Source organism: Pinus tabuliformis, chromosome J (assembly GCF_031772625.1).
Source record: "Pinus tabuliformis cultivar Carrire ecotype Pingquan chromosome J, CPIR1, whole genome shotgun sequence".
Classification (NCBI taxonomy): domain Eukaryota; kingdom Viridiplantae; phylum Streptophyta; class Pinopsida; order Pinales; family Pinaceae; genus Pinus; species Pinus tabuliformis.
In genome coordinates, this window is record NC_142295.1 from 1129048932 (window position 1) to 1129193110 (window position 144179).

Sequence of the window (144179 nt, forward strand, 5' to 3'; positions counted from 1 at the left end):
CTATCTCTGAGATCAAAAAAGATAACTGCACCTTAAAGGATTTTGCCAGCATCAAGAAGGCAGCTTCAAATCACTTTGAGAAGATGTATAGTGAAGACATGGAGGCTAGCCAAAACGACAATTTGCTAGATGTTGTTCCCAACCTCATCACCTCTAAAATGAATCAGGCCCTTGAAGGCAAAATCAACAAAAATGAAGTTAGGGAAGCCCTCTTTGCAATGGATCCCGACAAAGCCCCGGGACCGGATGGTTTCACGCCCATATTTCTTCAGACCTGTTGGCAAATCGTTGAGAAGGAGCTCTTTAAAATGATCCAGAAGTCCCAAGAGTGTCAGAAAATTGGAGGCTGCACAAACTCAACTTTTCTCACCCTCATTCCTAAAGAAAAAGGTGCAAACTCATTTAATAGATTTCGCCTTATATCCTTATGTAACATTGGTTATAAAGTGATTACCAAGGTAATAGCAAACAGGTTGAAGAAAATTCTCTCCAAAATCATCCTGGAGAATCAAGGCGGATTTATACATGGCAGACTGCTATTTGATAATTTCATCCTGGTCCAAGAGGCGATCCATTCCAGCCTTCGTTGAAAAGAAAAAGGTATGGTCATTAAACTAGATCTAGCTAACGCATTTGATCGTGTAAGACATAACTTTTTGTTTGATGTTTTGCACAAGCTTGGGTTTGGTCAAAATTTTATCAAGTGGATCAGAGCTTGTATTTCAGAACCCTGGATTGCTCCTTTAGTGAATGGTGGGGCTGTTGATTTCTTCAAAGATTCTAGAGGGCTGAGGCAAGGGTTCCCCCTCTCACCCGTCCTCTTTGTGCTGCAGGCCCCTGTCCTCAGCTTCCATTTAGATAAGAAGCAACAAGATCAAGATATAGCTGGTCTGTGCATAGCAAGAGGGGTTAAGAGCATCAACCACGCTCTCTTCGCAGATGACACCTTGTTGCTGGGGGCTGCAACTCATCTTTCTGCAATCAAATTTAAAGAAGTGCTGGAAGACTATTGTAAAGTTTCGGGTAGTGAATTAAACAAGGGTAAATGTCATATATACTGCTGGAATATCTCTGCTGCTTCTGCAAGTTCTATAGCCAGATGTCTAGGCTTTGCAGCTTCTGCATCTTGGACCTCCTTTAAATACCTTGGGCTGCCCATCTTTCATAAGAGGGATTTAAGCAAGGATTGGCATCCTCAAATAGAAAAATTCAAAGCAAAAATGCAGGCCTGGGGATCCTCCTGGCTCAACATTGTCGGAAAATCAACGCTCATCAAATCTGTGCTTAGCAGCTTGCTGATATTCCAATTCTCTGTTCTTTTGGCGCTTGTGGGAATCATAAGAGGATGGAGGAGCTAATCAGGAGATTTTTCTCGAAAGGAGGCGAACATAATGAGAAGAGAATTCCTCTTGTCAATTGGGAAATAGTCTCCAGACCGCTTTAGGAGGGAGGAATGAACTTCAAAAATCTCAGTATATAAAACTTTTCTATGGGAGCCAAATTGATTTGGAAAATCATAGCTCCAAATCCAAGATGGGTTCAATTAGCTCTGTGGAGGAAATATTTCAGAGGACAGGGACTCCGATGCCTGGAGCAGTCCAAAAACCAAAACAAAACCCCCTTTAGCACTCTAAGCATTAAAACTGGCGCGCTAATAAGAAACCATGCCTACTGGATACCAGGAAATGGTAAAAACATCAGTTTGTCGGATGATAGCATCATGAATAGGCCTCGGCTGGCAGACTCGGGTCTTGGGATTGAGCTGAAGGCATGGATGGACGAAGAAAATATCAAAATGCTCTGGGACATATCGAACTAGAGTGGAGACAGCTGGTTGGGGTGGAAACAGATCACAGTCCCACCTGCGTTGCAATAAGAGTTTGCTGCGTTGTTAATGACGCTGCATGGGCTGGCTCCGTCGCACGCAAGAAGGAAAGATACGAGAGGCTGGGGACCAAAACAGATAGTCTATACGGTGGCTCAGGGCTACGCCAAATGCATGGAGAGACCTCACGTGCCTCCTAATCCTGCCCCCTGGGTTGGCATTTGGAATTTCCCTACTATTCCAAAAATTGACCACTTCCGTTAGCTGCTATGCCATCAAAAAATTCTAACAGACGATAAGCTACAGAAAAGGGGCATTCTAGGGCCATCAAGATGCACGCTATGTAAGGGAAGTTCGGAATTCGCTCTTCATCTCACGTTGGAGTGCAAATTCACAGGTCTAATCTGGCATGAGCTTCTTGGACCATCGAATTTTATGTTCACCTTCCCCCACTCTGTCCCGGACCTGTTTGCTGGGTGGATGGCCAGGTATCCAGGCCCAAATCCAAAAAACAAGATAGTCAAGGCAGCATGGACTGCTCTGCCTAAATTCATCAGCTGGCAAACCTGGTTGGAGAGGAACAAAAGGATTTTCAGAAATAAGGAACATGACTTTAGACTAGTAGCAAATGCAGTGAAAGGTCAGTTAAATGAGTGGCTAAGAGACAAAGGCGATGACACAAACCTAAGCCAACAGGATATTGAGTTTGGAGTAGCCCTCAACCTCATTTTTCAAAAATCGAAAATCTCATCTATATCTCTCAAAGATTGGAAAATCAGGAAAAACGAAGAAGAATTCCAATCTTGGATGTCCAAACAAACACTTCCTTCTCTCTTCTTTGACGGGGCAGCCAAGGGAAATCCAGGAATGGCTGACACAGGAGGGCTCATTATAAACCCAGAAGAAACATCTATACACAGATTTGTGTGGGGACTGGGCCACTCCTCAAGCATACAAGCTAAAGCAATGGCCCTTTTTCAAGGGATCAAACTGCTCAAAGAGCTAGGACACATGGAGGCAATAGTTTTCGGGGATTCCCAGGTCATCATCAAAGTAATGGTGACCAACACAAATTCAACAGATCTACGACTTGCAAGGACAATTACAAGAATTAAAGACATGACAAAGCTCCTAAATTTGAAATTTTTTCATATCCTGAGAAACAACAACAAAGAAGTAGACATAGAGGCAAATAAGGCAGCCCAACTAGCTGTCAGAACTATTCTCAGAGATAATGAAATCTCTTGGGACCCAATTCCCTAAATTTCTATGTTCTTCTGCTTTTTATTGAATCAATTTGTATGCATTCATAAGCTCGGGAAATCAGCAGCAAGAGTTCATTTGATAAATTGTAAAAAGAGGCGATTCATAAGCATATGAGCTATGTCCCGCTTGTTGGAGAGATGTCCAGAAACCAACTTCACTATTTGTAACCGGAATTATGGCTTTTTTCCAAAGATTTAATGAAATATCATAACCGTTTCTGTAAAAAAAAATAAAAAAATAAACAATAAAATTTAAAATTTGTACTATGCAGGGTTTTGAGTAAATCACCATACCTTTCAACTTATGATTTTCTGAATAGTTTTGTTGCTCCAAAATATTCTGTTGTTGCACAATGCTCCTGGTATGTCTCTCTTGCAAATCACTCCCTTGAAATTTTGGGAAAAATAATGAAATGATGAATAACTTTTTATTATTTAAAAGACTTTATGAAATTAGATTCCAAAAAATCATTTTTTTAACATAACGATGCGATTTGTATTTAAAATCATCAATGATGTAATTGGTATAAGAACACCGAGATGATTGAATTTGTTTTTATTTTCAAACATCCAGAAACATGTGCGTATAGGTGTTGTTTTTCTTTGAAACCCATTGGTGCATTTTTGTACAAAAGCATTGATATGACAACATTTTTTTGGAATGTAGGAAACCAATGCGGGAATTATTTGAACGCATTGGTGTTGGTATTATTTAAACGCATCAGTGCACTTTGTTCTGATAAGTGCGCCGATCGTGTTTAAAAGTTATCAATAAATTTATTTTCAGATAAAATGGCATATTAATCTCAAATTATCATTTAGGACACATCCACATGAATTACAATAGCTCATAGTACACATTTTCCACTTAAAGTCATCTTTTTCTTGAAAAATGGTTTGAAAACTATATTGAAATTCAGATTGTTATTATATGGTTCTCGAGATTAATTTTAGATATGCACACAAAATTTCATTTCTGATTTTCTCAAATGCAGGGACAAAATCTCAATAATATGAAATTCCCAATTCTTCAAATTCCAGCTCGTTCCATATTGTTGATCAAATTCCTTCACAGATTTCCCCCTTTCCATCTCCGATTAGTTCATATTTTATTTATATTTCGATTAACTAATTGATTTTTTTAATCCATGTCAATTTGAATAAAAATGTATCCAAATTTGTAGGAACTTGATTCAGAATCAAGTTCAAATGCAAAAAATATTACTCCATATTTTCAAAAATGTCGAAAGCTCTTATTAGGAGCAACATATCGCAAGCAGTTGGTAGATGAAAATGGAAAACCTCTTCACCCTGCCAATTGGAACATGGCATCTTCCAGCCACAATTATGGATCAATGATGGTAATAATTGTTTGGTATAATGTAATTTCAACAAACCAATTGCATTGATGTGCTTGATAATATCATTGATATTGTACTATTAACGTTCAACTTTTTTTGAAATTAGGATTCTAGTGATAATAAGTGACCCACCTAGCATCTTCCGAAGCACCCCACTACAATGTCAACTCTAGAGAAGGTTGCATTAAGAGCAAGAATCAAAGAGGAAACATACAAAGAATGGTTGAATCAACCACCTATTCAATTCCCACTACGTCCATATTCACCAATTAGGAATGATTACGACAATAATAGTTCTTCATCGCAAGTTGGAAATGGAGTCATTCAAAAGGAGGTTGGTATGGATGATTACTTACGGTATACGACTGCAATGGAGCCAATGTTGTTAGATGCCTTCCAGAACGATGAGCTAGGGGATGATCCAATTCATGGTGAAGTACCATTAGCTCAAGATGGTTTCTAGAAAATGCCATGTTATAGTTGGTGATGAGCCTCAGTATCACAACAAGAATGTTGAGACTCCCAAGGCCACCAACTTTAATTATCAACCCGAGGTTCGCATAACTCAACATATGCTTAGAGATATTGTGAAGGACAAAAGGCACACGATGTATAATATTGCTTCCTTCTAATACATAGATTTTAAAGGACAACTAACTAAGCCTCCCACTCACTCAAGCCATATTAATTTTGAATCAAATCCAAAGTCTAACTTAAACTTGCTATGCATATTTTCTCATTCCATGCATCAACAAATTTTATTACATTTACTTTCTTAATTCAATTAGTGGACAACTATGTAAGGTTGAACCCACCTTCAAATTTAATGATGCTTAGTTTTAATTGAAGTCTCCCTTCAAATGGGAAACACATGACAATTTATCTTAGAACATTAAATCTCACATGACTTTTGTAGGTAGTTTCTAGTAGCTTTTAAGAAAGCTCTTGAGCATTCAAATCCTTTTCCTTTTAAGAACAATCTCATTATGTCAAATTTGTTTATGTTTTTGCATATCACTAACATGAATAATAAACTATATGTTGTTTCAAATGTATAGTAATGGGTTTGTGTTGATGCTCCCCGGAAAGTGAGGAACCATAAGGTTAAATTTTAACTATCAAATAAAAAATAAAAGAAAGAACCATTACTACATATATCACCACCTCTTGCAAGACTATCCTTCCCAGTTAACATTACTATGGAGATATTCTATGATGTATGAAGATGATATAGGAAGGTAAATGTTTTCTAATGAAATACACCCAGATGTCTAGGATGTGATCACAATTTTCAAAGTCATCATATCACAATTGCATGATGTGGTGGTTGGGTGTTGATGTGAGCATTGACACGCCTGTGTTAACAAGAGAGAGACAACCCAAACCAAGGCTCTGCACACAACCCCAACTATTTGGAGTAGTCATTCTCAACGGGTTACAGGCTCCATTAGCCTTTGGCTTCATCCTCTTATGAAGGAGAAACACCAAGAAAGTATCCTAGGATTATGGTACACGTTAGATTTTCCTAAACTAGGTTAAACGATACCTAAATTCCTTGTGTTACATTAACAAAATTCTAACGAAAATATAAAATATGTAATCAATACAATTAACTAAATTAGATTATAATATTTACAATACTATGATACAACAACAAAAAAGGTCAGAATTCAATGTAGCTAGCAGAATGAAAAATTGTTATAATGTAACAACTATTTTAAAGAAGGGAAAAACTAAAGAAAATTCTTTCATCAACATAAATAAAAATTAGTTCCTATCTTGTCCACGGGGTCTTGGATAGAGTGCTTTGTTAAAACACTCTTTGATGTGAAGTCACCGGTTCAATTCCCTACCTAGATCGGGGTGATATATTGGACATGATGAAGATGTAGCCCTGCCAAGCTTACAAAAAAAATAAAAAAATAAAAATTAGTTCTTATCTCAATGCAATATAAAATAGAATGAACAATTGTAATCAAAACAGGTAGTTCACACTATTAAGTAAACACGATGTAAAAGAACTCTGTTTGTTTTTAGAATGATTTAGAAAAGTTAGAAGTTAAATTAGCTATTGTTCCTTACTATTACAACTTGGCCAAGACTTATAGGTGAGAGAGAGAATTAAGCAATAAATGATACAAATAAAATAAAATTCAGACTATCATTTGGTGATAAACGAATCAAATGAGATTATCATCAAATCGATACCAAACAAAATAGTTTTCATAAAATTCATTGAGATATTTCCACTTCAAATTCAAGAAAAGGAAACAATAAAATTAACCAAATATTGTTCTAGCCAATCCAACCATTACAATCGAATGATTCTTCTCAGGGCACAAGTCACATGAGATGAACAATTGATCTGTTAAGAAAATTTGAGTAGTAAAATTACAATAATAGATAAATAAATAATAAAAAACATTCGCTTATTAACGCACCAAGTCATCTTAATAAATGTGAATATATTCCATAAACCACAAGATATTATGAAATTTTAAATTATGACTATTGAAGGGGTAAAACACAACACACTGATGGAATCAAACCACATCAAAATGTCATAACTGTCATTCATTCCACAATAAAAAAATATCACCTCTCTATCAAAATAATATCTTCCTATCCTCTCTCGATTTCCCCCCTTTACTTCAAAAAATAAGGGGTTTATATAGGAGATTACAATATCATAAATTCGAATTTTGAAACAATATGATTACAAAAATAATGAAGCATTTTTCTATTTGTTAGGAAACTTGGCCGATTTTACTAAAGACACTATTAAAGACAAATGAAAAGAGAACTTTCTTGGATATGTATTGATTCAAATAGGTGAATCCCAGAAGCAGAGTGATAGCAATTTTCATCAATAATTTGACTTATGATAATACATAACAAACAATTAAAAAATAGTATAAAGAGAAAAAGGCCGTTACAAAATTAGAAACTCTGTAACATTCTTTATTATTATCTATTCAAACTTTTAATTTTATCTAATATAGGAAAAACTGAAATCAATAATAAAAATATTACCTAGAGACCAATCTGAAAGAAATATCAACTTAAAAACTTTATTTAGTGCTTTTTTATTCCTAAGAAATAACCAACTTGAAATTGGGAGACTTTACTATAATGTGAGTGTCTGACCTTTGAGAAATTTCAATAGACTCAGTTGATTCTGGATTCTTAGCATTAATATGACGATTACAAGCAACCTTCAACTGTTCATTTTCTTGGGTCAATTGTTCAATTTGACGGGTGAGTCATGGAACTGTCACCAAGTACTGTTGGTGCCAATAAAGATCTAATAGCGACTCAGAGGCATCCTTCTGAGACTTGTTCTCCGATTATGGTGGGTTTTTAAGATCATAGGGAGGACTTTATTCCTGGTTAAGTTCAAGTTTGACCTTCTTTGACTAAGTTTCCTCCATCTCTACAACATTTGGGGTCGGGGGGGGGGGTTTCCTGTTACGCAACAACTTGGATATTTTCCTATTTAATAATTTGTCCTTTATATGATTATCATTATGCTGTCTTTCTGTGTATTGTGTTGTAGGGTTGAGATTGAAAGAGTCTACTTGAGGTGTTTCCCTCTTAACTAGAGATTTACCCTGTCAACCAGACACACAATGGAATTAACATTCTGATTGCGGCATAACTTTGGGGTTTTGGGTGCTGAAACATTATCTTCTCTTTTCCCCAGAGATACAGGCTGTGAAACTAACTCAGGGTTGCTAATAGGGGTATCATCACCCAAGGGCTCATAAGGAGCATCATCAATTTCTACATCAGGGTCTGAAGACACCTGGGGGTAGGATTCCTCGGGTTGGGTCTTATCAATAAAACTGTACTTTGAAAGAAAAGACTCCCACTATAAATCTAACTTACTCAACTGAAACATAACCAAATTTACAATTAAATCATGATGAATTAGGTAGCAGTCATTTTGTTTCTTCTGATATGTCGAAGCCATTTTAACCTGTGAAACATACGAGAAATGGGGGAGATTCAAAGGGTAACCCATAAAAACCATTAACAATCTAACATGATAAAAAAACACCAAACTGTAGTGACCTTTACATGTTATATACATTTTGATAAACAATAACATGTTTCACCATTTAGGTTTCAAATGGGTAACTGACATACCTTTAATATCATAGGAGTATGACCTTTTAGCTAACAATTTCTTCCAGGGATCCTTATTCATCCTCTTGGTCTTCGACCATTTCTCACCTTCGAGAGAAAATTCGGTGGCTTTTACAATGAACTCAAGGTCGACTGTAAACTGAATATCACTCATTTTAATGCTACGACAATTTGAAGAAGATCCAAAAACCTCTCAGAAACCAAAAACTGTAAGAACGAAATCAAAAATTAAAAATAAGGAAGAGGGGGGGGGCCATGTCATCACCAGTGAATGAGATGGGAGGGGCTGGCCCGCCAACACTAGGTTAGGAGTTCTCCCTTGCTCTGACATTATTTAGTGGTTGGTTGTAACAACCCTAGTGGAAATTCCATGTAATAAAAGTTAATAAAGGCAAAAATAATAACCACGGTTGATGGGAGACTTGTTCCAAGCTGAATGTTGGGAAAAACATCCTAGTGTGGGTGTTCAATGGTTTATTATGGCTAAGGAAATTGGCAAAGGCAATGGCTAAGGCTTTGGAAAGGCAAAATGGCATTTTTGGCACATTTATTTATGAAAATAATGGAAATTAGGAGAAAAGGAAGGTGAAAGGTCACAGGTTGCATGTGAGGAGGAAATTGAAGGAAAATAATGGAAAATGAAGAAAATAGAGGCATAATTGATAAAAAGGCTTATGAGGATCAGTTTGTAACCTTTTGTCAGTTCATTTTGGAACTCTCTCTCTCTCTCTCACTCTTGGACACTTAGAGTTTTCTTGGAGCACTTTGGCATTAGATCAAGAAAGGAAAAGAAGGCAAGAGGAAGGAAGGAGAAAGCAAGGAAGAGCAAGATCAAGCAGCTACAACAATATTCTTTGCAGGTATCGATTTGCATGTGTATTTTTCTTGCTAGATTTGGCATGCATGGTATTGCGTGTGGTTCGTTTGCTATTATGGCATGGGTTTTTCCAGTTGTGACAACTTTTTCGGCATAGCCTTGCAATTTCTAGAGCCATTGTGCGATGGGGTTCTCATGTTTTGGTTGAGCTGGATTGTCGGATGGATTCACAGCTGAGTGAGGTGGATCTCCAAATGATAGAATGCATGGCCTAGTGGTCCCTGAACCGGACTGTGGATCATGGTAAATCCACTGCCTGATAACCCCTGAGCCAAACTGTGGGTTGCAGTAAAGCCAGGATTGTGTTGCCTTGGTGGGCCTAGGAATCCTTGACGGTGAATCTTGGGTTGGGATATGTAGTAAAGCCTGGAGAGTGGATCTCGGTTTAAGGCCTAGTGATCCGGTGTGGATTGAGGTAAAGCCTGAGAGTGTTGGGTCCCTATAATACTAGTAATTACCCCATTTCTATTGTAGTTGTACCGCTTATTAATATTGTTGCATCCCTATTGTCCCCATATTGTTATTACTGTGCCCCATAGAATCCATCTATTGTTATATTTTGGCTTTATATTATTATTATTAGGTCGGCTGGGTTATATTGTGACTCCTTAGACTCCTATATATATATACAAAGGAGGTTTTGTCATTTGAATCATCCAAGAATTTTTCATTTATGTAATGTAAAGGAGGTTGCCCCCTCGAAGAGGCTGAATTTTAAGGCATTGATCTATCTTTTCTATCTTTTTCTTGAGCTAGTTTCATAACATTTGGTATCAGAGCTTTGGATTCTAGGGTTTTGCTACTCCAAACAGGACATCGTGGCATTTTCGCTATAACTTTTTTTCTGCGATGTTTCAGAAGCTAAAAAATAAACCCATTTGAGAAGATATCGCGTTGAATCTCGGGTCCGAATTTCAGAGATTTTTGCACTATATTTGCAGAGATATGATCTGAGGAAGTTGGTCTTTTTGCAGACTCTTGAATTACATTCCAAACAGGTGACCCGGGGAAAATCGTCATAACTTTCTCTCTAAGCACCGGATTGAAATTTCGTAAGAAGGTACAGAAAGAGGATGGACTGCAGTTTCTTTTGTATATTTTTCATAGCCAAAGGTCGAAACAGTGACTCGTGACACGTCATACAAGTTCGCTCTACTGAACTAGTCTATAATCAAGTCACTGTGGGATATTTCACATAACTCTTCCTTGGAGAATCCAATTTGAATCACACTGGTGGCATTGGAAAGAGGACATAGAAGGCTACTGCAGGTCGCAATTTTAGAACTTGAAGATTCGAAAGTACAAAGATACATCAGAGGCAATTTCGAGCTCCTACCGAGTGAAAAAAGGTGTGTAGATTTTTTTAAATTTTTGCTTAAGCTTGGTTTGAAAATTTATTTTGAAGGAATTCAAAGGGCATAGTAGAGCATTATTATCAGTAACTGATGCCTCGAGGAAAGAAAATGCAAACACCTAGTAAGCAACCTGAAAGCTCTAACATGACTCATGAAGAAGAGGAAGAAATGCTACATGATATATCAAAATTACAAGACCAGGTGCAACAAATGTCACTCTCACAAAAGCTAATAGAAGCTAAGATAAAGGGCGTGGAAGCTAAGATGGATGATTTGAAGATAGATTTGAAGACAAATTTGAAGAGAGACATGGCATATTTAAAGACAAATTTGACAAATTTTCTATAAGAAATACTTACTAATGGTGAAAAGGTAGTAAAGGAAACTCATGATGCGAACAAAAGAAATGATAATCATGATTTCATAGACTCTAATTTGGGATCAAAGACTCATCATATTCCAAAAATTGATATGAGGAAGTTTTATGGCAAGGATCCCGCAACATGGATATTACAGATGGAGCAATTTTTCGATCTCAATAATGTGCAAAACACACAAAAGGTACGTATTGCAACTTTATATTTGGAACCAAATCAGTTTGTATGGTATCAATGGCTTTGCTCTCGTAAACAAATTATCACTTGGGCAATTTTTACGGAAGAATTGACAGCACATTATGAGGATACAAAAAGCAACACTTTTTTTAGCCAATTGATAAGTCTCAAACAAAAGGGTTCAATAATGGAGCACATTGAGGAGTTCCAAAAATTGAACATAAGGGTAAAAAATATTCCAGAGGAGCATAGGATTGATGTGTTCATAGGTACTTTAAAGGATAATATCCAACATGATGTTCGCCTTTGGGAACCTGATTCATTAGAGAAGGCATTCAGGTTAGCAAGAAAAATGGAAAGCAAAATTATGGCAACCAGGAAGCACACCACTCACAACTATAAAGATGGAAGGGTTGTTACCCCTAGTCTTCCACAACCTATAAGGTTGACACCACAACAATTGGAAGAAAAAAGAGCAAAAGGGCTTTGTTATAGTTGTGATAACAAATACACTAAAGGTCATAAGTGTGCTGAGAAGAAATTATTCTACATAGATTGTGAAGAGGAAGAAGAAAAGGAGCAAGAAAGGTCAAAAGAAGAGGATATACTCCAGGAACAAAGCCTAGATAAAGAAGAAATGAATCCGACCATATCTTGTAATGCATTGGTGGGAATTACCACTCCTAAAACCATCAATATAGAAGGACAAATCAAGAAGAAAAAGGTAATAGTGTTGATTGATTCAGGAAGTACCCACAATTTTATTCATTATAAGGTAGCAAAAGAATTGAATTGCTTCTTATATCTAGCACCAGAGTGTCAAGTGATGGTTGCAAATGGAGGAACAATAAATTGCTCTGGAAAGTGCCATAATATCAAGCTATCCATGGGAGAATATGTATTGACTAGCCCAATGCTTTCCATTCCAATGGGAGGTGTTGATGTTGTACTAGGAGTCCAATGGCTACAATAGCTTTTAATTTTCAAGAACTTTTCATGAAATTTTCTGTGGAAGGAAAGGAAGTTGAATTAAGGGGTATTGCAGGGAAACCAGGAAAGATAATCAGCTCTAACGGTATGACAAAGCTCCTAAAAAAAGAAAAAAGAGGTGTAATTGCACAATTATGTTCGCTAGATGTTTCCACATTGGAATCATCTATTTCTCCAGATCTCCAAAAAGTCTTGGACAATCATTACAAGGTATTTGAGATTCCCAAAGGTCTCCCACCTATTCGTGATCATGATCATACTATTCATCTGATTCCAGGAAGTGTTCCTCCAAACATCAGGCCGTACAGATATCCCTATGCCCCAAAGAGTGAAATTGAACGTATGGTTGCAAAAATGCTAGAGGCTAGTATAATTCAACCGAGTCAAAGTTCTTTCTCTACTCCAGTAGTATTGGTGCACAAGAAGGATGGATCATGGTGCATGTGTCCGGATTATAGGGAGCTCAAAAAGCTCACTATTAAAGATAAGTTTCCCATTCCTGTCATTGATGAATTACTGGATGAATTGCATGAATCAATTTACTTCATCAAGTTGGATCTTTGTTCAGGATATCATCAAATCAGAATGAAGACTGAAGACATTCCGAAAACAACATTTAGAACTCTTGAGGGTCATTATGAATTTTGGGTCATGCCTTTTGGCCTTACCAATGCACCTTAACATTTCAAGGTTTGATGAATTCAATTTTCAAACCATTCCTTAGAAAATTTGTGTTAGTATTTTTTGATGATATACTAATCTATAGCAAGTCCTGGAAGGATCATGTTGAACATGTTGACAGGGTGCTACAACTATTGGAGGAGAAACAATTATATGCAAAAAGATCCAAATGTTTCTTTGGAGTATAAGAGGTGGAATATCTGGGTCATATTGTATCTCATGAAGGAGTTAAGGTAGACCCTAGCAAAATTAAAGCCATTAAGGAATGGAAAATCCCCACATCCATAAAGCATATACGAGGATTTCTCGGGTTGACAGGGTATTATCGCAAGTTTGTTAAGAATTATGGGAGAATAACAGCACCTCTAACAATGTTATAGAAGAAAGATGCATTTTCATGGATTCGAGAAGCAACATAGGCCTTCGAACATCTTAAAGAGGCAATGTGCCAAGCACCAGTCTTAGCTACACCAGACTTCACAAAAACCTTTATTGTGAAATGTGATGCTTCAGGAAATGGAATTGGTATTGTTTTAATGCAAGATGAAAGACCCATTGCTTTTGAAAGTTGTCCAATCAAGGGAATGTTTTTACACAAATCTATTTATGAGAAGGAAATGTTGGCAATACTCCATGCACTTAAGAAATGGCGACCCTACCTAATGGGAAGACGCTTCAAGGTAAAAACAGATCATGATAGCCTTAAATACATTTTAGAACAAAGATTATCCTCTGAAGAGCAACAAAAGTGGGTCACAAAGATGTTGGGTTATGACTTTGAAATCATCTACAAAAAGGGGAAGCAAAATGTGGTGGCAGATGCACTCTCAAGAAAGGATGAGGATGTGGAAGCATTGTTGTGCGCCATTTCTATTATCCAACTAGATTGGATAAACGAAGCAAGGGAGGAATGGAAGAATGACGAAGAAGTGTGGGCACTTATTCGAAAGTTACAACAAGATTCCTGTACGTCTGATACATTTAGCTGGAAAAATGATTCGTTATGGTACAAAGATCGCTTATACCTCTGTAAGAATTCCTAGCTAAAACAAAAGATTCTTATGGAATTGCACACTTCTCCCTTAGGAGGGCACTCAGGATTTTTAAAAACTTACCACGGGGTTAAGAAGGAATTTTTTTGGGATGGCCTTAAATTAGATATTCAAAAGTTTGTGGCGGAATGTTTGGTTTGCCAACAAAATAAAGTTGAAACAATTAAGGCACCGGGTCTATTACAACCTTTATCCATTCCAAGCCAATGTTGGGAGGAGGTTTCAATGGATTTTATCACAGGTTTACCCAAGTCCGAGGGAAAGAGTGTCATCATGGTGGTAGTTGACAGACTTACCAAGTATGCACACTTTTGTGCATTATCACATCCATTTAAAGCCAGTACAGTTTCTACTGCATTTAAGGAAACAATTCAAAAGCTACATAGAAACCCAATGATTATTGTAAGTGACAGAGATCCCATTTTCACCGGAAATTTTTGGACAGAATTATTTTCTTGTCTTGGTACTCAGTTAGCTCATAGCTCGTCTTATCATCCTCAATCTGATGGGAAAACTGAGATAGTAAACAAATGTTTGGAAGGATATCTTCATTGCTTTGTATCTGATAAACAGACACAATGGGTCAAATGGTTGCCTCTGGCTGAATGGTGGTATAACACTTCCTTCCATACATCAACAAAAATGACCCCATTTATGGCACTTTATGGGTATCAGCCACCATCCATCACATCATATTTAAGAGAAAATTCTAAAGTTCAAGCAGTGGAACATCACATCGAACATCAACAACAAGTCCTCCAAATCTTGAAGGATAACCTCGTGTTGGCACAGAATAGAATGAAACAACAAGTAAATCAACATCGCAGCGAAAGAAGTTTTGATGTAGGTGATTGAGTATTCCTACGGCTACAACCATATAAGCAAATGTCTCTCAAGCAAGCTAAGAAGGATAATAAATTATCACCAAAGTATTATGGTCCATACAAGGTGTTGCAAAAGATTGGTACTATGGCATACAAACTGGAGCTTCTTGCAGCTTCTCGATTGCACCCAGTTTTCCATGTTTCATGTTTAAAGAAGGTTATAGGCGACAAGCTCCCAGTTCAAACAATATTGCCATAACTTGACGAGGAAGGAAATTTATGATTAATGGAAAAAACCTGTGAGCAATTTATGAAACGACGTTTCGGACTAGCTAGGTGAGTCCATCATCAGGGAAATGAGATCTGTATTTTGAGAAGAGAGAGTCAAGAAAATGTGAACTTATTAATAGAAGGAAAGAGAGATAACTTAGGGTTGGAGAGGTCGGCTTGGTTTTCATATATTTATTAATAAATTGATTAAGTTAATTTTAGTTTATTTTTAATTAATAAATTTTAGTTAATAAATTTAAAACTTAATTAAAAATAAAATTAATTTAACCTAAATTAAAATAAAATTAATTTAATTAATTAATTAATTAATTTAATTAATTTAACCTAAATTAAAATAAAATTAATTTGAACTAGATTTAAAATAAAATTAATTTAATTAATTAATTAATTAAATTAACTTTAAATTTAGTTTAAATTTTATTTTAATTAATTAATTTAAACTAAATTTAAAATAAAATTAATTTAATTAATTAATTAATTAATTAATTAAATTAACTTTAAATTTAGTTTAAATTTTATTTTAATTAATTAATTAATTAATTTATTTATTTAATTATATATATATATATTTTAATTTTATTTTAATTTTTAAATTATGAGCTGTAAATGCTGTCTCAAGGAAGAATTTGTATAAATTAAAGTTACTTTATTTTATTCAGCAAAGGTTTCCATGTATTACTTAGTTTAAGACCATCATCCCTATTCATATTATTAGAAGATTTTTCAATTTCAATTGCCTCTTTAATTCTTCTTTTTAAATAGTGGTCTTCCTTATGGATTAATTTAGCTTGTTCCATGCATATATAGTGAGAGGAGGAACAAGCGTGCTCTGCAAGACCTGATTTATCAGACCTATTTCTAGTAATATCGCTAATGTGTTCTTTTAATCTTACTCCAAAGGATCTCCCTGTTTCCCCTATATAAACTTTACCGCACGAACAGGGAATCGAATAAACGCCTTTGTGATTTTTTGGGTCAATTGCATCTTTCGCGGATTCAAGCATGTTTTTTATGGTGTTAGGGGGGGTGAAAGCTACCATAATGTTGTGCTTAGCGAGAACTTTGGAAATTTTGTCAGTGGTTCCTTTGATATAGGGAAGGGAGATTCTAGGGTTTTCAAACGATTTCCTTTTGTTTTGTTTATTGGTTAAGGAATCTTTAATTATTTTGCGGAGATTCTAGAGGCTCTCGTGGTTAGGGTTTTGATGACACCCATTTTTTGCTTAGGATGGTGGTGGGAGTTTGCATGAAGATACCTGTCAGTGTGCGTTTTCTTTCTGAAGACCTGGTGGCTTAGCTTGCCATCTTTCTTGGTGAGGAGGACATCTAAGAAGGGGAGCTGGTTGTCTTTCTCAATTTCAATGGTGAATTTTATGTGTTGAGAGAGGCTATTTATATGGGATAAGAATTCCTTGAGCCTATCCAAACCATGGCTCCATTTAGCAAAAATATCATCTACAAAACGTTTCCATTCTTCAGGTGTAAAGGGGAAAGACTTAAGGGCCAATTGCTCAAAGTGTTCCATGTAAAGATTGGCAATCAATGGAGATAATGGAGAACCCATTGCAACACCATGAGTTTGCTCATAAATTTTACCTTTAAAACTGAAGTATGAAGATTTAAGGCAAATGCTTATAAGTTCCACTGTTTCTAAGTCTGTAATGTTCTTTAATACTTCTAAGGCTTCATCTACTGGAATCATGGTGTAGAGGGACACTACGTCAAAGCTAACCATTAGGTCATTGTCATTAAATTCTAGGTTTTTGATCCATTCTATGAAGGAAGAGGAATCTTTGATGTACGAGGGAGTGTTCCCAGATAAAGGTCTAAGTTTGCTTGCGAGATATTTAGCTAACCAATAAGTGGGGGATCCTATAGTGTTCACTATAGGTCTTAATGGAACACCAGATTTATGGATTTTAGGCACTCCATAAATTCTAGGGATAATGGCATTATTAGGAATTAATTTTTTCTTAATGGAGGCATCAAGGGAGGAGCTTTTAATTTTGTCACTTACTTGGCGAAGAATTTTGCTGCTAGGGTCTTTGTTTAAAACTCTATAACAGCCACTGTTGACTAAGTGTTCTTCCATTTTATGCTCATAGTCAGTCCTATTCATGATGACAGTGGCATTACCTTTGTCGGCTCTTAAGATTATAATGTTTTTGTTATTTTTGATGTTTTTTAGGGCTATGGCTTCTTCTTTGGATAATAAGTGGGGGATCCTATAGTGTTCACTATAGGTCTTAATGGAACACCAGATTTATGGATTTTAGGCACTCCATAAATTCTAGGGATAATGGCATTATTAGGAATTAATTTTTCTTAATGGAGGCATCAAGGGAGGAGCTTTTAATTTTGTCACTTACTTGGCGAAGAATTTTGCTGCTAGGGTCTTTGTTTAAAACTCTATAATAGCCACTGTTGACTAAGTGTTCTTCCATTTTATGCTCATAGTCAGTCCTATTCATGATGACAGTGGCATTACCAGGGATAATGGGGCATATGGCAGTAGGTCTCATGGTGATCACATTTCAGATAGAGATGACGCTGTTAAAGATGGCAGATTGTTGGATACTCCAAATAGGAGAGGTGATGGATACATGTATTATTCTAGTTCTAGTTCTAACATGCATCATGATAGTCATCATTATCATCCTTACAGGAGAAGTGATAGGGGATACTTTCCAAATGAGTTTAAGAAAACAAAGCCACCTACTTTTATGGAGATGTGAAGAAGCCAAAAGATGCAAAGGCTTGGTAACTTGGGATGAACAAGTTCTTTGAGTTGCATGAGTAGATAGAAAGCATGAAGAATGGAATAGCTATCTTTAGCCTTAGAAGTAAAGCGGGCACATGGTGGGAAGATGTGAAGCGGGTTAGAGACATCAGGACATATGACTTGACTTGGCACAAGTTCAAGAGGATTTCCAGGAAGAAATACTTGTCACAAAGATACTACGACAGTAAGGCCAAAGAATTCTATGAGCTAAAGATGGGATCAATGATAGGTGAAGAGTACACAACCAAGTTCATGGAGCTATTGAGGTATGTACCATATATTAAATATGAGAAGGCTAAAGTTCATTGATTCGTCATTGGTTTTCCATTAGAATTTAGAGATGAGATTGAGTATGATGAGCCTCGATCACTTAAGGAAGTTATTGGGAAATTGAAGCATTGCTATGAATAGTCAAAGTGTAAGAATGAATTTCAGCAAGGGTGGAAAGGGAAAGATAAAGGTAAAGGTAAATGGCAGCTGAAAAGAGCAAGCCCTCAGAATGTAGATGAGAAAGAAAATGTGGCACCACAAAAGAGGTTCAATGCAACTAGACATGGACAGGGATCACAACAGTAACATAGAGGTGAGAGTATTGTTCGGTTGGAGTGTTGGACATGCGGTAAGGAGCACCTTAAGAGGGATTGTACACAAAATTAGGGTGGTAGGCCTATTTATATAGTGCACAGGAGGTACAGACTGTTGGGGATGTTGGTGAGAGTGTTCCTCGTATTTATGCAACATTGGATAACAAACAGGTAGACCATCAAGCATCTATCATTGAGATGGACAGTAAGCTTCGTGAACAAGTTATTTCTATTTTTATTTACCGTGGATCTAATTATAGCTCTGCTAGTCCTGACTTGGTGGATAAGTGTGGTTTGAGAAAGGAATTATATGCAGAATCTTGGTTTGTGCAGTTGGCTACATGTACATAAAAGTGAGTTCATCATTGGGTAAGAGCTTGTGCATTTTATTTAAATGGTATGCTTACCACAACACATTTGAATGTATTAGCGTTGGGATCATACATCATGTTGTTGGGCATGGATTGGTTGTACCTTCATAGAACCAAGGTGGATTGTTATGAAAAAGCCATTGAATGTGTGGATGATAATGGGGAACCAAGAGTCTTACAGGGAAAGAAGAAAGCCACATCAGTTACGATGGTGACAGCTATGCAGGCAAAGAGCAGTCGCAGAAAAGGGTGTGTGTTATTTGCAGTGCATATTTTTAGCGACAAAGGTAAGGAAGTTGAGGATCTAGATGTTTTGAATAGGTACCTAGTTCTACAATAGTTTCAGGATATATTTCCTGAGGACATTTCAGAGTTTCCACCTCACAGGGAGGTATATTTTTCTATTGAGTTAGTGCCAGGCGCAACTCCAATATCAAAGACACCTTATAGAATGTGTACACTTGAGCTAGTAGATTTGAAGCTACAGTTGAAGGAAATGTTGGACAAGGGATACATTAGGCCAAGTGTATCACCATGGGGTGCAATGGTATTGTTTGTGAAGAAGAAGGATGGCACTCTCAGATTATGCATTGACTACAAGTAGTTGAACAAAGTGACCATCAAGAATAGGTATCCATTACCGAGGATTGATGACTTGTTTGATCAGTTGAAGGGAGCAGTAGTGTTCTCAAAGATTAATCTAAGATCTAGATACCCCCAGGTACACCTCAAAGAGGAGGACATTTACAAGACAAATTTATGGACCAGGTATGGGCATTATGAGTTTGTTGTAGTTCCATTCAGTTTGACTAATGCTCCAACTACATTTATGTGCTTGATGAATAGCATGTTGTGTTCGTATTTGGATAAGTTTGTTATTGTGTTCATTGATGACATATTGGTATATTCTAAAAATAAGGAAGAGCATGCCGAGCATTCAGCAACAATGTTGAGGTTGTTGAGAGAGCATCAGTTGTATGCTAAGCTCAGCGAGTGCAGTTTCTTTCAGACTAAGGTACACTACTTGGGACATGTTTCCAAGGAGGGAATTGCAGTAGATCCATAAAAGATAAGGGCCATCATGGAGTGGGTAGATCCCAAGAATGTAGATGGGGTGAGATATTTCATGGGGTTAGTAGGCTATTACGAGAAGTTCATTTGAAACTTCTCACAGATTTCTTATCCTATTACAACATTGCAAAGGAAAGGTAAAAAGTTTGGCTGGACAAAGGAGTGTGAGGCTAGTTTTGATCAGCTTAAGCAGTTATTGATGCATGTACTAGTGTTACAGATTGCAGATCCGAACAAGTAGTTTGTAGTATGTACAGATGATTGCAAGAGAGGACTTGGTGGAGTCCTTATGCAGGAAGGACATGTGGTATGTTATGAGTCACAGACACTAAATGAGCACGAGCAGAACTACCTAACACATGATTTTAGCAATGATCATACATTCATTGAAGATGTGGAGGCACTATCTTATTGGCAGGAGGCTTGCGCTGATTAATGATCACATTGGGTTGAGGTACTTGTTTGAACAACCGAATTTGAATGCTCGAGGGCTAGATGGTTGGCCACGATCAGCGAGTTTCACTACGAGATTAGGTACATCAAAGGAAAGGAGAACAGGGTGGTAGATGCTCCCAGTAGGCGGGTATAGGTAAATCACTTAGCAACTATGAGCTCCTATGGGACAAACTTATAGGATAGGATCTTGCAGGCAGGTTAACAAGTTGTCAAGTATATGGAGATTGTGCATAGGTTGCAGCAAAGTAGAGGTACAGGTACAATGGTAGTACAAGTACATGTACATATAGTGGTATAGGTATAGGTACAGGTACAGGTGCAGGTGCATGTGCACAAGATTTGGAATATTGTCTTACAACAGATGAATTGGTTAGATTTAGGGATAGGATATATGTGTGAGACAGTAGTGAGCTCAAGAAGGTGATCTTGAGGGAGTTTCATGTGAAATCATTTTCAAGTCATCGAGGCTACCGGAAGACATTTACCGCAGTGAAGAAATATTATTATTGGTTGAATCTGAAGAAGGATGTAGCAAATTTTGTGGCTAGGTGTTTTTATTATCAGCGTGTGAAGGTAGAGTGTAAGCATCCAAGTGGACTGATATAGCCGATTGCGATTCCAAAATGGAAATGGGAGGTCATTTCCATGGACTTTATCACAGGTTTGCTGAGGACAGTGAGACAACATGATTCCATCATGGTTGTCATGGACAGGTTGACAAAGGTCGCACACTTCATCCCAGTGAAGTCTACATTCTTATCTAGCGATGTAGCACAGGTATTCATCAGAGATGTGGTCAGATTGCATGGTGTTCTGTAGAAGATTGTGTCAGATAGGGATGCAAAGTTCACTTTCAAGTTTTGGAAGGAGTTGTTTGCAGGTTTCGGCATAGAGTTTCCCTTTAGTACAACTTATCATCTGTAGATAGATGGACAGACTAAGAGGGTCAATAGGATATTGGAGGACATGTTGAGGATGTACGTGATGAATCAGTAGCGAAAGTGGGAGAATTATTTTCCACTGGTAGAGGGGATACATGGAGTGAAATCATTTTACTCGAAAATTTTAGGGTGAAGATAGCAAGAAGAGCTGCAGACCTTCAATTTCTTAAAAGTTCGCAATTGAGCTCTTCTATATCAAAAGTCAATAACAGTCCTGATGATGGATCCCTGTTGGGATTTGAAACGTTGACAAAAAATGGTTTTTACTGTGGGTTATCCGGTTGCTAAGTTAGAAGATATTAACCACAGAAGTCTTAAATCCAGAATCATTTCCCTCTCCGGAGGGGATACATGGAGTGAAATCATTTTACTCGAAAAAATTAGGGTGAAGACAGCAAGAAGAACTGCAGACCTTCAATTTCTTAAAAGTTCGCAATTGAGCTCTTCTATATCAAAACTCAATAACAGTCCTGATGATGGATCCCTGTTGGGATTTGAAACGTTGACAAAAAATGGTTTTTACTGTGGGTTGCTAAGTTAGAAGATATTAACCACAGAAGTCTTAAATCCAGAATCATTTCCCTATGCGGAGGGGATACATGGAGTGAAATCATTTTACTTGAAAAATTTAGGGTGAATATAGCAAGAAGAGTTGTAGATCTTCAATTTCTTAAAAGTTCGCAATTGAGCTCTTCTATATCAAAACTCAATAACAGTCCTGATGATGGATCCCTGTTGGGATTTGAAACGTTGACAAAAAATGGTTTTTACTGTGGGTTCTCCGGTTGCTAAGTTAGAAGATATTAACCATAGAAGTCTTAAATCCATAATCATTTCCCTATGCGGAGGGGATACATGGAGTGAAATCATTTTACTCGAAAAATTTAGGGTGAAGATAGCAAGAAGAGCTGCAGACCTTCAATTTCTTAAAAGTTCACAATTGAGCTCTTCTATATCAAAAGTCAATAACAGTCCTGATGATGGATCCCTGTTGGGATTTGAAACGTTGACAAAAAATGGTTTTTACTATGGGTTCTCCGGTTGCTAAGTTAGAAGATATTAACCACAGAAGTCTTAAATCCAGAATCATTTCCCTATGCGGAGGGGATACATGGAGTGAAATCATTTTACTTGAAAAATTTAGGGTGAAGATAGCAAGAAGAGCTGCAGACCTTCAATTTCTTAAAAGTTCGCAATTGAGCTCTTCTATATCAAAACTTAATAACAGTCTTGATGATGGATCCCTGTTGGGATTTGAAACGTTGACAAAAAATGGTTTTTACTATGGGTTCTCCGGTTGCTAAGCTAGAAGATATTAACCACAGAAGTCTTAAATCCAGAACAATGGGTATCAAGAATCTTTTAAGATGAGTTTGTTTGAGGCATTGTATGGGCGGAGTTGCAATACTCCCATTGGTTGGAGTGATCCAGTTAACAGGGTGTTGATTGGACCAGATATGTTGGCGGACATGGAACATGAAATGTAGGTAATCAAGAAGAATCTAAAGGAAACACAGGATAGGTAGAAAAGCTATGTAGATCAAAACATGTTGTTCAAGGAGTTCTAGGTTGGGGAATAGGTGTACTTGTGCACCAAACCAAAGAAGAGCTCATTATGGATTGGATCATGTGCCAAGCTAGCACCACAGTTTTGTGGAGCCTTCAGTATTATTGACATGATTGGGCCAGTAGCCTATCCACTTGCACTGTCTCTGACAGTGAAAGTCCATGATGTTTTCTATGTGTCATTGCTTAAGAAGTATGTTAGATATGTTGATCATGTGATTGACTGGTTTGTATTGTAGGTGGAACTAGATGGAGAATTCCAGTTGGAGCCTCAGTTTATATTGCAGAAAAAGGTGCCCATGCTCCAGAATCGAGAAATCGAGCAGGTTAAAGTGCAGTGGAAGCACTTTGGGCCCGATGAAGGTACATGGGAGATGGCGGATCATATGCAGGTTATGTATCCTTCATTGTTTTTCGGTTGAGGCAAAGCAGTTTTGGTATGGTGTTTTGGTATATGTCTTTGGTACATGTTTGGTGATGTTTTGGTATATTTACACATGCATATGGATGTAAATACCGCTCCAATAATTGGTATGAGTGTCAGGTCATTATGTTGTCATGTTGTTATGTTGCCATGTTGGTTTGATTTTCAGCAAGGTGATCATTGTAAATAGTGCATTGAACTATGTTATAAAGCTCCATGGGAAGTATGTTTTCTTTTCAGCAGTTTTGTTGAGGTATAGGTGTGGTTCAACACTGAGGATGGTGTCCACCAAGGGGGAGGGTTCTATAATAACCCTGGTGAAAATTTCATGTAATAAAAGTTAATAAAGGAAAAAATAATAACTACGGTTGATGGGACACTTATTCCAAGCTGAATGTTGGGCAAAACATTCGAGTGTGGGTGTTCATTGGTTTATTATGGATAAGGAATTTGGCAAAGGAAATGGCTAAGGCTTTGGAAAGGAAAAATGGAATTTTTGGAACATTTATTTATGCAAATAATGGAAATTAGGAGAAAATGAAGGTGAAAGGTCATACCTTGCATGTGAAGAGGAAATTGAAGGAAAATAATGGAAATGAAGAAAACAAAGGCCTAATTGGTAAAAAGGCTTCTGAGGATCAATTTGTAACCTTTTGTCAATTCGATTTTGGAGCTCTCTAATTATTCTCTCTCTCACACACTCTTGGACATTTAGAGTTTTCTTGGAGCATTTTGGCATTGGATCAAGAAAGGCAAAGAAGGCAAGAGGAAGGAAGGAGCAAGCAAGGAAGAGTAGGATCAAGCAGCTACAATAATATTCTTTGTAGGTATCGATTTGCATGTGTATTTTCCTTGCTAGATTTGGCATGCATGGTATTGCATGTGGTTGTTTTTTCTGTTATGGCATGGGTTTTTCCAGGTGTGACAATGTTTTCAGCCTAGCCTTGCCATTTCTGGATAGCCATTATGTGATGGGGTTCTCATGTGTTTGGTTGAGTTGGAATGCTGTATGGATTCGAAGCTGAGTGAGGTGGATCTACGAATGATAAAACACATGGCCTAGTGTTCCCTAAACTGGACAGTGGATCACTGTAAAGCCACTAGCTTAGTAACCCGTAAGCCAGACTGTGGGTGTTGGGTTGTGTTATATTCTTTCCATGGCTAGCCCGCATAGTTAACCGAGGGTTAGAGGGGGGGAGGTCACAGGGGGTTTGAGGTGTACCCGTAACCCCACTTTATGGGGTCCGGGGCAGCGCCCCTAGAAAATTCTGGTTTTGGACACTATGTTAGGTTGGACAGACCCACCTATGGTTTTGTGCATGATTTTTGCACATGTTTTTTGGACACGACGATTTTCGGTCCATGGTATTGGACACGATGGTTTTTAGTCCATGGTATTGGATGCTTCGGCATGTATAAATATGTATTATAACATTGAAAGGAACATAATGAAAAATCAAGCTGGTAGTCCTGGTTTTGGGATGCAGGGGAAAATCTCCATGTATATGTTTTTTATGTGTTATGCTCTCACATTGTTTTTTTTTGTGTTTTAGAATTCGTATGCAGGTAATTTTTGTGCGGGGTTAAAACCTACATTTGGTATCAGAGCTGTTTTAGCTTCAAGGGTACGCCTTTGTTGCTAAGGGGTTTCACTCAGGTCTGTGGTAGACCTTGTTCAGTGGGATATCTGTGAGATCGATTCTGGTGGTGAAAGAAGATGGCAAGTAGTGGAAAGATAGAGATCGATAAATTTAATGGTCAAAGTTTTGAGTTGTGGAAACTCAAGATGGAGGATCTGTTGGTGGATAAAGATCAGTGGATCACGGTAGATCCGGGTACTAAACCAACGAGAGTGTCTGATGAAGAATGGAAGAAGTTGGATCGGAAGGCAAAGGGCACAATACGATTGTGTGTCTCAGATTCGGTATTGCTGAATGTATCAGGGGAAGCTACGACAAAGGCTTTGTGGGACAAGTTAGGGACTTTGTACCAATCTAAGTCTCTGGTGAATAAATTGTTCCTAGCGGAAAAATCTGTATAACCTGAGGATGAAAGATGGAGACTCGATGACAGAGCATTTGAACGCATTTAATACTATGGTAAGTCAGTTAGCATCTGTTGATATTAAAATTTCAGATGAAGATAAGTGCATCAGTTTGTTGTGTTCTCTACCAGATTCGTGGGATAGTCTGGTTATTGCAATAGGTAGCAATGCAACTGCCTTGCAGTTTGATGAAATAGTCTCATCCTTGCTGACGGAGGAGATGAGGTGGAGAAATATGGAGAGCCAGAATGGTGATGCCTTGTCTGTACGAGTACAGTCCCAAAATAGAAACAAAAATAAGTCATCGAGTGGGAGATCTAAATCTAGAGGGAGATCTAAATCTCCAAGAAAACCTGTAAAAGTGGTGTGCTGGAAATGTGGAAAGGAAGGGCACTACAAAAGGGACTGTAAATCTAAAGCTCCTGATAAAGGAAAGGGATTTGATGATGCTCCTTCTACAGGGGTGAAAACCACCTCAAATGAAGGTGGGGATGTGTACTTGGCTTCTTCAAGTACACATGTAGATCACGAGGCATGGTTGATTGACTCAGGTGCATCCTTTCACTTCACTCCCCATAGAGAGTGGTTCTGCGAGTATGAGAAATACGATGGTGGTGATGTGGGATGATAGGGAGGCTAGAATGGTTGGTCGCGGAAAAGTAAAGTTGAAGTTACAAGGTGGAAGGGTTAGAACACTTTCGGGTGTTCTGCATATTCCTGCATTGACCAAAAATCTGATTTTTGTAAGAAAGTTGGATGATGTAGGTGTAAAAACAGTGTTCGAGAAGGATACTTGCAAGATGGTTCGGAGAGCACTGGTATTGATGTGGGGAGTTCGAATTGGAACTCTGTACAAGCTGCAAGGTAGCACTGTTATTGATGGGTGCAATAGTTCTGTGGTTACTGAAAGTGGAGCAGAAAATCTAGTGGTCTCTGGAGAGAAAACCAAGCTGTGGCATCAAAGGCTTGGACATATTGGAGAGAAGGGTCTTCGAATACTTCATGGTAAAGGTACGACATAAGGTATGAGTAATAGCTCTTTGGATTTTGATTTCTGTGAAAATTGTGTATATGGGAAGCAGAATCGGGTGAGTTTCCCCTCTAGTGGTAAGAGGGAAAAACAAATATTAGAACTTGTGCACATTGATGTGTTTGGACCTGTGAAGGTTCCATCACTGGGTAAGTCTGTGTACTATGTATCATTTATAGATGACTTCTCAAGGAATACATGGATATATTTCCTTAAGAAGAAATATGAAGTCTTTGACAAGTTTAAAGAATTTATGGCTCTGGTGGAAAACCAGACAGAGAAGAAGATAAAGGTGCTGAGGATAGATAACGGTGGAGAGTTTTGCAATAAGGAATTTGAAGAATTCTGTAAGAAGTGTGGTATAGGACGACAGAAGACTACTCCATATACACCTCAGCAAAATGGAGTTGCAGAAAGAATGAACAAGACGTTGATGGAAAGGGCAAGAAACCCTCTCTTTCACATCTTAGGGTATTTGGATGTGATGCATATGTACATGTTCTAAAGGAGAAACGAACCAAGTTGGATAGTAAATCTGAAAAATGCATCTTTATTGGGTATAAGGATGGTTTAAAGGATTATAAGCTTTGGAACCCAATAACAAGGAAGGTTGTGTACAACCGAGATGTGGTGTTCAGAGAGGTGAAAGATGTTATTAAACATGAAGTCCAATCAAAGGAACCTGAGAAGATAGAGTTTGAGCTAAAGGAGGAAGAATCAGACTCTACAGCAGAGGAGGAATCAGAAGATGAAGAGCCACAAACTCCGGGTGTAAGAAGATAAGTTCGAGAAAGAAGGCAACCATAAAGGTATAGTCCATCTGCTTTCTGTTCACATTTTGCTTTATCTATTACTGATGATGATCCCAAAACTGTGAAGGAAGCAGTAGATTCAGAGGATGGAAAACTATGGAAAGAGGCCATGGTTGATGAAATGGCATCTTTGAACAAAAATGAGGCTTGGGATCTAGTGGAGTTGCCGGCTGGAAGGAAACCCATTGGCAGCAAATGGGTGTTCAAGAAGAAGACAAATGCAAAAGGAAAGGTGGAGAAATACAAAGCTCGATTGGTAGCAAAAGGTTATTCCTAGGTGCCGGGAATTGATCTTGGTGATATTTTTTCTCCTATTGCAAAGGTAACTTCTATTAGGTTACTTTTATCTGTTGCTGCTGCTTTTGATTTTTAGGTAGAAAAGATGGATGTGAAGACGACATTTCTTCACGGGGATCTGGAAGAGGAGATCTACATGAAGCAACTTGAAGGCTTTGCAGTGAAGGGTAAGAAAGAACTGGTATGCAAGTTAAAGAAGTCTTTGTATGGGTTAAAACAGTCACCAAGAATGTGGTATCAGAAATTTGATACATTTATACAGGGACTTGGGTTCACCAGAAGCAAAGCAGATCACCGTGTGTATTTTAAATTAATTGGTGACGGTGTTATTTATCTGGTCTTGTATGTGGATGATATGTTGCTGGTTGGAAATGACAAAGAAATTATCCAGGATTTGAAGACCCAATTGTCCTCCAAATTTGACATGAAAGATCTTGGTGCTGCAAACTATATTTTGGGAATGGAAATTAAAAGAGATTGGGCAAAGAGGAAGCTCTGGTTAAACCAGAGGAAGTATGTCGAGAGAATACTACAGAGGTTTAATATGCAGGATAGTAAACTGGTGAAGGTTCCTATTCCTGTAGGTGTAAAGTTATCTGCTGAACAGTGTCCCAAGACACAAGAAGAGGAATAGGATATGTCTCATGTTCCATATGCAAGTGCAGTCGGTAGCCTGATGTATGCAATGGTTTGTACTAGACTAGACATTGCACATGCAGTGGGAGTATTGAGCAGGTTTATGTCAAAACCAAGGAAGGAGCACTAGAAAGCAGTGAAGCGGGTTTTCAGGTATTTGCGTGGCACTAGTGATTATGGTTTGTGCTACCAAGGAAGACCAGGATTGGACAAAATGTTGGATATTCGTGGCTTTGTTGATGCAGATTGGGCTGGAGATCTGGATCAGAGAAGATCTAAAAGTGGGTATGTGTTTAACCTATTTGGAGGTGTAGTCAGTTGAATGAGTAAGAAACAATTTGTAGTGGCACTATCAACTATAGAGGCAGAATACATGGCAGCCACTCATGCAAGCAAGGAAGCAGTTTGGTTGCAGAGATTGTGTTCAAGTATGGGGTTAGTATAGGGAGCTATAAGGATAGACTGTGACAGCCAAAGTGCAATTTTCTTGGTAAAGAACCCTACATATCATTCAAAGACAAAGCACATTGATGTTCAGTATCACTTTGTGAGGGATATGATAGAAGACAAAAAGGTGTTGCTAGTAAAGGTGGACACTTTGAAGAATACTGCAGATGCATTGACAAAATCTGTGAGCTCTAAGAAGTTCTCTTGGTGTAGAGAGACAATGGGCATTTCAGGTCTGGAAAAATGACTAAGCTCTCTTGTGGCCCCCTGTGGAAATAAAACAACAAGTGGGAGAATGTTGGGTTGTGTTATATTCTTTCCACGACTAGCCCACGTAGTTAACCTGGGGTTAGAGGGGGGGAGGTCATAGGGGTTTGAGGTGTACCCATAACCCCACTTTATGGGGTCCAGGGAAGCACCCCAGAAAATTTTGGTTTTGGACCCTATGTTAGGTTGCGCAGACCCACCTATGGTTTTGTGCATGATTTTCGCACATGTTTTTTGGACGCGATGGTTTTCGGTCCATGGTATTGGACACGATGGTTTTTGGTCCATGTTATTGGATGCTTTGGCATGTATAAATATGTATTATAACATTGAAAGGAACATAATGAAAAATCAAGCGAGTAGTCCCGGTTTTGGGATCCAGGGGAAAATCTCTGTGTATATGTGTTTTATGTGTTATGCTCTCACATTGTTGATTTTCGTGTTTTAGAATTCGTATGCAAGTAATTTTTATACGGGGTTAAAACCTACAGTGGATTGCAGTAAAGCCAAGATTATGTCGCCTCGGTGGGCCTAGGAATCCTTGCTGATGAATGGAAATATATATGCTAAATCCAACATGTGTATTTCTCTCCGTTGTGACTAGTAATCCCGGGTTGGGATATGTGGTAGAGCTTGGAGAGTGGGTCTCAGTTTAGGGCCTAATGATCCGGTGTGGATTGCGGTAAAGCCTGAGAGACTAGGAGATAGGAAAATTTCTCACGGTGTAGGTGGACAAATATGGTGGCTTCCATGCTTGTTTGGCCTAGTGATATAGTGGAGATCATTGTTGGTAAAGCCAACTATGACATGTTTATTGTTTTGGCCAAGTGATCTAGGATGGATTACAATAAAGCTTGGTTTCTATTAAAGAGGGTGAGGTGATTTAGCCTCGGGATGCCCTGGTTGGTTCTTTTGGTTTGAGTCCCACATTCATGCTTGGAATATAGCACGGGGGTGAATGACTGAAGAGATATTGGCTCAACCATTCTATGGTCGAGTGGAACGTGGTAGTACCATCCTGGGTTTGGATTTTTCATCATCAATATGAGGTTATTTCTTCTTGTATTTCTATGAGTATTATACTGATTTATATGTGGATTATATGGTTGTGATTTCCTTATTATTTCTAAGCTATTATGTTGGTTATGTATATGTTTTATGACAATGGCTATGTATGGCTCTCATCATGTTTTTACTTGTAAATGAATGAACAATGTATATATGACCTAATAGATGATAATGCAACAAATGATATGAGGGAACAATGCTTCTTAGTGATTATCAAATAAGTATGAGATCCCTATGCTTAAATATGTTGTTTACACGTGTAGATTACATATTCGTGATATGTTTGACGAAATTCATGTCATGGCTAGTAGAGGTATAGTTAAGGGCTTGTTCAAGAATTTGCAATTGCATCATTGTTTCCTTGTTATCTTTTTGTTATGAAGTTGTCATTCAATTTTGGGTAGTGACCTTGGCTCTGGGCCTGAAAAAGTGGCTCAAATCCCAAGGATGGTGACACAACACTGAGAAAAATGGTCCCTGGACAATAACATGCCTTGTCATGAGAGTGTCTAGAGCCTCCTGGACGATGTTAGACCCATAACATGGGAGCATCTAGAGGTCAAGTGGTCAAAAACCTCAGTGGGACCTAGGGGCTAGCTATTTGAGTGGTTGGGATGGTTGATGGGAGTCCTGTAGCTGATGTGCAAGGTATGTATGTTGTGTTTCCATCGATTCCACTTCCTTAAGGTCACAAAGGAGGTTTAATCCAATCATAGTAGCCTATCATCACATGTTTACCACGGTTGGCCGGTTACTTGGGTAGATGTGGAAGGAGGGTGTTACATTGTTGTAGCATACAACCATAGAAACACAAAGGATAATGTTAGGCATCGATATCTGTTTAACTCAATGTTTACAACAAGTTTGCAAGGGTCAAGGAATACATGATTAATTGTTGGTAGACACACAAAGTTACTAAAATACTCTAAAGAGATGGTGTAGAGAGGAGGGAAACTTAAATATAGGGAGACTAAATTATAATCCATGATCAATTTTAAAGGAGTGGTTCGAGATGTAGTAATTATTATCAATAGAATTTATAGGGAAAAGTGTTAAGATCTAAGCCACAACACATTGTATTGCTATTGTTATATTATTGTTGTCATCATTGGTTAGCCAAACCATTTAATTGGTATTATTATACTAGTTGTCTCGTGTATGTACCAAGGAAACCTAGTTTTATGAATCATCACATCTTATGCATTCGATATATTGTAAAAGAAGGTGTTGAGACCTCGGTACACCCTGAAATATTCAATGGTATTTTTCATTTTTCTTGTAAGTTCAGTGAAGTTTTATCCAAAACAATTTTTGCCTCTAAGTCAAAAGTTCAAATGAACAATATTTTTTGAATTCTTATCAAAGAAATTTTTTCACTTTTATCATAGTAACAAGTTTAAATTTATGTTGATGGGTTTTATGTATTAGAGGTAGGTTTTAACTTCTAATTTTGTGAAGATTAAATATAGCTCTCCTCATGTCATGGAAATAAAAGTTAAATAAAAGCTCTGAGGTGCAAATATTTAAAAAGTGAAAAGTGTGTGAAAACAAAACTTCGAGGGTGCAAACATTTAGAAAGTGAATAAGTGTTCTCTAATGAATAGAATAAAAATAAAAATTACCTTGTTGAAGGTTAAATATTATTCCTATGTAAGTTTAAAATTACTTTGATGCCAAACCAATAAGAAATGTTTTTGGTCAAAATAAGATCACACTTTTGACCTCAATGGAAAGTTGAAAAAGCGCTCTAATGGAAAGTGGTAAACCTATCTCTAACGACATTAGTGTAGTGCCAAATCTTTTAAATCAGAACAAAATAGGTTTTCCTTTTCAAAGAAAATGAAATATTGCTCGAATGAAAAGTTCATTTCCTCCTTAATATAGTAAAACCTATTTTTTTTCCATTAATAGAAGTAAGTATTTGGATTTTTTCCCAACAAAGAAAAGCATGACATTTGAGATATAACTTGTTGGAGGTAATTTAAGCTTTTCTAATATAATTTTAAATTTTCTCCCTAATTAAATTTTTAGACATCATCAAAATGTCACATATTTGATAAATTAGTTACAATAATATATAGTCTATTCTAGCATAGGTGGTTACGAAGGAGAAAAATTATCCTCCCCGTTAGGTTCAAGTCTTGCTTATAACATATTTAATAGTTAACAAGTGCAGAGGGGGCTCATTAGGGATCCTAGAGGAACACCACAAACTTACTTCGTTAGAGGCCTTGGTATTATTGAGGCACATTGCACTTAATAGTTCATGAGGACCTCCTCAAGACCTGCATCTTAACCATCATTAGACACTTTTCCACACATTGTTAGGGCCACAAATGATCTCTTTCATTCATTATTATACATTCCCCATTATTTGGAACATTTTCCATTTTTAGGGTTTATATTTTTAGCAAGGGGTGCCACCTAGGATGACATGTGGTGTCAGTTGGACACATATTGGAGGATGACATGGCTATTTCCACTCCATAAATTCATATTACCTTACGCATAGTCCTTCCGAGAGTGAGTATACACTTCCTCCCTACTTTGTAGCACTTAATGCCATTTTTCTCGCTCCTCCCCTCGTTAGTTGACTTTTAGTTCTATTTTGGAGTTTCATTGGTTAGTATTTTGCATGTGAGAATTATTAATTAGTTATAATTGATTTCTAACTCCACTTGTTTTTAGTTCACTCCATTTTAAGATATTTTTCAAATTTTGGATCTTCTAGTCTGAATTTTACTTACTTCCCAACTAAGGAAAGTGTTTTTTGAGTTATATTAAGTGCATGCACATGGAACCCCAACCTAATTCGACCTGGTTCTTCCTCCTAGAGAGTCTATAAATTGTATTCATGTTTAGCAATAATATGTCATCGGATTTTATGATCAATTCAAATTGTCTCATTAGTTCATCAGTTAAATTTTCAATAGTTTTGTTCTATCTTCTTTCTTGTTCTGCAAGTAGCAAGTCTAGTGTTTTTATCACACTTAAATCATGTGATTATGCTTAAGATCCAACATGGTATCAAAGCATAAGTTGGTTTGAGAAGAATATTGATATTTTATTGCCAATTTGACAATATTAGAACAACCAATAGAGAATGTACTAGCTCAAGGTGATCCTCACTCCTTTTAGTTATTTTGATTCGAAGCCAGGAATCCTTCTATAGTTGTATAGTAAGGGACTTTATAAGATTCCAATGGATACTTAAATTGGGCATACATTAGCCATTGAGAAATCAAAATAATTCAACTAGATGGATGAATCCAATGAGGTACTTTGTTTGTCTATGTCCCCTAATCTACTCTTTTATGTTGAGTCATGTTCCGCACCTAGGGGAGTTTTGGGCAAAATGGAAGGATTGTTTGGAAGAAATAGGAGTTGGCTTCTCTAGATCCTAACTATTTCGAGACCCTACATGAATTCTTCTCAAGATTCAATACTTCCATGACATAGTAAAATCTTGTGGGATAGATAGGAGGAAGAACAAATTATCTTTTTATACTCTCTAAACCGAGTCTTCAATATTGTGTGTTTAACTCTTCTTTCCATATTGCTAAAACATCCGTAGTTAAGAATTTGAATATGCCATATTTCGTTGATTTCATTGAGTCCTTGATACATGAACAAAATAAGTTCCTACACATTGGGCCTCTTAAGCCTTCCATACCCCATGCACTTTAGTGAAGGGTGATAATAAGAAAACAAGGGATCTTAATCATGTAGATGGAGAAACAACTCATTCTAATAAGGAGACTAAGATTCCCAAGGGAGAAAAAATATAAGAAGAAGAGAACAAAGTGTAGCTACTACAACAGGGAGCTCCATCTAGATAGTTCTTATATGGTGAAGTCAATGGATATAAACACCACAATCTAGATTACTATATTCCAGACAATGTCAAGAAGAAGACTGAAGACATGCCATGAGAGGATCAAGGTATATATCATGTTTGATTAATATTTCTTCATCGTCTAGTAAATTTATTTTGGACTCAGGTTCCTCCGATCATATGGTTGCATCAAAGCATTCCTTCTTTGGTACCTTGCAATAGTCCTACTGCAGAGGCTTCTACAACACCTCTTTTTGAGGGAGATCTTCAAGATGATTCTACATACTCTTTGCATAAGATTTCTGACTAGATTTTGGGATATAATTTAGAAGTTCATTAGAATCCCATTATAGGTCTATATCATATACCATGTAGGGCACATCATACTCTACAATTAGCCAGTCAACTAGTGGGTGAATGTCCCAAGTCACAAGGATTCATTTTTCAAAATTTTGGCTTGACACACACTCTCATTGCTATTGTTAGCAATTACATGGATTAACCAACAACAAAAGGATTCGCACACGATGGTATTGATCAAATACAAGGATAGACTCATGATGCAGTTGATCAGCAAAACCATCCTTCTTCATAACAATTCTCTATTTGACATAGTATGCATTCTATTTTGAAGGGGGGGGGTGCTTCCCACAAGGTCTTCCCTCTTTACCTTAATCTTCTCATATTGTGTCTTGCACAAGTTGTCTCATGAGCAGATAACATGGCTACAAATTACTGGGACTTATTGATTGCTTTTTTTGGTACATGAGTACCTAACATGGCAAAGAGTTATTAGGACTCATTGACTATCATACTCCTTGATTAGCCTTTAGCAGGGGTGTTGGAGTAAAATGCACTTAGTAGTTCATTAGGACCTACACTTTGGCCGCCATTGGACCCTCTTTCATACATTATTAGGGCCATAGATGACCAATTTTCATTCATTACGAGACATTCCCTATCATTTGGCACATTTTCTATTTTTAGCAAGTCTATTTTTAGCAGGGGCACCACCTAGGATGACATGTGATGCTAACTAGACACTTGTTAAAGAATGACATGACTATTTACACTCCATAAATTTATACTACCTCATGCGTAGTCCTTCCTAGAACGAGTACACACTTTCTCCCTAATTTGTAGTAGTCAACCATTAGTTTTCTCTCTCCTCCACTTATTAGTTGACTTTTAGTCCTATATTAGATTCTAGCAGGTTAACATTTTGCATGTGAGAGTTTTATTTCCACTTACTTCTAGTTCACTCTATTTTTGGGTATTTTGCTAATTTTGGGTATCCAAGTGTAATTTTGACTACTTGCCAACTGGGGAAATTAGTTTTTGAGTTATATTGAGTGGATGCAAATGGAACCCAAACCTAATTAAAATTGGTTCTTCCTCCTAGTAAGTCTATACATTGTATTCATGTTCACCAATAATATGTCATCATGTTTTATGAGTAATTCAAATTGTTTCCTTGGTTCATTGGTCGATTTCTCGGTAGTTTTGTTGTCTTATTTCTTGTTTTGCAAGTTTCTAGTCTACTATTTTTTCACACTTAGATCCTATGATTGTGCTTAAAATCCAATGAGTATTGTTTCCAATAACAAATCAAAATCATATCCATTACAGGAAGGACTAAAAATAGCCAAAGGTACTAATGTGTTGTCATTGATTATGATAGGAGACCCTAAGGCAATTGTAAATTATTTGGTAGATAATTTAGTTCCAAAAGAAAACCACTTAGCCCCAATAACTGGGAATAAGGGGTGGTCACCTTCAATAAAATTGAATACTACAATATCTTATGGGAGACAAATTATGAATCTTCTCATTGGGAAAATTTTGTACCCACTCAAAAAGAGGGGGAACTTATGGTTAGTGGAACTTTTATTCAACAAATTACCTCCTGATTAGTTATGGGTGCCAAGACAAGTTTTGAGCTATTAAATCGTCACATGGCTTGCAAAAAAATTCATTTCATCAAGTGTCCAAACAATCACAAGAAGGGATGTGAGCTCCACCTTCACATGCATTAGAACACGAATGTGCACAATTATGTTTAATGTTTTTGTTTGGCCTTGGTTCATGGTGGGATAATAACATTGTTGTTTGAGATGCACTATAAGAAACACAAGTCTTTTTTCCTGGTAAGAAACCTCACAAATTTCTTCTAGTTAGTGTTTGGCTCTATGTTGTTTAGTTGGAAATTTTTAGGGAAGCCTCCCACCTGGAAGTATATTATTACACTGGAATATCGACGACTATAGGCTAGAATCAATTTTTGAATTGGAGCATATGGATTTCTTTGTCTTTGCATCTTGAAAATATTTAGCCTTTTAATTTTATTTTAGGGAAGTGTTTCCAGCTATTAATATGGTACATTAGAGCACACTCAATATTGAAAAAATGTGATGTGGGATCTCAACTCTAAACAACATGGAACAATTTACAGTAGCAATAATTAAAGGTCAGAGTGGGTATCTAATAGAATTTAGAGAAATTTAAGAAATTTGTAGAGGAAAAAATGAGGAACATGTCCATTGCAACATAAATTTTCAATGTTACATGAAAACTTCATGAGATAGAACATTAAATCATGATCTAGATAACATAAATCATGGGGTATCTTATGGAATTAAGGCAATAATTGGTAATTTTGGATGCAAAATGCATTCTTTGACAAAATTTAGTACTAAAAGCGAGCAGGGGTGATTGGTCCATGCCCTTTAACCAAATATTCTTAGCCCATTCATCCTAGGGGGAGCTAATGGAGGAAAAAAACGAGGAAATGGAAGTTGTGAACCAAAGACCCTAAGCCTAATTTATAGGTCTAGAAGAAGTAGCTAGTCAACTTGTTATTTATTTATTTTTTTATTTAGGGCTATATGAATGGTATGCATATATTATAGAATATACTGTGTTAAGGACTATTGGATAGTTTTGTATACAGATAACGTCCAACTCTATTTTGGGGTAGTAGTAGGACATTTTGGGACTATTAATGGTTATTTTGAAAACATGTGGAAAAACATTGTGATGTGAATTTTGTTGAAGCATCCAATGTAATTATAAATATAATTTTACTCGGTTACTGTTGATGGTGCTAGAAGTCTACTAATGTAGGGGGTCTCTCCGGCATGAAGTCCAACTATACCTCACACCGTTTGGATTAGGATCCCCAACCGGGAAATAAGGACAATTTTCATTATTCTTAGGAATTTTCCTTGGCTGCAATAATCAACATAAGAGATTATGCAAACAATCTTTGAAACAAGCAAGTAAGTTGACAATATGAAGCATACAATTGCAATGTGTATGAGGTACTTTCATAGAAGGGGAAAGACTAGAAGAAAAGTAATAATATTATCCTAAAAGTGACATATAGGAGCATGAAAGGATTGTTGAATAACCTGCAAAGTAGTTCACAAGATAGAATTGATCATAAAAGCAAGTAACAACACACATTCAACAAGATACATACCAAAGCCAAAAAAATAGTTCATTTTCATTAGTATGTGTTAACATAAACATACACCCAAAACAATGAAAGAATAATATCATAATCATTCATGAAATATGTGTGAAAGTGCGTTGGCTATGAGAGCTTCATATATTAAGTGAAATTCCCAAGATACACAATTACAATGCTGCCACACTAGCCCCAATAGCGGAACATTAAGTCACTACTTGCTCATCCAAAGAAAGATATTCTCTCCTATGTCTAGCTAGAGAAGCCAAGGTGAAAAGTCCAAAGTCCTCTTTCTTGAGCTATGAGGATATATTTATAAAAAATGGGGTGACACTCCACCTCCCATGTGACCATTGACCTCCCTCATAACACTTGAGCTTCTACTATGAATTTTCGAATTCCTATGAGACCTACAATCTTATACAAAACCTTAGAACTTTCTACTGACTTTAACATTCCATGTGGGACCCTTGGGATTCCACACATTTTACATTTTCTCATTTTGGAAATTACATAATTACATTCCACAAGTGATGTGGCAAAATACCTTGACACATATGAATTTTTTGGTGACACTTTGAGAAGTCATGACTTGGTGATGGCGACATAAGACTTCATTTCACCAATGATAAGCTCTTGTCCTTATTGCTATGAATTTGACTTTTCCATGATGGAAATTTGCTTATTCTTGATCTTCACCCTCCAAAGGGCCTAGATGAGTGTTGGAACCTTCCAAGTAAGCATGAACTTCCATCTCTTTGTCTTAGTACAAGTTTCCTTTATGTCCTTCATGAAGGTTCTTCTTTATACTCCTTCACAAGTGCTATCTTGTAGCCTCTTCTTGATGAATTCCCTTAAGCATCACCTTGTGATGTTGAGACGATAATACCTGCAAAAGTAGTCCACTTATGACAAGCTAACATCAATCCAAAAATAATATATTCTACCTCTACTTGCTCATGGAAGATGTTGCCTGTGATGGATCTGTGCAAGGGTTGAGAGGGAGAGGCTTTCCTTGGGTGTATTGTGCATTTATAAGAGGTAGGAAATGGGAGATTGTGCATTAGAAATGCACACTATGCAAGGGCAGGAAGGGGCAATCATGTGTGTGAAGTACCAAAGATAGTGACTAGAGGATTGAGACTTGAAGTTGCCCAAAAGAGAGAGAGAGACAAGGCATTGCATAGTTATTTGTTGCAAGGGTCCAGGGGTGCCTCAGTGCAGACTAGAAATGCGTAGTAAAGGGAGGAGATGAGAAATCTTTTGCGCAGTGGGCATGTATAGCAGATAAGGGTTGGAGGTTTGTTGACTATAATTACACAATGCATAGTGAAGGAGAGGCAATTCAAGGTACTGCGTAGTTCTCTTCAGTAGTGATCTAGAGGAGGCTCCACTGTCAATTGGAACTACGCAATTCACAGTTAAGGCTAGGTAGAGAAATCAGGATTGCGCAGTTGAGAAAGTTAGGGAGACAAGAAGACAAGGTTGTACATTGTAACTGAATAATGTGCAGTAGTTGAAGCTAAAGCTTAGGGGACTATGTAGTTGGGCATGACAGTGATAAAAATATGACCCCACTGTCCACTACAACTTTGTAATGCACAATCTAGGGGAGGAGGAATCATGAACTGCACAGTTGACAAGGCTAAGTAGCCAGAGTGATGGTTTAGACTTCAAGGTTGCTTAATGTGCAGTTGGAGGAAGCTATACTCTAGGACTGCACATTGCGCAGTTCCAAGAGGTAGAGGATGCTTCACTATGACTTAAGACTACGTAGTGCATAGTTCCAGGAGGGAGAAAGGTTAGCAAGTTGCAAAGACAATGAAAGCTCTGAAAATAACTAAGTGTGGGATCATTGACACACGGGAGAACAAGAGATGAAAATAAGTCCTAAAATAGTGATCTCACACTCGTATAACATCAACACAAGACAAGAGAATGCACAATACCCAAAATCAACATGCATATCTTGAAACAACAACAAATCAACACTTATTTCTAAGTGGGATAATTGAAACGTATCTTTGCGACACTTAGAATACAAGTTGAGACACAAGTGTCAACTAAAACCAAAAAGTGCACTAAGCTATGGGAGAATGTTTAGCACATATTCTTATGATATATAGGATTAGTTAATGCGTAAGAGAGTGCTAGAGATGCCTCTAGTGTTGCGCCAAAGTGGGACACATTCAATATTGAAAACAATAAAAACATGACACTTGCGACAACAAGAATAAGTGAAAAAGAAACTTGCAAAAGCTAAAGAAAGTGAAAGTGACACATGTGAAAGCTAGAGAAATGAAAATTGACACTTGCAAAAATGAAAGTAAGCGAAAATGACAGTCATGAAAGTAAAAGAAACACTTATGAAAGTAAAAGCACACAAAATCGATTGTTGATAAACTCATTGGGATTATGGTTCATTTGCAACTAAGAGTGAGAGAGAATGTCAACTAGAATTGCACATTGACTGACCACATGGATTGTGTAGTTGAGGTGCTCCCTATTAATTGCGTAAGTATTGTTAGTAGGGGTTGCGCAAGGTCTATGAGTTGCACGATTCATATTACTAAGGATTGCACAATCTTTGTTACTAGTGATTACACATGCTCTATTTCTAGATCCTACGCAGGAATTGTTCCAAAGGGCTGCACAATGCTTGTCTACAAAGGTAAACATTGACTAATGAGTCTTGCAAGAAAGAGGTGCACTTGCGAATGCATTGAAATATAAACATGTGTAAGCAAGTGGTTTCGATAATTAAAATATTGAAATAAGGATTAAACGCTAATAAAAGCATCAACCAATCATGAAGCGACTATGATCAACATGAAACGATAGATCGTAAGATCACAAGGAGGCTCCAAAATTCAAGTGAAGGAAAAATTTTGGAGGGTGTTTGTCGTAGCGACAACACTTGGCGACACATTAGAATAACTCTAACTTCCTTGTTTAAGTCTAGATTTAGGCATAGAGTCTAGTCTTTCAGGAAGTATTGATTCACCGTGTGGATTATCTCAACTTCCCAATTGATCTCGGTTATGGATGTAGTATCTTCCATCCCCTTTTCAGCCAAACACATTTACAAAACTTACCGCATCACAATTGTTTCAATCCAGGAAAAGGATAATATATATTTGCGAGTTTAAGATGATGAAAGTTTTAGTTCCATCTCCGGTGTTGCTCCGCTACCAGCAGACTTGTTCAGTACCTCGACGGAGTCACTATAGGAACACAAGCTTTGCTTCCCTGCCAGCGAGCCTGTTTAGTATCCTAACGAAGTTACTTGCTTGTCCTCCCCGTGCAGGAAGCCTTTCTCTTCTTTCACACTTATTTTATTTTGAATTTGCTTAGTGGCATTCTATCATTTTTTATTTCACGAGGGTGGAAGAGGGATCCCAACTTATTGAGAGCAAGGTTATTCCTGCAAACACTATTAGATGCCTCTTCAATTAATATGCTCTCTCTTAGTTTTTTCCTTTCCCTTCTCTGCTGGATTGGATCGGTGAGCAAAACACCATTCAATTACCACTTTGAATCAAGTGATGAATATCCTAAAATAGATACATACATCAAGGTTCTTCTTATGGCTTTCCATTTAAATGAATTTTATTTTGCATTTAGACATCTTTGACTTTAGAAGATGTGTAGGCCCAAACAAAGAAGAGGAAGACATATTAGCTAAGAGTTTCTCGCCATCACAGTTGCTTTTTCAAAACTTTGCCACATTTTTCTCTTGAGCCAAACAAGAGCATGTTTCATGCATGGTCTTATTAAATAAAACGTGAAAGAAAGACATAACACAACAAAAACAAAAACAAGAGCAGGAAAAAAGAAGAAGTGTAAGACTGAAACAGGAAAAACACAATAAATGAAAATATTGGATGAAGAAGCAAAATTCAGGGTCAATATAATGCATTAGAGAACTAAAATGGGACTAGAAATACTCCTAACCTAATTGTCTAGAAGGTCAGGGCTAAGTGAGGTGAAATTTCTAATGCAACCATAGAAGTTGCTCCCGAAATGCAAACATAGGGATATAAGTGATTAGGAACAATATAAAATAATGTGCAAAAATAAAGGTATGATTTCAAATAAATTGTGCAAGAAATGGAATGTATTTCCTACTAGCAAGAAGATGTGCCATAACAACTAATTTTAACCATTTTACAACCTTACCTTTTTTATTAGAACAATGGTCATACAAACCTTGAAAGCTTCTCATGAATGTAAATTCATCCGTATTTTTAGCCTTAGCAAACATGAGGTAAGATTGCAACTTATTATTAGCAACGAAGCTTGCAAAGTGTTATCACTTAAGAAAAAATTTCTAAATTTTGAACATCAATTTGATTCCAAAGGATTGGTGTTAGTCCTGGTCTAGTCTTTCCATGGTTTGTTTTAGAGTCTAGGACCTAGAAGGGAGTCTTGTTGGCATTATCAAATAGGGTCAACACTCTGGTTTTACCTATCACTAGTCCCACATCACACATAAATTTCCATGTGTCAAACGTGTGTAAAGGTTTTCATGCGCTACGAAACTGCCTAGGAGTTTTCGTAGCGCAAAACCCAGAATTTGCACTGGCCGCGCTACGAAATTGGGGATTCGTGCAAATTCGTGAAAAATCTCACCTAGATGTCCAATACATCAAAATCCATTAATCATACATCATCAACTATCAGTCCATGCACCATGCCTATTTTTAGCCTCCTGTTGCAACAGGTTTCATCTTTCATGATTAACATTTTTACATGCCAAATATGTCATACTTGGCAAGCTGCAGTGTTCCATATTTCCAGAAGATACCATGAGAGTGTGCTAGTCCAAATGCCACTGCTGAGATTCCATTTTGATGAGTTGTTCCAGTTTTGAAGAATTTTCATTTAAGGGAGGTCCAAACAGTCTAATCTTGGTCTCCCTAGGTTTCAATTTCCTGTTGTAGAATATAGAGAATGCATCTGTCCAAACAATTTAACCTTGGCAGATTTGTAGATAGGTAGAGAATCAAAGGGAGCTCAACAATTTAACCTGAGCCCCTGGCAGAAATAAGTGTAGATTTAGATAGGAAACATTCAAAAAAAAAAAATGTAAATCTGGGTCTGCAAGTCTAAGTGCACCCTAATCAGAAAAGAAGAAAAAATGTTAGGAAAGTAGGCTGGGTAGGTAGCTGTGGTTGCAGAATGGTGATGCATGATCAATTTTGTGTTTCAAACTGTTTTATCTTTTCAGATCAGTGCAGGCAGTTTGATTCAGGAGAGCTCAGAACTGGACATTACTAACTTCCCCTTCTTCTAATTCCCCAAGTCACTTACTAACTCCCCAAAGAGGTCAAGATCTGCTTGATTCCTCTTAGCTTCATCATCATCCATATCAGTTGCCTTGGTGAAGATTTGCTTCACTCAAGGACTTCATCTCTTTGCAAATTCTTTTCCCCAAAATTTAGCCTAAGGTCCCTGACCTTAGCGCCTGTTGATCACCTTCATATTAACTATTAACAGTAGTATATAACTCCCTATCAGTTTTTCCCCTTTCCCCTACTAAAACTTTGTATATAAAATTCCCCTATGTAAATATCCCCTCCCTGGCAATATAGCCATATTTTTATAAGTCCGGGGAAAAATAGTCCATCTGGGGCTGTTTTTAGCCCATCTGAGTCATAACAGGGATTAATCTGACACCTGGCCAGATTAATAACCTCCCCCCTAGCCCAAAAACCCCCTATTTCGCCCCCAAACCAAAGTTCTATACATGAAATCTTAAACCCGCGCTCAAACCCGTATTTTACCCCTTACCCTAAAGTCCCGAGCGCAAAAAACATACTCCGCCTGTTTATAACCCCCATAACCCATATAAACCATTGTTTAAACCCACCCGCGCGCTATATTTAAATGGGAATATTCCCGCAAATATCCCCGCCCACTAACTCGCCATCTCCTCACGCCTACCGCCAACCGTTGGATTGCCCGCCCCACAGATCAACGGCTGGCGGGCCGCCCCATCCCCGAACCGCCAGAAGGTTAGCGTCCGGGAGATGGGCGGTATTACCGCTGTACCTCCCGCCACGCGTCACCTTCTGGGCTGTGGCGGAGGCCCCCCTCACGAAACCACCATCCCCAAAAAGCGGTGCGCCACAATACCGCTTACCGCCCTCCCCTGTGACGTAAACCCCACGTCACATGCACAGTCACCGCTCACGTCACCCCCCTGCCCAGTCACATGTCGAGTCACTGCCTGCGTGGCCCCCTGCCACGTGTCATGCCACGTCACCGTCCGTACATGATGACGTCATCCTGCCACGTCATCATGCTGACGTCACCCGCCGTACACCGTCACATCATGCTAACGTCATCAGCACTTTTTTGGCACGAAGGAGCAAAAATCGCACTTCGGAGCCCTAGAATCCAATTCTGAGGCAATTTTTGATGAGCATCACAGGATTTTTTAGGCCGAAATGGAGAATATTTGGGGAATCTTTAGGGAATCTTTTCATCATACGGCCCCAGGAAGCCCGAAAGGTGCAAAAATGACCCGTTTTCTTCGCAGAGCATACCAAAAGGAGAAGAAAACATTTTTGAAAGAAATAGAGGCCGAGCAGCGGCCATTAATGTGTGAATAAGACCCACAGCATGTCAGAACAACATCAATTTATTGCCAAAGAGTATCAGAGGAAGAAAGGACGCCAAAGAGTATCAGCAAAGATTTTGTTCAGTGGCTCAAAGCACCTGTACATTAATGAAGCCCCCAGAAAGTCAAATCAGGCATCATCAGCCCATCCTTACCTTCAAATCACAATTAAGGCATTCAAAGCCATAGGACAACAAAGAAGAAGAAACCCATGCACATTTATTTCAGAAGCACCTGCACCAAGCCACCAAGGACTACATAAGTTATTCAATTTTGATACGGCCGCCCCAGCGCAGCCTGAGATATTTTCATACATTTATTTCAGATAGGAGTAGGTAAATTAATTATTCTTTATGACCTGATTAGGTCAAGATGTAATAAAGGAACTCTGTAGATAGTTTTGCCCTATATATACCACCCTCTGTATAGTTTTAAGGGTTGGTTAATTGAGAATTTTCACTAGAGACTCGCACTGCATACCTGACTTTTTCTGTAATCAAAGATTGCTGAAAGCTTGGAGAGCGAACTGTCTGTTGTTAATGAATGTTTTTGGAGACTGAAGATGGAATTCTTGCGCTGCAGCCTGAAGCAATAAGTGCATCTTATCTCTGTTTATGTGTTTGCCATTATCTAAATAGCAGAAAGAAAGAATAGCCTAGAATTCGTTTAAACACGCTCTATGCTCAATTTCTGTTATTTCTTTATGTTTTCTTCTAAATGAATTGGTTATGAATATGAATTCCTGCTGGCTCATGTTTACCCCAATTCACCTGTTTTGGCCAATTATCTAGGGATTCTTAACTGCCCCTAGGTAGCGCCCTGTTACCTTCTCTGCTAATCTGTTGGAGAGATTCTTAATTGCCTCTCTTTCTTTAGTGTTCATTCCATCACTTAAAACTTGGAACATTGTTTCCTGCGCAACTGTCTCGCTCCATTTTCCCTCTGTTGTGACCAAGTGAAAGCACCAGCAGTCACACTCCTCGACTCCACGCCCAATGGTTTGAAACTTCCAGACTATGCCTTGCCTCTCTGTCTGAAAACATCAATTTTCCCACCAAAAACAAAACAAAAACCCTCCGAACTCGAGACCTAGCCTAAAATCCTTTTCAACAAAGCTAAATCCTAAAAGAGAGAGCCCTCTCTGATTGAAGGTTGGCTAGAACCTGCAGTCCAAAGTTGGTCTATGGTTACCTCGGCCATATCCTTTTCCAGAGCTTAAGGACAACCTGAGTGATAACACCTATCACATGCAACTGCTCATTTTCATCATTAGATTCGTTAGGTGTCTTGGTACGCATGAGTTTCAAATTTCAAAAAAGGGTCCAAGTGTTTTCAATTATGATCATGTTTGTTTTCATGCATGAGAAGCAAATTGATAGGCATTTGATCAGAATTCTTTAAAGTCCAAGTGAGGCATCTCCCCTTTCCATTTCAAGTGAGGCAGTGATCAAGATTAAGACGGTGCAAGCTCTTTCAATTTTCATTTTGCAAGAATTCCATGGAGATGTCTACAAAGAAGAAGGATCATAGGTCAGCCAGGTGTCTAAGGAATGCGCCTGAAGGTTTAGATGTTCTCTTGAGGAATAGTGAAGTTGAACAAGCTTTCAAACAGGTTGGTTGTTGGAGATTTTGTGAAAAACTTTAAGGAGGCTCCATGCAAGTCACCAAAGAGTTTGCTTTCAATTTCACAGGATTAAATTCGAAGGTTGGAGTGCTTGAATTACCAATCTCTCCAAAGTTTATATCCCCAGTCACTAAAATTCCAAGGGGACAGGAGATGTGGTTTAAAAACTTCAAGTTTGATATGACTCCTTGCAAGAAATTCTTGAAGCCAGAGTTCGCTGATTCAAACCTAAACAAGTCAGTGCCCAGGAGCTTTATGAAGGATTCATATGCTAATTTGCTTACCTGCATATAGAGATACTTTACCTGTGAGGGGAGATATCATAAGGTGTATTCCTATCACTTCAAACTTCTGCTTCATTTCACTGGAAATATATCTCTGGATTTGCCTTTCTATCTATTTCGTAGCCTAGGCAAAATGTGTGACAAGGTTCAGTTGAAGAAGGAAGCCTGTGAGACCTCGTTGTTTCATCATGGCTTAGTCAAATTGATTGTTTTACATGAGCTCTAGAAAATAGATAGGGAGTGGTCCATTTTCTTGTTTATGTCTGGCTTCAGAACTGAAATTGGTCTCAGCCCTAAGGCTACGGGGATTTCTTCACCAGTAGTAAGTCATCGGGAGGAAACAAGATCAAGAAGATTTGTGAAATTGAAAGCCAGAAAGTAGGTGAAGGAGCCTATGAGACCACTAGTAGTTCAAGACACCCCTCAACAGTCATAGAAAAAGAAGGTTCAGATCAAAGAAGGTGTACAAGAGCAATCCACAGGTGAAACGGTCCAAAGAAGAGTAACCAGGAGCCAACTAGCTAGAGAAAAGGGTAAGACAGTGATTGCTGATGGGAGCCTAGCTTCAAAAGGAAGTTTGAATGATTTGCTTCAAGCTATTGACATTGAAGAATCTCCTCTAGTCCGAGCAGACTTAATTGAAGCAAGTAAAGGCAAAACCAAAAAAGCCAAAACTTCTAAGAAGCTCAAATTTGATGATCAGGCTTCTGAATTTGTTTTTAAGCCCAAAAGACCCATGACAAGGCATTCAAAAGGGATACAAGAGGCATAGCCAGAAGAAAGTGAGACAGGGGAGGTAGCAAAATTACATGAAGGACCTGTGGTTCCATCAGAAACATCATCACATCTGCACAAAGATGACAAAGGTAAGGCAGTTATCACTCAAGAGGAGGAATGTAGTTTTGAAGAGTTAAAAAAGAAACTAAAGCTTGCCAATCTTGAGATTGCCAAACTTAGAAAAACCTCAAGGAAACATGCAATGAAGGAAGCCAATTTTAACAAAAGGGAGGCTCTGTGGGAAGATAAAACAATATCGATACCCGAAGTAGTTAGTTGTCATGCTCAATATTTCACTTGGACGGTTCCTGCAATAAAAGAAGCAAGATATATCAGAAAGGTCAATGCAAAATTGAGAGCTGGAATCCGAATTATGAAGAGGCAAATCGAAGATCTGAAGATACAATTGAACTAACCTGAAGGACATCCTCAACTAAGAAAAACTACATAGCAAGTAAGACTAATCCTAAAATTTTGATGTGGATCACCTTTTTGAAGTTTACTTTGAAGAATGGTATCAGTTTATTCAGTTTTGAACAACCCCATGGCATATGGAAAAGCCATTTCAAAAGAAAGAAATCTCAAGGAAGTCAAATTTTGGCATAAAACTATGTTTTTGAAATCACACAGCAGTTTCGTAGCGCGCTACGAAACTGCTGTAGATGATACCTAATGCATAGTAGTTTCGTAACAGCTATGAAACTGTTGTAGCTGCAGATCATGATTTTGTGGGCCAATTTTGAAAAGAAAAAGGAACTCTTTTTGAAGATGGGCTGTTGCAAAGGATTACTTACACGGTTTGAACATCAAGCAAGGGGAAAACAAGGAAAGGAAAGACATTTATGAACTCCAAACTTTATGATTTAAAATGGTCATTATTTCGTAGCTAGAACTGTTCATGATGCTTCAGGAAACATTAAAGGAGTTTTAGGTCTTACCACGTGTATAGGAAGAAGGTCTAAAACTTATGGAAAACAAGCTAATCCAATGCATTTTATGTAATTAAGAAGAACAACAGGGATAACAAATTTCAAAGATCCTTTTTGGAGACCAAAAGCAGAAAAACAGGAACAACTTCCTAATATCCAGGAACAGTCAAAGGATAAGGCATCAAGGGTCAGTAGGGAGTTTAAAGCCAACAAGAAAGCCAAACTGAAGAAGGCCACTTGTTAGGGAACGAGTTTGTGTTGTAATCAATGCTACTACCAACATAATGAGGAGTTACACTCCTAATTGTTTTAGGTCTCTAGAACTGCCAGTTAATAGTCAGTTATATTAAAAAGTTGGTTTTAAGTGTCAATAGGTGTCAAATTAGGAAGATTTCAAATTCCCCTCATGTTGGAGGAAGGAATCTAAGTAATGTAATGAACTCTATATATGAGAGAAAATCTAATGTATCATGGGTTGAAATTTTTGTAAAGAATTCTCATATTGTTCTTTTGTGTAAGACTCTATTTAAAGTAATACAATATTTGGCTTTGCTTCTCAAGATTCAGAAGGAATTCAATGTTCAAAATGTCTTATGGTTGTCCTCTTTTCATTACTTATAGTGGTATGAATGTATGATTACTTAGAATTCATTGGCTATGCTCTAACTTCCTTCATCCATTTGTGAACTGTGTTTTCCTTTATGCTTCTGATGTACTCTCCAAATGTTGAATTCTAGATGCCCTGGCTTCATGTAAAGCTAACGTTATTATCATACTGAAACATTTTTGACTCCATAAGCCCAATGAATGTTTACTAATTGTGTTTCAACCGTTCACACTTCTTCACTTATTTCATAGAGTTAGCCATCTAATCCTTATAAAAAATCTTTAATCTAGTGAGAGAACCCTCTCAGGTTGAGGAGGCTAAGCCTCAACCAGAAGTTGGTTTGAAAGAGTTACACAATGTCTTCTTGATCAACAACCTATCAGGGTTGGGTTTTGTGATAACACTAAGTAAGATGTTTTCAGTTAATCATAGATTTGATCATGGAATTCAAAACAAGTGTTTTGGGAGCTTTGAAATTCTTGGGAAAATTAACTTTCGATTAACTCAATCGAATTATAAAGAGAATCTTGTGAAGGAAAATTGATCTAATCTTGGTCAGGAGCCTCGTCAAGGTTGAAGTTCCTCAACTGTTTGACAAGTATCTGAATAGTGAGATGAAAAACCATAAAGATAATTTGGTTCAACAAGATCAATTGATGTAAACCAACTATCATCAGATATACTAGTGGGAAAATGATTAGTTGCATGACATCTATTAGACCCAATGTTATGATCATATGGACCGTTTAGGGTATAAGATTCTCCATTATAGAAAAATAGAGATGGACCAATTTGAGTAGTTTCACAGATGGTTTGAATAATAGAATCCTCCTAGTCGCATGTTGGGTACAAAAAATCACTACCTTGTATCCAATTACAATCGAAAACAACATCATGAAAATCAAAAGAATTAAAAATGAATGGTAGTAAAACAATGCAGGAAACCAATTAGGATACAAAAGATCGATATGTGTTGAATCAAATTCAACCTTTGTAGTAGCTTGGGCAATTAATTTATCAAGATGAGGAATTTGATTCGCTGAATAACTCAAGCATTCACTAACACTCAAAAGGATAGATTGTGCCACTGGGAAAATTATTAACATCACAATATTCACAAGCAAGACTAGGAGATGATTATTCTAAGAAGTATTTAACATATGTGAATCCTTTGGCTAATGAGCACCTTTGTCATGAGAATCAGGATGATCAACTTCATAGCTCAGTGTGTTACACATCATTTTCTTGCATTAGGTAAATGACCATAAGCCTGGTTCTTTCGCTATCCATCAAAGTGTTCCAAAGCATCCCCTTGCAAGGCTAGAACCTAAATAATCCCAAAGAGAATGAAATTCTTGGATCTCAAGGCCCAAAAACTTTTTTTTTTTTTTTTGACTTCATGTGTAGTTCCCTAGTAGGTTTCTGTGCATACGCATAAGAGACCATTAGAGTTTGCGCAAAAGTGCAGTATGTCTTACACTATGGCCTGCACACATGACTCAACGCAAGTAAAAAGTAAAAATTAAAGTCTATAAGCTTTGTTTGTCAAATCTTTCCCAACTAACAACTTCGAATTGATGATTACTCAAGCCTGATCCCTCCCATCATGGAGCTACTTCCCTCTCTTTGTGGATCCCCTATCCCACCATTTTTGGATCTCATCCCTTAAGAAGAGGATCCCAAACCTCCTCCTCTTGGTCTATAAATCAAACACAAGCCAAAATATTGGGGAGGACTATTGAAGGTAGGCTTATGCTACAAAAATAAGGCTAGAAGGCTTTTCATCCAAGGAGAAGGTTGGAGATTGTGAGAAGAGGCTTGTAACATCAAGGCTTTGAGGTTGTAAGTTTGTTCTCCCTTTTATTTAATAAAAATCAATTGTTCTTTCCTAATCATGTCTTTTCTGATATCATTTGTGGGATTCCTTGATCACTCACATAGGTTATGATTGGTTATTGATTCAATTTATGATATACGTTGAGTTAAGTGTTTCATTTATCTTTCATTCTATATACTAGATGCTTTGATCCTTTGTGTGTTTCTGTTTATGCAGATCTCCTTTGAAACATCATGGAGAAGTTGTGGAAAGAACTGGAACGATCTCTAAAGCATCGAGGAGAAGCCAATTGTGGAAGGCACTGAAAGGAATTCGACATGCATTTTGTTAAACTTGTAAGTGATCCCTCTCATATTACTTGTTTCAATCAATCATAAGTTAAGGAAAGGTAGCAATTTTTTTCTTGTTTGTTACTATATTTCGTTTGAGATTTAGGGAGATCCACTTTGTCTGTAAGAAGGATTAGTCCGCCTAACAAATTGGCGACTCCACTAGGGATGCATCTTATTCTCTATCATTCTCTTTGTTTTGACTTTTGATTTTTTTATCATAGCCCTCTCTGAGTGTTTGAAAAATATTGCAAGTATGGACTTTATGATTTATGTGGCTTATTTTTATTTTTTCTTTAATTTTATCATTGTGTGCACTTTATCTTTACTCACAGAGCGTACTTATGCACACTTAGCTTTTGGCAACAATGCATATACGTACTGAACTATACTGATTGCCTACGCACATGTAGATTTTCTTTGAAAATATAAGCTTTCTCATTGCTGAGTCCATGAAATTTTGATCGTTGTGTTTAATTAGACTTGTTTACCTTCTGGAAATGTCCTCCTTATTTTGATTTGATGTTTTGGATTTCCTTTTTGAAGAATTTTTTGTTTTTGCAATTTATGGTCCAGGGTTTGATCTGGTGAATTGCTGGCTAATCAAAAGAAGGATCAGTCAATGCTAATATAGTTTGAGTCTATCCTTTCTTATGTCAAAAGATCAGATTAACTAATTTGTTTTCTCATTTGGAAAGTGTCATTAGTATGAGGAATATCTAAGGTTTTTCAAGGCAACACTTGTGATTAGGAGTTTGTTGATTTTTCAAAGTGGATACTAATTATTTCTCTCTATAAGACAACACAATCTTCTGTTTACAGTGATTTGTAACTCATTACGTCAAATTGAAATTATAGCTTATGCTTGTTGAAGGAAGAATTCGTTGTTTGTTTTTGGGTATGTAATAAGTTGTTAAGATCAAGATTTTGCTTCTTCTAACTTAGATTTTGAGGAATTCAGGTTGCATTTCTCGAACAAGAGCCAACAATCGTGTCTTTTGCATTCTCTTTGATTTGTGTCTTGAAAATGATTCATTGATTCTTGTATTTTTGAAAAGTTAATGAAACCTCTTCCCTTATTTTAGTTACAATTCATCGAAATGAAAATATTAAAATATCATGTTTGATTGCATTAAAATTTTGATTCAAGTCATAACACCATCCTTTCACGTCCATTTACCCTGTGAGTAAGTAACAACTTTAAAAAACAACACTAATAAAATCAATTTAGAAATTTTTATTATTTTAGGGCTCTTTTCCACCTACATTAGATCAGGTTGTAGGGCTTTGGAATAGGGAAGTGAGTTAACTTTCCAAAGTTGCAAACAAACATTAGAATCTTGTGATAGGGAGTAAATCCATTTACTGCAATTTGGCTCTGGGAAGCTCCCCTTACAAAGGAGTTAAGCACGAGATCATGTCAGACCCAGTGGAGTGATCGACCCCACTTCATTGGTTGTGGTAGAGTGATTTACACGTGTTAAAAACAGTGCGAAAGGTACTTGGGATTCAGTTGGAAGTAAACCTCAAATTAACCATGTTGCGGAACTTTCAAGGGGATTGAGCTTTGTTACTCTGCCCTTGCGCGTACGTTCGATCTAGGACTGTCCCCCAAGGTTAAATTGTTTGAAGTGGTAACCTTAGAGACCATAATCTTAGGGTTATTACCCTAGGTGATGACAGAGAGGAAGTCTCTGTTGTACTTAGAGAAAATGTTGGCTAGACTCACTTGGACCTTTTTGGAGGGTATTCTTCATTCGAGATGGCATAAGTGAGGCTACTTGCACCAGATCATGTTCATTAAGCAGGTTGTCAACGTAACTAGTTCCACCCTCTCTATCTTTATTTACTTTTAACATTGATCTCTGCGGCGTTGGATTTTGTCACCAACTAGTGATTTCTCAGTGAAAATTTTGTTTGCATGCTTTGAATCCTTACATTTAATAGCACATGTTATTTGCTTGTTTTTTTACTTTTTACAAACCTTAGGTGTGGATTGTGATTTTGAATTGTTAATATTGATAACAAATTTATCTATGTTAAATCTTATGGAAACAATGTCGAAAGTTACCGATAAAGAAACCCCTTTTAACAGGAATCCTAGTCCTTTTCCTGAATTTGCAAATGTTGGTCCTCCTTATATGGCTATGTTGTCACTTCCTCGATTCATAATAGGTTTGCCGGTGTGGTTGTTTTCAACTTCTTTCATCCCAAATACCTAAACTATTCCATCACAACCGAGTTTTTCACCTCAAATAAGTTCATCATCTCAACATCACCAACCTCATGTTGACCCTTTACCTTCTTCACCCAACATGTCCTCCTCCCTTTCTTCTTCTTCACTTGGTAAAAGCCTTGATGCTAGTAACTAGGTGACTAAGAAGAAGAAGAAAGGGAAGAAGAAGAAGAAGAAGAAAGGGAAGAAGAAGAAGAAGAAGAAGAAGCAAGATAAGAAAGATGTCAACCAACCAACCATGGTTGTAAGTGCTAGTAATGTCTAGGAAACTTCCACATGCATCGCAAGTTGAGATACCCTTGCAACCTTTGTAAGGGTGACCACTTCCTTATCGATAGTCCTGGTATTCCTAAGTTCTTGGAAGTATGGCCAGAAAATTCTTATCAACTTACAGTTGATCCAACGACCAGTGATTGTGAGGTTCCCGAGAAAAAGGGTAAAGTTAGGTTTCTTTGTAGGTTATGCAAAGGGATTCATCATAGTCACCTTTTTGCTTATATGGATGAAGCCTCAGAATTGTTGGAAAAAAATACTATTTCACAACAACAACTTCCAACTGGTTATCATAAACTTTCTCTTCACCTACCATTAGTTGACAAAGTGATTGATCTAATTCCAAGTACAATCAATCCAACTCTTCCATTGGAGAGTGAAACAAATATCACTCACGTTGATTAACCATTTTTTGATCAGGTGGTCGATCCCACTCTCCCAATAGAGAGTGAACTTAATACCGCTCAAGTTATTCTTGTTACCTCAGATTATTTTACAGATGGGGGCAGTTCACATGTTTCCATTGAACCCCCTCTAAGTTATGAGGCTATTTCATTTGATTGGAGTAGATTGAGAGGGCCTCATCTTCCTTATTCCACCCCTTTCCAAATCATTGTGAAAGCGTATGGTAAGAATGTGCAACACACAAATGTATATAAAGGTTCTTTTGTCAGTGTTTTATCCTCATCTTCCTGGCAAGCTTTGGGTTCCCCTCAGCTTATGCCCATTACACAAAATCTGTTAGCTTTTAAAATAACCGTTAGTAAGCCTTTAGGGATGCTTCCTAAGTTACCTATTACTCTGGAAGCAAAGATTGTCTGTATTGATCTTATGGTAGTCCAAGGCCCCTTGTATTTCAATTTTCTCATTGGGAGAGATTATGTCTATGCCATGAAAGTTGTCATTTCCACACTCTTTCGAGTGATGTCTTTCCCTCATAATCGAAACATTGTGACAATTAACCAAATTTATTTTGTTGGTATTGATTCGACTACCTACCATCTGACATCCCTTAATTTTCCTTATATGGAAGTGGTATCCACCCCAGTGCCCACCATGGGTTAATTACATGACAACCAGTCCCATGTTTTTAGTTACCAATGCAAGCAAGCCTCTCATTGTTTGCTCAACTTCTTATGACTTAGATCGGAAATTGACATAGGGAACCTTATGGGGGAATTTAAAATGGATTTTCTTATCCTTTTTTATTCTCTTCACATGTCTTCTTTCCAGAGAGCTATTCTTCCTTCTGATGAATATCTATTGGAATCCATGGTCGGGAAGTATCCCTTGGAATGTGTTCCTTCCAAATGGAAGCCATGATCCAAGTCACTGAGAGGATGATTCTTTTACTGTGTCAACCTCGTTAAAATTGAAACAAATTCCCATGAGGATGGTTCTTTTACTGTGTCAACCTCATTAAAAAATGAAACAAATATCTGAGAGGATAGTTCTTTTACTATGTCAACCTCATTAAAAAATGAAACCAGTGACTAGGAGTATGGTTCTTTTACTGTGTCAACTTTTTAAAAAAATGAAACATGTTGTTACGAGCATATTTATTTTCATTTCAAGCTCGCATAAACATGAGACAACCCTTAATCAAAGTTCCTTGTATTGTGTCAATCTCATTTTAAAAAAATGAAACAAAATGTTATGAGGGTAGTTCTTTTACTATGTCAAGCTCGTTAAAAAATGAAACAATTGACTATGTGGATGGTTCTTTTATTGTGTTAGTCGAGTTGTTAAAAAATGAAACAAATACGTGTGAGAATGGTTCTTTTATTGTGTCAACCTTGTTAAAACAAATTTAACCAATGCCTGTGAGGATGGTTCTTTACTATGTCAACCTCATTAAAAAATGAAACATTGTGAGGATAGTTCTTTACAATGTCAACCTCGCTAAAAAATGAAACAAACTCTATTATGATTGTTTATTGATTCAATTTATGACATACGTTGAGTTAAATGTTTCATTTATCTTTCATTCTATATACTAGATACTTTGATCCTTTGTGTGTTTCTGTCTATGCAGATCTCCTTCGAAACATCATGGAGAAGTTCTGGAAAGAACTGGAACGATCTCTAAAGCATCGAGGAGAAGCCAATTGTGGAAGGAACTCAAAGGAATTCGACATGCATTTTGTGAAATTGGTAAGTGATTCGTCTCATATTACTTGTTTCAATCAATCATAAGTTAAGGAAAGGTAGCAATTTTTTTCTTGTTTGTTACTATATTTTGTTTGAGATTTAGGGAGATCCGCTTTGTCTGTAAGAAGGATTAGTCTGCCTAACAAACTGGCGACCCCACTAGGGATGCATCTTATTCTCTATCATTATCTTTGTTTTGACTTTTGATTTTTTTGTCATAGCCCTCTCCGAGTGTTTGAAAAACATTGAAAGTATGGATTTTATGATTTATGTGGCTTATTTTTATTTTTTCTTTAATTTTCTCATTGTGCGCACATTATCTTTAATCATAGAACGTACTTATGCACACTTAAATTTTAGCAACAGTGCGTATACGCACTGAACTATATTGATTGCCTGCGCACATGCAATTTTTTTTTGAAAATGTAATCCTTCTCATTACTAAGTCCATGAACTTTTGATCATTGTGTTTAACTAGACCTGTTTACCTTCTGGAAATGTCCTCCTTATTTTTATTTGATGTTTTGGGTTTCATTTTTGAAGAATCTTGTTTGGTCAATTTAGTGTGTTCTAAATTGCTATTTAAAATGTCAATCCGGGATTCGTAAACTGACGAAGTGAAGTGTACTATATGTACAAGATAACCATTTCCTTAGTCTTTTGTCGTTTTTGAGTTTTTTTAGTTTGTTTTTGGATTTATCTTTCCCTAATGTGTGATGGCGAAAATGAAAGTTAAGTATGGATGGTAATGGTGATTTCTACAGTGATTTTCCAAACTTAAAAGTGTTCAAAAAGAAAGCTTTAAAATAACTGTAATGAAATCAATTCTTAAGAGGAAGTAAATGTATCAAACAATGAACTAATGACAATGGCCCAGTATCCTTGCTGCTGCATGAAAAAGAAAGTAAAAACTGAACTTAAGGCAACTCAAAAACTAAAAGCAAAGTAACTAATTCACACTACTTCAACTCTTCTGATCCTTTACCCTTCAGCTCAATCTACCTTATGGGAAGCAATCATGAACAAGTTAAGCAATATGATATCTAAATTGCAGGAAATTAAATTGCATAAAGGAAACTAATCACACTACTTCAACTCTTCTGATCCTTTACCCTTCAGCTCAATCTACCTTATGGGAAGCAATCATGAACAAGTTAAGCAATATGATATCTAAATTGCAAGAAAGCAAACTAAATCACACTACAATAAGTAATATTCTGATTCCTTACTAATAGAGTCACTTGACTATAGAAAGAAACCATAAACAAATGAGTAGTATGATGTCTAAGTAGCAGAAAAATAAATAAGCAAAACACAATTTAAAAAATGACAGTGCTGGAATTTAACTTCAGAAAATGAAAATTAGCAGGAAGGACAAGATGATCTCATATGTCAGTAGTTGTCAAAAAGATGAAAATTTGCCCGGGTTGCCTAAGAAAACTTGTAGAAAAGCATTGATCAGCTGACAGCTATAAGAAAACATAAATGAAAATGTAAACAACAGTGAATTAAAAACATCAAAACAACATGTTATATACAAGCTAATGATTATGAAAGCAGAAACATAATAAAATCAAATGAAAACTATACAGGGCTTTAGTGCGCAGGGGCCCTTTGCCACCTCAGCCAGTCAACGAACAGTCACAAAAACGAGCTCAGGAAAGTAGTCTTCTCATGTATTAAAGTAGCAGCAAAATATGTAAAACAGAGTGCAGTGGGGTGATAATAACAACAGTTCAAAAATTACATCTCCAAAAAGCTTCTACACAGCGTTTATCAACGCGTTATTTATAATGAAAAGTGTTGTAACTAACTCCTAAATCCTATGCTGTTAACTGCGTTGCCAGAGACACGTAGATCTCCTCAGCCCGAGATCTAGCGTAACGGTCATCATGTCCATTAAATCTTCGGAGTGGTAGCTGCTAGATTCAGGTTACGGGGTTGATCTCTAGGTGTGCCGATATCTCCGTGAGCTGAGGACTGTGCCACGTAAACTTTCACGTGCTCAAAATAGAGACATGCCACCGCTAAATTCCTTGGTTGGCTTTGCCTTTGACCATTGTTGACCGTGACCTTTTATGGATGATTTGGTTGATATGAAGGGACACGTTCCATGTACCCGTCACCTGTAGCTTGCCCATGTGGCTCGTTTCTTCATAGGACCCCTGTAGCATAGCCTTTAACAAAATGGCTGCGGAAACCTGTGCTGGCTAGTTTCCGCAGCTGCCTGAACAAAAATCTAAACCAAACAACAGTCATAAGCATAGTTAGAAAACCATGTCAGAAGCTCTTTTTAGACTATAATGCAATGATTTAACAGCTTGGTGGATGAAGTAAGTGGAAAAAGAAGGCTGAGAGGGTTTATAGGAAGGTGCAGGTTTGAGGCTCAACATACCCCCACTGTGAAGGTGTTGCATGTCCTCATGCAACCAAAATTTAGTCATTTCCCTCTAATCCATATGTTCTGAGGCTTCTGCTAGGACATCTAGCCCTCTTTTCTTCTTCTTTGGTGCTAACATCATCCTGAGTTTCCTGACTAGACATTTGAACTTGAGATTAATCAATGCTCTGCTTAACTTTTTGCACTTTTTCTTCAGTTTCCTGTTTTTCTTTTGCCACAGTCCTAAATGGAGCATAGTGTTATCATGGAAAATCTTATCTACCTTGCTCTGCTCTTTGAGTGCTTCATTTTCCTGTTTGATATGCCTATTTAGGACTTCTAATTCAAATACCTCCTGTTTCAAGGACTGAACTTGTGCATCTAGTGGCAAAGTGGTACTCGGTCATGCAGCTGATTGTTCTAAGGATTCCGGGTAGTTATATACCTCTTGCTGATTAGGATCTACCTCAGGTGTCTTTCTCGGACTAAGCTCAAAATCTGGTGGAGGAGGAGGACTGCTCTCTCTTTCCGGCCGAAAATGGCTTTCATCATGTGGAGGACTTGGTTCAATGCTTGGCTGAGCTGGAGATTTCTTAAGTGTCTCTTCACCTAAATCGATAAAGTGAGGCTGTTTTTCTTGGGTTTTACTCACCTTTCCTCTTATCCTAGTGCTCCTCCTTAAGTATGGACTAGTACTCTTTTCTTGTGTACTCTGTTTTCCTTTTTCCTTTTTCTTTGGTATAGCAGCAGCCTGAAGATGTATTAATCTTTCTGAAAGTGGTTGATAATCCTCCTCTATGGATTGCTCAGGGGATGGATAGAATTTTTGGATGGTTCTTTTGCCTTTTTCTTTCTTCTGTTTCTTGCTTTTAGCTTTATCTTCTTCTTCTTTTTGGTCAGTTTCTTGAGTTTCTATAGTAGGGGAGTCTTGGACTGTAGTGTTCTTTTCTATCCTCCTACTTTTCCTTGGAATCTTTGGTGGACTACTTCCAGAGGCCTTAGATGGCTCTTGGAAGTAGTTTTTTATCAAGAATTGCTCCCAAGTATCTTTAGTTTTCTTCAGCTGGTCCTTAGTAAGAATTTTTATGAGCCCATGATGGTATAGATGAGGTTCAATGTTGCCTATGTGTTTTTGAACTGTAATACTCATCTTTTTCAAACTTAACAGTAGAAAATAAGGCAAATTAAGAGTGTGGCCCTCTCGGAAATTCATCATTAGTCTAGCATGATACATATACATAGAACCAAAACGTCCTTCACACGTGATAAATTTCTGGATAACTAACAGTAGACTAGACCATTCCTCTTTTAGTGCATGAACAGGGATGCCTCTTGTAAATACGGTGGTATCCATACCTTGGTTTTGTAGCATGATTCTCCATATCTGATCGTCCACACTTCTATTTTTAAACCACCTTTCACCTTCCTGAGGTAGGCCCATGGCAGCTGCTACTGTGGCCTCAGTCACCGTGAACTTCAAGTCTCCAATCTCCACTGTTTGACCATCAAAATACCATGCAAAAGCTTTGGTCACCTCCTTGTTATAGCCTTTAAACTTTTGGATAAATCGTAACCATCTGGCTTTCTTCAGAAATTCTTTAGTTTGAGGATAACCTTCCAAGTATTTCGGTCCTTCTGGCTCTGCTCTCAGTGATTTTCCCATCCTCTGTTTTAAATTTCAACTGAGAGCTCTTCTGCGTGTGAGGGTTCAGAGAAAAATATGGCTCGGTTACAGGGTTTAGGATAGACTGTAGTGGCTGCAATCGAGGTTTAGAACAAACTGTAGTGGCTGCAGTTGAAAATGGAGAACAGGGAATGGAAATACCTGAATTACCGGAGGAGCAGAGGGTGAGCAGCAGTAAACGAGTTCATGAAATAAAATGCGGATGCATGCGAGGAGTATGGTATTAATGGAGTGGTAAACAAATGGAGTAACGTCGGGATTCTTTTGAATCGGATGACTGTGTATGAAATTTTTACACGTCTCAATGGACGGCTGCGGAAAATACGGCTAAGAAGAATCGTAACAAAATAGGTCACGTCTCAAGAGTACGGGTAATAAATGAAAGTGCAGTCAGTCTTGAGTTTAAACTCGGAATAATCATGAGACCGTTGGAGAAATGAATGCAAGGTGTGTGGAGTGATATCGTGGAATAGGAGTGGTAATGGAGCCATCGTATCAAATCATTGCACATAGTAGAACTTGTTATGGTTTGATAACTATGCGTAATTATGACTTGAATTGTTATTTGATAAAAAAAAATTATCATACCTTTGGAAACTTTGTCATTTCTTGCTCAAGGCTTCTAACCAATTGCTCTTCCTTGATGTCTTAGAGATGCCCTATGTCTTTAGCTCAATTACACCTTCATTTCATGATCATTGCACTAACAGTCGACTATAAATTTGAAAACAGAGTGATGCTGGCTGCGGAAACTGCTTCTGGCTGTGGAAACGGTTTCCAGCTGCGGAAACTGAGACATCACCCACTCAACTGAACAAAGATAGTTAGAGAAGAAATAACTGAATTAAAATAGTCCTGAAAGGGACTTTTATTGATGAAATGAAATGGAATGAGTGGAATGAAATGAAAATGAAGTGGAGTGAAGTGAAATGGAAATGAGAATGAGATGGAGGTGAAGTGAAATGGCAAATGAGATGAAGTGAAGATGGAAAGAGAAGGAGAGGAGATTTTTTTTAGAAAATATAGAGTGTCAAGTGTCCTTGATTTTCACTACATATTTTCTGTATAAGACTGTCAATCTATGATTGGTTTTCAAGCTTATACAATTTTTTTTTTTTTTTTTTTTTTTTTTTTTTTTTTTTTAACTGAAAGAATAAAAGGCTAGGCTGGTGGGGGAGAAGGATTCTTCTCCACCGGCCTTATTGCAAAATTCTCTTCGAACATTTTGACAAATTCCTCTTTTGAGAGTGGCTTATGATAAATTTTCAATCGGTGGCCATTCACAATGAGAGGAGTTCGAAATTCATCAATGGTCTTGATTCTTACCGCTCCATTGTTAAAGACTTTGTCAATCTCATATGGCCCAAGCCAATGAGTCTGAAATTTTCCTTTGAAGTCTTTAAACTTGGAATCAAACAGTAACACCCAATCTCCCTCTTGAAACTTTCTTTCTTTGATGTATCTGTCATGCCACTTAGCTCTTTTATGTTGAACTAGATCAGTCCTTAAAATTGCATCTTGTTTGATCTCAGCTAGCTCATTCAGCTGCTCCATTCTATGCTTTTGGGCTTCTGATAGATTCATCCCCAACTGGACTGCCATCTTGAAAGTCTTGACTTGAAACTCAATGGGGCGCAGGACTTCTCTCCCATAAACAAGTTCATAGGGAGAATGTCCTGTTATGTTCCTCCAACTAGTTCTGTAGGCCCATAAGGCTTCAGGAAGCCTTTCTGCCCAATCTTTTCTGTGTAGAGGAACAATTTTGGTGATGATTATTTCAAGAACTTTGTTTGTAGACTCCACTTGGCCATTTGCTTGCGGATGGTAAGGAGTAGATTTTCTATGCTTGATTTTGTATTCTTCCATCAGCTTCTCCATCAAGTTAGATGTAAATTGACTTCCCTGATCTATCAAAATTTCTCTTGGGACACCAAAACGAGTAAAAATATCCTCAAAAAGAAATTGAACAACTGAATTTTTAGTGGCAGAAGGCAATGCTTTGGCTTCTACCCATTTAGTGACATAATCAGTGCATACCAATATATACTTTTTCTATTTAGATGGTGGATTAATAGGTCCAATGAAATCTAAAGCCCATTTTTCAAAGGGTTCGATGAGTACTTGTGGTTGTAATGGCATTTCATTTGAAAGAGTCGGTCTCCCAACTCTTTGGCAGTTGTCACACCTTCTGACATATTGTTTTGCATCTTTGAAAAGGGAAGGCCAATAATATCCTAAAGAAAGGATTTTATAGGCCGTCCTTTTGTCAGCAAAGTGTCCACCGCATGGTTCATCATGGCATGCCTTGAGGATGTCAGGCATTTCAACTTCCCGAACACATCTTCTGATCATGCAATCTAGCCCTGTTTTAAACAATTCATTAGAAATCCATGAATAACTTGAACTCTCCTGAATAATTTTTCTTTTTTCACCAGGAAATAGATGTGGAGGTAGCTTCCCTGTAACCAAATAGTTAGCAATATCTGCATACCAAGGAGTCTTAGTAGTTACTGCAAACAAATATTCATCTGGAAACTTATCCTCTACAGGAGAATCTTCGTTAGTATTTTGGATTCTAGACAAGAAATCAGCTACTGTATTTTGTTTCCCTGGTCTATCCAACATAGTAATATTGAATTCTTGTAAAAGTAAGAGCCATCTTGTAACTCTGCCGTTAGTAACAGGTTTATTCATGAGATATCTAATTGCAAAATGATCAGTATGGACAAAAGTTTCATAGCTAGTTATATAGTGTCTAAACTTATTGATTGCATGAACAACAGCTAAGAACTTTTTCTCAGTCACAGTATAGTTTAACTCAGTGGGAGTCAAATTTTTACTGGTGTAGTAAATGACATAAGGAACTAAATCCTTTCGTCCCAACACAACTCCTAAAGCTGTATCTGAAGCATCTGTGGAAATATGGAAAGGAAGTTTCCAATTTGGACCTCTCAAAATGGGTGCTTCAGATATTCTTGTTTTCAAAGTTTCAAATGCAGATTGACAATCAGGATCCCATTTGAATTCACAGTCTTTTGTAAGTAATTTGAAGAGTGGAGATGCTATTTTGGTGAAGTTTTCAATAAATCTTCTATAGTATCCAGTAAATCCAAGAAAAATTCTAACATCTTTTTGACAATTTGGAATAGGCAACTTGGAGATGACTTTAACTTTTGATCTATCAACTTTAATCCCATCTCCTGAAATATGATGTCCTAAAACAATCCCTTCAGTAAACATCATAAAGCATTTTTCATGACTTAATGATAGGTTTGTTTCTTTACATCTTATAAGGACTTTTTCCAAATTCTCTAATGCATCTTCAAACGAATTACCATAAACTGTAAAATCATCCATATAAACCTCTACACAATCATTGATTAGATCGGAAAAGATTCCTAGTACTGCCCTTTGAAATGTTGCGGGTGCATTACATAATCCAAAAGGAAGTACTCGGTAAGCAAAAGTTCCCCATGGACAGGTAAATGTGGTCTTGTCCTGATCTTCAGGTGCTACCTGAATTTGATTGTAACCACTAAAACCATCCAAAAATGAAAAATACTTTTTTCCTGCTAAAGTATCTAATACCTGATCGATAAAGGGTAAAGGAAAGTGATCCTTCATAGTTGCTTTGTTCAATTCCCTGTAATCAATGCATACCCTCCATTTACCATTCTTTTTAGGTACTATAACCAAAGGAGAAACCCATCGACTATCTGAAATTGGATAAATGAAGTTTACATTGAGTAGCTTTTGGAGCTCTTCTTTCACTATCTCCCTAAGGTTTGGATTCATCCTTCTCTGAGGTTGTCTGATTGGTCTACTGTTTTCCTCAATGTAGATGTGATGAATGCAAGTCTTAGGGTCAATACCTTTCATATCGGTATACTCCCATGCAAATGCAGTAGAATGTTTTTGCAAGATTTTGGTTAGTTCTTCTTGTTGTGATCTTTCCAAATTTTTGTTGATATTCAATGTTTTTCCTGGAAAGATCTCAATGGCGGAACTACCAAATTCTTCCATAGAGAAAAGAGACATTTGTCTAGATGATAGATACTCAATGTCAGAATCTAACTGAAATTGTGTGTGGTCATATTCTGAAGATGTTTCAAAGTTTTCTAATGTGTTCAGAATTTGACTAGATTCACTAACTTTAGAAATGGTAAAGACAGGTTGTATAGTATCTTCATCATCAATCCACTCATTATCTCCTATTTCTGTAATTTCTTTTGCTGGAGGATACAGATTGAATTTCTTTGTCGAATTACCATCAGAAATATACATATCCCCAGACCTACAACTGATGAAAGCATCGGCTGTGGCTAGCCAAGGTCTTCCTAAGATGAGAGGGTGTCCTCCTAAATTACTCTTGGGGGTTAAAATCATAAAATCTACTGGATATTCCCAAGAGTCTAAGGAGACTGAAATGTCTTCTAATACACCATCTGGTTTAATAATTGATCGATCTGCAAGTTGCAGTAAAGTAGGTGTAAAGAGAAGATTAGGAAGTTTCAGTTGTTCCATAGTCTGTCTACTCATAATGTTGATAGCAACCCCTAAATCAATCAAAGTATTTGGAATTTCTACCCCATTGATATGTGTTTTGACAATTGGACTACCGGGATCTACATACTTCTGCATAGTAATTTTTCCCATCATGATGTCTGCAATTTTCCCTACCAGGTGGATTCTTCTTGTGTCTCTAGGTTTCCTTCCTGGTCTTTTAAGACTCAACTCCTTTATTGTTTTTGCTAGAATAGGAATCTCTTTAATGGCTTGTAACAAGGGAATCTTGATACAGACATTCTTCAATTCATCTAGAAAATCATAGTCAGGCAACAAGATTTGTTTTTCCACCCCTTTGTCAATTTGTAATCTTTCAGGAAAAGGAGGTGTGCATGAAGATGGAGGTTGCTCAACTATAGGAGTTGTGGGCGTTAGCTCTTTTTCTTTTTCTTTCTGAGTGTTTGGGTTTTGAAGAGATGCCTCAGAACCCTTATTGGCTTCAAGATATTCTTCCTCAGAAATGCTTTGATTTTGGGCATCTATAGAAGGTTTATCTAGAACTCTACCAGATCTGAGTTGTACATCATTGAGAGGAACAATCATATAGGCAAGAAATTGTTGACCTTCTACCATGTAAGCATTTTGAGGGTTTTTATTATTAGGGTTTGGCAATGGCTGAGAAGGAAGTTGATTTGACTTCTGTTGGAATGGAAGCAAGAGTTGAGAATTTGGGTTTTGTTGAGATGGTTGTTGTTGTTGAAATGGAAATGATAGTTGTGGGTTTTGATTTGGAAGTTGTGGAGCTTGTTGGTTTTGAAAAGATGGAGGATATTGATAAAATTGAGCAAATCTCCCATAAGGATTTTGCATACCTTGTACCCATGATTGAAAAGGATTTTGAGGTTGGGACCAAGGTTGTTGCCAAGGATTCCAATTTGGTGAGGGTTGAAAGTTCATAGAGTTGTTAAACCCTTGATTTTGTTGCCCCTGCCAAGGTCTCCTTGCAACAAAACAGAGAGACTCAATTGTATTTGGATCTTCTTGAAAGACAGCTTTGAGCCCAGGAATTGAAGGACAATCCTTGGTCTCATGATTCTCTGAACAAATCGCACATGTTTCTACAACTTTTGCATCCAAGGGACATTCCCTGAGAGCATGTTTTTTTCTACATTTTGGGCAAAAGATGGCTAAAGCTTCAGCTTCTGCTTTCTGCTTATTGTGGATCTTAAGAGTGTCTAGTTGCTCACTAAGACTCCCTAAGATATCAGTTTTGAATTCATCAAGCATATTGCCAATCTCAGCCCTACTTACTGATCCAGTTGCAGATTTGTTTGCTCTGATGAGAGAAGGATCTCTAGGCCCTTTTCCAGTTTTAGATTTTCCTCTTGAGAGATGGACACACAGTTGCGCTATGTCATGAAGTGGAAGTTGAGATATGTCTCCTTTTCCCATCATGTTCAAAATATCTATCCATTCATCTCTAATGGCTTTTAATAGAAGGGATTTCAAGGTTTCCTCATCTAAGTTACTCATTTTTTCTCTTTTCAGATTGTATTGGAATATTTCAAGTAAATCCTCCAAGTTTTCATCTTCTCTTTGTACCATTTTAAATACTTCATCCTTGTGGTTGGTAGGCATACAATAATCCATGTATCTATCCAGAAATTTTGTTTCATATCATTCCAAGTCCTAATGGATTGAGTGAGTAATCCCATGAACCATTTCAAAGCAGCTCCTTTCAATGTTGAAGGAAACAGTTTGAGTTTTTTAGAGTCTTCCAGATAATCATAGGTTCGACACACGACCTCAAACTCAAATAGAAATGTTTCAGGATCTTCATTTCTTAACCCATGAAAGTTTGGGAGGACAGATGGTGAAATATTTTTCATTGTTGCTCGAGAATCCTCATCGACTATAGGAAATCCAAATGAGTTATCTCCATCCCTATTTCCCCCATTGTTACCTCTACCTCCTCCATTATTTCCTCCTCCCCCTCCTCTACCTCTACCTCTACCAAATCCGTTAACTCCCTCTTCTGTCATGGTAGTTTTCTCAGAGATTTCAGAGTCCTCTGGTTCCTCTACTAATGGCGAACGAGGAGGAATTTCTCTCTCTTCTTCCTCAGATGATTCTACTTCTTCAATTACAATGTGTCTCCCTGTAGAAAAAAAGAAAGGATCTTTTCCTAATTCAGATTCGATGGATGGTGAGGAAGAGTCTCCTAACTCAACTACTGCCTCTTGAATTCCAGGAATCCTAGGGCTAGGAGTGTAGGTTGGAGATGATGGAGGTGTCTCTTGTCTATTCCTTGAGGTAGAAGGAGTTGTAAAAATCGAACTCTTCGCTCTAGCTAAAAACCTTCCCCTAGAATCTCTTGCTCTATGCATGTCATTTTTTTTTTATTTTTCTTCAAGTCGGGCTAATAATTCTCTTTCTGATCTTCTAGGTCACTCTAGGTGCAAGAAGAGAGCATACTCAAGAAACTATTAAACCAATAACTTTCTCTTTTCTGATCCTCCAGATCACACTAAGTGCAAGAGGAGAGCATACTTTGAGAGGTTATCAATTTTCCTTCCTTGAAATTTTCTTGGTTTTTTTTTAAAAGAAATTGGCTACCTAATTTCACTTACCCGGCAACGGCGCCAAAATGTTTGGTCAATTTAGTGTGTTCTAAATTTTTATTTAAAATGTCAATCCGGGATTCGTAAACTGACGAAGTGAAGTGTACTATATGTACAAGATAACCATTTCCTTAGTCTTTTGTCGTTTTTGAGTTTTTTTTAGTTTTTTTTTGGATTTATCTTTCCCTAATGTGTGATGGCGAAAATGAAAGTTAAGTATGGATGGTAATGGTGATTTCTACAGTGATTTTCCAAACTTAAAAGTGTTCAAAAAGAAAGCTTTAAAATAACTGTAAGGAAATCAATTCTTAAGAGGAAGTAAATGTATCAAACAATGAACTAATGACAATGGCCCAATATCCTTGCTGCTGCATGAAAAAGAAAGGAAAAACTGAAGTTAAGTCAACTCAAAAACTAAAAACAAAGTAACTAATTCACACTACTTCAACTCTTCTGATCCTTTACCCTTCAGCTCAATCTACCTTATGGGAAGCAATCATGAACAAGTTAAGCAATATGATATCTAAATTGCAGGAAATTAAACTAAATCACACTACAATAAGTAATATTCTGATTCCTTACTAATAGAGTCACTTGACTATAGAAAGAAACCATAAACAAATGAGTAGTATGATTTCTAAGTAGCAGAAAAATAAATAAGCAAAACACAATTTAAAAAATGATAGTGCTGGAATTTAACTTCAGAAAATGAAAATTAGCAGGAAGGACAAGATGATCTCATATGTCAGTAGTTGTCAAAAAGATGAAAATTTGCCCGGGCTACCTAAGAAAACCTGTAGAAAAGCATTGATCAGCTGACAGCTATAAGAAAACATAAATGAAAATGTAAACAGCAGTGAATTAAAAACATCAAAACAGCATGTTATATACAAGCTAATGATTATGAAAGCAGAAACATAATAAAATCAAATGAAAACTATACAGGGCTTTAGTGCGCAGGGGCCCTCTGCCACCTCAGCCAGTCAACGAACAATCACAAAAACGAGCTCAGGAAAGTAGTCTTCTCATGTATTAAAGCAGCAGCAAAATATGTAAAACAGAGTGCAGTGGGGTGATAATAACAACAGTTCAAAAATTACATCTCCAAAAAGCTTCTACACAGCGTTTATCAACGCGTTATTTATAATGAAAAGTGTTGTAACTAACTCCTAAATCCTATGCTGTTAACTGCGCTGCCAAAGACACGTAGATCTCCTCAGCCCGAGATCTAGCGTAACGGTCATCATGTCCATTAAATCTTCGGAGTGGTAGCTGCTAGATTCAGGTTACGGGGTTGATCTCCAGGTGTGCCGATATCTCCGTGAGCTGAGGACTGTGTCACGTAAACTTTCACGTGCTCAAAACAGAGACGTGCCACCGCTAAATTCCTTGGTTGGCTTTGCCTTTGACCCTTGTTGACCGTGACCATTTATGGATGATTTGGCTGATCTGAAGGGACACATTCCATGTACCCGTCACCTGTAGCTTGCCCATGTGGCTCGTTTCTTCATAGGACACCTGTAGCATAGCCTTTAACAAAATCGTTGCGGAAACTTGTGTTGGCTAGTTTCCGCAGCTGCCTGAACAAAAATCTAAACCAAACAACAGTCATAAGCATAGTTAGAAAACCATGTCAGAAGCTCTTTTTAGACTATAATGCAATGATTTAACAGCTTGGTGGATGAAGTAAGTGGAAAAAGAAGGCTGAGAGGGTTTATAGGAAGGTGCAGGTTTGAGGCTCAACATACCCCCACTGTGAAGGTGTTGCATGTCCTCATGCAACCAAAATTTAGTCATTTCCCTCTAATCCATATGTTCTGAGGCTTCTGCTAGGACATCTAGCCCTCTTTTCTTCTTCTTTGGTGCTAACATCATCCTGGGTTTCCTGACTAGACATTTGAACTTGAGATTAATCAATGCTCTGCTTAACTTTTTGCACTTTTTCTTTAGTTTCCTGTTTTTCTTTTGCCACAGTCCTAAATGGAGCATAGTGTTATCATGGACAATCTTATCTACCTTGCTCTGCTCTTTGAGTGCTTCATTTTCCTGTTTGATATGCCTATTTAGGACTTCTAATTCAAATACCTCCTGTTTCAAGGACTGAACTTGTGCATCTAGTGGCAGAGTGGTACTCGGTCCTGCAGCTGATTGTTCTAAGGATTCCAGGTAGTTATATACCTCTTGCTGATTAGGATCTACCTCAGGTGTCTTTCTCGGACTAAGCTCAAAATCTGGTGGAGGAGGAGGACTGCTCTCTCTTTCCGGCCGAAAAGGGCTTTCATCATGTGGAGGACTTGGTTCAATGCTTGGCTGAGCTGGAGATTTCTCAAGTGTCTCTTCACCTAAATCGATAAAGTGAGGCTGTTTTTCTTGGGTTTTACTCACCTTTCCTCTTAGCCTAGTGCTCCTCCTTAAGTATGGACTAGTACTCTTTTCTTGTGTACTCTATTTTCCTTTTTGCTTTTTCTTTGCTATAGCAGCAGCCTCAAGATGTACTAATCTTTCTGACAGTGGTTTATAATCCTCCTCTATGGATTGCTCAGGGGATGGATAGACTTCTTGGATGGTTCTTTTGCCTTTTTCTTTCTTCTGTTTCTTGCTTTGAGCTTTATCTTCTTCTTCTTTTTGGTCAGTTTCTTGAGTTTCTATAGTAGAGGAGTCTTGGACTGTAGTGTTCTTTTCTCTCCTCCTACTTTTCCTTGGAATCTTTGGTGGACTACTTCCAAAGGCCTTAGATGGCTCTTGGAAGTAGTTTCTTATCAAGAATTGCTCCCAAGTATCTTTAGTTTTCTTCAGCTGGTCCTCAGTAAGAATTTTTATGAGCCCATGATGGTATAGATGAGGTTCAATGTTGCCTATGTGTTTTTGAATTGTAATACTCATCTTTTTCAAACTTAACAGTAGAAAATGAGGCAAATTAAGAGTGTGACCCTCTCGGAAATTCATCATTAGTCTAGCATGATACATATACATAGAACCAAATCGTCCTTCACACGTGATAAATTTCTGGATAACTAACAGTAGACTAGACCATTCCTCTTTTAGTGCATGAACAGGGATGCCTCTTGTAAATACGGTGGTATCCATACCTTGGTTTTGTAGCATGATTCTCCATATCTGATCGTCCACACTTCTATTTTTAAACCACCTTTCACCTTCCTGAGGTAGGCCCGTGGCAGCTGCTACTGTGGCCTCAGTCACCGTGAACTTCAAGTCTCCAATCTCCACTGTTTGACCATCAAAAGACCGTGCAAAAGCTTTGGTCACCTCCTTGTTATAGCCTTTAAACTTTTGGATAAATCGTAACCATCTGGCTTTCTTAAGCAATTCTTTAGTTTGAGGATAACCTTCCAAGTATTTCGGTCCTTCTGGCTCTGCTCTCAGTAATTTTCCCATCCTCTGTTTTAAATTTCAACTGAGAGCTCTTCTGCGTGTGAGGGTTCAGAGAAAAATATGGCTTGGTTACAGGGTTTAGGATAGACTGTAGTGGCTACAATCGAGGTTTAGAACAAACTGTAGTGGCTGCAGTTGAAAATGGAGAACAGGGAATAGAAATACCTGAATTACCGGAGGAACAGAGGGTGAGCAGCAGTAAACGAGTTCATGAAATAAAATGCGGATGCATGCGAGGAGTATGGTATTAATGGAGTGGTAAACGAATGGAGTAACGTCAGGATTCTTTTGAATCGGGTGACTGTGTATGAAATTTTTACACGTCTCAATGCACGGCTGCGGAAAATACGGCTAAGAAGAACCGTAACAAAATAGGTCACGTCTCAAAAGTACGGGTAATAAATGAAAGTGCAGTCAGTCTTGAGTTTAAACTCGGAATAATCATGAGACCGTTGGAGAAATGAATGCAAGGTGTGTGGAGTGATATCGTGGAAAAGGAGTGGTAATGGAGCCATCGTATCAAATCATTGCACATAGTAGAACTTGTTATGGTTTGATAACTATGCGTAATTATGACTTGAATTGTTATTTGATAAAAAAAAATTATCATACCTTTGGAAACTTTGTCATTTCTTGCTGAAGGCTTCTAACCAATTGCTCTTCCTTGATGTCTTGGAGATGCCCTATGTCTTTAGCTCAATTACACCTGCATTTCATGATTATTGCACTAACAATCGACTGTAAATTTGAAAACAGAGTGATGCTGGCTGCGGAAATCGTTTCTGGCTGCGGAAACTGCTTCTGCCTGTGGAAACGGTTTCCAGCTGCGAAAACTGAGACAGCACCCACTCAACTGAACAAAGATAGTTAGAGAAGAAATAACTGAATGAAAATAGTCCTGAAAGGGACTTTTATTGATGAAATGAAATGGAATGAGTGGAATGAAATGAAAATGAAGTGGAGTGAAGTGAAATGGAAATGAGAATGAGATGGAGGTGAAGTGAAATGGCAAATGAGATGAAGTGAAGATGGAAAGAGAAGGAGAGAAGATTTTTTTTAGAAAATATAGAGTGTCAATTGTCCTTGATTTTCACTCCATATTTTTTGTATAAGACTGCCAATCTATGTTTGGTTTTCAAGCTTATACAATTTTTTTATTTTTTATTTTATTTTTATTTTTTAACTGAAAGAATAAAAGGCTAAGCTGGTGGGGGAGAAGGATTCTTCTCCACCAGCCTTATTGCAGAATTCTCTTGGAACATTTTGACAAATTCCTCTTTTGAGAGTGGCTTATGATAAATTTTCAATCGGTGGCCATTCACAATGAGAGGAGTTCGAAATTCATCAATGGTCTTGATTCTTACCGCTCCATTGTTAAAGACTTTGTCAATCTCATATGGCCCAAGCCAATGAGTCTGTAATTTTCCTTTGAAGTCTTTAAACTTGGAATCAAACAGTAACGCCCAATCTCCCTCTTGAAACTTTCTTTCTTTGATGTATCTGTCATGCCACTTAGCTCTTTGATGTTGAACTAGATCAGTCCTTAAAATTGCATCTTGTTTGATCTCATCTAGCTCATTCAGCTGCTCCATTCTATGCTTTTGGGCTTCTGATAGATTCATCCCCAACTGGACTGCCATCTTGAAAGTCTTGACTTGAAACTCAATGGGGAGCAGGACTTCTCTCCCATAAACAAGTTCATAGGGAGAATGTCCTGTTGTGTTCCTCCATGTAGTTCTGTAGGCCCATAAGGCTTCAAGAAGCCTTTCTGCCCAATCTTTTCTGTGTAGAGGAACAGTTTTGGTGATGATGCTTTCAAGAACTTTGTTTGTAGACTCCACTTGGCCATTTGCTTGCGGATGGTAAGGAGTAGATTTTCTATGCTTGATTTTGTATTCTTCCATCAGCTTCTTCATCAAGTTAGATGTAAATTGACTTCCCTGATCTGTCACAATTTCTCTTGGGACACCAAAAAGAGTAAAAATATCCTCAAAAAGAAATTGAACAACTGAATTTTCAGTGGCAGAAGGCAATGCTTTGGCTTCTACCCATTTAGTGACATAATCAGTGCATACCAATATATACTTTTTCTGTTTAGATGGTGGATTAATAGGTCCAATGAAATCTAAAGCCCATTTTTCAAAGGGTTCGATGAGTACCTGTGGTTGTAATGGCATTTCATTTGAAAGAGTCGGTCTCCCAACTCTTTGGCAGCTATCACACCTTCTTACATATTGTTTTGCATCTTTGAAAAGGGAAGGCCAATAATATCCTAAAGAAAGGATTTTATAGGCCGTCATTTTGTCAGCAAAGTGTCCACCACATGGTTCATCATGACATGCCTTGAGGATGTCAGGCATTTCATCTTCCCGAACACATCTTCTGATCACACAATCTAGCCCTGTTTTAAACAATTCATTAGAAATCCATGAATAACTTGAACTCTCCTGAATAATTTTTCTTTTTTCACCAGGAAATAGATGTGGAGATAGCTTCCCTGTAACCAAATAGTTAGCAATATATGCATACCAAGGAGTCTTAGTAGTTACTGCAAACAAATATTCATCTGGAAACTTATCCTCTACAGGAGAATCTTCGTTAGTATTTTGGATTCTAGACAAGAAATCAGCTATTGTATTTTGTTTCCCTGGTCTATCCAACATAGTAATATTGAATTCTTGTAAAAGTAAGAGCCATCTTGTAACTCTGCCGTTAGTAACAGGTTTATTCATGAGATATCTAATTGCAGAATGATCAGTATGGACAAAAGTTTCATAGCCAGTTATATAGTGTCTAAACTTATTGATTGCATGAACAACAGCTAAGAACTTTTTCTCAGTCACAGTATAGTTTAACTCAGTGGGAGTCAAATTTTTACTGGTGTAGTAAATGGCATAAGGAACTAAATCCTTTTGTCCCAACACAGCTCCTAGAGCTGTATCTGAAGCATCTGTGGAAATATGGAAAGGAAGTTTCCAATTTGGACCTCTCAAAATGGGTGCTTCAGATATTCTTGTTTTCAAAGTTTCAAATGCAGATTGACAATCAGGATCCCATTTGAATTCACAGTCTTTTGTAAGTAATTTGAAGAGTGGAGATGCTATTTTGGTGAAGTTTTCAATAAATCTTCTATAGTATCCAGTAAATCCAAGAAAACTTCTAACATCCTTTTGACATTTTGGAATAGGAAACTTGGAGATGACTTCAACTTTTGATCTATCAACTTTAATCCCATCTCCTGAAATATGATGTCCTAAAACAATCCCTTCAGTAAACATCATAAAGCATTTTTCATGACTTAATGATAGGTTTGTTTCTTTACATCTTATAAGGACTTTTTCCAAATTCTCTAATGCCTCTTCAAACGAATTACCATAAACTGTAAAATCATCCATATAAACCTCCACACAATCATGGATTAGATCGGAAACGATTCCTAGTACTGCCATTTGAAATGTTGCGGGTGCATTACATAATCCAAAAGGAAGTACTCAGTAAGCAAAAGTTCCCCATGGACAGGTAAATGTGGTCTTGTCCTGATCTTCAGGTGCTGCCTGAATCTGATTGTAACCACTAAAACCATCCAAAAATGAAAAATACTTTTTGCCTGCTAAAGTATCTAATACCTGATCGATAAAGGGTAAAGGAAAGTGATCCTTCATAGTTGCTTTGTTCAATTCCCTGTAATCAATGCATACCCTCCATTTACCATTCTTTTTAGGTACTATAACCAAAGGAGAAACCCATCGGCTATCTGAAATTGGATAAATGAAGTTTACATTGAGTAGCTTTTGGAGCTCTTCTTTCACTATCTCCCTAAGGTTTGGATTCATCCTTCTCTGAGGTTGTCTGATTGGTCTACTGTTTTCCTCAATGTAGATGTGATGAATGCAAGTCTTAGGGTCAATACCTTTCATATCGGTATACTCCCATGCAAATGCAGTAGAATGTTTTTGCAAGATTTTGGTTAGTTCTTCCTGTTGTGATCTTTCCAAATTTTTGTTGATATTCAATGTTTTTCCTGGAAAGATCCCAATGGCGGAACTACCAAATTCTTCCATAGAGAAAAGAGACATTTGTCTAGATGATAGATACTCAATGTCAGAATCTAACTGAAATTGTGTGTGGTCATATTCTGAAGATGTTTCAAAGTTTTCTAATGTGTTCAGAATTTGACTATATTCACTAACTTCAGAAATGGTAAAGACAGGTTGTATAGTATCTTCATCATCAATCCACTCATTATCTCCTATTTCTGTAATTGCTTTTGTTGGAGGATACAGATTGAATTTCTTTGTCGAATTACCATCAGAAATATACATATCCCCAGACCTACAACTGATGAAAGCATCAGTTGTGGCTAGCCAAGGTCTTCTTAAGATGAGAGGGTGTCCTCCTAAATTACTCTTGGGGGTTAAAATCATAAAATCTACTGGATATTCCTAAGAGTCTAAGGAGACTGAAATGTCTTCTAATACACCATCTGGTTTAATAATTGATCGATCTGCAAGTTGCAGTAAAGTAGGTGTAAAGAGAAGATTATGAAGTTTTAGTTGTTCCATAGTCTGTCTACTCATAATGTTGATAGCAGCCCCTAAATCAATCAAAGTATTTGGAATTTCTACCCCATTGATATGTGTTTTGACAATTGGACTACCGGGATCTACATACTTCTGCATAGTAATTTTTCCCATCATGATGTCTGCAATTTTCCCTACCAGGTGGATTCTTCTTGTGTCTCTAGGTTTCCTTCCTGGTCTTTTAAGACTCAACTCCTTTATTGTTTTTGCTAGAATAGGAATCTCTTTAATGGCTTGTAACAAGGGAATCTTGATACAGACATTCTTCAATTCATCTAGAAAATCATAGTCAGGCAACAAGATTTGTTTTTCCACCCCTTTGTCAATTTGTAATCTTTCAGGAAAAGGAGGTGTGGATGAAGATGCAGGTTGCTCAACTATAGGAGTTGTGGGGGTTAGCTCTTTCTCTTTTTCTTTATGAGTGTTTGGGTTTTGAAGAGATGCCTCAGAACCCTAATTGGCTTCAAGAGATTCTTCCTCAGAAATGCTTTGATTTTGGGCATCTATAGAAGGTTTATCTAGAACTCTACCAGATCTGAGTTGTACATCATTGAGAGGAATAATCATATAGGCAAGAAATTGTTGACCTTCTACCATGTAAGCATTTTGAGGGTTTTTATTATTGGGGTTTCGCAATGGCTGAGAAGGAAGTTGATTTGACTTCTGTTGGAATGGAAGCAAGAGTTGAGAATTTGGGTTTTGTTGAGAGGGTTGTTGTTGTTGAAATGGAAATGATAGTTGTGGGTTTTGATTTGGAAGTTGTGGAGCTTCTTGGTTTTGAAAAGATGGAGGATATTGATAAAATTGAGCAAATCTCCCATAAGGATTTTGCATACCTTGTACCCATGATTGAAAAGGATTTTGAGGTTGGGACCAAGGTTGTTGCCAAGGATTCCAATTTGGTAGGGGTTGAAAGTTCATAGAGTTGTTAAACCCTTGATTTTGTTGCCCCTGCCAAGGTCTCCTTGCAACAAATCAGAGAGACTCAATTGTATTTGGATCTTCTTGAAAGACAACTTTGAGCCCCGGAATTGAAGGACAATCCTTGGTCTCATGATTCTCTGAACAAATCGCACATGTTTCTACAACTTTTGCATCCAAGGGACATTCCCTGAGAGCATGTTTTTTTCTACATTTTGGGCAAAAGATGGCTAAAGCTTCAGCTTCTGCTTTCTGCTTATTGTGGATCTTAAGAGTGTCTAGTTGCTCACTAAGACTCCCTAAGATATCAGTTTTGAATTCATCAATCATATTGCCAATCTCAGCCCTACTTACTGATCCAGTTGCAGATTTGTTTGCTCTGATGAGAGAAGGATCTCTAGGCCCTTTTCCAGTTATAGATTTTCCTCTTGAGAGATGGACACACAGTTCTGCTATGTCATGAAGTGGAAGTTGAGATATGTCTCCTTTTCCCATCATGTTCAAAATATCTATCCATTCATCTCTAATGGCTTTTAATAGAAGGGCTTTCAAGGTTTCCTCATCTAAGTTACTCATTTTTTCTCTTTTCAGATTGTATTGGAATCTTTCAAGTAAATCCTCCAAGTTTTCATCTTCTCTTTGTACCATTTTAAATACTTCATCCTTGTGGTTGGTAGGCATACAATAATCCATGTATCTATCCAGAAATGTTTGTTTCATATCATTCCAAGTCCTAATGGATTGAGTGAGTAATCCCATGAACCATTTCAAAGTATCTCCTTTCAATGTTGAAGGAAACAGTTTGAGTTTTTGAGAGTCTTCCAGATAATCATAGGTTCGACACACGACCTCAAACTCAAATAGAAATGTTTCAGGATCTTCATTTCTTAACCCATGAAAGTTTGGGAGGACAGATGGTGAAATATTTTTCATTGTTGCTCGAGAATCCTCATCGACTATAGGAAATCCAAATGAGTTATCTCCGTCCCTATTTCCCCCATTGTTACCTCTACCTCCTCCATTATTTCCTCCTCCCCCTCCTCTACCTCTACCTCTACCAAATCCATTAACTCCCTCTTCTGTCATGGTAGTTTTCTTAGAGATTTCAGAGTCCTCTGGTTCCTCTACTAATGGCGAACGAGGAGGAATTTCTCCCTCTTCTTCCTCAGATGATTCTACTTCTTCAATTACAATGTGTCTCCCTGTAGAAGAAAAGAAAGGATCTTTTCCTAATTCAGATTCGATGGATGGTGAGGAAGAGTATCCTAACTCAACTACTGCCTCTTGAATTCCAGGAATCCTAGTGCTAGGAGTGTAGGTTGGAGATGATGGAGGTGTCTCTTGTCTATTCCTTGAGGTAGAAGGAGTTGTAAAAATCGAACTCTTGGCTCTAGCTAAAAACCTTCCCCTAGAATCTCTTGTTGTATGCATGTCATTTTTTTTTTATTTTTCTTCAAGTCGGGCTAATAATTCTCTTTCTGATCTTCCAGGTCACTCTAGGTGCAAGAAGAGAGCATACTCAAGAAACTATTAAACCAATAACTTTCTCTTTTCTGATCCTCCAGATCACACTAAGTGCAAGAGGAGAGCATACTTTGAGAGGTTATCAATTTTCCTTCCTTGAAATTTTCTTGTTTTTTTTTTTTTAAAGAAATTGGCTATCTATTTTCACTTCCCCGGCAACGGCGCCAAAATGTTTGGTCAATTTAGTGTGTTCTAAATTTCTATTTAAAATGCCAAACCGGGATTCGTAAACTGACGAAGTGAAGTGTACTATATGTACAAGATAACCATTTCCTTAGTCTTTTGTCGTTTTTGAGTTTTTTTTAGTTTGTTTTTGGATTTATCTTTCCCTAATGTGTGATGGCGAAAATGAAAGTTAAGTATGGATGGTAATGGTGATTTCTATAGTGATTTTCCAAACTTAAAAGTGTTCAAAAAGAAAGCTTTAAAATAATTGTAAGGAAATCAATTCTTAAGAGGAAGTAAATGTATCAAACAATGAACTAATGACAATGGCCCAATATCCTTGCTGCTGCATGAAAAAGAAAGGAAAAACTGAAGTTAAGGCAACTCAAAAACTAAAAGCAAAGTAACTAATTCGCACTACTTCAACTCTTCTGATCCTTTACCCTTCAGCTCAATCTACCTTATGGGAAACAATCATGAACAAGTTAAGCAATATGATATCTAAATTGCAGGAAATTAAACTAAATCACACTACAATAAGTAATATTCTGATTCCTTACTAATAGAGTCACTTGACTATAGAAAGAAACCATAAACAAATGAGTAGTATGATATCTAAGTAGCAGAAAAATAAATAAGCAAAACACAATTTAAAAAATGACAGTGCTAGAATTTAACTTCAGAAAATGAAAATTAGCAGGAAGGACAAGATGATCTCATATGTTAGTAGTTGTCAAAAAGATGAAAATTTGCCCGGGCTGCCTAAGAAAACCTGTAGAAAAGCATTGATCAGCTGACAGCTATAAGAAAACATAAATGAAAATGTAAACCGCAGTGAACTAAAAACATCAAAACAGCATGTTATATACAAGCTAATGATTATGAAAGCAGAAACATAATAAAATCAAATGAAAACTATACAGGGCTTTAGTGCACAGGGGCCCTCTGTGTTATAGACATTTTTGTGCCTTACAGCATGAAGCATGAAATGTCCATAATCAAAGGGATCCAAAGTCCCTAAACATGTTGTTCTTACCCCTAGAGGAACAAGGTCAGCAAACCACATCACTTCAAATCAGTTCTCCACCTGAAAACGCTCAAAAACAAGGCAATTCTGGATCATGTCAACTGCTACACTGGCTACCTGCACTGAATGTCAACTGCTACACTGGCTACCTGCACTGAATGTCAACTGCTACACTGGCTACTTGCGCTGAATGTCAACTCCAACACTAGCTACCTGCGCTGAACGTGTTTGGACAAGTGGCAGGCTCATTTCTCAAGGTGTCAATGCCCAGGAAGCTTCCAAAATGACACTTGGATCAGGGAATTCGCCCAGTGATGAGTAAGAAGGTCTTGATCTCCAAGTGGAAGCAAGATTCTCCAAGTGGACTCAAGAACTGAAGATTAACTAAAGTGGGAGAGGACACTAGTCAGCTTTATGCCAGCCTCAAGCTGACTCATCCTTTCTCCAAATCTCCTATATATAGAGCTCTCTCATGAGGTCTAGGGAGGCTGGAATTTTGTGCAAAGTAAGGAAGTGCTGTTGGTTTACAGTTAGAGTTATTGGGTGATTGCTTTTATAGAGGGGAAGAGGAGATTTCTTGCTGCTGGGGAGGTGTTGCTGGATTGGAGCCATTTATGGTTGTAACCTTCTCAGAACCTTTTTATTCTATTAATAAAGCTTTTGATGTTCTCCTATATACTTGTATTGCAATGATGTATTGTTTTCATCTGTATATTTGATTCATCCTAATCCATGCATCAGTTATGAGTACATGTTTCTTGTAGTTTCCTTCTCTCGTTTTTTGCAGGATCTGTGTGTAGCTGGGCCGGCAAGAGAGCAAGGAGCTGGGAGCAAGAGGCAAAGAGAGAAGACGGGATCGACAAAAGCGAAAGACATCGGTTGGTCAATCTTTTCTTCCTTCTCTGTATTTTCATAAAGGAAAACTATCAAAGCTTTACTTTCAGTTGTTGCTAAGGAACTATCACCCTTAGAGTCGGGATAGGGTCATTCCGAGTCGGATACTTTTCCCCACAACAAACTGGCGACTCCGATGGGGACACTAGTATCTTGTTGGTTTATTGTGTTTCTTGCTATTCATCTCATAAACAAGGAGAGCACCAAATCGAACTGCAATTGAGTCCTTCAATTGCAAAGTAGAGGGCAGCTGCTCTGGCTCAGTTTCTGAGCAAGTTTATGATTTGAAGAGCTGATCCACAAGGACTCTTGTGCTCTTTGTGATAGCTTTTCATCCTCTTGATCATCCCTTAGCTTGTACTTGACCTATAGCTTTTTATTTCAGCAAAAACAGTGAATTTTTGAGCTTTTTATGACCCGGAAACCCTTGTAAACGCAACTCTCGTGTCTCAGTGCAGGCTGCCCAAAGGCAGTCTGCATTTCAGCGCAGGTACTCCCTTCGGGAACTGCGCTGAGAGTCAGTTTGACAGACCAGAGCCTGCGCTGAACCAGTTAGGCTATGTGTTCCTGAGGTTTCCCACTGAGTCTTGGCCCTGTTTTCACTGTTATTTTGCTGCTGATTGCTTGTCATTTGTACTTGCTGTAAACCAACTTTCCTTGACATTATTCCGCCTCAGTTGTGTGATGAAACTGTGATTGTTCTTTCAGTATTTCTTGTTTCAGTTACAGTTTCCCATTGTGAAAAGCGAACCAGTATAGCTGTGGCCTCTTAGATCCTGAACTGTAAAAGTGTCTTTGTGATCTGAAGAGCTAGTTTTATTACTGTTCATGGCTGTTTGAGTTTGTTTGTTTTTCACTTTATGGTTTGAATCTATACATTTCCAGTGTCTAAACAAGTCGATCTTAAGGTGTCTTTTGATTTTGGACAAGCTTGTTTACTTTCGCTTGAAATTAGATTCAAAGTTATACAACGGTTTCCTTTTTGTCTTACATCAACATTAAGGATAAAGAAAAGAAATATCTGCATTGTGCATGTGCATTATTGACAGTTTGCATGTTGATTTAGGAAAAAGTGCATTTAGTGTGTGTTCTATGATCTGTGTGAAAAGTTGATGTCTTTCTTTTCCCTCAGTAGATTAAGGTTTTCAAAGTTGAAAGATTGAAAAGTTTTGCTTCTCATCTTAGATTGCATTTAGGAAGTTGTATATATACATCTCGTGGTGATCCTGAAAGACAAACTGCTAAACAAGATCAACTTAAAATATATTGAATGAATCTAAAAACGCTTTGTAACATAACGCTCACAATAGAGGTCTAGGTAGAGACGTGTTCCGGCGTCGTTAAACGTAGTGACTGTCGATCTCTACGAAGGTGGGTGATTCCTCCTGAGAGTCGGTGGCACTAATACGGACTTGTGCTCCCACGTACCGTCGAGTATATATTGGGAGACCCCTATAGGCAATTATCCTTTATCCATAGGAAGCCGTGTCGGCCGCCCTACTGATCGCGATGCAATGAACACAGCATTCACAAAGATCGACCACCCGTACCGTAAAACGTATTCTGTGGTTTCGCGAAAGGTTTGGCACACCCTCTGCCTAGATCTCCAGAGCAGTTTCTTTTGGCCCTTTTCAAACTCTATAACTGAAAAGGTCCAACCGAGCATTATTCACTTCGGGCTCGTTAATACATCGAAGGAGACTAGAGTCATCTTTAGCTTTTTCTCGACTCTTTAAAACTGAAAAAGCAAGTTGTGTCTAAAGCGTCGTTATAAAATTTATTTTAAGCGGAATAATCATCATCCTTCCCTCGTTGATCTTCGAAGTTAGTCCACCACAAGTGGAAGTTCCTGTAGAATCGCTAAGAAATCTTTTGGATAGACTAGATATGTCTGAACAACCGTCGACATCTAGGACTGTGTCGTCCGACACAGCTGCAGCAGAGCCTCCTGCTGCTACTCCAACGATGTTCACTGGTATACCATCTGTCCCGGCAAATTGTCAACAACAAGCCGGAGTCCCATCAGGGACAACGACATGGTTAGTTCCTATTTCTTCATCCGGATTATCATCTGGTATTTCTTATGTTGAAACTCGCCAAATTGATCCATTTGGAGGTCAATCTGGGCAATCGATCCCCTTGAGTTCCGGATTGATACCATATGGGGGGCAGTATGCCTTTTCATTACCTCCTCCGGGAGGATGCCCATCCGTGAGTTCACAACAAAGTTCAGGTCAAACTGGAATTACATCCAGCAGTTGGGTACCAATACTGCCTCAACAACCAGGAGTTGTATATTCTATGCAACCAGTCCACCCTGTGTCGAATGTTGCCACTATACCTGGTATGGTGATTGTGTCGCAAGTACAAGCACTGCCTACTATATGTCAACCCCAAGTTTCTCAGGTTGCCATACAACAGCCTCTTGTCTCGACATCTCAATCGCAACCTCAGGTCAGTGCCTCCTTATCTGGAGCGACTCAGGATCAAACAAGTACTGTGACTCCTCATCTTGGTCAATCATCTAGTATTGGGCATCAGCAAATGGTCCAACAACCAGAGCTGGTTCGAACTCAACAACCACAAGTCCAGCAATCATATCAAGGACCTGAGCAACAAGTCTTTGTAAGCAATGGGCAACCATACTATAATGGTTATACCCATCAACCTTGTCAAAGTTGCCAACATTATGCCGGTATGCAAAGACCCACTGCTCAGGCGATTCCATCTTATCCTGGATATGCTTCGCCTAACCTGAATCAACAGTTGCCCTTTGTAGCAACTCTAGAATTACCAGATCTAAACCGGCTGATGAATCATCCAATTGCTTATGCCCCTTGGTGGCCAGCGATTCCACACAAACTTCCATCAGACATTCCTAAATTTAATGGAAATCCAGGTGAAGACCCGTCGAATCACGTGATGACATTCCATCTATGGTGTTCATCAAACACCCTGAATGATGATTCGATAAGACTTCGCCTTTTTCAAAGGACGTTAACGGGTCCAGCGGCAAAATGGTATATTGAATTGCCTAGAGCTTCGTTCGACAACTTCAGTGCCTTAGCTACTACCTTTTTAACCCATTTTCAATTACCAATAAGGTATGAGACGGGAACAGAACTCCTTACCAACTTCAAACAGACAACGGCCACTCATATATCTGATCATATACATGAATGGCGACGTCGTCGTAGGATGGTAAAAACATATGTTCCCGATCAGCTATTAGCTGAATGGTTTATAAAGTCATTACTTCCGGCCATAACGGAAGATGTGGCCAAGGGGGGAGTCGTAACAGAAGAGCAAGTTATAGCTCGTGCGCAATATCTAGACTTGGTTTATACTCAGTCTGGCACGCTCTACGACAAAATACCTGACGCCCCTAGACCGGAATTCTCAATTCCTCCTCCTCCTAAATCAAACAATGACTCTCACGCCAGTGATGACGTGATTGGCAAGCACAAAATTTACAGTCAAAATGCAAATGAAAAACTTCTTGCCTCAGAAGTAAATGCCATGTCGACCGACAAGGGCAAACAACTGAAGCAACCAGGGGGCAAGAAGAAAAAGACAGGAAGAAAAAGGAAACCCCCGGCAGGGTGTCATATATGCGATGAGGATCATTGGACGAAATATTGTCCACATATAGCTGAAGTTAAGAAACTCTTCAAGAGTTCAAAAACCCCAGCAGTATTGACTGATCCGTTTCCTAATCCAGGTCAAAATATGGTTGCTAATCAAAATGCTTCCGGATCCCAAGTGCTTATGTTGTCTACCTCAAAGCAACAGAATAATGCTTTGACAAGGAATAAAGATTACGGGAATCCATGGCTGTCAAATAACAAGACTAATGAACAACCTAGTAGTTCGACGACAGCTTTGACCAAAGTTGTGCCACCCATCATTCCTGAACCAATGGTAAAGTTGCCAAAGGGAGTAGTACACAAATCGACATTTAATCCTCGTGCCAAAATAGCACAGAATTATAATATAATAGAGGACCTGGCCCAATCGCCGTCCGCTATGTCGACACTTGAGGTACCGCAAAATTGCCCCTCCCAAGAGCAAACTTTATTATCAGCAATAGGTGGGATTGGCCCAATGGATTCCAATCTTGTAGCCTTTGATCATAAAGGATATGACCCTAAGTTACCAGCTCAACTAGCTTTCCTTATTCAAGTGAAAGCCCTCAACAAAACTGTTCATCGAACAATTATTGATGAGGGGGCATCTACATGTCTTATGTCGATGAGTTGCTGGAAAAATTTAGGCTCACCACCCTTGTCGAAATCGTCAACGACGTCAAAAGCATTTGATGGACGATCATACACTCCATACGGGATTTTAAGTAACTTGCAAGTTGAACTGGGGGGCAAAACAGTAGGAATTGATGTTGAAGTAATTGATGGAAACCTCGATTACAACATCCTACTTGGAAGACCATGGATCTATGCCATGGCCGCAGTTGTGTCAACCTACTTCAGGAAGATTGCATTCCCCTTCCAAGGGGGAATTACAATCGTCGACCAACAAACTTTTCTCCACGACAGTTCACAAGTTACAGAGAGCATTCCAATGATCCATGGAAGGAATCATTTGCTCCAAAATATCGGAGTAGGTCTCCTAAAAGACCCTGCCTTAATGGGTACTTTCGCCCTACCGCCTCCAAGTAATCTGGCGGGAGTGGCCACAGTGGAAACCTACAAAATGAAATCTAATCCAATCTTCTGGTTGGATTCGGAAGATTCCTAGATATTTTGTAGGCTTCGAGGATAGTTCCTATCTCAGGTCAACCTCGTTAAAAAATGAAAAACCATGAGGATAGTTCTTTTACTATGTCAACCTCATTAAAAAATGAAACAATCCCCTTTCCAGATCTCAATGGTAAACCTTCATTCCAATCAACAAAGTTGAATGCAATGAAGCTTGGGGGGCATGCACCTCGATTTGCATTATTATGCTGGGGGCATGCAAACTTATCATCGAGCAGTTTTAGCAATGTTCATGCTCGTTAAAAAATAAAAGCAATCATCGAGCAGTTTTTGTGCAGAAGTTCATGCTCGTTAAAAAATAAACGTAAATTGTGAGCAATCTTTCCCTAGCAGTTCAAGCTCATCCAGAAAAATGAACCAGTAAACAACCTCGAGAAATGTAACCTTTGAAAGCCATATTAAAAGCCCTTGGTCGTGTTTATATGCCATCACCTCCATCTATTCATTTGGCCAATCGTTCACCTCCATATGTTTGTTTACCCATTTTGAGGAACAGCTGCGAAGAGTGATTTCACTTAGCCATCCTTGTGACACTGCCGTGATTGGAGAATTCCAACCTGTACCTGGAATCTGCTGCTATCCCTGTTCATCACTCGTTCCTCAAAAGACGAGTCTTCTTTAAGCTCTTTTCACTGACTCGTAAAATATGAAAAGTTTGCCGAGTTTTGGCCTTCCAGCTCGTTAAAGCGACCGGAAAGCTATCCCTCCTCTAGATTTTAATCTTTTTGGACCTGAGGGATTATTGCACAAAAAGATCGAGCGCTTGTTTTGTTCGGCTCGTTAAAGCAACCGAAAATTCATCCCTTCTGTATTGTTTTAAACTTTTTCGGACTGAAGGGATTAGATGACGAAAAAGGAATTTTGGAGTTAACTTTTCGTACCTTTTCAGACTCTCTAAAAATGAAAAGGACCGAGTTTTCCTTGTCGTTAGACTCGTTAAAATGATTAAATAGCGACAAACTTGTCTTTAGACGAGAACGAGTTTCCCTATCGCTAGGCTCGTTAAAACATAGCGATGGGCTTGCCCGAAGGGCAGGTTATAGAACAAGCATATGTTATCCTCCTCAAGCTTGACAAAAATAAAGAGGTACTAGTCAGAAATGACTGGGGAAAAATTGGGAGAACATCAAAGCTTAATGGTAGCAAGTCGCTCTTGAACATGACACTTTTCCTCTGTACCACATCGGGTTGGGTTGTTTCATTCACCGGTCTCATCGCCATGGTCTTCGCCAAACCATCCACATTTTGGGGTAATGCTACCGATCCATCGCATCAGTGTCGTTATATGTTCAAGAGAGGTCATTCTGAAAGTGTCAACCGTGTCCCATCCACTGCCATACATTATCCTTCATCCATTCATGATCGCCACCCTGAATCATATGTCACAGTTTGTTTTCACCTCCACTAAAATCATTAGCTCCGTTCCGTGTCATTGATGTGGGATTCATTAAGGCCCTCCTTTGACGGATCGCTTCTTGTCGACTTCAGCTCATTATCCAAGAAGTTGATCTAGGAACAACCCCATCAGTACTTTGAAGCTTGCATGCCTCAATGGCAAGTTTCTCACTTCCGGCGACAGGTATACATCAATGACCTTCGACCAGAAGTTTTTGCGTGGCATTCGACGCCAAGTCCTTTATTCATGCCACGTGAATTGTACTGCAGTACCTTGAGGGTCATTATCATTATCGGTGATTCCTCTCGCGCTTGTTAACGGTTTTCATCATTGACCGGTAATCAAGCGATGTCTTTCCATGTTCGACTTCAGTGCAATTCTCACATGGATCGACTTGTACTTAGAGTGAAGATCGAGCGAGTTTGAAGACCCCGGATCTAGTTTCATCCATCCGGGCTGTGAAATATATTCAGGAAATATAAAAACATTTGTCATGTACATCATTGCAGCAGATGATCATCCTATTCAAAGGATGATAATTTCAGCAGAGAATTATCAGTCTACCATCAGACGATCGTCTGTTCTATGTACCAAAATGTATTTATAAAGCTGAGCATGGGAATGCCCGCCTCAGCTAGATCATGAAAACAGAATGAAAAATAATGTATTGTATTGTATCGTATTACAGGGCACCTCTCAGCACTTGAATGAACTTCGGATCCTCTGGATAAAGCATTTCACCCGATAAACGACCTCATACTTTAGGGGGCAACTGTTATAGACATTTTTGTGCCTTACAGCATGAAGCATGAAATGTCCATAATCAAAGGGATCCAAAGTCCCTAAACATGTTGTTCTTACCCCTAGAGGAACAAGGTCAGCAAACCACAACACTTCAAATCAGTTCTCCACCTGAAAACGCTCAAAAACAAGGCAATTCTGGATCATGTCAACTGCTACACTGGCTACCTGCACTGAATGTCAACTGCTACATTGGCTACCTGCACTGAATGTCAACTGCTACACTGGCTACCTACGCTGAATGTCAACTCCAACACTAGCTACCTGCGCTGAACGTGTTTGGACAAGTGGCAGGCTCATTTCTCAAGGTGTCAATGCCCAGGAAGCTTCCAAAATGACACTTGGATCAGGGAATTCGCCCAGTGATGAGTAAGAAGGTCTTGATCTCCAAGTGGAAGCAAGATTCTCCAAGTGGACTCAAGAACTGAAGATTAACTAAAGTGGGAGAGGACACTAGTCAGCTTTATGCCAGCCTCAAGCTGACTCATCCTTTCTCCAAATCTCCTATATATAGAGCTCTCTCATGAGGTCTAGGGAGGCTGGAATTTTGTGCAAAGTAAGGAAGTGCTGTTGGTTTACAGTTAGAGTTATTGGGTGATTGCTTTTATAGAGGGGAAGAGGAGATTTCTTGCTGCTGGGGAGGTGCTGCTGGATTGGAGCCATTTATGGTTGTAACCTTCTCAGAACCTTTTTCTTCTATTAATAAAGCTTTTGATGTTCTCCTATATACTTGTCTTGCAATGATGTATTGTTTTCATCTGTATATTTGATTCATCCTAATCCATGCATCAGTTATGAGTACATGTTTCTTGTAGTTTCCTTCTCTCGTTTTTTGCAGGATCTGTGTGTAGCTGGGCCGGCAAGAGAGCAAGGAGCTGGGAGCAAGAGGCAAAGAGAGAAGACGGGATCGACAAAAGCGAAAGACATCGGTTGGTCAATCTTTTCTTCCTTCTCTGTATTTTCATAAAGGAAAACTATCAAAGCTTTACTTTCAGTTGTTGCTAAGGAACTATCACCCTTAGAGTCGGGATAGGGTCATTCCGAGTCGGATACTTTTCCCCACAACACTCTGCCACCTCATCCAGTCAACGAACAGTCACAAAAACGAGCTCAGGAAAGTAGTCTTCTCATGTATTAAAGCAGCAGCAAAATATGTAAAACAGAGTGCAGTGGGGTGATAATAACAACAGTTAAAAAATTACATCTCCAAAAAGCTTCTACACAGCGTTTATCAACGCGTTATTTATAATGAAAAGTGTTGTAACTAACTCCTAAACCCTATGCTGTTAACTGCGTTGCCAGAGACACCTAGATCTCCTCGGCCCGAGATCTAGCGTAACGGTCATCATGTCCATTAAATCTTCGGAGTGGTAGCTGCTAGATTCAGGTTACGGGGTTGATCTCCAGGTGTGCCGATATCTCCGTGAGCTGAGGACTGTGCCACGTAAACTTTCACATGCTCAAAACAGAGACGTGCCACCGCTAAATTCCTTGGTTGGCTTTGCCTTTGACCTTGTTGACCGTGACCTTTTATGGATGATTTGGCTGGCTAGTTTCCGCAGCTGCCTGAACAAAAATCTAAACCAAACAATAGTCATAAGCATAGTTAGAAAACCATGTCAGAAGTTCTTTTTAGACTATAATGCAATGATTTAACAGCTTGGTGGATGAATTAAGTGGAAAAAGAAGGCTGAGAGGGTGTATAGGAAGGTGCAGGTTTGAGGCTCAACAAATCTTTTGTTTTTGCAATTTAGGGTTCAGGGTTTGATCTGGTGAATTGCTGGTTAATCAAAAGAAGGATTGGTCAATGGTAAGATAGTTTGAGTCTATCCTTTCTTATGTCAAAAGGTCAGATTAACTAATTTGTTTTCTCAATTGGAAAGTGTCATCAGTATGAGGAAAATTTAAGGTTTTTCAAGGCAGCACTTGTGATTATGAGTTTGTTGATTTTTCAAAGTGGATACTAATTATTTCTTTTTATAAGACAACACAATCTTTTGCTTACAGTGATTTGTAACTCATTACGTCAAATTGAAATTATAGCTTGTGTTTGTTGAAGGAAGAATTAATTGTTTGTTTTTGGGTATGTAATAAGTTGTTAAGATCAAAATTTTGCTTCTTCTAACTTAGATTTTGAGGAATTCAAGTTTCATTTCTCGAACAAGAGCCAAGAATCGCGTCTTTTGCATTCTCTTTGATTTATGTCTTGAAAATGATTCATTGATTCTTGTATTTTTGAAAAGTTAAGGAAACCTCTTCCCTTATTTTAGTTACAAATCATCGGAATGAAAATATTAAAATATCATGTTTGATTGCATTAAAATTTTGATTCAAGTCATAACAACATCCGTTTCACGTCCATTTACCCTCTGAGTAAGAAACAACTTTAAAAAACAACACTAATAAAATCAATTTAGAAATTATTATTATTTTAGGGCTCTTTTCCACCTACATTAGTCCAGGTTGTATTGCTTTGGAATAGGGAAGTGAGTTAACTTTCCAAAGTTGCAAACAAACATTAGAATCTTATGATAAGGAGTAAATCCATTTACTCCAATTTGGATATGGGAAGATCCCCTTACAAAGGAGTTAAGCATGAGATCATGTCAGACCCATTGGAGTGATCAACCCCGCTTCATTGGTTATGGTAGAGTCATTTACATGTGTTAAAAACGGTGTTGAAAGGTACTTTGGATTCACTTGGAAGTAAACCTCAGATTAACCATGTTGAGGAACTTTCAAGGGGATTGATCTTTGTTACTCTGCCCTTGCGCGTACGTCCGATCTAGGACTGTCCCCCAAGGTTAAATTATTTGAAGTGGTAACCTTAGAGACCATAATCTTAGGGTTATTACCCGAGGTGATGACAGAGAGGAAGTCTCTGTTGTACTTACAAAAAATGTTGGTTAGACTCACTTGGACCTTTTTGGAGGGTATTCTTCACTCGAGATGGCATAAGTGAAGTTACTTGCACCAGATCATGTTCATTAAGCAGGTTTTCAACATAACTAGTTCCACCCTCTCTATCTTTATTTAATTTTAACATTGATCTTTGTGACGTTGGATTTTGTCACCAACTAGTGATTTCTCAGTGAAAATTTTGTTTGCATGGTTTGAATCCTTAGATTTACTAGTACATGTTATTTGCTTGTTTTTTTTACTTTTTACAGACCTTAGGTGTGGATTGTGATTTTCAATTGTTAATATTGGTAATAAATTTATCTACGTTAAATCTTATGGCAACAATGTCAAAAGTTACCGATAAAGAAACCCCTTTTAACAGGAATCCTAGTCCTTTTCATGAATTTGAAAATGTCGGTCCTCCTTATATGGCTACGTTGTCACTTCCTCAATTCATAATAGGTTTATTAGTGTGGTTGTTTCCAATTTCTTTCATCCAAAAGACCTAAACTATTCCATTGCAACCGAGTTTTTCACCTCAACTAAGTTCATCATCTCAACATCACCAACCTCATGTTGACCCTTCACCTTCTTCACCCAACATGCCCTCCTCCCCTTCTTCTTCTTCGCGTGGTAAAAGCCTTGATGCTAGTAACTAGGTGACTAAGAAGAAGAAGAAGAAGAAGCAAGATAAGAAAGATGTCAACCAACCAACCATGGTTTTAAGTGTTAGTAATGTTCTTGAAGCTTCCAACATGCATCGCAAGTCGAGATACCCTTGCAACCTTTGTAAGGGCGACCACTTCCTTATCGATAGTCCTGGTATTCCTAAGTTCTTGTAAGTATGGTCAGGAAATTCTTATCAACCTACTGTTGATGCAACGACCAGTGATTGTGAGGTTCCCGGGAAAAAGGGTAAAGTTAGGTTTCTTTGTAGGTTATGCAAAGGGATTCATCATAGTCACCTTTTCCCTTATATAGATGAAGCCTTAGAATTGTTGGAAAAAACTTACTATTTCACTACAACAACTTCCAACTGGTTATCATAAAATTTCTCTCCACCTACCATCAGTTGACAAAGTGATTAATCTAATTCCAAGTACAATCAATCTCACTCTTCCATTGGAGAGTGAAACAAATATCATTCACGTTGATGAACCATTTGTTGATCAGGTGGTCGAATTGATTCCATCTTCGGTCGGTCCCACTCTCCCTATAGAGAGTGAACTTAATACCTCTCAAGTTCTTCTTGTTACCTCAAAATATTTTACAGATGGGGGCATTTCACATGTTTCCATTGAACCCCCTCTAAGTTATGAGGCTATTTCATTTGATTGAGTAGATTGACAGGGCCTCATCTTCCTTATTCCACCCCTTTCCAAATCATTGTGAAAGCGTATGGTAAGAATGTGCGACACACAAATGTAGATGAAGGTTCTTTTGTCAGTGTTTTATCCTCATCTTCTTGGCAAGCTTTGGGTTTCCCTCAACTTGTGCCTGTTACACAAAATCTGTTAGCTTTTAACAGAACCGTTAGCAAGCCTTCACGGATGCTTCCTAAGTTACCTATTACTCTGGAAGGAAAGACTATGTGTCTTGATCTTATGGTAGTCCAAGGCCCCCATGGATTTCAATTTTCTCCTTGGGAGAGACTATGTATATGTCATGAAAGTTGTTGTGTCCACACTCTTTCGACTGATGTCTTATCCTCATAATGGAAACATTGTGACAATTAACCAAATTTCTTTTGTTGGTATTGATTCGATTACTTGTCATCCGACATCCCTTAATTTTCCTTATATGGAAGTGGTATCCACCCCACCACAGGTTAATTACGTGACAACGAGTCCAATGTTTTCAGTTACCGATGCAAGCGAGCCTCTCACTGTTTTCTCAACTTCTTATGACTTAGATCCGTTAATTGACATAGGAAACCTTATGGGGGAATTTAAGATGGATTTTCTTACCCTTTTTTATTCTCTTCACATTTCTTCTTTCCAGAGAGCTATTCTTCCTTCTAATGAAGATCTATTGGAATCCATGGTTGGGAAGTATCCCTTGGAATGTGTTCCTTCCAAATGGAAGCCACAATCCAAGTCATTGAGAGGATGATTCTTTTACTGTGTCAACCTCGTTAACAATGAAACAAATTCCCATGAGGATGGTTCTTTTACTGTGTCAACCTCGTTAAAAAATGAAATAAATATTTGAGAGGATAGTTCTTTTACTGTGCCAACCTCATTAAAAATTGAAACCAGTGACTAGGAGGATGGTTCTTTTACTATGTCAACCTTGTTAAAAAATGAAACATGTTGTTACGAGCATATCTATTTTCATTTTAAGCTCGCAACAAACAAAATGTTATGAGGATAGTTCTTTTACTATGTCAACCTTGTTAAAAAATGAAATAATTGTCTATGCGGATGGTTCTTTTATTGTGTCAATCGAGTTGTTAAAAAATGAAACAAATACTTGTGAGAATGGTTCTTTTATTGTGTCAAGCTTATTAAAACAATTAAACCAGTGCATGTGAGGATGGTTCTTTACTATATCAACCTCATTAAAAATGAAACAAGTTTTTGTGAGGATAGTTCTTTACAATGTCAACCTCACTAAAAAAAGAAACAAACTCTGTTATGATTGGTTATTGATTCAATTTATGATATATGTTGAGTTAAGTGTTTCATTTATCTTTCATTCTATATACTAGATGCTTTCATCCTTTGTGTGTTTCTGTCTATGCAAATCTCCTTCGAAACATCATGGAGAAGTTTCAGAAAGCATTGGAATGATCTCTAAAGCATCGAGGAGAAGCCAATTGTGGAAGGCACTCAAAGGAATTTGACATGCATTTTGTTAAACTGACAAGTGATCCCTCTCATATTACTTGTTTCAATCAATCATAAGCTAAGGAAAGGTAGCAATTCTTTTCTTGTTTGTTACTATATTTCGTTTGAGATGTAAGGAGATCCGCTTTGTTTGCAAGAAGGATTAGTCTGCCTAACAAATTGGCGACTCCACTAGGGATACATCTTATTATCTATCATTATCTTTGTTTTGAATTTTGATTTTTTTTTCATAGCCCTCTCCGAGTGTTTGAAAAATATTGGAAGTATGGATTTTATGATTTATCTGGCTTATTTTTATTTTTTCTTTAATTTTCTCATTGTGCGCACTTTATATTTACTCACAGAGCGTACTTATGCACACTTAGCTTTTAGCAACAGTGCATATACGCACTGAACTATATTGATTGCCTGTGCACGTGCAATTTTTTTTTGAAAATGTAAGCTTTCTCATTGCTGAGTCCATGACCTTTTGATTGTTGTGTTTAATTAGACTTGTGTACATTCTAGAAATGTCCTCCTTATTTTGATTTGATGTTTTGGGTTTCATTTTTGAAGAATTTTTTGTTTTTGCAATTTATGGTTCAGGGTTTTTTTTGGTGAATTGTTGGTTAATCAAAAGAAGGATCTGTCAATGCTAAGATAGTTTGAGTTTGTCCTTTTTTATGTCAAAAGCTCAGATTAACTAATTTGTTTTCTCAATTGGAAAGTGTCATTAGTATGAGGAAAATTTAAGGTTTTTCAAGGCAACACTTGTGATTAGGAGTTTGTTGATTTTTCAAAGTGGATACTAATTATTTCTCTCTATAAGACAACACAATCTTCTGCTTACAGTGATTTGTAACTAATTACGTCAAATTGAAGTTATAGCTTGTGTTTGTTGAAGGAAGAATTCATTGTTTGTTTGTGGGTATGTAATAAGTTGTTAAGATCAAAAATTTTCTTCTTCTAACTTAGATTTTGAGGGATTCAAGTTGCATTTCTCAAACAAGAGCCAAGAACCATATTTCTGCATTCTCTTTGATTTGTGTCTTGAAAAAGATTCATTGATTCTTGTATTTTTGAAAAGTTAAGGAAACATCTTCCCTTATTTTAGTTACAATTCATCTAATTGAAAATTTATGAGAAAATTTATTTGGGTGTAAATTACATGATAGTACATTTGTTGACGCATTTCGAACCAATGAGTGTGGTTCATTGTCAGGACAAGTTGAAGAATCAGATCATGGCTATAGATTAAATAGGGAGAGCGGATCTTCCAACGGCTAGGTTTCACTGAAAAACAGTTATATAAGATCAGATTGGATAAACGGCTCTAGCCGTTTCTTGGTCAACTTTTAGCCATTTATCCAATCTGATCTTATATAGTTGTTTTTCAATCAAACCTAGCCGTTGGAAGATCTGCTCTCCCTATTTAATCTGTAGCCATGATCTGATTCTTCAACTTGTCCTGACGATGAACCACACTCATTGGTTCGAAACGCGTCGACAAATGTACTATCATATGATTTACACAGAAATACTTTTTCTCATAAACATGATATGGATCACAGAAGCCTCAATTCAACGAATTGAAAATATTAAAATATCATGTTTGATTGCATCAAAATTTTGATTCAAGTCATAACACCATCTGTTTCACATCCATTTACCCTGTGAGTAAGTAACAACTTTAAAAAACAACACTAATAAAATCAATTTAGAAATTCTTATTATTTTAGGACTCTTTTCCACCTACATTAGACCAGGTTGTAGGGCTTTGGAAAACGGAACTAAGTTAACTTTCCAAAGCTTCAAACAAACATTAGAATCTTATGATAATGAGTAAATCAATTTACTGTAATTTGGCTCTGGGAAGCTCCCCTTACAAAGGAGTTAAGCACGAGATCATGTCGGACCCAGTGGAGTGATCAACCCCCCTTCATTGGTTACGGTAGAGTGATTTATACGTGTTAAAAATAGTGTTGAAAGATACTTGGGATTCACTTGGAAGTAAAACTCATATTTACCATGTTGAGGAACTTTCAAGGGGATTGAGCTTTGTTACTCTGGCCTTCCGCATACGTTCAATTTACAATTGTCCCCCCAGGTTAAATTGTTTTAAATGGTAACCTTAGAGACCATAATCTTAGGGTTATTACCCGAGGTGATGACGAACAGGAAGTCTCTGCCATACTTAGAGAAAATGTTGGCTAGACTCACTTGGACCTTTTTGGAGGGTATTCTTCACTCGAGATGGAATAAGTGAAGTTTCTTGCACCAAATCATGTTCATTAAGCAGGTTGTCAGCATAACTAGTTCCACCCTCTCTATCTTTATTTACTTTTAACATTGATCTCTGCGACGTTGGATTTTGTCACCAACTAGTGATTTCTCAGTGAAAATTTTGTTTGCATGGTTTGACTCCTTAGATTTACTAGCACATGTTATTTGCTTGTTTTTACTTTTTACAGACCTTAGGTGTGGATTGTGATTTTGAATTGTTAATATTGGTAATAAATTTATCTAAGTTGAATCTAATGGCAACAATGCCGAAAGTTACCGATAAAGAAACCCATTTTAATGGGAATCCTAGTCCTTTTCCTGAATTTGAAAATGTCGGTCCTCCTTATATGGCTACATTGTCACTTCCTGGATTCATAATAGGTTTACCGGTGTGGTTGTTTTCAACTTCTTTCATCCAAAATACCTAAACTATTCCATCGCAACCAAGTTTTTCACCTCAACTAAGTTCATCATCTCAACATCACCAACCTCATGTTGACCCTTTACCTTCTTCACCCAACATGTCCTCCTCCCTTTCTTCTTCTTCGCTTGGTAAAAGCCTTGATGCTAGTAACTAGGTGAATAAGAAGAAGAAGAAGAAGCAAGATAAGAAAAATGTCAACCAACCAACCATGGTTGTAAGTGCTAGTAATGTTCAGGAAACTTCCACATGCATCGCAAGCTGAGATACCCTTGCATCCTTTGTAAGGGTGACCACTTCCTTATCGATAGTCCTGGTATTCCTAAGTTCTTGGAAGTATGGGCAGAAAATCCTTATCAACTTAGTGTTGATCCAATGACTAGTGATTATGAGGTTCCCAGGAAAAAGGGTAAAGTTAGGTTTCTTTGTAGGTTATGCAAAGGGATTCATCATAGTCACCTTTTCCCTTATATGGATGAAGCCTCATAATTGTTGGGAAAAAATTAATGTTTCATAACAACAACTTCCAACTGGTTATCGTAAACTTTCTCTCCACCTACCATCAGTTGACAAACTGATTGATCTAATTCCAAGTACAATCAATCCCACTCTTCCATTGGAGAGTGAAACAAATATCACTCACGTTGATGAACCATTTGTTGATCAGGTGGTGGGATTGATTCCATCTTCGGTCGATCCCACTCTCCTAATAGAGAGTGAACTTAATACCGCTCAAGTTATTCTTGTTACCTCAGATTATTTTACAGATGGGGGTAGTTCACATCTTTCCATTGAACACCCTCTAAGTTATGAGGCTATTTCATTTTATTGGAGTAGATTGAGAGGGCCTCATTTTCCTTATTCCACCCCTTTCCAAATCATTGTGAAAGCGTATTGTAAGAATGTGCGACACACAAATGTATATGAAGGTGCTTTTGTCAGTGTTTTATCCTCATATGCCTAGCAAGGTTTGGGTTCCCCTTAGCTTATGCCCGTTACACAAAATCTGTTAGCTTTTAACATAACCATTAGTAAGCCTTTAGGGATGCTTCCTAAGTTACCTATTACTCTGGAAGCAAAGATTTTTTGTATTGATCTTATGGTAGTCCAAGGCCCCTTGTATTTCAATTTTCTCCTTAAGAGAGACTATGTCTATGCCATGAAAGTTGTCGTGTCCACACTCTTTCGAGTGATGTCTTTCCTTCATAATGGAAACATTGTGACAATTAACCAAATTTATTTTGTTGGTATTGATTCGACTGTCTGCCATCCGACATCCCTTAATTTTCCTTATATGGAAGTGGTATCCACCCCACCATGGTTTAATTATGTGACAACCAGTCCCATGTTTTCAGTTACCGATGCAAGCAAGCCTCTCACTGTTTGCTCAACTTCTTATGACTTAGATCAGTAATTGACATAGGAAACCTTATGGGGGAATTTAAAAAGGATTTTCTTATTCCTTTTTATTCTCTTCACATGTCTTATTTCCAGAGAGCTATTCTTCCTTCTGATGAAGATCTATTGGAATCCATGGTCGTGAAGTATCCCTTGGAATGTGTCCCTTCCAAATGGAAGCCATGATCAAAGTCACTAAGAGGATGATTCTTTTACTGTGTCAACCTCGTTAAAAATGAAACAAATTCCCATGAGGATGGTTCTTTTACTGTGTCAACCTCATTAAACAATGAAACAAATATCTGAGAGGATAGTTCTTTTACTGTGTCAACCTCGTTAAAAAATGAAACCAGTGACTAGGAGGATGGTTCTTTTACCGTGTCAACCTTTTTAAAAAATGAAACATGTTGTTACGAGCATATTTATTTTCATTTCAAGCTCGCATAAGCATGATACAACCCCTTAGCAAAGTTCCTTGTATTGTGTCAAGCTCATTTAAAAAAAATGAGACAAAATGTTATGAGGGTAGTTCTTTTACTATGTCAACCTCATTAAAAAATGAAACAATTGACTATGTGGATGGTTCTTTTATTGTGTCAACCGAGTTGTTAAAAAATGAAACAAATACCTGTGAGAATGGTTCTTTTATTGTGTCAACCTTGTTAACAAAAATTAAACCAATGCTTATGAGTATGGTTCTTTACTATGTCAACCTCATTAAAAAATGAAACAAGTTTTTGTGAGGATAGTTCTCTACAATGTCAACCTTGCTAAGAAAATGAAACAAACTTTGTTATGATTGGTTATTGATTCAATTTATGATATACGTTGAGTTAAGTGTTTCATTTATCTTTCATTCTATATACTAGATGCTTTGATCGTTTGTGTGTTTCTGCCTATGCAGATATCCTTCGAAACATCATGGAGAAGTTGTGGAAAGAACTGGAACGATCTCTAAAGGATCAAGGAGAAGCCAATTGTTGGAGGAACTCAAAGGAATTTGACATGCATTTTGTTAAACTAGTAAGTGATCCCTCTCATATTACTTGTTTCAATCAATCATAAGCTAAGGAAAGGTAGCAATTTTTTTCTTGTTTGTTACTATATTTCATTTGAGATTTAGGGAGATTCGCTTTGTCTGTAAGAAGGATTAGCCTGCCTAACAAATTGGCGACTCCACTGGGGATGCATCTTATTCTCTATCATTATCTTTTTTTTTTACTTTTGATTTTTTTGTCATATCCCTCTCCGAGTGTTTGAAAAACATTTAAAGTATGGATTTTATGATTTATGTGGCTTATTTTTATTTTTTCTTTAATTTTCTCGTTGTGCACACATTATCCTTACTCACACAACATACTTATGCACACTTCGATTTTAGCAACAGTGCGTATACACACTGAACTATATTGATTGCCCGCGCACATGCAGATTTTTCTTGAAAATGTAAGCCTTCTCATTACTAAGTCCATGAACTTTTGATCGTTGTGTTTAATTAGACTTGTTTACCTTCTGGAAATGTCCTCCTTATTTTGATTTGATGTTTTGGGTTTCATTTTTGAAGAATCTTTTGTTTTTGCAATTTAGGGTTCAGGGTTGGATCTGGTGAATTGCTGGTTAATCAAAAAAAGGATCGGTCAATGCTAAGATAGTTTGAGTCTGTCCTATCTTATGTCAAAAGGTTGGATTAACTAATTTGTTTTCTCAATTGGAAAGTGTCATTAGTATGAGGAAAATTTAAGGTTTTTCAAGGTAGCACTTGTGATTAGGAGTTTGTTGATTTTTCAAAGTGGATGCTAATTATTTCTCTCTATAAGGCAACACAATCTTCTGCTTACAGTGCTTTGTAACTCATTACGTCAAATTGAAATTATAGCTTGTGTTTGTTGAAAGAAGAATTAATTGTTTGTTTTTGGGTATGTAATAAGTTGTTAAGATCAAAATTTTGCTTCTTCTAACTTAGATTTTGAGGAATTCAGGTTGCATTTCTTGAACAAGAGCCAAGAATCGTGTCTTTTGCATTCCCTTTGATTTATGTCTTGAAAATGATTCATTGATTCTTGTATTTTTGAAAAGTTAAGGAAACCTCTTCCCTTATTTTAGTTACAATTCATCGAAATGAAAATATTAAAATATCATGTTTGATTACATTAAAATTTTGATTCAAGTCATAACAACATCCGTTTCATGTCCATTTACCCTCTGAGTAAGAAACAACTTTTAAAAACAACACTAATAAAATCAATTTAGAAATTATTATTATTTTAGGGCTCTTTTCCACCTACATTAGACTAGGTTGTAGGGCTTTGGAATAGGGAAGTGAGTTAACTTTCTAAAGGTTCAAACAAACATTAGAATCTTATGATAAGGAGTAAATCCATTTACTACAATTTGGATATGGGAAGATCCCCATACAAAGGAGTTAAGCACGAGATCATGTCAGACCCATTGGAGTGATCGAACCTGCTTCATTGGTTACGGTAGAGTGATTTACACGCGTTAAAAACAGTGCTGAAAGGTACTTGGGATTCACTTGGAAGTAAACCTCAGATTAACCATGTTGAGGAACTTTCAAGGGGATTGATCTTTGTTACTCTGCCCTTGCTCGTATGTTCGATCTACGACTGTTCCCCAAGGTTAAATTGTTTTAAGTGGTAACCTTAGAGACCATAATCTTAGGGTTATTACCCGAGCTAATGATAGAGAGGAAGTCTCTGCTGTACTTAGAAAAAACGTTGGCTAGACTCACTTGGACCTTTTTGGAAGGTATTCTTCACTCAAGATGGCATAAGTGAAGTTACTTGCACCAAATCGTGTTCATTAAGCAGGTTTTCAACATAACTAGTTCCACCCTCTCTATCTTTATTTACTTTTAACATTGATCTCTATGACGTTGGATTTTGTCACCAACTAGTGATTTCTCAGTGAAAATTTTGTTTGCATGGTTTCAATCCTTATATTTACTAGCACATGTTATTTGCTTGTTTTTTTACTTTTTAAAGACCTTAGGTGTGGATTGTGATTTTGAATTGTTAATATTGGTAATAAATTTATCTGCGTTAAATATTATGGCAACAATGTTGAAAGTTACTGATAAAGAAACCCCTTTTAACGGTAATCCTAGTCCTTTTCCTGAATTTGCAAATGTCGGTCCTCCTTATATGGCTACGTTGTCACTTCTTGAATTCATAATAGGAAAACCTTTGCCCCACCCCGATGGCCCAACGGCCCACAGGGGTGGAATTGCTCCGCCACCCCTCTGGGCCGTTGGGCTGCGAAGGTGGGGTGAGGACTATCCGCAGCGGTCAGCCGCACCCCGGTGGCCCAACGGCCTGCGGGCCCCGCGGGCCATTGAGCTGCCGGGTTGGGGTGGGGTTGGGGTTCGAGAGGGTGGGAAGTTGTTGGGCTGCTGGGGGGCCGGACTCAACGACCGACTCGATTGGCCAACCGATTTTCAAGTTTATAAAATTAATTATCATTTATCATTTTGGTTTTTAATTTGAGTTATTATTTTTTTGTCATTTACTAATTTATGTGTCTTTTTTTCAGGAAAATGGCATCAAAGAATATTTTTGTCAATCTTTCTAGACCAAAGACTCTTAAAGGTGGATCTTCAAAAAACATTGGTGAACGAACCCCACCTGAGTTGATGGCTACAAATCTTTCAAGTGCCTCAGAAGATAAGAAGATTTCATACTGAAGGAAATCAAAAGAAGTGAAACTTCCATCAAATGTTTGGTATGTGAAAGAAAGAGAAAGTCAAAATGTGCAAATATATCTATATGTTGATATACCTAATGATAATGGAATTTATGAGGTGATGGGAAAGGTCATAGATATGTGTTTGGTACCGGACAGTGAAGTTGTTTACATACTTACTAAACCGCCCAAGTCATATGAAAGGATTAAATATCAGTTATCATATTCATTGTATGACACGAGAGAGGTATCTACAAAGTTGTGTAAACAAATCGTAAATGAGATGACACAAAATATCGTAAGTATTGTTATTTATATTTGTGTTTTGTGTTCTTGTAACTGTCTCACTATATTTTTATAACTTTGTTTTTATTGACATATGATATTTTGTTTGGCAGAATTTTGTTGAAATTTGTTCAATTAGGTTGGGCGGCATTCATTTCATAGAGAGTGATATTATGAAAGTTGTCAACATTTTCTACTCAGTGTAAAAAGAAGATATGGCAAACAAGAAAAATGTAGTAATTCATGATGCTACAAAACTACATCCAAGGGAAAAAAAAAAAAAAACCACTTTGTGGATAAATCTAACAAAGGTAGACAAGTTACTTTTGAAGACGAGGAAGTTGAAACTGGATGTGTAGAATATGTTGTCGTTACTGAGGATGACATTGGAACTGAGAAGAGTCGTAAAAGACCAAAAGTAACAATGCCCAAGAATAAATTTGTTCTAGTTAGTGATGAGAATGTTATAAGGAAGAAAAGTAAAGTTGAACATTTTGAAGTAGTCATTACCAACAATCAAGAACCTAGTGAAACTTCAAAAGAAAGCAGAGAAATCATTACACCATGAGATGATTTAGAGAATGGCATTATCAAAACAAAACAAAATGTCATTCGACAAAACTTGATGAAGAGAAACTTAGTTGAGGGTGGTCGTACATTTCAGCTTAATGTCAGACAAATCTATAAGGCAAGTGAAGGACAATGTAAATATCAAATCAAAAAGCCACGCCATCTTCATGTTCACAACTTGAAGACATTGATGAGGTACAATCCATATGATCATGTGGTTAATTATGTGCTTCTTGTTGATCCAGTTCAAGTTCCCAACAAAGAAGCATTTGATAAGTCAAAATGTTTTGAATACAATTATTGTGTGCTTGGGGGGAACCATTCTGTAGAAGCTCAAAGACAATTGATGGAGGAATATCCCAATAAACCACGTTTTGAAACAATGAAATGTATCATTTATGCTGGTTTATTAGATACAGAAGCAAAGTTAGTGGCATGGGATCATAATTCAGATAATGAATATAGGATGTCTATGACTTTCATCCAAAGGGTTAGATTTATTCATAGTGAATTTGAAGAAAATTGTGGTGGGGATAAGATAAATGTTATTGTAGATTTATGAAAGGAATGTTGTATGGAAATAGGCTATCAATTTGAAGAAAAAATCAATTCAAAAGGCAGCAAAGGCAACAAGTTGTTAGAAATTATATATTATGGAGCAATGGAACACATAAAATATTGCAAAAATATAAACACAGAAAACACATAAAACAAGAGAGACACAGATATACGTGGTTCACCCAGTTTGGGCTACGTCCACCCCGAACAGCCAGTCCTTCCTTTCTATTATCCAGCAAAATGAAGAGACACAACCTACAGCAGATCCGCTGTAATATCCTCTGTTTTCTCTCACAGTCTCACCTCTCTATTTCCCGCTCACAGAATACACATCTATCACACAGCCTCAAATACAATGCCCTCATACAAAGAGAGGGGTTTCCTTCTAGGGAAAAAAACCCTAAACTAAACATAAGTTCTACCATCAGATCATCCGCCTAATGAACGGCCCAGATTGACTAGAAATTACTATACTTTTACAAGGCAATTTTACAGTTGTTTTTAGCTTTGGAGCGCCCCCCCCCTGGACCCCCCCTGTAGCGAATGTTTTACGGGCGAAACTGGGGTCCAATGTGGCGATACCTTTGAATATAGAAGATAATCAGGCTCCACACCCAACACAAATTTAGTGATTTATTCAGAGGTGTTGATAACATTTTCCAGTTGGCATTTAGAACTGGAGAGATATAGGAGTTGATTAATGAGATTTTTAGCATGTGGGAGAACATTGGCATTAAAAACCAGAAGGTCAAAAGGTCTAAACCATTGATATGTAGCAACAATAAATCAGGTCTTGAAATGAAGTAGCTTCCAGAAGATATGACTATCACACCTTGGAGAGCATTGCAAGGAGTGAAGGATGAAAAACTTGTCAAAGCAATATTATCTCGTGTGAGGTTAGGGGAATTATCATTGAAGAAAATGTCTGAGGAATTTCAAAAGTAAGTTTGTTGAATTATTTTTATTTGTTTCTAGATTATAATTTTCTTTTAAATATAACATATTGTTCTTGGTAGTATTTGTTATACATATCATTATATTAACTTTTTTTACTTTATCTATGCAGTCACAAAATTTACATGAAAATTCAAAAACAAATGGTTAAATTGTTGAATGAAGATAGCTGGGATGATGTTGTACGCAACTATCCAAATTCAAGTTTTACATCAACATTAAAAAAAATATCTTACAATTAAAAAGGTATGTTGATTTATACATTCATTTTTATCCATTTGTATACTATTTTTAATTTATAACTTACACATATATTTGTTTATTTTATAAAAGGTGAAGAAGGATGCAAATGGAGCACCAGATAGTTTCATAACCTTTAATGAAAAAATTAAGATCGAAATACTGAAGAAGCAACGTCTTAAGAATGTTGAACTTGATCCAACTCTTACTCATTTCATTTGGAATGGGCTTGACACTATTCAATATCAAGTAATACAAGGCGACTGTGAAGACATTGTTAAACTCATACCTAAAGGGGATTATGCCCTAGTTATTGCATATATTCCCCATGGTTTCAATATTCTAAACATTGACTATGATAGTGACGCTTATACTTATCAAGCTCTCAGTAAAGTGGTTGCGGGGTTTCTAGAAGTCACATCATCACCATTATGGAGATTTGTGACATTTCATTCAGGCGCACAATTGGCAATGTTATTGTCAAGCTTCAAGGGGAAAACAAATTCAAGGATGCAGCTTACATGGTAAGACGTTTAAAATGTATATTTGATTAATGTTAAAAGATTCATTTATGTATAAGTTAATTGAACTTTTACTATTTCATGTTACAGGCAAAAGTCAAATCTTTTTAACCGTGAAGATCAACTATCCATAAATGATTGTGTGTTCATTCATATTGATAGTTGGGCAAAAGATGATAGCTATATGTCTATGATTTTTAATTGGGTAGATGGAGAGTCATAGCCAAATACTAACTTATGATGTTGTTGTGAGAAAACTAACATATGAAGACAAAGAAGCAAAAGGAGAGATAGTTAACATTTATCAAAAACCACAGTTATTGATTAACTATCTTATAGACATATGTTCAAATGAAGGAGATTGGGTTCTGGATTTATTTTCTGGCTCAGGTAAGTTTTATTATATGGAATTGAATTTCAATATGTTATTTCTTAATTTATATGTTATTGTACTAATTTACTTCATTATTTCTTTTTTGCTTGATAATTAGGTACAACACTAGCATGTTGCCTTCAAAAAGGAAGAAATTGCATTGCCATTGAAAAAGATCCAATACAGTGCAATTTTATTCAGCAAAGAATTAATGCTCTTCAATTTCTTCCAGATGCAATGCAAGAAATTGGGTTGAAGAAATGGGACTTTAGTGAATCACGTGTGGCAAAGAAGGCAAAGGAACCCCAACCACCATTACACGGAATGATTGGAAAGGCATACATTGAGAGATTCGCAGACATCAAAGATCCATTAGAAGAGGAAAATGAGCAAAATGAAGCATAAAATATTGTGAAAAAAGACAATGATGAAACTTTGGAGGACGAAAAGTTTGAATTACGCGACTTTGTTGATTAAATTTAAGTTATTCTTGGAAATCAAGCTCATTTTTTGTAACTACTAATTAGTTATACCTGTAATGTTTTGACTTTGACATTTTATGAGAAGAATAAGCACTCAATTAAGGTTGTTATGCGTTCAATATTTGTATTATGTGATTTTCACATTAATTTTTATGTTAATCATTATTTTATTTTTTAAAACAATGATTATTATTATTTTTTTGACATGAAATTCATTTAACAAAAAAAAAACTATTATTTAACCATTTTTAGTTAAAATTTTCTTATAAAAACTGTGATTTTGACATGTCATTTCTAGCAAAAAATAACAAAACGTGTAGTTTTTTAGTTATATTTATGTTAAAAATGGTTATTTTTATGTCAATTGTTAAAAAAATATTATTTTTTAGAGACAATTATTTCATGTGGATTGAAAAATTAATTAACGATGTATGAATATGTAGAATATCGAAAATTCAAAATATCGACCTTCTTCTTTAACTATGCAAAACAATAAAAACCTCACTACAAAAAAATAAAAATTAAAATAAAAACAAGAAAATATGAAGAAGAAGACCACTTCAAAAATTATTAAATTTAGAAAATAGTTATTTACATTTCATACATTATAAATTTAAAGTAAAAAAAAATAGGTCTTTTAAAAAAGGGGCTTGATGCAAAATTACCACTTTTTTAAATCATCATGAAAATCACTACCATTTTAAAACGCAATGTACATAAAAAAAAATTAAAGTGCCAAAAACTATGCTCTAAAAAAAACATGTGTGTTCTACATCACCCCATTTCAAAATTGGGTCACTTTTTTGCTATCTCTATGAAACGAGTAACAATATCAGTTCTCGTTTCAAAGTTTACATTGTTGGAATATTAAGTCACTACTTTCTCCTCTAAAGAAAGATCTTCTCTCCTAAAGACGAGCTAGAGAAGCCAATGTGAAATGTCCAAAGCCGTCTATCTTGAGCTATGAGGGTATGTTTATAACAAATGGGATGAATCTCCACCTCCCATGTGACTCTTTACCTCCTTCATGACCGTTGATTTTCTACTATGATTTTTCGAATCCCTATGTGACCTTTGAGCTTCTACGTAATTTTTGAACTTTCTAGTGACTTTTCACATTTCATGTGGGACCCTTGGGCTTCTACACATTTTACATTTTCTCATTTTTGAAATTACATAATTACATTCCACAAGTGATGTGGAAAAATACATTGACACATATGAATTTTGTGGTGACAGTTTGAGAAGTCATGACTTGGCCAAAATGGCATAAGACTTCATTTCATAAATGCCAAGCTCTTCTCCTTGCTGCTATGAATTTGAATTTTTCATGATGGACCATTGCTTGTTTTTTATCTTTGCCCTCTAAAGGGCCTATATGAGTGTTGGAACCTTCCAAGTCAGCATGAGCTACCATCTCTTTATCTTGGTATGAGATTCCTTTATGTCCTTCGTGATGGTTCTTCCTTCTACTCCTTAAAAAGTGTTCTCTCGTAGCCTCTCCTTGATGACTTCCCTTGAGCATCACCCTGCCATGTTGATATGATAATACTTGCCAACGAAGTCCACTTATGACAAACCAACATCAGTTAAAAAATAATCTATTCTATCTCTGCTTGCTCATGTATGATCTGTAAACTACCGTGGATATTCCATTGGATAGTTCATCACAACATATATGATAATATTATATTAAAAATTTGGGATTCCACACTATTACAATTTTATTAAAATTTAGATTTGTAGATTTAACTGTAATTAGTGCATGCATGTGAATAGAAATTATGCTGAAAAGTAGAGAATGACAAAATAATCTCACACACACACACACATAAGGCAAAAAATATGCTCTCTAGGAAACCCTTTCGGGAGAAAAATCCAACTGGAAGGTGAGACCGCTTCGCTCTCTTTCTTTGTATGGAAAGATGGTTGTAGATACAAATAAGTAATGCCTGTGGCCCATGGGCTGCTACAATGAACAAATCCTCTGTGTATGCTCTACCTCCTATCTCTCATGGCTATCTTAGCTCAACTATAGAACAAAATGATTTCGAAAGAATGGAATGACTCTTCCTCCTAGTGGCTCAGTTATACACAACCCGATAGCCTACTAATGGTTAAGTTTGACTACATCAACTCTTAAATAGAGTTACAATATAGACTCTTATAGAGTCTTTTACCTCAAAAACACGTGGCTAGCCCCTTTTCCATGAATAATGGGGGTTGACATAGTATCCTTTCAAACTATAGGTGTGAAAACATGAAGTTCAACTTCTAAGTGGCATAACTTTTGCATACAGACTCTGATTGACGTGATTCCTATGCCGTTGGAAAGATATATGTGTGTAGAATAAAAATAAATGGTGTGATGGTAAAGTAATATAATTTTACCCCCAAAAAACATATTTTGATGCCTCAAAATGATCCTGGAAGGTTTCAAATCCCGTTTTGTGAAATTGGGTCCCACCGGTAAAAACAATCCCATGAGCTAATTCTTCCACTTTTACCACTCCAAATGCATTGATATGGATGAAAAACAATATAATGATCCAATCCATATCAACGGAATATGTTGCTTGTGATCGGTCTTTGCAAGATTTGAGAGGGAGAGGTTTTCCTTGGGTGTATTGTGCAGTTATAGGAGGTAGGAAGTGGGAGACTGTTCACTAGAAATGTGCACTGCTCAAGGGAAAGAGGTAGGGGCAAGCATGTGTGTGAAGTACTAAAGATAGTGACTAGAAGCTTGAGACTTGAAGTTGCCCAAGGGAGAGAGAGACAAGAAATTATGCAATTCTTTGTTGCAAGGATATAGGGGTGCCTCACCGCTAACTGGAACTATGAAATGCGCAATAAAGGGAGGACATGATAGGTCTTTTGCGTATTGGACAAGTTTATCAGATAATGAGCTGGAGGCTTGCTGACTTTAATTGCACAATGCAAAGTGAAAGAGAGGCAAGCTCAAGGTACTACACAGTTCTCTTCAACAGTGATCTAGAGGAGGCTCCATTGTCCATTGGAACTCCGCAATGTGTAGATGAGGCTAGGAAGAGCAATTGGGATTGTGTAGTGGAGCAAGTTAGGGAGGCATGGAAGCAAGGTTGTACATTGTAACTACACATTATACAATAGTTGAAGAGGAAGCTTAGGGTACTACGCATTTGGGCATCATAATGAGACAAAGATGACCCCACTATCCACTTCAACTGCATAATGTGCAATCCAGGGTAGGAGGAATCATGAATTGCCTAGTTTCCAAGGCTAAGCAGCCAAAGTGATGGTCTAGAATTCAAGATTTCTTAATGTGTAGTTTGAGGAGGTTGTTGTTACATGTCATTTATCGCATTAGGCAAATGACTGTCAATTTGGATCTTTCGTATCCATAAAAATGTTGCAAAGCATCCCTCTACAAGGCTAGAACCTAAAAAATCCCAGAAAGGATGAAATTTATAGATTACAAGGCCCAAAAAACTATTTTTTATTTCTTGTGCAGTTCCCTAGACAGTTTCTATGCATATGCAAAACTGACCATTAAAGTCAGCGCAAAAGTGCACTCTGTCTTACACTATGGCCTACGCACATGACTCAACGCAAGTAAAAAATAAAAAATAAAGTCTAGAAGCTTTGTTAGTCGAATCTTTCCCAACTAACAACTTCAAGTTGATGCTTACTCAAGCCTGATACCTCTCATCATGGAGCTACTTCCCTCTCTTTATGGATCCCCTATCCCACCATTTGTGGATCTCATCCCTTAGGAAGAGGATCCCAAACTTCCTCCTCTTGGCATATAAATCAAACACGTGCCATAGGATTGTAGAGGACCATTGAAGGTAGGCTTATGTTGCAGAAATAGGGCTAGAAGGATTTTAATTGAAGGAGAAGGTTGGAGATCATGGGAAGAGGCTTGTAACATCAAGACAATGAGGTTGTAAGTTTGTTCTCCTTTATATTCAATAAAAAGCATATGTTATTTCCTAATGATGTCTATTCTAATATTGTTATGTGACTTTCCCTATACTGAGATGGAAACTGTGGCAGAGGATTCTCTTCCAAATGAATCCCTCTTTCTTATAATTACTTTAGACCCTTGGTAAGGATATATGATTATGTATCTTCAAACCTAGACTTTTCGGCCAAAACTAACTCGAACTGACAGTCGTCGTATTCGGTATCAATCCCAACAATACAATATTGTTGGCGATACACTTTATTGTGATGGTGTTGATTCCATATTCAGACAATGTTTGACTCCCGAGGAAGCTGAAATATTTGAATGACTACCATTCTGGAGCTTGTGGCGGTCATATGTTAGGGTTTGCCACTGCCCAAAATATCTTACGCACTGGGTATTCAGGCCTTCGATGTTCAAAGATTGTATAACTACGGTCCAAAAATGCCACAATTGCCAAATTTACGATTGCAAAATGTGTTCACCTCCAACTCCTCTTCACCTAATCATTGTTGTCAGTCCTTTTGCAAAATAGGGCATCAATTTCCTTACATGTAACCCTCACTTGGTCGGGGGGCATGGGAATATTATCCTAGCAATGGATTATTTTATAAAATGGGTCGAAGCGATGCCTACATAAGGATGATGGCGAAACGATAACTATTTTCATATTCAATCATGTGATTTCTAGATTCGGTGTTTCACAATCTATCGTCGCGGACCATGGTAGCCATTTTCAATATTTTATGATGACTGAACTTACTGCGAAGCTAGGCTTGTGTCATGACAGTTCTACTCCATATTACCCACAATAAAATGGCCAAGTAGATTCCATAAACAAGGTTTTGACTACCATGATTAAACATATTGTCATAATTCATAAACGAAATTGGCATCTGATGCTTTTTCCAACCTTGTGGGCATATCGTACCTTAGCAAAAACTTCAACTGGTTTTACTCCCTTCCAACTAGTTTACGGTCTAGAAGCAGTCTTTCCTATTGAATGTGAAATATCGTCATTAAAATTGGCAATCAAATTATTACCAACCACTTTTGCAGAGGAGGAACATTTTTTGTACTTAACATGATTAGATGAGAATCATCGTGATATTGCATTAGCTAGTGAGACTCATAAGAAATGATTTAAGGCACATTTTGATCAAAATGTAAATCCTCGCTCATATTCAAAAGGTGACCTAGTCTTGGTTTATGATCAAGAGCACGATAAATTAGGTGCCGGTAAATTCGAGCCCATGTGGCATGGTCCTTATATTGTAAAACGTACTGGCAAAAGGGTCTTATCATGAGCTAGTTGATTATGACAACATTTCTTTAGGAAAACCCATAAATGGTCTTTACTTGAAGAAATACTATGCTTAATTCACTCCGTGAAGAATTTGTATATTGTTGTATCATATTTTTTGTGTGGCAATTTTAGCATCTTTTTACGATTTTCGTTGCTTCTCCTGCTTATCTTGTGTTAAACTTGATTTGCAGATGTCAACGCTCCCTCAAACTTACATTGGATTTTCCAATGACACTAGTCGTAGCACTTAAAATTTGTCTTCCACAACTTGGGGCTATTTATTCACCCACTAAAGAGTTAGTTTCTATTCATGGAATATGCCTTGGTCGAACAACGAATAACATTGCAGAATATAGTGTAGTTATTGAGCTATTATCTGACACCATTTTTTTGGTATTCGTTGATTGATCATTAGGTTAGATTCTCAACTCATAGTATTACATTTACAAGTTGTCTATTCAGTTAGAAGTTCCACAACGTTAAGAATTTTTTTGTGAGTTCGTCTCTTGGAAAGAGAGTTTGATTGCATCGAATATCAAAAAATTCCAAGACATTTAAACACATGAACTGATGCATTGGCTAATTATGTGTTAAATCGACATTTGTAACATCTGTAAAAAAAGAAAAAACAATATTCATCCACATATTGTACAAGATAAACTGAGATAATAAGTAGTAGTTTCCATTAGTTGAAATGTTTGTAAAAAGTGTGGCTTTACAAAATGTCATCCAAGACATGAGGCCTCGTGGCCTTTATTACCCGAACATGCCGATAAACCAAAAAAAAATCTAGCCCTATGACTAGTAGCTACGCATTATGATCATGGTAGCAGAGGATAACATGAGCTACTCGTCGTAGCAAGCGACTAATCGGTCCAAGAACCCCATGGTGTGCCTCTGGTAATGGAGAGGCAAATCAATCATCCCAACATCCAAGATCTCCAGAGTCAAACTCTACAGGTTGTGCTCCATCTTAGTCAAAGCCTCTTCTACATCTTGGCATAGTCCTGTTGGTCTCACCGGGCCCACATCTGCATGATTATTTTGGATAGTTAGTTTTGGATGCCAAAAAACAAAAACAAAAACAAAATTGAAAAACACAAAATAACCAAAATGTGAAATTTGTACCCAAAGCACCCCACTGCATTCCAGCAGGAAGTGGGGTGTCTAGATAACTAGTGTAATCCATGCTTGCATATGGAAATTCCTCGATCATGATGATCTGACGTTCCAACCATCCAAAAAAGTCAGGAGTATATCTAACAATTGGACCATCACCACCTCTGTGGCATGCCATCAACGTTACCCACTTCACCATATGAGGATCTCGCGGTCCTCCTACATCTATGGATACTTGTGGGGTAAAAAGGGGGATCCTCTGTAGAGCAAAGGAGATCACAATGGAACCATACCCAATGCTTTTGAGTTTTCCAGATTTCTCTCTAGTTAGTTTCCCTTTGAGGTTGGCAAAGACCCCTTCACACCAGTTGAATATGGTAGGCTGCGAGCACTCTATGGAAATATGCATTTGAGCCTTAGTGATTAAATGAAGTGTTGCACTTCCACATAATCGTGCAAGATTAAAATCAATAGTCCTAAAAGGAATCCTCTCAATGGTTTTGATATCAATTCATCCGTCTTTGAGTTCAGACCCTAGAAAATAATGTTTCACTAGGTAAGTGGTAGTTGTTTCACCACCTCGTCTATGCCCATATAAAAAAATCTTAACTCCACGGCGTGAGAGCCCAGTTAAGGAACAGATGTCATCTACATCTATAGTGAGTCTATGATCCCCCAATATAGAAGCACTCTTCATGTACATTCCATCTTCTCACCATCCATTCCAGAAAATCTAGTTGGGCCTTCATGCTCGGAATCGTGAAAAAGTTGTATAGGCCACAATCTCTCAAGGCCTATAGTGTTTCTGGATGATTCAAAGTCGTTATATCCTGTTCTTCGTGTTTTATCTCCCTCCACTCCATTTTTGTAGATCAAAACCCTGCAAATAAACATGGATGATCATTAGAAAGCATTGTGATAATTTTTGCAAAGAAATTTTGGCATTTTATTTAATTTTTTGAAAGTCTTTGGCATTGTGCACGGGTCCCTTTTAAGAGCATAGCATATTTGCATAGTTATGGTGTCCAAAACTGCGCAAATCTTGATTTTCTATGTAAACAATCAAGTCGGTGTGCGTGGAGCTGATGAAGAGAGACTACGCACACCAAGGGCGATTTTCGAGTTAATAACACCCCCCCCAACCCCCAAAAAAAAAAAAACTAAATACATGGTGAAAAGAAAAATCAAAGCAATCGAAACGAAGATATAAAAAAGATCTCTTACATGGAGAAATGGACTCGTGATTTGGTCCCCCAGTTTAGTTAGAATCCACGTCTGAAGTTTTTGGTGAAAAATGCACTCAATCACTCTCAAATGGTAAAATATTTTTTACTTTTTGGACTTTTATAAGCTTTTTAGGCCCTTAAAATATTATTTTTTGCCTTTAGCTTCTGAAAATCCAAAATTTTAATGTTTTTACTATATTTTTTTAGCAGTCGTGATAATTTTTGAGTTTAAATGTGCAGAATACAGGTTATTTATGAAAATGAATCGTTTCGGAGAAAACTACATTTTTATCACTTTTTCAAACTTGCTAAACTTACGAAAAAGTGAAACCCTAGAGTTCTCTTTAAATCCCTTTTCAAACTCCCTAAACATGAAAATATCTCCGAGTACTTGAATATTCAAACTCATATAAATAATTGAATATGCCTCTATTTAGTATAAGTTTACCCCTTTTACGGACTGATGTAGACTATTTACGAAAAGGTATACATTGACTAATCAAGGTCAATAGAGTTCTCTCCTGCATTATTTTACTATTTTCACTGTTTTCTGGGCTTGAGAGACTAAATTTATGAAAAATGACACTATGAACTTTACTTATGTTTTTCTTCTGACTCCCTAAAAATGAAAAACATTGAGCTTTACTTTCTCCGAGCTCGTTAAAATTTTGCGTTTAAAGAACTGAATGATTTTTCTTTTCGTATCTTTTAAAACTCTTTAAATATGAAAACTACATCAAGATACCCCTTCACTGGACTGGTAAAAAACAAACAGTGCAGGACTCGTCAATCATGACGAGATCAAACCACTCCTTCCTAGGGTTCGTTAAAAATAATCCAAAAGATTCATATGAAGGATGTGCTTAAAGGACAAGCATATGTTATCCTCCTCAATCTTGCACAAAATAAAGCATATGTTTTTGGTATATGCTTTGGTGTGATGTTTTGGTATATGTACATACGTATATGGATGTAAATACTGCCATGAGTTGTGTTATAAAGCTCCAATAAGAGGTATGGGTGTCATGTTGTTATGTTATTATGTTGTTATGTGTCATGTTGGTTTGCTTGTCAGCAGGTATATCATTGTAAATACTGCAATGATCTAAATTATAAAGCTCCATGGGCAATATGTTATTCTTTTGGCAGTTTCGTTGGTTGTAGGTGTCATTGAACATCAAGGACAGTGTTCTCCCAAGGGGGAGGGTTCCGTAACAACCCTAGTCAAAATTCCATTTAATGAAGTTAATAAAGCTAAAATAGCAACCATGGGTATGGGACACTATTCCAAGTTGAATGTTGGGAAAAACATCCTAGTGTGGGTGTTCATTTGGTTTATTATGGTTAAAGAAATTTACAAAGGAAAAGGCAAAGGATTTGGAAAAGCATGAGGCATTAATTGGCATTTTATTTATGAAAATAATGGAAATTAGGATAAAAGGAAGGTGAAAGGTCACACGTTGCATGTGAGGAGGAAAATGAAGGAAACTAATGGAAAATTGAAGAAAATAGAGGCCTCATTAATAAAAAGGCTTCTGAGGATCAGTTGGTTCCTTTTGTCCGTTCAGTTTTTGAGCTCTCTCTCTATTCTCTCTCTCACACACTCTTGGACACTTAGAGTTTTCTTGGAGCACTTCAGCATTGGATCAAAGAAAAAAAAAGAAGGCAAAGAGGAAGCAAGGATCAAGCTAGGAAGAGCAGGATCAAGCAGCTATAACGGGATTATTTTGCAGGTATCGAGTTGCGTGTATGATTTCCTTGCTAGTTTTGGCATGCATGGTTATGCATGTGTGTTCTTGGTTCTCTTGTTATCATTGGCATGGGTTTTGCTTGGTGTGACAGTTTTCTTCGGCCTTGCCTTGCCATTTTTGGATAGCCATGGTGTGATGGGGTTCTCATGTTTTGGTTGAGTTAGATTACCGAATGGATTCGAAACTGAGTGAGATTGTCTCCAAAAGAGAGAACACATGGCCTAGTGATCCGATGTGGATTGCGATAAAGCCTTGGCCTAGTAACCCTGAATAGAACAGTGGGTTGTGGTAAAGATGAATTTTGTGTTACCTCAGTGGACTTAGGAATCCTCGACTGATGAATGGTGGGATATATAGTAAATCCTAGAGCTAGGTGCCTCAACCAGGCCTAGGAATCCTTGGTGGATGATTGGCAGGATATACGGTAAATCCTGGAGGGTGGAGTTTTGATTAGGCCTAGGAATCCTAACTAGTGAATGGTGGGATATATGGTAAAGCATAGAGACTAGGAGACCAGAAAATTCCTCATGGTGTAGGTGGAGAAATCCAGTGGCATCCATGCTTATTTATGGCCTAGTGATCCGATGAGGATTGCGGTAAAGCCTGGTTCTATTGATGAGGGTGAGGTGGTTTAGCCTCAGGAAGCCCTAGTTGATTTTGGTTAAGAGTCCCACATTCATGCTTGGAATATGGCACAGGGGTGATTTGTTGAAAGAAATTTTTGGTTCAGCCAATCTATGCTCAGGCGGTACGTGGAAGTCCCAATCCTGGTTGGCTTTGGCATTCATTAATAATAGTTTCTTTCATTGGTATTTTATGAGCAAATGTATCGGTTCATATGTGGCATATATGGTTGTTTTATCCATGTTATTTATGTTGTTTATATGTTAGTTATGAGTATGTTTTATGACAGTGATGATATATGGCTCTCATCATGTTTTGATTTGTATATGAATGGAAAATGAATATATAACCTAATAGATGATAATGCATCTAATGTGATAATGTATCAATGCTTCTTAGTGATTCTAAGATAAGAATGGGACCCTATGCTCAGATATGTTGTTATGACATGTATAATGCATATTTGTGACATGTTTAACGAAACCCTTGTCATGGCTAGTAGGGGTCAGATCAAGTCTATGTTCAAGTATTTGCATTAGTATCATTATTTCTATGTTGTTTATCATTCCTGAAGCTTTCATGGAGTTTTGGGTTGTGGCCTAGGTCCTGGCCCTGAAAAAGTGGCACAAAATTTGGGGTCGTTGGTTGAGAACTAGTTGAAAACGTCCCTAGTCGTTGGCATGCCCTTGTTATGGGAACGACTAGAGGGTCCCAATCGCATGCATGCCCATGTCATGGGAGCGACTGAGACTCTATGGCGGTGAAATTTTAAGTTGTCTTAGGGGTTCGTCACCTGGAAGGGTTGGTTGGCTCCTGAAGGTTTTGTAGCATGTGTAGAAGGTCAGATAGGTTGTGCTTTATCAATTATGCTTCCTTAAATGTACATGGGGAGTTGAATCGGATCATATTAACCTCTTGTCACATGTTTAACCCAGCGGGCCAATTAACTTGGGTGAATGTAGGAGGAGGGTGTTACACATGACAAGGCATGCATGTGACTAGGACCCTACATTCGCTCCCACAACATGACATCCATGCAATTGTGGCCTTTTTCAAGCAATTTTGTGGTAGTGACCCCAGATTCTGTGTCGCTTTTTCAAGGCCAAGACTGAAGCCACTGCCCAAAGCTTCATGAAACTTCCAAAAATGATAGATAACATAGAAAAAGAGTACTAATGCAAACACTTGAACAAGGAATTTACCTACCCGCTACTAGCCATGACCAGAATTTCGTAAAACATATCACAAACATGTAATCTACAGGTCACAACAACAAATATGAGCATAGAGGTCTCATACTTGTCTGATAATTTTCAAAGACGACTGATATATCCTTACAATAGCTGCATTGTTATCTATTAGGTCATTCATTCACTAACATTTCATATACTAACCAAAACATGATAAGAGCCATACATCATAACTTTCATAAAACATACTTATAACCAACAAATAACCAGAGAAATATCAATGAGGAAACAACCATTAAAGCCACATACTATCAAGCATATTTACTCATAAAATTACCAAGGAAAAGGAGCTCTTATTAACATATGCAAATCCAACCAGGTCAAGGACTTCCACGTACCACCCGACCATACATTGGGCTGAACCAAATCTCTCTTTCATCGAATCACCCCCGCAACATATTCCCAACATGAATGTGGGATCTCATGAAACCAATCAAACAAAACCAAACCAGAGCTTCCAGAGGCTAAACCACCTCAACTAGTGATTCTGGAACAGATGATTGTTTTGTTCTCTTATACTTGCAAATGAGATACACATTTGTATATAAACAATACATTTTATTCCATATTAGATGATTATTTTTACAAGGCTAGGGTGGTTCTCCTTTTATAGGAGTTGACTGGCCACGAGCCTAAAAAGACACATCCTTTGGACTAATGTCTATTCAAAACTAATTGAGTGTCTTATCTTAATTTAATTTATTTGCTAAATTACTAATTAATATTCATTTATTTTCATAATATATATATATATATATATATATATATAGAGAGAGAGAGAGAGAGAGAGAGAGAGAGAGAGAGAGAGAGTTATAAAATGTTAATTCATAACATTGCCTCTCTCTTAAAAATTCTTTGTCCTCAAAGCATAGGTAATGTTGGGTGTTACTGAAGAAAATGTTTTGACTCCCATGATGAGTCTTCCTCTAGTAGTTTCTTCCTTTTGATGAGGTACTCCTTAATAGTATTGGATCGTAATACCTTCTCTTTGGTAGCCAGTATACCTTCAGGTTCTAAGATGATTCTTCCTTCTTCATTAGTCTCAGGTATCTCTGTTTGAGCCATTTGATTTTGCTCCAATACTTTTTTGAGACTTGATACATGGAACATGTTATGGATTTGACAATTGCCTGGTAGCTTCAGTCCATAAGCCATGCTACTTATTTTTTTGATTATTTGGTAGGGTCCATAATATTTAGGCGATAACTTATTTTTCCCTTGCTATTTTAATGGTAATTGTTTATAAGGCTAAAGCTTAACAAAGACCCAATCTCCTTTTTCGAACTCTCTTTCAGTGAGATGCTGGTCGGCATGTTGTTTCATTCTATTACGTGCCACTGTTATATTTTCTTTTAACAAGTTAATAATTCTTTGGTTTTCTTCTAAGTGGTATTTTACTACTTATACCTTAGAATCGATTAGCACAAAATCCTTCCACCTGGGTGGTTCATAGCCATATAGGTCTTTGAAGGGCATCATCTTTGCTGAAGTATGATATGCGGTATTATACCACCACTCTGTCAGGTGTAGCCACTGGGTCCATCTGTTTTGTTTATCGGTTAAGAAACAACAAAGATATGTTTCCAAGCATTTATTTACGGCTTCAATTTAACCATCTATCTGGGGGTGATAGGCTGAACTCATGCCAAGAGATATTCCTGCTTGGTGGTAGAAATCCTTCAAAAAAATTCCCTTAAATTTTGTGTCTCTATCACTAACAATGACCTAGGGAAAACCATGTAGTTTGTAAATGTTTTTACAAAACACATCTGCAATTTGCTTAGTTGTGTCAATTTTTTTGATTTCCATGAAATGGTCATATTTAGTAAGTCTATTGACTACGAAAAATATCTTGTCCTTACCATCAAACATAGGTAGTCCTTCAATCAAGTCCATCAAAATTTCCTCCCACTTTTGATTTGGAATATGTAATGGGTGTAGTAAACTAGGGGTTGGGATATTTTCATTCTTATTTCTTTGACAAACATCACTTTCCGTGACATATTTTTGGATCTCCTTACTCATACCCTTCCAACAGAATGATTGTTGAATGTTGTAGTAAGTTTTGAAGAATCTGACATGCCCAGTTGCAGGAGAACTGTGAGATTCCTTTAGAATTTTTATTCTAAATTTGGATGTTGGGGTTAGGTAAATTCTTTGTACCATAGTATGTCACTTTTCCATTCAAAATTGGCATATTGACTGATGTTTTCAATCATAAAGACACAATTCAAATCCTTGGCATTATCAGCTCATATTTCGTCTAACCACTCAAGAACAACTACCAAGGCGACGCATGTTGTGTTGTCATTATCCTTATGTGAGAGTGCATCAGCTACAACATTTTACTTTCCTTTTTTGTGCAATATTTCTTGGTTGAATTCTGAAAGTTTCTCCATCCAATTTTTTTGTTTTGTTGACAATGTTTTCCGTTGAAGTAGAAAGTGAAGGCTATTGTGATCAGTTCGGATTCAGAACTTACTTCCAAGAAGGTACTGTCACCATTTTGTTAAAGCATGTATTATGGCAAGCATCTCCTTTTGCTAAGTTGATTTCAAGCCTTCTCGTTTGTTAAGTTTCTTGCTCTCGAATGCTATAGGGTGGTTGTCTTGCATTAATATGGATCCAATTCCGAACCCTAAAGCATGACATTCGACTACGAATAGTTTGGAGAAGTCTGGAGTTGCCAATACCGGTGTGGTTAACATCACTTCTTTTAGATTCTTGAAGCATTCATCTGCCTGGTTATTCCATTGAAAAGCGTTATTTTTTAACAAGTTGGTTAGGGGTGCCATCAAATGTGCATAGTTTTTTATTAAACTTATGTAATACCCAGTTAGACCTAAAAATCCTCTTAGTTTTGATATGTTCTTAGGTTTGGGCCATTCTTTAATTTCTTTGATTTTGTTGGGTTCCACTTTGACTCCTTCCCTGGATATAACATGTCCTAGGTATTCAACTTCCTTTTTACCAAAGGTACATTTTGATAAATTGGTGTAAAATTGATTCTTCTCTAATATGGATAGTACTTCCTCTAGATGCTTGAGGTGCTCCTTCCATGTCTTATTGTAAACGTTAATATCGTCAAAAAAGACTAACAAAAATTTTCGCAAGTATAGGTGGAAAAGTTCATTCATGGTTGCTTGGAAGGTGGTTGGCACATTTGTTAACCCAAATGGCATAACCATAAACTCATAGTGCCCTTCATGAGTTCTAAATGCAGTCTTTTCGACGCATTCTAATCTCACTCGAATTTGATAGTAACTTGATCTCAAATCTAATTTGGAGAAGTATTTTGCGCCATGGAGTTCATCCAGCATCTCATCAATGAATAGAATAAAAAATTTGTGTTTAATAGTAATTTTATTTAATCCTCTGTAATTTATACACAACTGGAAGGATCCATCTTTCTTTCTGATGAATACTACTAGTGCAGCATATGGACTTCTACTTTTCGTAATGATCCCATGCTTTAGCATATATTATAATAATCATTCTATTTTTGTTTTATGATGATGGGGGCTGCGATATGCCTTTACATTTACTAGTGTTGAATTTGTTTTGACTTCAATGATATGTTCACAAGGGGCAATTTCATCGACAGATCTTGAAAAGCCTTCTCGTGTTTTTGGATTGGGGAGGAAACTTGTTAGGTCCCTATAATACTAGTGTATCCCCTTATTATTATTGTTATTGTAGCCCCTTATTATTATTTTTGTGCCCATGTTATCCCCATATTGTTATTATTGTGCCCCATAGAAGCCCACTATTGTTATTGTTGTGCCCTTACATTATTATGTTATGTTAGCTCTAATTATATTGTGACCCCTTAGACTCCTATATATAGAAAGGAGGTCTTGTCATCTGTATCATCCAGGAATTTTTCATTTGTGTAATGTAAATGAGGTTTCCCCCTCGAAGAGGTTGATTCTGAAGTCGTTGATCTATCTTTTCTTCTATTTTGTGAGTTGGTTGCATAACATTTGGTATCAGAGCTCTGGATTCTAGGGTTTCGGTGCTTCAAACAGATCATCGTGGAATTTTCCCTATAACCTTTTTTCTACGAAATTTTAGAAGTTGAAATTAAAACCCATTTGAGATGAAATCTTGATGACCCTCGAGTATGAATTTCAGATCTTGTCTCACTAAATTTTTGGAGATATGATCCAAGGAAGTTAGGATTTTTGCAGGCTCCCAAATTATATCTCAAACAGGTGACTTGGGGAAAATTGTTATAACTTTCTCTCTAAGAATCAGATTGAAATTTCATAAAAAGGTACAGAAAGAAGACAAATTTTAGTTTTATGTGTATTGTTTCCAAGTCCGAAGGTTGAAACAGTTACACATGGCACTTCGTACAAGTTTTCTATACTGAACCAGTCTATAATCAGGTCATCGTGGGAGATTTGAAATAACTCTTTCTTGGAGAATCCAATATTGATCAGAATTATGGGGTTGGAAAGAGGACTTAGAGGGCTACCTCAAAAAAAAAAAAAATTCAGACTTTGAAGATCCGAAATTACAGAGATACAACAGATTCAATATCGAGCTCCTACAAAGTGAAAAAAAGGTGTGTAGTCTTTTTAAAATTTTGCATAAGTTTGGTTTGAAAAATTAGTTTGAAGGAATTCAAAGGGAATAGTGAAGCATAATTATCATTAATTGATGCCCCGAAGAAAGAAAATGGAAACACCTATTAAGCAACCTGAAAGCTCTAGCATGTCTCATAAAGAAGAGGGAGAAGAAAAGGAACAAGAAACATCAAAAGAAGAGGATACACACCAGGAAAAAACCATAGAGAAAAAAGAAATGAATCCAACCATGTCTTGTAATGCATTGGTCGGTTTTACCACTTCTCAAACTATCAAGAAGAAAAAGGTAATAGTGTTTATTGATTCAGGCAATACCCATAATTTTATTCATTGTAAGATAGCTAAGGAATTGAATTGCTTCCTATATCCAGCACAAGAGTGTCAAGTGATGGTTGCAAATGGAGGAACCATAAATTTCTTTGGAAATTACCATAATATCAAGCTATCCATGGGAGAATATGTGTTGAATATTCCAATGCTTTCCATTCCAATGGGTGGTGTTGATGTTGTACTAGGAGTCCAATGGCTACAATCTTTGGGTACTATATATTTTAATTTTCAAGAACTTTTCTTGAAAAAAAATTCAGAAGGAAAGGAAGTTGAATTAAGGGGTATCGCAAGGAAACCAAGAAAGATAATCAACTCTAACAACATGACAAAGATTCTAAAGAAAGAACAACGTGGCGTAATTGCACAATTATGTTCGCTAGAGGTTCCCACATCGAAATCGTCTATTTCTCCAGATCTCCAAAAAGTCTTTGACAATCATTCCAAGGTATTTGAGACTCCCAAATGAAAACCACCTATTCGTGATCATTATCATGTTATTAATTTGATTCTAGGAAGTGTTCCTTCAAACATCAGGCCTTAGAGATATCCCTATGCCCAAAAGAGTGAAATTGAACGTATGGTTGCAGAAATGCTAGAGGTTGGTATAATTCAACCTAGTCAAAGTTATTTCTCTGATCAAGTAGTATTGGTGCACGAGAAGGATGGATCATGGCGTATGTGTCCGAATCATGGCACATTTTTTCAACCTCATATAAAAAATGAAACCAATCTATGAAATTTATGAGCATAGTTCCTTTTATTGTGTCAAGATCGTTAAAAATGAAACAAGGTTCCATGAGCAATTATTTTCCCATGTCAATCTCATTAAAAAATGAAACAAATCCTCCCCTAATTAAGTCGAGTATTTCACTTGATCTCTTAAATAAACCTTCATTTAATCTGCCTACTAGTAACCAGTCGTCTACTCAGGTGGGTCAAACGAAACTTGGGGGTCATGTGCCTAGAATTAAGTCATTATCCTGGGGGCATGTAAACCACTCTCAAGCATAGTTTTTCTTTGTTTCAATCTTGTGTAAAAATGAAACCACTCTCAAGCACAATTTCCTCTCTGTTTCAAGCTTGTGTAAAAATGAGACCATTCTCAAGCATAGTTTTTCTCTGTTTCAAGCTTGTATAAAAATAAAAACTATTTATGAGACCATTTTGGTTATTATTTTCAAGACTTATTAAACTCATGAAAATCTTGTGTTTTGCTATTTTTTCATGCTCGTAAAATGTACATGAAAATGTCAAGTTCTTTCCATTTTTTCTTTCTCGTTAATTTAATTGAAAGTCAGTGATAACAAGTAAAATTTTATCACTTTTTCGGACTCGTTAAAACTTATGAAAAAGCGAAATATTGGAGTTATCTTTAAACTCTTTTCTGACTCCTGAAATATGAAAATATTGTTGAGTAGTCAACTATTCAAACTCGTAAAAGTAAATGCACAGTCATCTATTCAATATAAGTTTAGCCCTTTTACGAACTGAACTAGACTATTTACAAAAAAGGTATACGTTGACAAATCATGGTCAATAGAGTTCTCTCCTGCATTATTTTACCCTTTTTCAGGCTTGAGAGACTAAATTTACGAAAAAGGACATTGTGGAGTTTATTTATGTTTTTCTCCTGACTTCCTAAAAGTGAAAAACACCAAGATTTAATTTCTCCTGGCTCGTTAAACTTTTCAAATTCTTTAAACATGAAAACGACATCGAGTTACGCCTTCACTGAACTTGTAAAACTTAAACAGTGTAGGACTTGTCAATCATGACGAGACCGAACCACTCCTTCTTAGGGATCATTAAAAATATTTCGAAGGACTCATCCGAAGGATGAGCTTAAAGGACAAGCATATGTTTTCCTCCTCAAGCTTGCCAAAAATAAAGAGGTACTTGCCAGTAATGGTGGGCAGAAATTGGGAAATAACGTTTATTTGTATATTACAAAAGGCAGTATGTCGCACTTGAACATGACACTTCATCACTTTTGTGTCCGAGTTGGGAAATCCATTTGTCTCTCAATTGACCATACCTCATTGAAAGTCTTCAGTTGGTTTTGGGTATTATTTTTTAGTCAAATGCTACCAAGTCAGAATGTCGTGTCGCTGATATGTTCAAGAGAAGTCCAACCTCAGTCAAAATTACTTTGCTATTCATAGCCTTCAATCGCGTCGACCATCCCTGAGTGAGTCGTGGATTAACCAAACTATTTTTCTTCAAAACTTGACATGAGTTTCATGTCATAGGCCCTCATGTGATCGGTCACTTCCTATCGACTTTAGCTCACTATCTAGGAATTTGATCTAGAAAATTTTCTGAGTACCTTGGAGCCTGCACGCCTTAATGGAAAGTATCTCACCTTCAACGATGGGTTCGCATCATTGAACTTTGATCAAATGTTTCTATGAGTGTTATACTTCAAGACATCTTTTCATACTTCATAGATTGTACTAGAAGTACCTTGAGAGGCATTGTCATTATTGTTGGTTTCTCTCATGCTTGTTAATGATTCACATCATTGGCCGATAATACCATGTTCAACCACAAGACATTCAGTCACATGGCTAGATTCGTACTACGGATCGAGATATGAATATCAAGACCATGGAATTAGTTTCATCCATCCAGGTTGCATGGAGTTATTAAATATTAATGATTGTAAACATAGATCCATTGATGGTTTCATCCATACTATGTAGTTTATTGACATGGATCTTTAGATGTATTTCCATATTGGTTCTTTGAGACATTTATGCTCTGAGTATGGGAATTTCTACCTCAGGAATGATTTTATATTGCATTGTAACATTTGATTGATTGTTTCAGGTCTCTGACTGCAATCTCTAACCCGAATCTTGGCATGATAAAGTGCTTCAGTCATCAAAAATCTTTTATGACTTTGCACTTTAGGGGGGAATCTATTACACGTCATTTTGTCAATTTAGGAAAATGACCATTAGTATGGATCTTTCACTATCCATCATAGTGTTCCAAAGCACCTCCCTTCAAGGCTAGAACCTAAACAATCCCAAAGAGAATGAAATTCCTAGATCTCAAGGCCCAAAAACTTATTTTTGACTTCTGCACAATTCCCTAATCAATTTGTGTGCATACGCATAAGAGACCATTAGAGTCTCCGCAAAAGTGTGCTTTGTATTAAACTGTGGCCTATGCACATGACTCAACATAAGTAAAAAATAAAAAGCAAAGTCTAGAAGCTTTGTTATTCTAATCTTTCCCAACTAACAACTTCGAATTAATAATTACTCAAGCTTGATCCCTCCCATCATGGAGCTACTTCCCTCTCTTTGTGGATCCCCTATCCCACCATTTATGGATCTAATCCCTTAGGAAGAGGATCCCAAACCTCCTCCACTTGGCCTATAAATCAAACACAGGCTAAAGGATTGGGGAAGACTATTGAAGTTAGGCTTATGCTACAGAAATAAGGCTAGAAGGCTTTTCATCCAAGGAGAAGGTTGGAGATTGTGAGAAGAGTCTTGTAACATCAAGGCTTTGAGGTTACAAGTTTGTTCTCCCTTTTATTTAATAAAAAACCATTGTTATTTCCTAATAATGTCTTTTCTGATATCATTTATGGGATTCCTTGATCACTCACATAGGTTATGATTGGTTATTGGTTCAATTTATGATATATGTTGAGTTAAGTGTTTCATTTATCTTTCATTCAATATATTAGATGCTTTGATCCTTTATGTCTTCCTTTCTATGCAAATCTCCTTCGAAACATCATGGAGAAGCTATGGAAAGCACTGAAACAATCTCTAAAGCATCGAGGAGAATCCAATTGTGGAAGGAACTAAGGGACCTCGACAAACATTTTGTTAAACCGGTAAGTGATCCCTCACATATTACTTGTTTCAATCAATCATAAGCTAAGGAAAGGTAGCAGTTCTTATCTTTTTTGTTACTAGATTTCATTTGAGATTTAGGGAGATCTGTCTTGTCCGCAAGAAGGATTATTCTACCTAACACAGTGCATCCACAAAAGATGTACATTCCAATCATGAGTTCAATGCAAGGGGTTTACATGAATATGAATGAACTAAAACATGATCTTTTATCTGATCAGAAACCTAATCTTGAAAATTAGAAAATTTGTCTTGAAAAAACCCAAAATATATCAAGAATGAGTTTTCATATAGTGAAACAATATGAAGAAAATAATTTTGTGAGAAAATCTAGATCTAACCTAGTGTGGGGACCTCATCAGGATTGCAAGAACCTAAAATAACCATTAATGAGAGTTAAAGTGCCTTGATTCCCTGACAAGTCCCAAAACTTTGGAAACTTGAAAAATCACATTTTGAGAGTTGAGTTAGATCATGAATTGCATGTGGACAACTACTACCAGTGATTTCAACTATATCACTATTATCTAGATGGAAACCATCAACATCACTGGTTTGATCAAAATTTCCAACCTCAAGAAAAAATTACTCAAATCATAAGATTCTTCTAATTGCATAAAGATTGAAAAAATCTCATGAGAAGTATCAACCAAGGAATTATCCTCATGCAAGACTGGAGATTGTAAGGAATATAATGGATGTTCTAAGATGTCATTGCATTCTTCTTCATCATGGATGACCTCACTGCCTCATGTGAATTCAAAATTATGCTCATTGGATTATGAATTCGAAGAGCATAGCATATTTTCATCACAAGTCAATTCATTACAAGCAGTAGGACATGAGGGATAGGTAGTTGAAGAAGAAGTTTCTATAAGAAGATCTTCTTGAGAAATAAGAAGATTGGACGATGTACCTAGGAATTCATCAACATGTGCATTAGCGAGATCATTGTTATCAAGATGATGGTTTCCCAAGGCGTTATATTGATTAAACATCTTGATTTCGTTTCACTGACTGTCGAGATCACAAGATTCTAAATCGGCTAAGAATGAAGGAACATCATCTTGACACAGGGGACTTTGAAATAGGGAAGAGAGATCAAAAGTATCCACACCTTTCATCTCCTCTACCTATGAAATATGACCACCTTGTACCTCATCATCATTTGGACTATCAAATTGAAAATCGAAAGTATATAAAGAATTAGTTGGTGGAGCAGATCAATCAAGTGGATCACGATACAAAGGGTCATGACATGTATATTATAGATGATGACAAGTGTCCCTTGAAGAAACAAAACTTCTAATGATGTTAGATTGAAGATTTCAGTTATGTACATTAATGTGATATGGGGGAATCAAGGGACCAATCTTCACCTTAGGTTGCTTGTACTGATTAGGAAATTCCAAGATTTCTTGTATACAATGTTGACCATGAAGATAAAATGTAGGTGGGATAAATGGATCATCAATTTGATTTTTGGATTTCCCAAATTCAATGATAACACTAGAGACTACCTTGCTTGGCAATAAAAAGGGGGAAGGAAAAGGGACAAAGGGGAAGTAGGGTCCTCCTATAGAATTTGAGGTGTCTCGTGATCAAAATAAGTTAGGAGAGCCTAGTCAACCAAGGATTCAAATTGATATTATTTCAAGGAGATTTGAGCTAGATGCTAAAACTTCTCCTTAAACAAATCCCAATCCATATCTTCTTTAGGAAACTCATAACATAGGTGAAAAAATGTATTAGAAAAGTCCTCTGTTGATTCATTAGATTTCATTCTAAGTTTAATAATCCTTTTATAATCATCTAGGTAATCATACTTGTCAAAGGATTGATGAATATCCTTGAAAAGTTGTTCAAATGAATGAATGGAAGCAATTGGTAAGGTATGAGGGTGAATAATTTGCAAGCAACATCTTCAGAAAAGACTTCATTAAGATCACAAAACTTAAAATATTGATATGTATGCTTAGTTATGGATATTCCACCCTCGCCATAAAACTTTAAATGAGACAAGTTGTAAATAAGTTCTACAGGGTGTGAAATATTTTCTCTATTATAAGAACATCCCATGATTATGATTTGGGAATGAGCCATTGAGGATAAGAGATTCAAAATAGACTTAATGGGCTTAGCTTGTCATCTGGCCCTCCTTCTAGCACCACTTGTTAACAGTGTTGTAAGTCCTCCAATACAAGGGGTCTCCCCGGTATGAAGTCCCAACTAGACCTCACACCGTTTGGAGTAGGAACCCCATTCAAGGAATAAGGACAGTTACCATTATTCTTAGGAATTTGCCTTGGTTGCAATTATCAACATAAGAGATTATGCAAAAAATCTTTGCAATAAGCAAGTTGACACTATGAAGTATACAAGTGCATTGTATATGAGGTACTTTCACGGAAGGGAAAAGAGGGAGTGAACATATAGAAGAAAAGTAGTAGTATTATCCTAAAAGAGACACACAAGAGCATGATTTTAGAAAATTACACATTATAGAGCAATGGAACACATAAAATATATTGTAGAAATATAAACACAAAAAATGCATAAAACAAGAAGGACACAGATATACATGGTTCACCCAATTTGGGCTACATCCACGGAGAAACAGCCAGTCCTTCCTTTTATATTATCTAGTAAAATGAAGAGATACAACCTATAGCAGATCCGTTGTAATTCCCTCTTCTCTCTCACACAATCTCCTCTCTCTTTCTTGCTCAGAATACAGATCTACCTAGATGCAATACAACTCCATCATATATAGCGAGGGGCTGCCTTCTAGGGAAAAAAACCCTAAATTAAACATAAATTCTACCGTCATATTTCTGCCTAATGAATGACCAAGATTGACTATGAAATTACAACATTTTACAAGGCAATTTTACATCTATTTTTAGCTTCGGAGGCGTTGCCCCCGATCCCCGGCCAGGACCCCCCTGGCAGTGCACATTTACGAGCAATGTTGCCGCCACATTACGAACTACGATCCAATGCAACAATACCTCTGAATAAAGAAGATAATCAAGCTCCACACCCAATAATCTCCCACTTGGAGACTGATTATAGCAAATCCATCACTGCTTCATTTGCTGGACAATGACTCCACTTTAGACCTGGTTGTTTCTCATCTTCATCATCATACTTGAAGACCAATTGAAACCGAGCATAATCTCAGTTTCTCCCTAGTTACAACTTTTGTTAACATATCTGCAAGATTATAGCTAGTGTGTATCTTTTCTAGCTTCAACTGTCCATCTTCCAACACTAATCATATGAAATGGTACTTGAGCTATATATGTTTAGTCTTGGAAGGAAATGTAGAGTTCTTTGCAAGATGTATGGAACTCTGGTTGTCACTGTATAACCTGCCCAACTCCTGCTTCTTACCCAATTCATCCAGAAATCTTTGTAACCAAATCATTTCTTTACTAGCCTTTGTAGCAACAACATACTCTGCTTCTGTCGTTGAGAGTGCAACAACACTTTGTAGTTTTGAAACCCAACTGATAGTTGTTCCACCTACGGTAAACACATACCCTATTGTGCTCCTCTTGTTATCTCTATCACCCACCATATTTGCATCAACATATCCCTATAGAGTAATATTTGAACCACAAAAGCATAATGTTTGATTTGTGGTACCTCTCAAATACCTAAGAATCCACTTCACCGCCAACCAATGTTCTTTTCTTGGATTTTTCATGTACCTGCTTACAACTCCCACTGCATGTGCAATATCAAGCCTTGTGCAGACCATTGCATACAATAAGCTTCCAACTGCTGATGCATATGGAACTTTAGACATACAAGCCATTTCCTCTTGAGTCTTGGGACACACCTCCTTACTTAGTTTGAAATGGTTGGCCAAAGGTATACTAACTGGTTTTTCATTCTGCATATTAAATCTTTTCAACACCTTTTCTATGTACTCACTCTGAGACAATGTTAAATTTCGCTTCTTCCTGACTCTAGTTATTCTCATACCAAGGATTTGTTTTGCAACACCCAAATCCTTCATTGCAAATGAGTTTGCCAATTTTCTTTTGAGCACATTTATTTCTTGCATGTTAGAACCTGCAACAAGCATTTCATCTACATACAATAATAATATAATATAGTTGCCATCATTTTTCCTTCTAAGATAAACACAATGATCAGAGTGACATCTAGTATAACCTTGTTCAGACATAAACCTGTCAAATTTTAGATACCACTGCCTTGGAGCCTATTTTAAGCCATACAAGCTCTTCTTCAACCTACACACTAGTTTATCCTTCCCTTTTACTTCATATCCTTGTGGTTGTTGCATATATATATCTTCCTCCAAATCCCCATGGAGAAAGGTTGTCTTTACATCTAACTGCTCAAGATACAAATCTTCAGCTTCTACTAGACTTAAAATAGTTCTAATTGAAGTCATTTTAACAACAAGAGAAAATATATCATCAAAGTCTATAGCCTTTTTCTATGCAAACCCCTTCACCACAAGTCTAGCTTTATACCTTTTTCTACCTCCATCTTCTTCCTTCAACTTGTAAACCCATTTATTCTGCAATGTTGTTTTACCTGCAGGGAACCTGACTAAGTCCCAAGTTTGGTTATGTGTTAAGGAGTCCATCTCTTATTTCATGGCTTTCTTACACTTCTTCCTAGTTTCTACCTACACTGCTTCTTCGTAACATTATGGTTCACCAGAATCAGTCAACAATACATAATATAATGAAGGAGAGTATTGTTTAGGGGGTCTACTTATCCTGGTAGATCTTCTAACACCGCTTTCAAGTGTTTGAGATGCTTTTTACTGTTGTGGTTGTTGTTGTTGTTCTGGTTGTTGATCATTATGATTTTCAGTCACCTTCACTTTTTCTGTGATCTCATCAAGCACTGTGTATTCTTTATTTTCTTTTTCCTATTTCTTTTCCTCCATTTGATCCTTATACAAAAACTTTTCATTGAATATGACATCTTTGCTCTTAACGATTTTGTGTTTTTCATAATCATAAAAGTGATAACCAAAATCATTAACACCATATCCAATAAATGTACATTTCTTTGATTTTTCCTCAAGCTTTGTTCTATTTTCTTTATTAATGTGGACAAAGGCTTCACAACCAAAAGTCTTTAAAAATGAGTAGTTTACCTTTTTACCTGTCCATGACTCCTCTGGAATACCACCATCCAAGGAACTTGAAGGCCCTCTATTTAATATATAAACAACAGTATCTACAGCATCTGCCCAAAATTGTAAAGGTAATCCTGCATGCAATCTCATGCACCTTGCACACTCCATGATTGTCCTATTCATCCCTTCTGACACACCATTTTCTTGTGGTGTTCCTGGACCTTTCTTCTCTCTGCAAATTCCATTCTCTAAACAGTACCTATCAAACTCTTTGCTACAATATTCACCTACATTGTCTGATCTGATACACTTCAACCTTTTTCCTGTCTCATTTTCAACCAAAGCTTTCCATTTCTTGAAAGTATCAAATACATCAGATTTATTTCGAATATATTACATCTAGGTTTTTCTCTTTGCATCATCAATAAAAGTAACATAATAATGAGAGTCACCGAGAGATGATACATGAGAAGGTCCCCATACATCTGTATGCACAAACTCTAATTTATCGCTCTTCTTTTCTTTCCCAACTCTAAGGAATCTGACTTTCTTACGTTTTCCATCAACACAATTCTCACAGAAATCCAAATCAACATGCTTCAAACCTGACAACAAATTTCTTGAGTGAAGAATATTCATCCCCTTCTCACTCATGTGCCCGAGCCTATGATGCCATAATGTCGTATCTTCTCTTGTAGAGGTTAAAGCATTAAAATAATTAGAAATATCATTGCATAAATACAATGTACCAACCTTTTCTCCTTTTTCTATTACCAGGGCTCCTTTGGTGACCTTCCAAGTTTTATTTGTAAAAGCAGTCGCACAACCTTCACCTCCCAACTGCCCTGTTGAAAGTATATTTTTCTTCAAATCTAGAACGTTCCTTACCTCCTTCAATAGCCATCGATTTCCATTACGTTGTTTTATGAAAATTGTACCCATTCCAATGATTTTACAAGGTTTATCATCACCCAATCGAACCTGTCCAAAATCTCCTTGAACATAATCATGAAAATGTTTCTTATCAGGTGTGGCATGGAATGAGGCCCCTGAATCTACTACCCAGGCATCAATAATATTTTCTAACAAAAGAATCAAAGCATCTTGCAACACTTCACCTGTCACATTTACTTCATGATTTTTTTCTTACTGTGCGACTCCTTCTTTTCCCTTCCGAGACCTGCAGTCTTTCTTTAGGTGTCCTTTCTTCTTGCATTTCCAACACAATATCCCCAATTTGGACTTGGATCTGCCTTTCCTTGACTTAATGCGATATCCTGTGCTCTTTCCTCTTTCCATTTTTCTTCCCCTAGTCTCTGCACTCAAAGCATTACCCGATGTCTCACCAGAGCTTTTCTGTCACATTTCCTCACTAAGGATTGCACCGACAACATCATCAAACTTTAAAGTACTAGATCTGGAGACAGAGTTACTAACTGCCATAACTAAACCATTCCAACTTTTTGGCAATGAGCACAGAAATAACAGAGCTCTAACTTCATCATCAAAAGTTACCCCTACAAAACTTAACTGATTGGTAACTGTATTAAATTCATTTAAATGATCAGCAATAGATCCACCTTCTGACATCTTCATATTAAATAAACGCTTCATAAGAAATACATTATTTGAGGCCGAGGGTTTTTCATATAGTTTGGCCGACGCTGACATTAACCCCTCCGTTGTCATTTCCTTTGAAATATTAAAATTTACCGACACTGCTAGGCACATCTGTATTGTTCCAAGTGCCTTTCTATCAAGAATATCCCATTCTATGTCTGCCATACTCGTCAGTTTCTTTGTCTTTCCACTCAATGGTAGGTACAGATCTTTCTGGTACAAATAATATTCCATCTGAATCTTCCATAGCTGGTAGTTTTGGTCGTTAAATTTTTCAACCCTAAACCTACCATCTTCCACCATTGTTCCCACTCAAACCAGGAACCCTTCTCTCCTGTGAGTTTATCAACCAAATAGACCTGCGGCTATGATACCAATTGTTATAAAATTATACGTTACAAAGAAATGGAACACATAAAATATATTGCAGAAATATAAACACATAAAACGCATAAAACAAGAGAGACATAGATATACGTGGTTCACCCAATTTGGGCTATGTCTACGGAGAAACAACCAGTCCCTCCTTTTATATTATCCAGCAAAATGAAGAGATACAACCTACAACAGATCCATTGTAATTCCCTCTTCCCTCTCACACAATCTCCTCTCTCTTTCTCAATCAGAATATAGATCTACATAGATGCAATACAATTCCCTCGTATATAGCGAGGGGTTGCCTTCTAGGGGCAAAAACCCTAAATTAAACATAACTTCTACCATCAGATTTCTGCCTAATGAATGGCCCAGATTGACCACGAAATTACAACATTTTAAAAGGCAATTTTACATCTATTTTTAGCTTCGGGGGCGCTACCCCCGATCCTCCACCAGGACCCCACTGGCGTCACACATTTACGGGCGGCGTTTTCGCCACATTACGAACTGGGGTCCAATGCAGTGATACCTCTGAATAAAGAAGATAATCAGGCTCCATATCCAACACATGAAAGGATCATTGATTAACCAGCAAAGTAGTTCACAAGATAACAACGATCATAAAAGCAAGTAAAAATGCACATTTAACAAGATGCATACCAAAGCCAACCAAATAGTTCATTTTCATTAGTATGTGTTAACATAAACATACACCACAAACAATGAAAGAATAGTCTCACAATCATTCACAACATATGCATAAAAGTGTGTTGGCTCTAAGAGCTTAATATATCAAGTGAAAGTCTCAAGATACATAATTACAATGCTACCATAATAGTCCCAATAGTGGAATATTAAGTCACTACTTTCTCCTCTAAAGAAATATCTTCTCTCCTAAAGTCGAGCTAGAGAAGCCAAGGTGAAAAGTCCAAAGTCGTCTCTCTTGAGCTATGAGGGTATGTTTATAACAAATGGGGTGAATCTCCACCTCCCATGTGACTCTTTACCTCCCTCATGACTCTTGATTTTCTACTGTGATTTTTCGAATCCCTATGTGACCTTTGAGCTTCTACGTAACTTTTGAACTTTCTAGTGACTTTTCACATTTCATGTGGGGCCCTTGGGCTTCTACACATTTTACATTTTCTCATTTTGGAAATTACATAATTACATTCCACAAGTGATGTGGAAAAATACATTGACACATATGAATTTTGTGGTGACACTTTGAGAAGTCATGACTTGGCGACAATGACATAAGACTTCATTTCATCAATGCCAAGCTCTTCTCCTTGCTACTATGACTTTGAGTTTTTCATGATGGACCTTTGCTTGTTTTTTATCTTTGCCCTCTAAAGGGTCTATATGAGTGTTGGAACCTTCCAAGTCAGCATGAGTTGCCATCTCTTTATCTTGGTCTGAGATTCCTTTATGTCCTTCATGATGGTTCTTCCTTCTACTCCTTAAAAAGTGTTCTCTTGTAGCCTCTCCTTGATGACTTCCCTTAAGCATCACCCTGCCATGTTGATATGATAATACTTGCAAACGAAGTCCACTTATGACAAACCAACATCAGTTCAAAAATAATCTATTCTACCTATGCTTGCTCATGGATGATCTGTAAACTACCATGGATATTCCATTGGATAGTTCGTCACAACATATATGATAATATTATATTAAAAATTTGGGATTCCACACTATTACAATTTTATTAAAAATTAGATTTGTAGATTTAACTGTAATTAGTGCATGCATGTGAATAGAAATTATGCAGAAAAGTAGAGAATGACAAAATAATATCTCACACACACATAAGGCAAAAAATATGCTCTCTGGGAAACCCTTTCGGGAGAAAAACCCAACTGGAAGGTGAGACTACTTCGCTCTCTTTCTCTATGTGGAAAGATGGTTGTAGATACAAATAAGTAATGCATGTGGTCGGTGGGCTGCTATAGTGAAAAAATCCTCTCTGTGTGCTCTACCTCCTATCTCTCATGGCTATCTTAGCTCAACCATAGAATAAAATGCTTTCGAAAGAATGGAATTCCTCTTCCTCCTAGTGGCTCAGTTATACACAACCCGATAGCCTACTAATGGTTAAGTTTGACTACATCAACTCTTAAATAGAGTTACAATATAGACTCTTATAGAGTCTTTTACATCAAAAACGCGTGGCTAGCCCATTTTCCATGAATAATGGGGGCTGACACGGTATCCTTTCTAACTATAGGTATGAAAACAAGAAGTTCAACTTCTGAGTGGCATAACTTTTGCATACGGACTCTGATTGACGTGCTTCTTACACCGTTGGAAACATATATGTGTGTAGAATAGCAATAAATGGTGTGATGCTAAAGTAATATAATTTTACCCCCAAAAAACATATTTTGATGCCTCAAGACGATACTGTAAGGTTTCAGATCCTGTTTTGCAAAATTGGGTCCCGCTAATAAAAACGATCCTGTGAGCTAATTCCTCCACTTTTTCCACTCCAAATGCATCAAGATGGATGAAAAAAAATATAATGATCCAATCCAGATCAATGGAATATGTTTCCTGTGATGGTTCTTTGCAAGAGTTGAGAGGGAGAGGTTTTCCTTAGGTGTATTTTGCAGTTATAGGAGGTAGGAAGTGGGAGACTGTTCACTAGAAATGTGCACTGCGCAAGGGAAAGAGGTAGGGGAAAGCATGTATGTGAAGTACCAAAGACAATGACTAGATGCTTGAGACTTGAAGCTGCCCAAGAGAGATAGAGATAAGTAATTATGCAATTCTTTATTGCAAGGGTCTAGGGGTGCCTCACTGCTAACTGGAACTACGAAATGCGCAATAAAGGGAGGACATGATAGGTCTTCTGCGTAGTGGACAAGTTTATCAAATAAGGAGTTGGAGGCTTGCTGATTTTAATTGCACAAAGCAAATTGAAGGAGAGGCAAGCTCAAGGTACTACACGGTTCTCTTCGAAAGTGATCTAGAGGAGGCTCCATTGTCCATTGGAACTTCACAATGTGTAAATGACGCTAGGAAGAGCAATTGGGATTGCATAGTTGAGCAAGTTAGGGAGGCATGGAAGCAAAGTTTTACATTGTAACTAAAAATTATACAATAGTTGAAGAGGAAGCTTAGGGGACTACGCATTTGGGCACGATAATGAGACAAAGATGACCCCACTATCCACTTCAACTGCATAATGTGCAATCCATGGTAGGAGGAATCATGAATTGCCTAGTTTCCAAGGCTAAGCAGCCAAAGTGATGGTCTAGAATTCAATATTTCTTAATGTGTAGTTGGAGGAGGTTGATGCTACATGTCATTTTATCGCATTAGGCAAATGACCGTCAATTTTTATCTTTCGTTATCCATCAAAGTGTTGCAAAGCATCCCTCTGCAAGGCTAGAACCTAAAAAATCCTAGAAAGGATGAAATTTCTAGATTACAAGGCCCAAAAACCTATTTTTTATTTCTTGCACAGTTCCCTAGCCAGTTTCTGTGCATATGCAAAAGTGACCATTAAAGTCAGTGCAAAAGTGCACTCTGTCTTACACTCTGGCCTGCGCACATGACTCAACGCAAGTAAAAAATAAAAAAATAAAGTCTAGAAGCTTTGTTAGTTGAATCTTTCCCAACTAAAAACTTCGAGTTGATGCTTACTCAAGCCTGATACCTCTCATCATGGAGCTACTTCCCTCTCTTTATGGATCCCCTATCCCACCATTTGTCGATCTCATCCCTTAGGAAGAGGATCCCAAACCTCCTCCTCTTGGCCTATAAATCAAACACATAACATAGGATTGTAGAGGACCACTGAAGGTAGGATTATGTTGTAGAAATAGGGCTAGAAGGATTTTAATCGAAGGAGAAGGTTGGAGATCATGGGAAGAGGCTTGTAACATCAAGACAATGAGGTTGTAAGTTTGTTCTCCTTTATATTCAATAAAAAGCATATGTTCTTTCCTAATCATGTCCATTATGATATTGTTATGTGACTTTCCCTATACTGAGATGTAAATTGTGGCAGAGGATTCTCTTCCAGATGAATCCCTCTTTCTTATAATTACTTTAGACCCTTGGTATGGAGATATGATTATGTATCTTCAAATCTAGACTTTTCGGCCAAAATTAACTCGAACTGACCATCGTCATATTCGGTATCAATCCCAACAATACAATATTGTTGGCGATACAATTTATTGTCATGGTTTTGATTCCATATACAGACAATGTTTGACTCTCGAGGAAGCTGGAAGATTTGAATGATTGTCATTCTGGAGCTTGTGGCGGTCATATGTTAGGGTTTTCCACTGCCCAAAATATCTTGCGCACCGGGTATTTCTGGCCGTCGATGTTCAAAGATTGTATAACTGCGATCCAAAAATGCCACAATTTCCAAATTTACGATCGCAAAATGTGTTCACCTCCAACTCCTCTTCACCTAATAATTGTTGTCAGTCCTTTTGCAAAATGGGGCATCGATTTCCTTACATGTAATCCTCACTCGGTTGGGGGGCATGGGAATATTATCCTAGTAGTGGATTATTTTATAAAATAGGCCGAAGCGATGCCTACATAAGGATGATGGTGAAACGATAACTATTTTCATATTCAATCATGTGATTTCTAGATTCAGTGTTCCATAATCCATCGTCACAGACCATGGTAGCCATTTTCAAAATTTTATGATGACTGAACTTACTGCGAAGCTAGGCTTGTGTCATGACAGTTCTACTCCATATTACCCACAGGAAAATGGCCAAGTAGAAGCCGTAAACAAGGTTTTGACTACCATGATTAAACATATTGTCAGAATTCATAAACGAAATTGGCATCTAATGCTTTTTCCAGCCTTGTGGGCATATCGTACCTCAGCAAAAACTTCAACTGGTTTTACTCCCTTCCAACTAGTTTACGACGTAGAAGCAGTCTTTCCTATTGAATGTGAAATACCGAAAATTGGCAATCAAATTATTACCAACCACTTTTGCAGAGGAGGAAAATTTTTTGTACTTAACATGATTAGATGAGAATCATCGTGATACTGCATTAGCTAGTGAGACCCATAAGAAATGATTTAAGGCACATTTTGATCAAAATGTAAACCATTGCTCATATTCAAAAGGTGACCTAGTAACGGATTATGATCAAGAGCGCGATAAATTAGGTGCTGGTAAATTCGAGCCCATGTGGCATGGTCCTTATATTGTAAAACATACTGGAAAAAGGGGCTTATCATGGGCTAGTTGATTATGACAACATTTCTTTAGGAAAGCCCATAAATGGTCTTTACTTAAAGAAATACTATGCTTAATTCACTCCGTGAAGAATTTGTATATTATTGTATCATATTTTTGTGTGTGGCAATTTTAGCATCTTTTTACGATTTTCGTTACTTCTCCTGCTTATCTTATGTTAAACTTGATTTGCAGATGTCAACGCTCCCTCAAACTTACATTGGATTTTCCAATGGTGTTAGTCGTAGCACTCAAAATTTGTCTTCCGCAACTTGGGCTATTTATTCACCCACTAGAGAGTTAGTTTTTATTCATGGGATATGCCTTGGTCGAACAACGAATAACATTGCAGAATATAGTGCAGTTATTGAGCTATTATTTGATGCCATTTTTTTGGTATCCGTCGATTGATCATTAGGTTATATTTTCAACTCATATTATTACATTTAAAAGTTGTCTATTCAGTTAGAAGTTCCACAATGTTAAGAAATTTTTTGTGGGTTCGTCTCTTGGAAAGAGAGTTTGATTGCATCGAATATCAACAAATTCCAAGACATTTAAACACATTAACTGATGCATTGCCTAATTATGTGTTAAATCGACATTTGTAACATCTGTAAAAAAGAAAAAACAATATTTATCCACATATTGTACAAGATAAAATGAGATAATAAGTAGTAATTTCCATTAGTTAAAATGATTGTAAAAAGTGTGGCTTTACAAAATGTCATCCAAGACATGAGGCCCTATGGCCTTTATTTTCCTAACACGTTGATAAACCAAAACAAAATCTAGCCTATGACTAGCAGCTACGCATTATGATCATGGTAGTAGAGGATAACGTGAGCTACTCGTCATAGCAAGCGACTAATCGGTCTAAGAACCCCCATGGTGTGCCTCTGGTAATAGAGGGTCAAATCATCAATCCCAACATCCAGGATCTCCAGATTCAACCCCTCCAGGTTGTGCTCCATCTTAGTCAAAGCCTCTTCTACATCTCGGCGTAGTCCTGCTAGTCTCACTAGGCCCACATCTGCATGATTATTTTGGATAGTTAGTTTTGGATGCCAAAAAACAAAACAAAAAAAATTGAAAAACACAAAATAACCAAAATGTGAAATTTTTACCTAAAGCACCCCACTGCATTCCAACAGGAAGTGGGATGTCTATATCACTAGTGTAATCCATGCTTTCATATGGAAAGTCCTCGATCATGATGATCTGATGTTCCAACCATCCAAAAAAGTCAGGAGTATATCTAACATTTGGACCATCACCACCTCCGTGGTGTGCCATCAATGTTACCCACTTCACCATATGAGGATCTCGTGGTCCTCCTGCATCTATGGATACCTGTGGGGAAAGAAGGGGGATCCTCTCTAGAGTGAAGGAGATCACAATGGAACCATACCCAATGTTTTTGAGTTTTCCATATTTCTCTTTAGTTAGTTGCCCTTTGAGGTTGGCAACAACCCCTTCACACCAGTTGAATATGGTAGGCTACAAGCACTCTACAAAAATATGCATTTGAGCCTTGGTGAGTAAATGAAGTGTTGCACTTCCACATAAGCGTGCAGCATTAAAATCAATAGTCCTAAAAGGAAGCCTCTCAATGTTTTTGATATCAATTCGTCCTTCTTTGAGTTTAGACCCTGGAAAACAATGTTTCACTAGGTAAGTGGTAGTTGTTTCACCACCTCGTCTGTGCCCATATAAAAAAATCTTAGCTCCACGGCGTGAGAGCCTAGTCAAGAAATAGATGTCATCTACATCTATAGTGAGTCTATGATCCCCAATCTAGAAGCACTCTTCCTGTACATTCCATATTCTCACCATCCATTCCAGTAAATCTAATTGGACCTTCATGCCCGAAATCGTGAAAAATTTGTATATGCCACAATCTCTCAAGGCCTATATTGTTTCTAGATGATTCAAAGTCGTTATATCCTATTCTTCGTGTTTTATCTCCCTCCACTCCATTTTTGTAGATAAAAACCCTACAAAAAAACATGGACGATCATTAGAAAGCATTGTGATCATTTTTGGAAAGAAATTTTGGCATTTTATTTAATTTGTTGAAAGTCTTCGGCATTGTGCACAGGTCCCTTTTAAGAGCATAGCGTATTTGCATAATTATGGTGTCCAAAACTGCGAAAATATTGATTTTCTATGTAAACAATTGGGTTGGTGTGTGTGGACCCGATGAAGAGAGACAAGGCACACCAAGGGCGATTTTCAAGTTAATAACCACCCCCCCCCCCCCACACACACACACATACACAAAAAAACAACAACAACAACAACTAAATACATGGTGAAAAGCAAAATCAAAGCAATCAAAACGAAGATATAAAAAAGATCTCTTACCTGTAGAAATAGACTCATGATTTGGTCCCCTGGTTTGGTTAGAATCCACCTCTGAAGTTTTTGGTGAAAAATGCACTCAATCACTCTCAAATGGTAAAATATTTTTTACTTTTTGGACTTTTATAAGCTTTTTAGGCCCATTAAAATATTATTTTTTGCCTTTAGCTTATGAAAATCCAAAATTTTAATGTTTTTACTATATTTTTTGAGCAGTCATGATAATTTTAAGTTTAAATGTGCGGAATACAGGTTATTTATGAAAATGAATCGTTTTGGAGAAAAGTACATTTTTATCACTTTTTCAAACTTGTTAAACTTACGAAAAAGTGAAACCCTAGAGTTCTCTTTAAATCCCTTTTCAAACTCCCTAAACATGAAAATATCACCAAGTACTTGAATATTCAAATTCATATAAATAATTGAATAGTCGTCTATTTAGTATAAGTTTACCCCTTTTACAGATTGAACTAGACTATTTATGAAAAGGTATACATTGACTAATCAAGGTCAATAGAGTTCTCTCCTGCATTATTTTACCGTTTTCCAGGCTTGACAGACTAAATTTACGAAAAAGGACACTATGAAATTTACTTATGTTTTTCTTCTGACTCTCTAAAAATGAAAAACATCGAGCTTTACTTTCTCCGGGCTCGTTAAAATTTTACGTTGAAAGAACTGAATGATTTTTATTTTCATGTCTTTTAAAACTCTTTAAATATGAAAACGACATAGAGTTACCCCTTCACTGGAATCGTAAAAAACAAACAGTGTGGGACTCGTCAATCATGACGAGATTGAACCACTCCTTCCTAGGGTTCGTTAAAAATACTCCAAAGGATTCATATGAAGGATGCGTTTAAAGGACAAGCATATGTTATCCTCCCCAGTGTTGCACAAAAATAAAGCATATGTTTTTGGTATATGCTTTGGTGTGATGTTTTGGTATATGTACATAAGTATATGGATGTAAATACCGCCATGAGTTGTGTTATAAAGCTCCAATAAGAAGTATGGGTGTCATGTTGTTATGGTTATTAAGTTGTTATTGTCATGTTGGTTTGCTTGTCATCAAGTATATCATTGTAAATAATGCAAGGAGCTAAGTTATAAAGATCCATGGGAAATATGTTTTTCTTTCGGCAATTTTGTTGGTTGTAGGTGTCATTGAACATCGAGGACGGTGTTCCCCCAAGGGGGAGGGTTCCGTAACAACCCTGGTCAAAATTCTATTTAATGAAGTTAATAAAGGTAAATAGTAACCATGGTTATGGGACACTTATTCCAAGCTAAATGTTGGGAAAAACATCCTAGTGTGGGTGTTCATTTGGTTTATTATGGTTAAAGAAATTTACAAAGGCAAAGACAAAGGCTTTGGAAAGGCATGAGGCATTAATTGGCATTTTATTTATGAAAATAATGGAAATTAGGAGAAAAGGAAGGTGAAAGGTCACAGGTTGCATGTGAGGAGGAAAATGAAGGAAAATAATGGAAAATTGAAGAAAATAGAGGCCTCATTAATAAAAAGGCTTCTAAGGATCAGTTGGTACCTTTTGTCAATTCAGTTTTTGAGCTCTCTCTCTATTCTCTCTCTCTCACACTCTTGGACACTTAGAGTTTTCTTGGAGCACTTTAGCTTTGGATCAAGGAAAGCAAAGAAGGCAAAGAGGAAGCAAGGATCAAGCAAGGAAGAGTAGGATCAAGCAGCTACAACGAGATTATTTTGCAGGTATCGAGTTGCATGTATGATTTCCTTGCTAGTTTTGGCATGCATGGTTATGCATGTGTGTTATTGGTTCTCTTGTTGTCATTGGCATGGGTTTCGTTAGGTGTGACAGTGTTCTTCAGCCTTGCCTTGCCATTTCCGGATAGCCATGGTGTGATGGGGTTCTCATGTTTGGGTTGAGTTAGATTACCGTACAGATTCAAAACTGAGTGAGATTGTCTCTGAAAGAGAGAACACATGGCCTAGTGATCCGATGTGGATTGTGGTAAAGCCTTCGCTTAGTAACCCTGAACCGAACTATGGGTTGTGGTAAAGCCAAATTTTGTGTTACCTTGGTGGGCTTAGGAATCCTCGACTGGTGAACGGCGGGATATACGGTAAATCCTAGAGCTAGGTGCCCTCAATCAGGCTTAGGAATCCTTGGTGGGTGATTGGCAGGATATATGGTAAATCCTAGAGGGTGGAGTTTCGATTAGGCCTAGGAATCCTGACTAGTGAATGGTGGGATATATGGTAAAGCATAGAGACTAGGAGACCAGAAAATTACTCATGGTGTAGGTGGAGAAATCCAGTGGCATCCATGCTTGTTTATGGCCTAGTGATCCAGTGAGGAATGTGGTAAAGCCTGGTTCTATTGACGAGGGTTAGGTGGTTTAGCCTCGGGAAGCCCTAGTTGATTTTGGTTATGAGTCCCACATTCATGCTTGGAATATGGCACAAGGGTGATTTGCTGAAAGAAATATTTGGTTCAGCCAATCTATGCTCAGGTGGTATGTGGAAGTCCCAAACCTGGTTGGCTTTTGCATTCATGAATAATAGTTCCTTTCATTGATATTTTGTGAGAAAATGTATTGGTTCATATGTGGGATATATGGTTGTTGTATCCATGTTATTTATGTTGTTTATATGTTGGTTATGAGTATGTTTTATGATAGTGACGATGTATGGCTCTCATCATGTTTTGATTTGTATATGAATGAAAAATTAATATATAACCTAATAGATGATAATTCATATAATGTGATAATGTATCAACGCTTCTTAGTGATTCTAAGATAAGCATGGGACCCCTATGCTTAGATATGTTGTTATGACATGTAGAATGAATATTTGTGACATGTTTGACGAAATGCTTGTCATGGCTAGTAGGGGTCAGATCAAGTCTTTGTTCAAGTATTTGCATTAGTATCATTATTTCTATGTTATTTATCATTCTTGAAGCTTTCATGGAGTTTTTGGCTGTGGCCTAGGTCTTGGCCCTGAAAAAGTGGCACAGAATTTGGGGTCGCTGGCTTAGGACTAGTTGAAAAAGTCCCTAGTCATTGGCATGCCCTTGCTATGGGAGCAACTGGAGTGTCCCAGTCGCATTCATGCCCATGTCATGGGAGCGACTGAGACTCTATGCTAGTGAAATTTTAAGTTGTCTTAGGGGCTGGTCACCTGGAAGGGTTGGCTGGCTCTTGAAGGTTTTGTAGCATGTATAGAAGGTTAGCTTGGTTGTGCTTTATCAGTTATGCTTCCTTAAATGTACGTGGGGAGTTCAATCGGATCATATTAACCTCTCGTCACATGTTTACCCCAGTGTGCCGATTAACTTTGGTAAATGTGGGAGGAGGGTGTTACACATGACAAGGCATGCATGCGACTGGTACCCTCCAGTCGCTCCCACAGCATGACATCCATGCAATTGTGGCCTTTTTCAAGAAGTTTTGTGATAGTGACCCCAGATTCTGTGTCGCTTTTTCAAGGCCAAGACTCAGGCCACTTCCCAGAACTTCATGAAACTTCCAGAAAGGATAGATAACAAAGAAACAAGGGTACTAATGCAAACACTTGAACAAGGAATTGACCTAACCACTACTAGCCATGACCAGAATTTCGTCAAACATATCACAAACATGTAATCTACAGGTCACCACAACAAATCTGAGCATAGAGGTCTCATACTTGTCTGAGAGTTGTCAAAGACAACTCGTATCTCCTCACAATAGCTGCATTGTTATCTATTAGGTCATTCATTCACTAACATTTCATATACTAACCAAAACATTATAAGAGCCATACATCATAACTTTCATAAAACATACTTATAACCAACAAATAACCAGAGAAATATCAATGAGGAAACAACCATTAAAGCCACATAATATCAAGCATATTTACTCATAAAAGTACCAAGGAAAAAGATCTCTTATTAACATATGCAAATCCAACCAGGTCAGGGACTTCCAGTACCACCCGACCATAGATTGGGCTGAACCAAATCTCTCTTTCAGCGAATCACCCCCGCAACATATTCCCAACGTGAATGTGGGATCTCATGAAACCAATCAAACAAAACCAAACCAGAGCTTTCAGAGGCTAAACCACCTCAACCAGTGATTCTGGAACAGATGATTGTTTTGTTCTCTTATACTTGCAAATGAGATACACATTTGTATATAAACAATATATTTTATTCCATATTAGATGATGATTTTTACAAGGCTAGGGCGGTTCTCCTTTTATAGGAGTTGACTGGCCACAAACCTAAAAAGACACGTCCTTTGGACTAATGTCTATTCAAAACTAATTGTGTCGTATCTTAATTTAATTTATTTTCTAATTTATTAATTAATATTTATTTATTTTCATAATATATATATAGAGAGAGAGAGAGAGAAGAGAGAGAGAGAGAGAGAGAGAGAGAGAGAGAAAGTTATGAAATTTTAATTCATAACATTGCCTCTCCCTTAAAAATGCTTTGTCCTCAAAGCATAGGTAATGTTGGGTGTTGTTGAAGAAAATGTTTTGTCTCCCATGATGAGCTTCCTCTGGTAGTTTCTTCCTTTCGATGAGGTACTCCTTAATAGTCTTGGATCGTAATACCTTCTCTTTGGGAGCGAGTATACCTTTAGGTTCTAAGATTATTCTTCCTTCTTCATCAGTCTCGGGTATCTATGTTTGAGCTATTTTATTTTGCTCCAATACTTTTTTGAGACTTGATACATGGAACGTGTTATGGATGTGACAGTTGTCTAGTAACTTCAGTCCATAAGCCACGCTACTTATTTTTTTGATTATTTGGTAGGGTCCATAATATTTAGGCGATAATTTATTTATCCCTTGTTTTAATGGTAATTGTTTATAAGGCTGAAGCTTAGCAAAGACCCAATCTCCTTTTTGAACTCTCTTTCAGTGTGATGATGGTCGGCATGTTGTTTCATTCTATTACGTGCCACTATTAGATTTTCTTTTAACAAGTTAATAATTCTTTGGTTTTCTTCTAAGTGGTCTTTTATTGCTTATACCTTAGAATCGATTAGCACAAAATCCTTCCACCTGGGTGGTTCAAAGCCATATAGGTCTTGGAAAGGCATCATCTTAGCTGAAGTATGATATGTGGTATTATACGACCACTGCACCAGGTGTAGCCACTGGGTCCATCTGTTTTGTTTATCGGTGAAGAAACGACAAAGATATGTTTCCAAGCATTTATTTATGACTTCAGTTTGACCATATATCTGGGGGTGATAGGCCGAACTCATGCTGAGAGATATTCTTGCTTGGTGGCAGAAATCCTTCAAAAAATTTCCCTTAAATTTTGCGTCTCTATCACTAACAATGACCTAGGGAAAACCATGTAGTTTGTAAATGTTTTTACAAAACACATCCGTAATTTTCTTAGTTGTGTCAGTTTTTTTTTATTTCCATGAAATGGTCATATTTAGTGAGTCTACCAACTACGAAAAATATCTTGTCCTTACCATCAGACGCAAGTAGTCCTTCAATCAAGTCCATAAAAAATTTCCTCCCACTTTTGATTTGGAATATGTAATGGGTGTAGCAAACCAGGGGTTGGGATATTTTCATTCTTATTTCTCTGACAAACATCACTTTCCGAGACATATTTTTGGGTCTCCTTACTCATACCCTTCCAATAGAATGATTGTCGAATGTTGTAGTAAGTTTTGAAGAACCTGACATGCCTAGCTGCAGGAGAACTATGAGATTCCTTTAGAATTTTCATTCTAAATTTGGATGTTGGGGTTAGGTAAATTCTTTGTACCATAGTATGTCATTTTTCCATTCAAAATTGGCATATTCACTGATGTTTTCAATCATAGAGCCAAAATTAAATCCTTGGCATACTCAACTCGTATTTCGTCTAACCACTCAGGAAAAACTACCAAGGCGACACATGTTGTGTTGTCATTATCCTTACGTGAGAGTGCATCAGCTACAACATTTACTTTCCTTTTTTGTGCAATATTTCTAGGTCGAATGCTGAAAGTTTCTCCATCCACTTCTTTTGTTTTGTTGACAATGTTTTCCGCTGAAGTAGAAATTGAAGGCTATTGTGATCAGTTCGGATTCAGAACTTTCTTCCGAGAAGGTACTGTCACCACTTTGTTAAAGCATGTATTATGGCAAGCATCTCCTTTTGGTAAGTTGATTTCAAGCCTTCTCGTTTGTTAAGTTTCTTGCTCTCGAATGTTATAGGGTGGTTTTCTTGCATTAATATGGATGCAATTACAAATCCTGAAGCATGACA